Source organism: Phalacrocorax aristotelis, chromosome 7, assembly GCF_949628215.1.
Source record: "Phalacrocorax aristotelis chromosome 7, bGulAri2.1, whole genome shotgun sequence".
NCBI lineage: Eukaryota > Metazoa > Chordata > Aves > Suliformes > Phalacrocoracidae > Phalacrocorax > Phalacrocorax aristotelis.
Window position 1 is genome coordinate 5602635 of NC_134282.1, and position 103085 is coordinate 5705719.

The following is a 103085-nucleotide window of genomic DNA, read 5'->3' on the forward strand; positions in this document are numbered from 1 at the left end:
TCAGTGAAGGCCACTTAATTGATGAGACCTTTGCCTGGGGGCCGCGCAGCAAATACAGCTGTGGCTCAATCTGAAGATGGAGCAGTGTAAAACCTGTGCAAAAAGCCTTGCAGGGCTCGCTTTAGCAGCTCTGACACTCACATTCTCCTGAACTGAAATGTAAACGCAGCCTGTGCAATGTGCCCCTCTTAGAAATATTATCTAATGTTTTATCCTCAGCTGTGTTTTAATTGAGAATATCCTGCAAAGCTGTTGACTTTAATGGGACAATTCACATGAGAAAGAGTTGCAGGGAACCAGCATTGGTGAAAGCAGTTCCAAAAGCCTACTGGGATAATTGATCCGACTGTGCCCAAGTCAGTTAAATCTTCAGACCTGACACAGATAGCTCAGAGGTAAAAGCAGACTCATTTATTCTAGTTCTTACAGTGGTAACAGTGGGCTATGTCAGGGAAAAGAGTAGTGGATACAGCACCAGTGACTTCTTTATATTCCACATCCCTGCCACGACCAACTAGGCACGTGCCTACCGTCACGGAACTTATTTGCTATACTGTTGTGCATCCTTGATCTTGATACCTACAAACCACATCATGGCCACCACCAAACCAAGCGCTGAACGTGTTGACAAGGAGTTCCCCTCCTGATTGGAGAAAGGAATGCATCAAATTGCACCTTGCTCTGCTACACCAGCTTTTGAACTGAGCTGCTAAAGCACTGATTCCCCTCGGTGGCTTTGTGCAGGTGAGCTATAATCTAACCCAATTGTGTAGAATACAGATGGTCAGAAAAAAAATGGCTCATGCCCTCCATGTTGTACTGATGGACTTTCTATGGGATGGAAAATACATAATTTTCATTATTCTCCTCTCTTGATTAGAAAATTGTTCTCACAGATTCCAGTGCCATCCAAATTCAGCACATTGTTTACAACACTGTCCAGATCATGAATTCTGTAGAAAAGTTGTTCTCCCTCATGAAGTCCCATCCTATCTTCTCCATTTTAAAGCTTATTTCCCTCCCTATTAACGTTTTAATTTTCATTTATGATTTTGTCATCCTGCAAAGATGTCATGAAAGTTTCTGCGTATCCCCAAAGCATGAATGAGTGTGCCCACCACTTTCAGTCAGTAACACACCACACTTTGCTATTTTCATTTTCCTGTCTAAACCTCAATATCTCTAATGCCAATCTTTTTAAATCATAGCTAGTTACAGGATTTAACATTCCTTTCTGATAGGAAGAAATTTTCGTGCAGAGATTGTAATTAGGAAGGCAGTGCTGTGTTCTGTTATTAGCAGGAATTGTGATTTTTGGAGTGGTGGGTTAATTGCTAATAACCATATGCAATGCTTCTCTCAAGATGTTTCCCATTACAGTAATTAACTTAGCAGCTGGGGTAGCAGACATTTACCATTTGTCTTCGCAGTATCCCTGATTTAGGATTGTTCCAAAAACCTATTTGGACTTTGTTTGTTCAATTCCCAGGTGTAAGATGAAAAAGATGGGATGGTGAGAAAGGGAGATTTGGAAAAAACAAGTTGCAGGGGTAGTACCTGTCTTCAGATGTGAACTGTCTATCTGTGTATGCCGAGGAATTCTGAATTTTTCTTCACTAGTCTTAGTCTCTGACCATCATTTTCATCAGCACCAGCTGGATGGAGAGCATTGCAGACCAGCCTGAATCAGAGAATATTTTCAAAAATTTATCGATTACTCTGTTGCTCAAATTAACCCAATTAATCTTTAGTCTTCTTGAGGATTTACTCATTGAAAAGTGTAGAATTTACTATTGCCTACTCATGTCCTTAACCTCAAAATCCCTACAGTTTGTGATTTATTTTTTTTTCATGTTTCATAGTCAACTATGTAGATATAAACATTTTTAGGTAATTACTTCCTTTCTATGTCGTCTCGCTGGAGTTCCTTCCTCCACAATAAGCAGCAAGAGCTACACTGGAGTTACAGTAATATTTTTAAGTATATGGCTAACATGAAATTTAAGAAGAAAATAAAGTTGCTCTACAAAGCCCGACCACATGACAGAGCAATAGCACTTTTGTTGATTTAATTCATCAACAGAATATATTGAAAGGATTAATTTTGCTTGCAGGATAATTTTAAAGACTTTTAGGAAGACGATGCTAGATTTATCCTTTTTTTTAAGTTCGTTCTGGCCAAACAGAGCACATTCTGTATGATACTGTATTAAAGAAGGTTTGTTAATACCCTTGACTATGCAAAGCGGCACACCGAGGCCATTGGAAGCTTCCTCTGTTGCAATGAGTTGGCATTGCTCCATTGCAATGAATGGGGGAATGCTAATTTACAGTAACTGAGGATCAAGCCTGCGTTGTTAATCATAATTATGGACTTACTTCGGGAGGTACATTTTCTAAAGCAGTTGGGTAAGACAAGAAAATTAAGTTCAAATTATTTTCTTCCACAGGAAGTAAAAGTAGTACATAAATAAATACTTGGTGGTGCACTAGATCTTTAAAACATATAATAGCTTTCTGGCACTGCATCGTTCCCTGATATTTTTTCCTACAGCACATAATAGTAAGTTTCTGATAATAGTGCTCACAGACAGCTTTGATTATAACCACTTGTCAGGGAACGGATAACTAGGAAAATAACACCATATTCAACTGTAAAAAATGCTGCCTGAAATACATTAATACAGTGATAATTTCTGCTAATAGAAGCCTTCGAACCCCATCCATTAGCTCTGAATTGAAATTCTTGCTTCATTTCTATCTTTCTGAGCATTTCTGCCCTCTGACCCCTCTTCCATTACTTGGTAGCAACACAGCCATTAGTTGTCACAAAGGGCCGAACCCCCGCATGAAGCATAATGACAAACTCGCCGTGTGTTGGAGCAAGCCTGGCTGGGACTGGAAGCTGGGACGGCGGCGGTGGCTCTGCCTGCAGCGGGCATTGCTCCACTAGTGCTGGTGCGGGCAGTGATGAGAGGCAGGGCATGTCTGGTTCAACGGGTTTGCTTTGCCTGAGAATTCACTGTCAACATCCTACTCATTCCCCAGCCGCTTCCACCCTACCAATCCAACAGTCAGCAACTACGCTCTCCTACTCGCCTGGTATAACAGAAATTTAGGTTTTCATTCATGTCGGGCGTTCGTTCAGAGGAGAGGGCAGGAGGGCTTGGAAGGAAGGGAAAATAAAAAGGGCCTGAACAATCTGACCCCACAGCAGTCTCTCTAAAAGGGAAAAAATGTTCAAATAAAGTATTTCTTTTTGACAGAATAAGTGGAAATCCATTGATATTCAAGTCAGGAGTATATTTCTGTAGGGAGCTATTACATCTGATTGAGAAAATAAAATGTTACCCACATTCACAATTACTTATATAAAGGCTGCTGATCTCGTTTCTTAGCTTTGCTCTTTAGCATTAGTTAACCAAAACCCTGGCAAGAACACGCTATTGACAATATAATCCTAGAGTAAGTTTTATGTTGGCAGGCAATAACAACTGGGAGTACTTTTATCTATTTCTGGATTTGGGATAATGACACTCCAGTGAGTGGCTAATCTAGTGCACTTATGTACATTCAATTAAAATCACACGTTTGAGGGGGACTTGCATCTCCTCTGACCTGCGCAGGTGAGAGCCAGATGTAACTCAGATAAATGTAGTGGAGCTATTCCAGCCTCACCTTGATACAAAGAAAATAATTAGGATTTAGAAACTTCAGAGCGATCCACTATTTTGCACAGCAGTACAAATATTACAGAATATTTTCTAGGAGGAAATAGTTTTTAATTTTTTAACAGTTCTTTCCTCAATGATTTTCTTTTGGCCATGCTATTCCCCTCCTGAAAAGCTGCAAACAGCTGAACAAGCAACTCATTCAAAAACTCAGCACAGTACCTGCATGCTTAGATGTTCACAGAAATCAAATTTGGGGTATTCGTGCTAGGGGTGTTTAAAGGCTCATCAAGTCAGGAAATAGAGAGAGCCCTTTGAGACTCAGCCAGCCAACTACAGGTAGGCAGCACAACCTGATTTTCAAATATTCTTGATCTATCCAGAGGGTAGGAAATTTCAAAGAGTTATTCTCTAAGAAAATTGAAACAAATAAAGGCAAAAAAATATTAAAATATGTGATAAAAGAGGTCTGTTTCACCTAATGAATTTTTCAGTTAGTTCGTGGCATAGTTCAGTGAGCGTCAGGGCTACACTAAAGGGAGGAACTCAACCGCACAAAACAGGCAATAATAACACTCCAGCAACTGCTGCATGTAAAACTACAGTCTTAACTACCGCTAATACTTCAAGCGTTCTAATTTATCCTCCGGGGTAGGCAGCCCCCTCAAAACTTGGTTTTTAGATGTTAAAACTAGTAGCTCTCATCTACATCACCAAACATGCAGTTGCAAAATATATCAAAATAAAAAGCACTCAGAAGTAGAATTCTCCTCAGAGTTTCCCCGTCCCTTTGGAATTGCTCATCTGTTTCAGATGTGAGCTGCCTGGGAAGCCTGTATTTTCTCCCTTGCCTAATACAGTGCTAAGCACATTACTGGTACTTAAAATACTAAAATTCAAAGGAATAAAGGCTTTGTTTGTTTGCTTCCGATTAGCAGCTAACGAAATCCGAGGAATACACTTTCAGGTAGTTTGCGACAGAAGAACCGAAAGTCAATAGCATGTTTCTGTGTCTAACTTTCCTCTCTGTCTGTTCTGCTGACACAACTAGACCACACTTCATTCTCAGAAAGACATTAGAGCATTACTTTACTGTTTTTTCCTCTAAATTACCTGCCTGGCTACTGTCACCATTGATCTCTTAAGTCCTTGACTGAGTAATCAGTCAGACAGCTAATTAATGTAGTGGCTTGGAGGGAAAGAGGGAGGGAAGGGTAAAATGAAAAAGGAGAGTTTTTTCCTTATTCTTCATGTTTTTATTGCCTTTGGAAGGTGCTGTATCCATTGCATAAAGGAGCATTTGTGCTTTTTTTTCTTCCCAGAGACCTACTATAAACATATTTACCAACTATTAACAGAAACCAGGAGAATTTCATGGGAACGATTAAACTGAAATCTAAGCAAAAAAACTTCTAAGATTTCATATTTATTTTCCCCCTATGAACACTTATGGGCTGCAGTATGTATTTTGAATGAGTAGAAACTGCAAGATCTGACCCATATTTTCAGATTTTTTTAGACCTAAAATAGATGTTTTAAAATTCAGATAAGTTTGTCGTATTTTGATAGAAGTTTTTTTCCCTCCTCCCCTCCTCCTGGGCCTCCTCCCCATAGACAAGAATGACCCAGGCGATCCACAAACCCCAAAATCTATCTGGATTTGTTTTTAACCAAAATGGGTCAAGCTTAGGTGCCAAAACATACTGCTTAAGTACCACCACTCGGTTTGACTTTAGTCTGAGACCAAAGATGTGAGGAAAGGGAATGCCTCATGCTAAAACGTATATTCCAAAAGTATTCATTAGGGTCAATGATTTAAAAAGAAAAATTCATATAGGCATATTTTCCCCTTATGGTGCTGAAGCACTTTGCTCCAGATCCTTCCCGAACTCCTAAACTTTTAGTAGGCTTGCTTTTCAAATGTTGGGCGTAGAAGATGATGCCTGCACACTGCAGTGAGGATATTTGCAAGCTTTCTCCCGTACTTCCCTATCAAATGTTAGTAACCAAGTTCTTTTAAAAGAATAAATGAACTACAAAGAAAGTTAGCAACAGATAGATCCTGTTTCCCTAATCATGGATATTTGAGAAGCATAGATGATCTCTTCTTTGTAATAACTATGATACATGAAAAGGTATTTAATTTCCTTTATTCTTAAGGAATCGTATGTATCCTGGAACAGCTCTTTTAATACACAGAGTTAACCTCATACTTCCATGCATATATATAGGTATTTACGTATTACAAGGCAGGCTTTACACATTCTTGTCTACAGGGAGCTGATGAACTGAAAATGGTTTAAGAAGCTTTCTTTTTAAATTCTTAAGGGAGGCAGATACTAGCATCAGCAGTATTTGTTGCTAAATGCAAATAAAATCATTCTGAGTATGGGAATTGCGCTGACCATGCTTCATGAAACGGCAAGCACAGGACTGCAGCAAGAAAGGGGCAATTAAACATTTCACACATGCCTGCATGTTTGCTTATCTACAGCTTGACGGGTGTCCCATGATCATATCCAACAACAAAATGGTGTTGGAATGGAATCCCCAACTAATAATTTTGTGCCTTTTACTAACTCATGGAGAAAGCCACACTGCTACAAAGACTTACAGGAAAAGTGTTTGGGAAGAATATGTAAGTCAAAAAAGCAGTTTTCACGCCAACAAAATCAGCACTGAGTGGACTAAGTACTGCATATCAAGCGTGCTTTATTAATTCAACTATCAAGACAATAATGAATTAAGCACCTAGATATACAGCAAAAAAGGTAATGTAAGCAGTTATAGACTTTTCAGACTGACTTCAAAATTTAAAAATAAAACAATTTCTGAAGGTTACTATAATTAAAGATTAATGGAAATGGTATAAAATTCTAAAAAGTTGATGATGCTAAATCATGCCAAACTAACTCAATATTCTTCTTTTATAATTGACTTTTTAGATGCAAACTCTGATCTAGACAGACTTCACTGAAGCATTTCTTACATGTGGAAAATTATTAGTTTAAGTTCAAGCAGCTTCCTGTACACCAGTCGCTAAGGAGGATATAATGGTGAGTTGTGCTCAGAAGGGAATTGTTTAGTTATGGGAAGCTCACGAAGGAATCTCTCAAGGATGAGTCTCGGGGTAAAAAGTAGCACTATCTCTGCACATGGCACAAATGATAGACATAACCTCATGAAGTTTGCTGGGGAAAAGGTGAGAGGTGTTGAAAAGAATGTCATGCTGGAAAAACAAGATGACTTGGAGGCTGAAATAAGACACAAGTGAAATCTCAAACCACAGGAAGCTAGGTGATACACTTGGGGCCTAATAATAACAACAATCTTTGCTGGATTTGCCGTGACACACAGAGAGAAGAAACGGAGTCACACAGTCCTGTAAGCCAGTAATGTGACACGGCAGTAAAAACCCTCCCCCAAAACAGTATGCTCCTAGAATATAGTGCTACATTAGCAATAAAGAGATATTGCTCCTACTAGGAGGCCTTCTGAGATACCACATACAACTTTGATTATTCAGGAGTATGAAAAAAAGAATTCAACATGGTGCAGGTATGGAGCAGGGCTCTCAGGAAGAGCAGGAGAACAGGCAGCCAGGAAACTAGAAAGAATTTGATCTGTTTAGACGAGCAAAAATAAGTCTTGTTTAAACTAGCAGAATGAAGGTTGGGGCAAAAAGAGGGATTGTTACGTTGCTGCTCTCGTAAAGCACACTATGAAGAGTGGGGTGGGACGGGATAAATATCAGGGACACGCAAGAATGTTGGCAAAGCTAAAAGACAATGCTGGCATAAGAACAAGCCAGTCCAAACTAGCCATACGCATATGTATGAGCCGGAAATTATGAAGGAGTTTTTAAGTGAGTGTCTGGACTAGCTTCCTAATACAAGCAATAGGAACAAAATAAAATACTAGCTACATGGTGGAACTTTGTAAGTTCATTAAAAGAATTCTAAAATATGTTTTTATGTGATAACAGGGAACTGGATTTGGTCACCAGGCGGTGCCTTTCAGTCCTACATTCCTAGCTGGTTTTCAGCTTTTTAATTATGAATCCTATCACTATAACCATACTGTGCTGCAGCCTCAGGTACAAGAATAACACATTGATCTTTTTCTATTAACTCCTGTGCTAAAAATGGGGTTCTACCTCAGGTAACTACATTAAATAGTTTTGGAGGTTGCCAATTTAGCTAACTTTCAGTGACGTCCAACAACTAAGCCCTTTTGCTCCTTGAAGTTGGAAAAATCTTTTTGGTTGTGTTTGGGTGCAATAGGATCCCAAACCTTGCTTAAGGGTCTTCAGCCTTATGCTAATATAAATAATAACCAAAACATGGCAAACTAACCCTGACATCACAGCATGCTATGATGTTTTTTTCTTAGGAGATACATGTATTTGTCTTTCAGGTCACAGAAAAACATCTAGAGGATGAATGAAAGCAAAGGCCAGCTACAGTTTCGAAACACAAATTTGCACACACCCGCCTACCCTGACGGCATGGGGAGTTACGCCAGTGGCATCAAGGTAGGCCAAACCTGCCAGCTGAGTATTTGCAGTGTTACTGACAGAGCAAAACGATCAGATTTTATAGTTTAGTTAGAACTAGAAAAATAATATGTGTCAAGTTTCTTCTCAGTATAGCAGCACCTTCTTTTGTAACCATATATTTACTGATAAGCCAGATCTCCCATGGTTAGCACTGCAGGGCTAAGAGAAGAGCAAGGCGGGTTCTGTTATATCTTAGTATACCATCGGCAAGTTGCATCCTCAATTTTCTTTACCAGACCTTTATCTCCAGCAACGATGCATGCAGGAAAAAGACTGGAGATTGATCAGCAATTGCAAAGATGATTTTGTGGATCTGAATGATTGCAGAAGAGCAAAATCTCACTCCTACTATCTCATTCCTTGCAACAGCATTTTTCCCACTTATTCACTGAACTCGTGGTAGGAAAATATGACAGAAACATTTCATTTCATTAAACTGATATGGTAGACAACGTTCACTTAACATCAATTAGCTTGTGTTGTAGCTGATAATTTGGACCGGGGCAATATGCATTTGACATTCAGAGCTTGGTCTGGACATGATATGGATAAAGGGGGATGCCTCTGCAGCTGTGTTGCTCCTCCCCTGTCACTTAACTATGTGTGTGTTGAACTAGGTAGCAGCCCTCCGGGATATCTGCTCCTGTCATTAGGAATTACAGCAATGTACTAAAATCTTAGTTTGAAAAGCAGTTTCTTTTTGTATACATTTTCTTTTAATTCTCAGTAAAAATGGAATTTGCTTCCTGAATCCCTACGATGTACTTTGGCTGTTGCAGCATTACTGAGCTGGAATCTTCAAATTCATGATGTTTTTTATATTTGCTCTCTTCAAGTGTTGAGCACAGCAGTGATATCGCTCAGATAGACGTTATTAACCAGTAAACTATTCTGCCCGTCTTAAGGCTGTTTTCACTTACTTAAAAGTCAGTAAATGCAGCACAGGAACCAGAATTTGATCGTTTATGTATTAAAATTATATGGGACATTGTGTTTATTTTCTTGATCTCAAAGCTCTTAGGTGACTTGAAAGAGTCAGGGGAAGAGTTGTAAAGTTGTAAACAAATTAACTTTAGGCTCTTTAGCTCCTAAAGTAGAGTTGCAGCACCTAATCTTGCCTCAGAGAAGACATGGATTCTCAGTGTCACCAAGAAGGAAGCTATATAAATTATTCTATAGAAAAATACAGAAGACAAAGACGTGTCCTAAATCTCACCTTCTTCTGGGCTTAAATACTCGCCTATGAAAAACTAACTATGTCCATTTGGAATTCGCAGTCTGGGATTACCCTGATCTTTACATCAACTGATCGCCAGATAAATCAGCAACCTTTAGAAGAGGGATCAAGAGCAAATCATCACTTTACAGCTCAGTGCCTCCTTCTGCTCCTGCACCACATTGCACTGCACCGAGGAGCCAGAGCCTGCTCGAAGTAGCTCCATCCATCTACATTCCTCTCTTGGCTTCCTCTTTCTCCCAGCATTTTTCTAGAAATCCCCAGTTTCTCCTTTGTGAGGTGCTTCCATAGAGGAAGTCTGGCAGAAGTACATGAAACACTGAGGAAAAATCTCTTCTTTTGAACTATTGGGCAAGACTAGAGACCTGTATCCTCCCGCATCATTTCTAATGAAGATAGATACTGGCTCCGTGTCTTCTGGAGAGGTTATCTCAGGTAGCAGTCTGCACAGAGGGATGTCAGCATGGGACAGGCAAAGCTGCTGAGCCTTGCTAAGACAGAGACAGTTCTGGACACAGGCTGAAACAGAATGTTAAGCATTAGGGAAACATCGCTGTCAAAAACATGGCCATTATGAGCTTTAGGCTTGCAATTCTCACTGCACTGCCAGGATTTAAGTACTTGTATTTCACCTTAATGTCCTAAGGCACCACAGGGTTGTGTTTTAATTTCAAATTTCCCTTTAAATTCTCCCTGCCTTGCCAAGGTGGCCTAAGGACAAATCCATTAATGCATGCGATATGCAGGTATATTTACATTACGGGAGGTACGTAAGCGGGTAGATCTCATCAATAATGAAAGGCTTTGCGGGCAAAGTAAGATGTGACCGTTTTCTTCTTCTAGGTTCTCAGGGTTTCTGTGCAAGTCGCACAGTCCATATGCTTTTCTTATGAATAATTTTAAGGGACAGTGTTTTAAGGGATGATGGTTCCAATCCTTCCATCTCAGAAGGGTGTATGAGCCTCTCATTTATTTCTCGTAGAAACAAGCCAGAGGAATTACCAATGTAAAATAGGAATTAGTAAGGGAAGGATCAAGCTTTCTACTCTGTACCACGTATAATAAAATCAACAGTTTCTCTTGCTGAAAGGTTTCTTTCTCTCTACAGCAATGACATGAGGATAGTGGGCAAAGAGCTCTATTAGCTGATCTTCAAGAATCAATCACACTTAAAAGCAATAGTGAGCAACGGATGAATAATTTTTTCACACAAATATCCTGAATTTCAGGGAAGAGAGATACTTCTGAAGAGCTGGGAAATAAAATATGTTTCTCTAAAAATCAAGAAAATACTAAGCTTTTATTACTAATGACGCCGAAACAAAAATGCTCAGATATTTAAGGGGTAAAAACCAACATACCAATTCAGTCCACCTGAACACGAACATTAGATAATGATCAAGATTCATGTGAAGCAAAATTTTTAAAGTCATATGAGGAGGTTCAAAATTCATGAAGCTGCACTCCTACAAGGTGTGTCACTCCTACTGTCAAACAGGGACTTCCCCTCATCCACAGCCTCTGATCCTCAGTGTCTGGTGAAAGATGTGAGCTGATCCAGCACAAAGCCGTTGTCTTACACCAGATGAGTATCAGCTGCGTAATGCCTCTGTATGATATCTAGATTATGTCTAGATGAATCATAAAGATGTAATTGGCAATTATATAGTCGCACTAAATGGTATATAGTGAGCTATTTAAATACATCAGAAGCATGTATAACGGAAGAAAAAGATAAAGTTATATCAGGTAAAAGGCATATTCATGCATAAATAATGAGGGGAAAATATGGCAGATCAGCTTGTTCTATTGTATCACATTGAAATTTCCCTACAGTCTCAGCAGCGTGGAAGAGCAAATGAAAGCCAGAGCAAAGCAAGGAACTGCACTTAGAGAATTATTCCTTGCTGGCACTGGGTGAGCTTATCGTGGCTCAACGGCGAGCACGAAAGCATGATCAAGAGCAAAAGAAACTCTCGTTAACATGCCCCTACTTCTGTCTGAGGTGCAGGGGTTTTGAGACGCTATAGTTAAGGCACACTGTCACTTTGAGAAAAAAAGAGACAATAGATGTATATTGGAGTTACAGGCAGAATGACTGTGTAAATGTGGACAGCAGACTGTACTCTGTCTTTTCACGCTGTCATGTTTCTTTGTTGTTGTTTCTGTTTTGAGATCAGTTTGCTCCATGCGTCACCAATTGTCCTTTGTTTTCTCACAGCCAGAGAAGGCTCAGTCAATCCATATACCATGACAAAAAATTCAGGTTTCTCTCTGATAGGAACCACGCATGACAGCAGTCTACTGAAAAGATGCTTTGGACTATCATTTCTTCCAAGCTAATTTATTGACTGGATGGCTTTCAAAAATAATACATCTGTTTCCCAAGATAATGAGCTGAGATGTGACTCATGAAGCCCATGTGAGCACAAAGACAGGCTAATTATGAAAATAAACTGATAATAAACTACCAGTTTCTGGAAATCAGTATCTGTTGTGATATACCAGTCTAAATTTCAGAGAACGTTAATGTTTCCACCTGTTCCCTACTGCAATGATTTTGTTTATTAGCCCCAGATATGTAAAAAAAATCCTTACTGCTAAGCCTTGGCTAGATCAGGATGCTGGGAAAGTACCTGATCTTTGGAGGTGAGGGGTGGCAGTTTCGCTGAGCAAACTCCAGTTCTAGCATGTGGTTACATGGGGCAAATGCTACCCCACTAATATTTAGTTAGGGTTCCAGAACCCACAGATTTATGAATCAGAGCTGGCAGAGTGAAGCAGCCATGAAGATAAAGGACCTTTAACACACCCCATTGACCTTTTTTTTTCCCCTCCCCCCAGTATATTTCACTTTAAGTATATACAGCACAGTGCCACTACATAAACAACGTATCTTTTCTGTAGCATTTGTGGAATAATTTTGACAATGTTTAACAAACAGTTTCTGTCACTCATTTTTCAATTTCTAGGACAGATGATGGACAGGACACAGCCACATTTTAACTGTAGAAAAGGCATACCAAAGAAATGTGGCATACTTGGGAAACTTGAATTATTCTCACATAACGGAACTTCATCCAACCAACAAAATGCCCATAATCTTGTCTTCCAGAAAAAGGGACTACGTCCAACTTCTGTCGAAGCGGTAAGGAAGACTGTCACTACCTAGTCCAGCCAATTTTTAACTCCTGGACTCCAGAAATTTTCATACTGCAAAGAGCTTTCCTGGCGTGTTTACGACATACAAAAAAATGGTTATTCAAAAAAACCTTGACAATGTTCTCCTCCCTTTAAATGTAAACCCAACAGGACTTTTTATAATCACCTGTGCTCACACTGCAGTAATCAGCTATAGAAACAGTGGAACAGTAGAAAATTCTGTGCCATGGTGTGTTTACGACTCTTTTAAGGCTAGCGCTTTTGAGGCTGACCCTGAATCATCCCGACCTTTACTTATCTGTTGAAACGTCTATGCCTTACATTACCAAGGAAAGAAATTGCTGCCTTTAAATGTTCTTGACCTTGTTCAGCACATTCTTCGTGCCATAACTGACCTGCTTTAAGTTGCCAGTGAAGCACAGTCAGTGAGTCTAGAGATGACAAACAAAAGTTGCAGAAGTTGCATTCCAGGAGCATTTACAATTTCTTCTAAGAATTAAGAGCTCCCTTCTAGCGCTGTGACCTCCAGGCTGCTGTGGATGGTCTGTCTTTTCCTTATATTTCTATGAATTATTACGTGATTTCTACATGTACACTTCAGCATATTGTACTTACATCAACACTTACTAATGCTTAGCAAAACTTGACAAATATGGTCTGTTCTGGGTATGTACAAACAGTGAAAATGCTACGGAGCTACAGAGTCATCATTATTTTCTAAGCCCTGTTTTCTCTTTAGCACAACAGATGTCCATTGAAAAGAAAAATATGTTTCCAATGCTTTTAAAATTACTAGGATTTTTCCTCCACAAACTTTTCCTATAAAAATTGTTCCTGAGAGAAGCAAGTGACCAAAAGCCTGGTCTGGAGCTGCCCTGGTGAACCCCCGTGCACAGAGATTTCCACTTTCCTCTCCTTTCAGGGCCCTGAATAAGGCCTCCAGTTTGAGCAGTTCTCAGTAGATGTGCGACTGCGCAGTAGTAAAGTGTCCACTCAGCAGAAATGAACAGATGCATTTTTATTTGTGAAATAAAACCTGGATTTTAACGGGTGAAATTCTGAGTCATAAATAATCCCATGGTGCCACAGCAACTCTGTTACAATAGGTTTTAAACCAGTTTGCCATAAATATTTGTGCACAAGCCAAAAAAGCAGTCCAAGTATACTAAATTGATACCTAGCAGGTCATTTCTAACTAGTGCAGGTCAGACAGTTACCTGTTGGTTTCAATTAAGCTTTGCAAAAACTCCCCTGTGTCATGGTGCACCGTGAAGGAAAATAATGAGGCAACATAATCCAAAGTGCTTCACTCGCAATGCAGACTTTGGGCTGCGTGAAATCAAGTTTGCACTGAAAATAAGCAACTCACCAGTACACTGAGAACAGTAGGTCAGTGAAACGCGGGACGAAGAGCTGGGGTGAGGGGAAGAAGGGAATTAGTAAGTTTTGTAAGCCCCCCAGTTTCCCTCAGCTGGGTACAAGCACTTTATGACTTGTTTCCACTGAAACTCTTGTATAAAGCTAACAAACACAGGCTATTATCATCTGACTTGGCACTTCTTTAGCATGTTCATCCTGCAGATCTCAAAACCCTTTAAAAACCTCTGGCAAAGGTTGCCTTAAAGTTCTGGAAAAGTTTTCCTGAATGTTATCAGCAATTTATAGATAAAAAGAAAAAAAATTAAAAAAGAATCATAGCAGTCAAATGTTTTCTCCATTATATTAACATCTAGGGATATCCACCGGAGCAAAATCAGTTGTGAAAAAACATACAGTGAGAGATTAGTATAAATAAACAACACATGGGAAGAAGCAAATGGCCACCCCTAATTCACAGAGAAGAAAAGGCCACGTGTAACGTGTCCAAAGTCAAGCAGAAGCAGGGGTAGAACAGTTATCGCCAGGCCCATGCCAGTGCCCGAGGCACAAGCATAGTACAATATAATGCTCTCTATTTTTTTTTGGAGATAGTAAAGAGCATGTAACTAACACATGAAAGTGTATCAGCTGATGGAAAGTTAAGGTAAACATTAACATACAGTTACAGTTTCTTATTTAGTGACACAGTGAACATCTTTGAACTCTGTGATGAAATCTCCACCAGTTGGGGAAGGATTTTTTTTTCTTTTTCCTATTCATCATTCTATTTTGGCTCTGAACTAAAACTGAGACACATGCAGACAAGTAGCCCCAACTAGCTTTTATTTTTCTTGGACAGAACCTACTCTCAAGTGAAGTGGAAGCATGTCGATATTTACAGTATTTACTACTTTATGGAGGATGAAAGGTTGTTGTTCCAAGCAGCTGACTTCTTCAAACTGCCTGTGTAAAATGCCAGAACCTGCCCAATGCAGAGAATAAAAAGATCGTAACAAACAAAACTGCTGTTTTATTTACGGGTGTACCAAATGGTCACACTCTGAAGACAGTACACCTTGGTAACAGGACACGGATTAATTCATCTCCAAACCCACAAGCCGGCTCAAGCCAGTAGAAACTAGATGTACTTTTTAAACTTGAAATTTTACCGAGGCTGTTAGAAACAGACCAGAGCAGTGCAGAAAAAAAGCAATAATACACCACAGCATCTTGCACATTCTTTTCCAAGAGCTGAAAATGTCCCCCATACACCTGGGACTGCACGGCACAGTAGGTGTGAGGAGAGCGGAACAGAAAACCAGCGATACCAAGCAGCTGTCCTACAGGGCAGATACAAGCCCCTAGTGACCAGAACCTGCTCAGCCCTAGCTCTGTAAGAAACCTGCGGCACGTGAGAGAGCGAGGAAGCCAGGGATGGATTGATGAGAGGAACTGGCATTCCACAAAGGTGTCCTGGAATATGAAGGGTGGGTGAGTTGAAAGATCCTCTCACAAAGACCCTTCAGACTAGGAGGCTTTTTCAGGACCCAGCACTGTCATGTATCCCCATGAAAGAAACACGCTGCCTTAGGGAACTCTGTACCCAGGATTTTTTTTTTCCAAGAAGCTTGAAAATTCAAGTCAGACGAAGGGAAGACAAAGATGAAGCCAAAGCACGCCTCCTCCCGTTCTGCCACTCGCTCTCCGAGTCAGACGTGGCTCTCGCTCCCCCGTCGCAAGGGAGGCGCAGGGAAGCGGGGCCGTGGCTATCAGCATCAGTAGGGTGGTGCCACCTGCCGGGCAGCCGCTGGGAGCCCGCAGCATCACCCGCAGCATCATCACCAGCACCATCGCCACCCGCACCATCACCCACAGCATCACTCGCAGAATCATCACCCGCAGCATCATCACCCGCAGCATCACCCGTATCATCACCCGCAGCATCATCACCCGCAGCACCATCACCAGCACCATCACCCACAGCACCATCACCCACAGCACCATCACCCACAGCATCACCCGCACCATCATCACCCACAGCGTCACCCACACCAGCATCGCCCACAGCATCACCCGCACCAGCATCACCCGCACCAGCATCGCCCGCACCATCACCTGCAGCATCACCTGCAGCATCACCACCCGCACCATCATCACCAGCAGCATCACCTGCACCAGCATCACCCACACCATCACCCGCAGCATCACCTGCAGCATCACCCGCAGCATCATCACCAGCACCATCGCCACCCGCACCATCACCCACAGCATCACTCGCAGAATCATCACCCGCAGCATCATCACCCGCAGCATCACCCGTATCATCACCCGCAGCATCATCACCCGCAGCACCATCACCAGCACCATCACCCACAGCACCATCACCCACAGCACCATCACCCACAGCATCACCCGCACCATCATCACCCACAGCGTCACCCACACCAGCATCGCCCACAGCATCACCCGCACCAGCATCACCCGCACCAGCATCGCCCGCACCATCACCTGCAGCATCACCTGCAGCATCACCACCCGCACCATCATCACCAGCAGCATCACCTGCACCAGCATCACCCACACCATCACCCGCAGCATCACCTGCAGCATCACCCGCAGCAGCATCCCCTGCAGCATTACCTGCTGCATCACTTGCAGCATCACACCCCGCAGCATCACCCCCCACAGCATCATCACCCACAGCATCAGCCGCAGCCCGGGCACCGAATGCAGCGCAGGCTGGCCCGGTGTGGAGGGCACCTGGAAAGGTCAGCTGGTCCAACCTTTCCATTTTCTCTCTGAGCTGGATTTTGTGACGGAAGGAGAGAAGGACACCTGTGTCTTCTGTAGCCCACAGGAACCATATACAAGGTCCCTGGGGCAGAGTGAAGGTTCGAAGCGTCACTGACTGAACAGCTACATAAAACAATGTTTTCAGAATTCAGCTTGACCCTTAGGATTATATTCCTTAGAGCAGTAACCCAAAGCAGAACACATGCTGTTGCTGTTGAGGAATCACAGAGGGTAAACAGAACAAAAACTTAAAGAAGTCATAGTTAAAGATCATTGAAGAAAGGAGAGGAAGGGCACATCTCAAACTGGTTCCCAGCTCGGATGCCTGAATGGCAGCAAACAGAATTACTGGCAAAAACCTTGTGTCAGAGGGAAGCGCCAGATGCATCAGAGTAGTTTCTTTTGTAGTGTCCAGGGATGCTCCACTTATGCTGGGAAGTTCAAATGTCGATGCCATTGTACGCTGTGATGGACAAACGCAATGTAAAAGTGAACATTGGAACCACGCCTGAGCAGTTTTAAGAGCAACCAACCCATCATGACAGCGCACATACCTACAGAAAGCAGAACTGTGCTGTGCTCAGAGCCAGAACATCTCAGTGGATCAAAACTAGGCTCTACTTGTAAGAAATACTTCTGTCACTATATATTCTCATTACAAGGTGTTAAAATTGGCTAACAAATATACTGCTCCTTTTTAATGTATAACATGACTGTATTTTAGTCAGTGTTACTTGTCTCATTAAAAAGGAAAACAATTTCTCATCAGCACAAAACAATTGGTGCAGTTGATTTGCGTACATGGGCTTCCATGTCTTGGAACATGAAGTCATATTTAATTGAAACCCCCAAAAAAGGATTATGTACTCACTTCAAAGCAGTTATTATTCAGCATCTGAGAGGTTACTAAGAACCCAAGAAGGATTTGTTGGACTTGTTTCTGAAAATACCACCCCAAATACACTTGAGTCATTTACTTTTGTGGTGCTTATTGTCATGAAAAAATGAAGTTCCAGGTCATAGAATCACAGAATCATAGAATCATTAAGGTTGGAAAAGACCTCTAGGATCAAGTCCAACCATCAACCCAATACCCCCAGGCCTCCTAAACCATGCCCTGAAGTGTCATGTCTACATGTTGTTTGCACACCCCCAGGGCTGGTGACTCCCCCACCTCTCTGGGCAGCCTGTGCCAGTGCCTGACCACTCTTGCAGTGAAGACATTTTCCCTAATATCCAACCTAAACCTCCCCTGACACAGCTTGAGGCCATTTCCTCTCGTCCTATCACTAGTGACCTCGGAGAAGAGACCCACCTCACTACAACCTCTCATGCACCTCTCAATCTAAACAGACATTCCTGAAAAAGCTCGGATAAGCTCTTGCAGATGAACATGCATCAGAAACATATAATACACCGTAACAGAGGTGGTCTTTGTCCAGAGGCAGCTGCGTTGTAAGAGTATAGGAAGTAAGACATACCAGGGAACTTGGAATAAGGATAGTGTATTTTCCTCCTTTTAAAAAGCTTACTAATGAGCTGGGTATCATCAATTTGCCTGTTTGCCTCTTCTTTTGTCTCCCCCATCATCATCTTCACTTGTATCAGCATTATTGGCCTTTACCAAATGGGCCCTAGTGGTGGAGATACACTAGTTTAAAGCTCCTTTTACGGCACATTTAGCACATCCAAAACGAAGTGGTCATACCCTGTATTTTGCAATCCCTTATCCAATTTCGGTTCAACATCAGGGTCCTGATCTCAGGGGTCAATATGGCCTCAAAGTAAAGTCTGCATAAACTTCAAAACAGAAGGTATTTATAAGATATTAGGCAGAGAAGCAATATAACCAAAGTACATTAAAACCCCATTTTTTCCACTCTCAATCTTTAGGTGCAAAGGAAAAGAACTTAAATTAGCAGAAGCACATTCCTAATTGGTTGTTTCAGTAAAAGCAGCTTAATATTTGATGTGAGAAACTTTCCCTAAACTGGAGATTTACAGTATGATCCCCATCTGGCTTGGGATGACATCAAGACTTTTCAAAATCAAATCCAAACCAGTCAGAAGTCGAGCGGGTAGGATATTAACGTCGCGTGCAGAAGCCATGGTTGAATCCTCCCCTCCCCTGATTAAAGATGACTGTTACCTCCATCTGCCATCTCTCAGGTCAGTTCTGTCTGTACACTGCCTTGCTGAGGACTCTGACAAGCCTTATCCCTCCAACTCAGAAAAAAGCTTTGACAAACAGGGTGTTCTTTTTTCACGTGGGAGATTTTATGTTAAAAGCATCTCAGATAACAAAGGCCTGACTATTTGTGATTGAGAGTAGAGGCTCATTTACTTTGCTGTTTTTAAAGGCAGGATCCCAGTCAATGTTTCTTGTAGTCAAGGAGAATTTGAGTTCAAAGGAATTTAAACTGTGTCCCAACAAAGCACTGTGGCACGGAAACAGGATAGAAAGCTTGGATGCATGTTCTGGACCTGTTTCATAAATAGAGGGTTTGGGGCCCATGCAGTACTAAAAAGATTTCCAGTGATTTCAAGACCTACAACCAGATCTCTTGGGTGAAGTTTCCTGTTATATAGGACTGCTATACATATGCTTAATTACACAATTTCCTTTGTAAATGAAAAAAAAAAACACCCCAATTATTATCATTAGCTTGTGGCTTCGCAGCCTTGGCAGAATACCTGGGTAAGCACCAACCAGCTGGAACACACTCTGCAGTTTTTACATACTTGCACAGAGAAGTTGTAACTAGCGGTGGCAGCTTTGGCACCTTGACTATTCTTTATTATTGCCGGAAGAAATCCTGTACTAACTAAAAATACTGGGCATGTGCCACTTACAGGTTTATCATCAGAGGATACTCTACGTGTGCCTTTTAGAAGGGAAATGATATCTATGTGCTTGCTTCTTTGCTGCGTCTCATTAACTGAGCTCCTTTTCTTGCATGTCTTCCATTTTCTTCATGTGCTAAATCAGAAGCACCAACACTTTTCCGCTGCCTACACCACGGAAGGAGTTTACTTAACTGTGTTAATCGATTACTGTGAGAAAGAGGGTGCTGGCACTTCGGGAAAGAAGGGATGTTAAGGTTAGGCGAACGCAATGCAAGAGACAAGCTCCTCTGACCCTGTGGCAGCAGAAGGGGAGAGAGAGGTACTTTTGGGGCAATGAGAACTTAATACATGGCGCAGAGCGAGAAAACCTGTAACAGCCATAAAAGCAACTTGTCTATTAGAACCACGAAATGTTCGTGTTCCAAGTTAGCTTATGAAGCAACTTCTTCTAGGTTTTCTCTGAGGATCTAAACTAAGAAGCCAGAGTCGGAGGCGTGTTTAGGGCAGCCTAGTCTCTCTCTGCAGCAAGGTGTGTCTGTGTGCCCAGCTGCGCTTTGGTCCCCCGACAGCACCCAGTGCAACAACCTGGTGGATGCTGTAGCTCCCACACATGCAGGTGCAGGTCTCCCAGAGCGCTCTACCATCCCATGAAGTTTATAGGATGGTATTCACCAGGCAGGAACCTTGTGGGAGCACCAGCTTGCCTGAGAAGGCAGTTAATATGCCAAATATCAAGTTTAAACTAAATTCTGCTCTTCTGGGACAAATGTTTTCCCCAAGTGAGATTATCGAGAGTCACCCAGCCTCTGCAAAACTTGAAGGTTTCAGCTGCGTGTTGCGTCACACACAAATGAGCTAACGTGACATATCTGTGTGGTTTTTAAGTGAATTGTAGAAAGTACTTTGCTAGCAGCATGAAGCTAAAGTCAGGGTTTTAGCTGTTCCCTTCACATCGGGAAAGGAACCTGTTTTGAAGCAAAATATCCTAGATATCATAATTCCCACTCAAAGAATGGAAATTTATTTTCCATTTTTAAAAATTCACTTTGTTTCAGACAAGGCCATGTCCTTTGATATTTATAGAGAAATTTGGGCATATTTGGATATAAGTGATGTGTCCAAAGAGGATGGGTAATCCTGACTGACCCTGAGGCTTCACGTCTTCAGAAAAATCATATAAAATGTACTTCTTGAACTAGCGTCAAAATTTGCACTGAAACACATGAACAGAGCCCTAAAATATAGTGTACCTGAGAAAAAAACCCACATATTCAGAAAGTTCAGTAAGCCCATTTTGAAACCTAAGATGTCTCCAAATACCATTGTGATAAATGCAGTAAAAATTTCAGGTTTTTAGGAAGAACAAATCGAAGTGGAGTATGAAACTTATGGTGCGATCTAGTCTATGGTTACTGTAATCTATTAACTAAACTTCATCTGTGTGTCCCAAAATATAGACAACCTTCTTTTCTCAAGATACCTTGCGAAAGTGAAAAAGTGAGAGTCTGACCTCAAAAGCTCTTTGACCCTGTAACAGCAGATCAAGTGTATTTTAATTAGAAAAAGATTCAGACTGCAGAATACAGGTCTGGCTCTGGACCTAAACTGCTCCAAAATGCAGCCTGGCTGAGATATTTCAGCTGGGGCCTCTTACTTTCACTGTGGAAATAAAGATGAAAAAATTCTCCACTGTAACATTGGTGTGAATCCAAATTGACAATAAAATCACTAGAGTGCCTTGGGATTTACTCTAACAGGAAGTTTTATCCTGCATATCAGCATTAGTCATGCATTAGGTTATAAGTCAAGTCAAAACAAAGTAATCGCATATTGAATTGTGAAGACAAATGAAAGTAAAAGTTAAATCTTGAGTATACTATATTCAATAATCAGGTGTTGACTTTAATAGAACCAGTATGTCGCCCAGAAAACTGTCTGCAGGATTTCAAGTCTTTGTTTCATAGACATAATAGGCATTACATTGTATGCTCCTCTTCTGAGAAGCGAGGACCTGAAGTAAATACATATGCATGCTTGATTTGATTAGGAATTGCACTTTTAATCACTTTTTTTAAGGGTAGGAGGTCAGGTCTTCTTTTACCTAACTGTAATCTTTGGATTTGGACATTTCTGCTATCTGAAACGGGAGAAAAAACTCAGCTTCCCAGCAGCAGGTTTGTTCTACAGGTACTATAAGAACTCAAATGCCACGTTGCTTTGTGGCAGCAGCTGTCTCCATTCTTTGAGGCACTTTATAGATAAAACAAGTTAATTTTAAGCAACCAGGAAGTTTACCTGAGTCACTGTAGACAGCTCACCATAATAAAATATTATTTTACCAAAATTTGGCAAATTCATTCTCCTCAATCTGGTATTTGAATGCTAAAATATCCAACAATGTGTTTTGATTTCAAATTGTTTTAGTTATTTTAGCCCTTGGAATAACACAGCTCTACTCCAGAGGTACTTTAGTCTTCCTTACTGCCTCTGCCAAATTTCTGTTTTCTGTTTTCCATTTGCTTAGTGCTCTCATCATGAGCAAAATGTCTGTGTCACTTCCCCCCCTCTATGTTCAGGATTTTTCTTGAATCATGTAATGTAAGAAGAAAAGCCAAAAGAAGAACGCAAGCTCTTTACGGATGTTATTTTTAAATACAGGAACTTCTGCGGGGCTGTTTGAACAGGAGATTCCTTTTGAAGAGTAGATAATAAACAACATGATAGAATTAGCATGCTTGTACAACTAGTCTTACAAAATCTCATGTCCCAGCCCTCTTGCAGGTCAGCATAAGTAAGACTCCAAAAAGCACAAAATATCCAAAGAGAAACAACAGAGAATCAGGTTCCCAAGCATACCTGATGCTGTGGGGATTTGGGATATTTGCTGAAACACGTGGACTGTCACCAGTGATCGGGGTCACTGGGTTGCTGGTATCTCTTCTCCCTCCCCATCTACTCCTCAAGAATTGGCCTGACTTGTGGTAAATACAACTTTGATTCCAACAGACGCAAGGCGAACTGCCCCATGAATCAAACCCTCCTCTTTTCACATCAAGGGCTGAATACGTGGGGAGGAAGCGGGAGCCCCTTCGAGCCTGGAGATGAGAGAGGCAAAGGAGTCCCAGGGGCGGCATAGAGACAGGGAGCTTGGCCCATTCCTACATGTTCTTCCTAAGCACTATGTGAATTGTTACCCACTTTTAAATCACAGGGCACCTTCCTGAGGGACCATCAGTTCCTCAGTCTGCTGGCAGTCACATACTGTAGTTCTGAACCCCCACCTGGGGACAAGGTTATCTTACATTTACAGTAGAATGAGTGGAAAATAGCAAGAATATGCTCACAGGATATTAGGATATTCTACTATGAAATGGCAAGAGAAATCCAGGTAAGAAAAACACTATTTTGGGGTTTCTGCCAGGGTACAAATATATTACAGCTAAGAAGTTTTGTAGCATTAAACAGTGCCGTAGTACCAGGCAGCGTGGTGGGGTGTGGCAATGACTGCTCTAGCAACGTCATTCCACTTCAGGGAGTGTGATCAGGAGTAAAACCACCAATGCTGCTTAATACCTTAATCCTGTTCACAGTCCTGGTTTACTACCAGTTTTGTTATTTTTGCATAAACAAATAGTTCCAACAGAAGATGATCTTTGAAAATCTTGTGTTTTGTAGTTTACTATGAAAAGTCATGGTAGCTTTTCCTGTGCTTCCAATATTTATAAAGTATTTTGCTATGTTACTAGACGCTAGCTGATGCCACATTTCAGCCTTTCCCTTATGGCTCGCTCTCCTCTCTCCAGCCACCAATTCGCATGAAACTTTCAGGAGTGCAATATCTGAGATTGCTGCCTTCTGATAAGTCTGCTTGAATCAGCAAATGAATTGTAAGGCTTTAAATCGAACAACACACAAACACGACACCCTTGGCTGACTACAGCATCATTTCCTAAGCAAACCAAATACATTTTTTTAAAAAATCAAACAAAAAAGTCTTGCGCTGAGCTGGACGTCATGCCTCTTAGAGGCTATTCATCGTCATGGCCAGAACACAAGAATGTCTGATAACATAGACGAGTAGGTTTTACTCTCAAGGCTCATTATTTATTATGCAGTATTCCATATCAAGTTTCTTAATAGCAGCCATAGCACTTCTTTATTCACAGTGTAAATGTGCTGTGTAAATGCCCGTAAAACTTTATGAGCTCCACTGCCTCACAGCACTTACAGTTCAGGTATGATTAATAAATCACGCATGTGCACACTGTTTCATGTCTCTCCCAAACCTTTCAGAGCAATCCTCCAGTTAGTTTGTGTGGTATCACTGGCAAAGAGCTCTTCTGCACTAACTGAGCAGTGGTGTTAGGGGTTTATTTGTTAGCTAACTCTAAAAGACATGAGTCCCCTTGTAACAGAGCTGTATCAGCAATTTAATTAACTTTACTTTTTCACCCACACATGGTCCACCAGCTGTTTCCTTCATCTCACACACTCCCTGCCTCGCTTATTGATGCTGCTGAGCACCCATACCCTCATCAATGATTGCTTTATTTCATGGCCTGACCTCTGTGAGACTTCTTGAGGGTGTAAAGCAGCAGCCTGGTTCTACTCAATCTTCTGGAGAACTCCCACTAGATGGCACCGACTATCTGACATTCTCCTCCCCACCCCGCATATGAATTTCCTTTGCATTGCTCCAGGTCTTCTCTCTCTCTCTGCAGCATTTCCAAACACTGAGCTCATCGGTTTTAATAACAGCAAAAAACAAACAGCTCCTGGGATCTTTTTTCCTGTCCTTACAGTGCTGCACAGATCCAAGCCAAAAGACAAGCTATGCTTTTTCACAGACAAAAAGACGGATTTCCAATGTCATTTCTACAGCTAGTTCAAGAACCTTACTGGTATAGCCATTAATTACTTCTTTCAGGACCGTCTTCTTACAACAAGTCCGTAGTGGTTCTTTATTTGCTTACACGTGCATGCATAATAAACCTAATCTCTGCAAGAACACCCGTTATCCCAGACAGACTGACGAGCTGGACAAACAGGGAAAGCTGTGAAGAAAACTGATGTGGCAGTGACTGAGAGCTGCAAGCAGTCATTTATCTCCTAGTAAATGGGAGGAGGGGGAGAGAGTCCTACACAAAACCTTTTGGGGGAACTCAAACTGAAACTGAATCAGGCAAAACGTGGCTCAATGAGGTTTTGGTAGCAAACAAAAAATAGTAATTCTCTCAACAGGAAGTAGTCAGGAGTAATTCCTCACCCATAGGACTGAAGCAATTTTGGGTATCTCAGTCATAAAATAATCACAGTGCACAAAGAAGAAAGATTTAAAACAGCGTAAGAGCTGTACTTGTGTCAGTGAAATGGAGAAAAGCTTTGCAGACCTGGGGACAGGGATCATTACATCTGTTAAGGTGTCCAGTCATGTGCATTGAGCCATGGGAACACCAGGACCACGTTAATCCTACAGCAGCTCACATGGTAAAGAAGAATTCCACTCAAATTTGTCAAGGTATTTGAGCTACCGGTAAGACAAATACTTGCACAAAAAGTAAACACTAACCAAAAAAACAACCAAACCACACCCCACACCCCCAAAATGAAGTCCTAAAGACTAGGGAAAAAAATTGGGGAAATCGCAGGATTTTCTGAAACACAACGAATGATAGGGTTTTCACTTAAATTAAGGACTGCTTTTCTTTAGCAAGAGCTCCGTGACTTCCCAGATAGCCTTTTACAAATTGAGGCCTAGGCACTGCAAACAAGTACGTATGTGTTTAAATGCAACCACTCCTACCAAGTTCAACAGTGACACCTGAAACACAAGATGTTGCAAATCTTTCAGGAGAAGACCTTACGATTTTTCTGACAGGTCTTTCTCCAATTCAGCTGTTTTCTCCACTCCTCTCTACTCTTCTATGTTCCCAAATAAACCTGTAAAATTCCTTGGACTGGAACTAATTTTATTTTGTAATGTAACAGTAAAGCACTTCCAAGACTAACAATGAGGACAGATAGTCATGCTTTGTGAGAGAAGGTTGCACACATTTTCCTGGTGTATAAGAGCAGCATAAAAGCTAGAAGTAAATAACTAAAATTAAAATAAAATTACAATCCAGGGATAACCCTGTAACTGGAAAAACAGTTTCTGTTTGAGTCTGGCAAGCCATGATAATATCACTAATGGAGATGGCAGCCCCACGAAGACAAAAATGATTGTCAGTATGGCTGTTAAATTCCTGAGTTCATTTGAATCTCGTTTAAAGTTCTTTATCTACATTTCTTCAGATTTTATACATAAATTCCTGAGTGCTTGTTTTCTCTCCTCAAATTAACTTTACAAAGTAAATGGTTCTTTCCAGATTCTGCTTAAAAGTCTCTACTTCAGATCCCTAAAAATCACAGAGATATCACAGATGTAAGTATCAATGAAATGTACACTAGCTCATCAGTCACTGCCTTATCTTACGGTGCAATGATAATGGAAACAATCGTGGAGATGAAATTTCTCTTTCCTGGAGGGCCAGACAGTTTTACAGCTGTAGGATATCAGACCCTGGCTTTTATTCAGGTGCTGGAAAACAAAAAGACTGTGAAAAAATAGACAAGTCCGACAAGACTGGAAAAAGCTGGGGATGGAACAATTCAAAATTCACTGACCTATTTACTTCTCCATCTGCCATGGCCTCCAGTCTGGACAGCCCAATGGGAAATGCACCAGGAAAATGTAATCACTGGGGATTATTCTATGTATCCGTAAAAACGTCTGCAGTCAGCGCTCCCAAGTTCAACATTTTCCTCTAACTCATAAAATATGGAATGCAACTGCTATCTTTTGAAATGGCAAAATGAGGAAACCCACTTCCCTCTGAGAATATTTCAGCTAGGACACAGGATTCCCCAACACTCTGCTGCGCAGAAAAAACACCAGGCTCCTGTGCCTGAAGTGGTCTCTTTGTATTTGCACGGTGCTCCTCCAGGAGTTGGATTTTTTCCCTTTTCCCACCTCACTGGGGGCACAGCCCCATGTCTTTTACATGTAGTTGCTCATACTACAAAACACATCCACCTGCACGGGGCAGGCTGAGCATTACTGTCGTTTGCATTTCACTTAGTGGTTCAGATTGATCTGTAGTATAAACAAAACACACAGAAACAAAACACACACAGATCCCTGTCTTCGAGCACTTCTGTTCTACGCAAATAACATGCTGTTAGGTGAGTGCCTAAGGGCTCTAAGAGCCAGCCCCTTAATTGTACGAGTATTCATATTATCACTAGCACTCAAACATTTTTATTCTTCTGGTTTTTGTAAAACATGAGCCCTGAGGAACACAGAGGCTTCCAAATGAAAGTTTCTTATAAGGTGGATCATCTGACCATTGTTTAAAGTTAATTCATTTTTTAACACGGTATTTAAATGATTTGGGATCCTAGTACTGGTTTTAAATGTTTACTACCTGTTTGTATGGTAGCTGTCACGTTAAGAACTATGGAGCATGTAACGCTATGAGGACTTTTTTTCTGGGGATTGCAGCAAAGGCTGCAGTCAAATTCCAGTGTTTCTTAGGAGCTGTTCTGCCTTGAGAGGCAACTAATAGCTCCGACACAGGATACACTGGAGTACTGGCCCTTGAAGTTCATCTGTGGTGACTGTATGGCAATGATGTAAAGTCATATATGGCAATTCCAAGTGCACCCCATCTGTGTCACACGTAGAGTGAATTTGTAGTTCCGGGCATACATAGTTCCATTACTTCCTCATACTATTAAAAGAACTGTACTTTTTAATGCATCTGCTTGCCTGCATTAATGATTTACAAAGGATAATGTTTTGGAGTCAGTAAAATGACACGACTGTTTAAGCCAGGAAGCACCAGAAACAAAGTCATAGAATCACAGAATAATTAAGGTTGGAAAAGACCTCTAGGATCATCAAGTCCAACCATCAACCCAACACCCCCAGGCCTCCTAAACCACGTCCCCAAGTGCCACGTCTACACGTTTTTTGAACCCCTCCAGGGATGGTGACTCCCCCACCTCTCTGAGCAGCCTGTGCCAGTGCCTGACCACTCTATCATTGAAGACATTTTTCATAATATCCAACCTAAACCTCCCCTGAAGCAAATTGAGGCCATTTCCTCTCATCCTAACAGAGATATTCAAAGTCAGACCGTAGCCTCCTTGCTCATCTCCACTAGTAACCACATTTTCGCATCTCAGTATGGAATGATGTTTAAAGTATTCTCTTTACCTACGCAGAATTTTCTTACCAGTCCTACCATGAATGCTGAGTCATTCAGAAAAGTGTATCTTTATATGCATCCATGAGGTGGAAGGCAGCCATCATCTACTGTTCTACAGCCAGAACCGGGGCACCAGAAAACAAATATCCAAGCTGCGTTAACTTTGAGTGTCCAGCTTGGGACACCTTATGCCTGTTTTTTATTTTTCAGAATATTAAGTAGCGTAGAACTTTCTATGTTAAAACACAGCCCTCCTTGTCCTCACCTCAAATTAGGACACCAGCAAACAGAGTTCAACTGATTACTTCAGCTGGACACTCAGGGAGACGCAACTGATAGGTCAGCTATAAAAAGCCTGACTTCCCCTAATGTCACAAACCATGACCTCAGGCAAGGATAAATTCAGTTTTCCCAGGGAGCATTCACCTCTTCAAGCCCAACTTTTCTATTCCTTCAGTTCCTGACCACTAATAAATGACACCGAGTGTTAAAACAATCTTTGTACGCATTAGTAAGCTTCAGTCGCTGGACAGAAAGGTCATTCTTGCCTAAACATCTGCAGTTGGAATGTACTTTGTAGCTGGAGAGGTAATAACATATGCCTTGCCAGTACATTCCTTAGCTTCTGGCAACCAAATGAATGGGCTGTGACTTGTATGGGACAACCTTCACTGTACATTTCCATCACTTTGGATCCCTGATCCATTGATTGGTAGGATTAAAAAAAAAAATAAAAGACCTGTTGCCTGATCTATTTAACTGCTCTGTTTACTGGATCATTCTGGAAAAACTCAGAAGCTGTTCAGTGATAAATTTTATTAAAAACTGGTATCCCTAGCTACAAAACAATCAGGGAATCAGGCTTAGTAAAACTGACAGTGAAAAAAAATGAAAGAAAATACAAGAGAATTACATTAAGAGGAGGAAAACAAAGGAAACAAAAAGCTATGTAGTTCTGTCATGTCCAGACTTAATGAGGACTGGCTTCCCACATATTGTGGTGGATGGTGAGAACCCGTGTCCCAAAGAAATGGGGTATTTCTAACATCCCTCCCCTGAACAGGTTCTCTGTTATCCAACTGAGTCTGAGAACGTGTAGCCCTTCCTTCTCTTAGGGAGCTTATGAGGTTATACCTTATATATCTCTCCTTTAATTTCTCCAAACTTACAGGAACTCCATTTTGCTCAACATTTCTACAACCCGATTAAATTTGTTTGAAATTGGTCAATGCGTTGGCCAACTGCTTGTACTTACAAGGCACAAACTGACAGACGGTTTGATTGCACAAGCCTCATTTGCTTAGGAAATTAAGCTAAAGATGATAAATAGGTGTGTATAAATGCCAGCCCATGAATTCCCTGCCGCAGGCTCCGAGCATGCTTCCCATGGTATGACATGGCTCAGAAAGCACTTATGGCCCATCTTTTCTGATTATATCAGTAACTTATTCAGTGATTAGTCAAAGTAACATCACTCTCCTAGCAACTAATTTAATGCTTTTTAATATATTACAGTCTGTTTTGGGTCCAAACCTTTCTGTTTTAGGATTTCCAATTCAAATTTGCCTAATAGCTTCACATAATAATCCCTTGCTCCCAATAAATTCCTAATTTTAACTCTAATTGGTTTGCTCATGAAGAATCACGATTTACATGAGCTGAAGGAGATATATCACTAGCTATTATTGAATATAAGTAATATTTGATTAAGCAAAAGGAGATACTAATTTGCTTTTTTCTCAGCATTTGTTAATGATATTGCCAATTTTTACAAGCAGATAAAGTACACTTACAACATAATCAATTAAATGTATTTGGAATAGGTATTCAATGATGATGTCAGTTCTGTGCCCTCTTAAATTTATGATGTCTATTCATCATAATGATAACCCGAAGCAACTACCATATTCAGATGAAGTTGCCAGTTAGCCAATTGCTCGCCAGTGCAAAGTGATCAAAACTAAAGGCGTAGACTGGTTCATGAAAGTTACGTAAGCAACAAGCGGAAACAGAAGTTAAATAATCTGAATAGCTGCAATACTGAAGGATAAATCACCTTCAGTGACTTCAAAGTCTCATTCTACTTAACTGAGCTCGGCCCGAGGAGCCTGGTAGTGCAAAATGCACAGGACATCTCTGAAGGAGTCTGGGAGAGGAAGGGGAGCGGGAGTTTGGGCGATACTAAGAAACGTACTGGGACTGCTCTAGGAAAGACATGGCTACTGTAAACCTGCATGAAGATAAGTCAATTTGAGACCCTCATGGTGTTGAACAAAAGCTTTTCTATGTAACTTCAAGAACTTCATGAACTTCTTAAAGGCAAGGGAAAAGAATATGATTTTTTTTTAATTAAAGTATCACTATTTCAGAGTAATTACAATTTCTTCCTGGGTGTCTAACTCATAATTTTGAACACTCTGGTCCTCAAACAGAAAGCAAGGCATTCCGTTAACTTAAAAGACAACAAATACAAATTGGAAATACATTTTGTTAGCAGTCATACCAGCTTGTGGTACTGACTGCTATTAATTGCTTGTATATGTAGACTATTTGAATAACAAAATTTTAAGCCTCTTTGATGTAGTTTTTCTTTTAAGGCCAGAATAATGCCTGTGAAAACACAGATGAACAAGTTGGACGTATTTAGGAAAAATAACTTTGGAGTATGTCTTTGATTTTTTTGCTTATTATGACTTCTAGTTTAGCCTGAGTCTTGGCTGTTGGTTGGGTTTTTTTTTTCCTGTAATAATTTACCCTAGTAAAGAGAACTCTAGTTATACTAATTCTGAAATTACACTGATTAAGGATAAACGCCGTAAGACCTGTCTCACCTTTTTATGCACGATGGTGGCGTTTGGGAGCACAGCGTTAGCACAGGCATACTCTGTGCTTGAACTAGGATTCACCAGCGCCCTGCGCGTGGCTCTTGGAGCAGGAAAGGGCAAAGGGCAGGCGAGGCCATGATGGACAGCACTGCTCGGGTGCGGCTGCCACCCCGAAACAGAGCACGGTCACTGACCTGTGAAAAAATAAATTAACCTGGTGAAGAGTGTAGGTTGATCAGGTGCTTGGTTATAAAAGCAGGATCTTTGGGGCTTTGCTGTATTGGTAGGACACACCTCAGCCCTCAGGAGCTGGGCGTCCTGCTGGCCCCCCTCAGGCCTGGTCTGGCTGCAGCTGCCTACCAACCGGGCCTTGTCCCTTGTCACCCCCATCCCTGTCCCTTGTCACCCCCTGTCACTGTGCCATCACCCCCGGGCCTTGTCCCCTGTGCCTGTCCCGTCACCCCTTGGCCCTGTCCCTTGTCACCCCGTGGCCTTGTCACCTGTCATCCCCTGACCCTGTCCCCTGTCCCCCGTCCCTGTCCCCTGTCACTCCTTGGCCTTGTCCCCTGTCCCCCTTCCCTGTCCCCTGTCCCCCCGTCCCCTGTCACTCCCTGACCCTGTCCTGTCACCCCTTGGCCTTGTCCCCTGTCCCCCCCGACCCTGTCCCCTGCCCCCCCCGCCATCGCGGCTGTGCCAGGCGGCTGCCACACGCCTCGTCCCACCCGGTGCCACACCGCCCCGCTGCCCCCTCAGGCAGGAGGCTCCCGCCGCCCCGGGCCGGGCGTGAGGAGAGGGGCGGGCGGCGGGAAGCGGAGCCCCCGGCGGGCCGGACGGACGCGGCGGGCACCCAATGCGCTCAGGCGCTGCCGCCCCGAAGGGAGGGGAGAGGCGCCGCGGTTGGGCCCAATGAGGCCGCGCCCGGAGCGGGACTTCCTTCGGGGATCCCGCGGCGGGGAGCGGCGGCGGAGCGGGGCTGACACGTAAGTGCGGTGGCCGGGGGAAGTTTGCCTTTGTCCCTCTCAGGTGGCAGCGGCGGCGGAGCCACCGGCCGGGCGGGTCCCCGCGGCGGGGCCGGGCTGAAGGCGAGCAGGGAGCCGCCCCCGCTGCCCGCAGCCCCTCTCCCGCAGGCCGCACGCCGCTGCTCGCCCCTGCCGCGGGGACCCCAGGGGGCCGGGGCCGTCAGCCGGGGGCCTCCCGCCGCCGAGGGTCGGGCAGCGGCGGGCAGCCTCCTCCCGCCGCCGAGGGCCGGGCAGCGGCGGGCAGCCTCCCCCCGGCCCGCAGCATGCGGCCGGGGCGCCCGCCCGGCGCCGCGCAGAGTCCCGCCGGCTCCGCTCCGAGCCGCAGGGCCCGCTCGCTGGGAGAAGCCGCCCGGACCGTGGCGGCGGTGCCCAGGGGCTGAGGCGCTCGGCCGGCCCCTCCGTCCCTCCCTCCCTCTCCCTCCGTCCCTCCCTCCTCCTCCTCCTCCTCCTTCTCCTCCTCCCGGCGCGGGCCCGGGGCCTCCGATGTCGCCGCCTCGTCGTCCGCCGCCTCCAGCCGCCCGCCGCTAAGCCGTGAGGGGCGGGGGGCCCTCGGGACCCCGCCGGGGACATGGGCAACGGGATGTGCTCCCGAAAACAGAAGCGGATTTTCCAAACCCTCCTGCTCCTGACTGTGGTGTTCGGCTTCCTCTACGGGGCGATGCTCTACTACGAGCTGCAGGGCCAGCTGAGGAAGGCTGAGGCCACGGCGCTCAAGTACCAGCAGCACCAAGAGTCTCTCTCAGCTCAGTTACAAGGTACTTACCTCCTGCCACCCCTTCCTAAGGCTTGCAGAACACCCTCCTCCTCCTCCTCCTCTGGGGAAGCCTGGGCTCCAGCTGCCCAACCTCTCACAAAGTTTTGCTCCTTATGTGCTGCTTCCCCTTCTCTCCCTCCAGCCCGTGGGGTTTTGCTGTCTAACCGTGGGTAGGATCCTAGCCCTGCTGAGGTCTGCCCGAGTTTTAGTCACGGACTCCAAGAGAGCTCTAATTCCCCCTCGCTCCCACACATTTTATAGTGTTACTCTTATTCCCAAAGGACTGCACATCACTTTGCAGTTCCTGGTATAAACGGAAAAGGCAGGCATACTGTTCTGGAACTTTTGCGTGCCACTGTGTTGTCTTAGCAATATTAATTTTATGCTGTTGAGAGGACATTCAGCTGCAAAAATGCAAGGCTGCAGTTCCTGGGCAGCATAAAGCTTAAATAGCTCCAGGAGGGAGAGGAGTATTCTAATAGAGCATTTTTTAAAAAGAGTAATTTGAAAGTAAAATTCAGCCGAGTTATTTGGATAAAGCTATTCTGTTACTTCTGGAATAACTTTGAATTTCTTGGCTCAAAGCTGCTGCATAAATACAAATCCTTGTGTATCTTCGTTTAAGGATGCACCAAATGTGGGCGTCCTGTACTTGAAGATGAAAAGATGCTGATGTCTGACATCTGCTTGTCCAGAAATTAGATGCAAAACAGCAGATAGATAGGTGAAGCATCAGTGCTCTAGGAAGTGCAAGACCTCAGCACCTCTCCAATTGTGAAGTGCAAGATTGGGTTGGCATAAGCAAAGTCAGAGCCAACTTTCAGAACTCCTCAGGGTTTTATTTCTCAAAACTGTGTAAAACAGGAATAAGAGTGGTCTGCTTTAGCAGCTGTAACAGTATTTAACTTCAGGGTGATCTTCAACCATACTTTTTACGGTGGAAGCATACATAAACGCACGCCTGGAAGCATATGGCTTTTATGCAGAGAGCGCAGAATTGGGCTTATGCTGTTAGATTCTTATAGTGATTTGTTACTTGAACAGGTTTGGCTACAATCTGAGGCCATCGTTACTTAGTATTTAAATTTCAGGCCATTTTCAGGTAATGCCGTGGAAAAAATTGACAGAAACCTTTATTTTAGTCAAGAAATGTTTGCAAGTGTTTGGCTGGGAGATGGGTATGTGGCAGATGGCTAAAGGGCTACTTTTGCTAGTCTGTATATTTGCCAACAGTATTTGAAGAGGACACAGGAACATCTTGTTCTCAAGCTAAAATTCAACAAGTTAGCTTTTTCTGTTGCTCTGGCTATACCAAAGAGAAGCATGCAACAAACTTTATCCTAACACAGAGGAGAGATTCTTTTGATCCGATATATTGAGTCTGGACTGTTAATTTAAACTTTCAATGGTGAAACGTTATTTTGAGTAGCCATCATCCAAGCAAGTTCCTGGAAGCAGCAGGCGACTAGTTAGGTGATAAATGCAGTGACAATGCTGCATTTTATAGAAGCGTTTTCTTGCTTGTTTCAGTGTATCAATGACAAATGTAAAATAATGGACGAGACTCTGAAAACAATAATACCTTTGATTATCAATGCAATAAATTCACATGGCTGAGGGACCTGTGGCAATGTATCGAGCCTATTAAGCAGGAGATCTTATCTGTACCTAGTATGGTAGCAGTAAACCTTGTTTAAAAAAATTATGAGCAATTAAGTCACAGAATACAAGGAAAATCATAATGTAACAATAAAATTGGTCTTTAAAATTTTCCTGTATTGTGGCAATAGCTAATACACCTAAAAGGATGAGGCTGAGAGCCCAGAGGTGTACTAAATGCAGCAGCAAGCATTAAATGCCTGATCTCCCACTAAGGCAAATGGAAGCTGTATGCCTGAGGACTTGGGCCTAGGGAGCTAGAAATAAAATTTTCTTCCCTATCTTTCCCTGTACATTTCATGACTCTTTCTGGGATGGTCCGCCCTGTGTATCACCTGGATTTTTGCAGCAGAAGTTTATTAACGAGGATAACATAGAGAATTCAGAACCTGTGCCTGTGCCCAGCTTACCCGGAGATACACAAGCACCATGCTAACTGGTGACAGACAACACCAAAACCATTTTTGATCCTTTCCTGTTTAACTTTGATATAGGACAACAGGAAGGAATTTTCTTTAAACAGAGACTTTGAAACAACTTAAAGTGCTGACAGAAAACCCTGTGTTTGCAGGTGCAGTATCTGCACTTTGAACTTTTGATTTTAAATGGCCTGGATTTCAAATCAACAATGTGACTGTTGCCAAATGAAAAAAACTCTAAGAATATCTAGGCCACATCTCTTTGCTGTCCTTAACAACATGAGAGATAATTCTTTGGGTCTGTTCTTTTATGAGAACAACAAAATGTATTACCACTAAAGCAGTGCAACTTATCTTTTCCATGCAGCATAATCAGTTTCTCTATAGATACTGGTCTAGAGATACTTCAGGCCCCGAAGTTATGATGAGAGCGCTCTGAAGTCTTTTAAACAGGAACGAGTTAAAGGGTAAGAGCACTGACACAGCATTGCCAGGAAGAAATGAGGGTGCTGTATCAACAGAGTTGGTTTCTTAGTGTTTACATATCTCTTCTGGGTGATTAAATAAGACTTTAAAGCTCATTACAAGCAGGAGAGAACTGAACCTTGGACTTTTACTTCCTGAACAAATATTTCATCAGTAGGCTGTTATTGTTCTAAACAAAACAAAACAAAAAGGCAGCTTTTAAAAGTTGTACTCTTGAGGGTCCTGAGGCTCTGTTGTGCTGGGCTGACTGTGCTCCTGGAAGACCAACTGGATTGAAATGCTTGGATGACAGTGAAATATCACCTGTTTTCTGAATTTTGGTTGGGTTTTGTTGTGACTACTGGTGCCTGTAAAGACACTTGCTTTCCTAACAGAGGAACACTGTTAGGGCTTTTGGGTGAAACTTTGCATCAGTTTGTGAAATGCTTAAGGATCATAGACAACTCCTAAGTTTATGTATAAGGTCACAGTTTTGGACCTAAATGCCTTTGGCCTGCCCAAGATCTTAAGAAGGAGCCTTAGATATAGCTCGGAATGTAGCCTCCCTTCACTTCCTACCATCCCCTCTGCTAGTTTTCTGTCTCTGCAGAGGTTTTTAGCTTTTTCATCTATGTAGGTAATAAGAACCTTCTTTTTGATACTTGCCAGTTCTTCACACCTGAATGAGCAGCGCTTTCTGCTTTTGTTTGGAAAGCCAGTTGTCTTAGATTTTTATCTTTTTCATTGCCTTGTTTTGCTCAAATGCAGCACATGAACCAGTACATGTGGGAAAACAGCATTCTCCTCTACCAAGGCAGAATGTGCAGGTCACTGAAAAATGGTGCAGGAAGAGGTCTCAAAATCATTTAGCCATGCACCTGATCTGAAGAGGGCTGCATACAACTGTTGTTGTAGGGAGTTCTGCTTTTTCTGGTGTTCGCAGCTTCAGGTACGCTGCTGAGAAGTCTTTTTGCCTCTTGGTATAAGACCAGGGTGCGATGGGAAGGATGGCAGACTTGGGGAACGCGATAAGAATAATTGGTTTGGAGAGGGTGGGATCTTAAGCTCACCCCCTTTAGACAGCTCATGTTGTAGAAGATTTTGTATTTGAAAGCTAAACTTCTCACAGAAAAGAATGTCAAACTTTGGCGTTTTTATGCCTTTGACAAAGTTCCGATAGGTGTGGAGAAAGTAGGGCTGCTTTTGTCACCCACATCGGGAATACTGGAGGCCAAATTCAGAGATGACACACAATTTCTCTGCTGCTAAGAATACCTAAAGTAATTGTTATCTATAAGGTCTTTCATAGAGAAGCTGATCTTCCCAGTAAACTGATTATTTTAAAATCTCATTCTGAGTACTGTATGTTTGAAACATGACGATAATCTCTTGGTTTTTATAATTTTAAGAAATACTAAATACAATTTGGCACTTTTTGCCTCCTACAAAGATGTGTCAAACTAAGTCTTAAACTATTGGCCATATAGGAACAGACTTCAGTTCTTAGAGCAGAAACACATTGACAGCTGTAGATGAACCTGATCGTATCTTTGACTGCTTCAAGATTTGAATATATCTACAAATTTCTTTTTAGTCCTTATTACTTCTGTCTTCTCGTCCTCTGGGTATTAAGTAACCCCTCGTGTACTATTTTAATCTGCTTAATCTGTTCTAATCCTTAATCCTAATAACAGCCTACATTTAGTGCCTTTTACTACCTTAATTTTCCTGCTCTTTCTCTTAGACTTAACGGATCTGATGGCTTCAGGTAATCGCTGTGCAGCCTGAGACCATGCTGTAATCTTGGGAGCCAACCCAGCAGGGGCTCTGAACTTGAGAGTGCAGAGTTTGCCCTACTGTATGTAGACAGGGCATGGATTTCCTCAGAGCCGTCCGATCAAGCACTAGAAGGCACCAGCTGAGGAGCAAATGTGGAATTCCTCTGTGCGTGTTGTGCAATTTGTCCTAAACCAAGGCCCCTCCTTGGAGGTGACCTGCTAGAAGTTGATCAGATCTGTAGCGGCTCTATGTATAGACACTTGCATGGTGCGTCACAATACTAGATCATAGTTCCATGTAACTTTAGTGGTTATATTTATTATGTCTGTCTGCATGCTAACTATATAGATGCCAAAGCTGTCCTTAGTGAAGTACATAGAAATGTGGATGTACTTCACTATCTCACCCCTATTTTACAGTACTCTATTTTAACTTGTACCCTAGGTTGGCAGAGTTAGGAAGAACTAACGGTGCTTTTGATGGCTTATTTTTCATACATCATACAAGCAGAGCTACATCTACGCAGCTCCTGTGTGGTTTGGTTGTTCTCCATAACAGCAGCAGCCTGAATTCCTGTCATTCCTATTAGTTTCAGATGGCACGTAACACTACAGCGCTTATTTTGGATGTGTTTTGTTGCTATCTGAGATCTGAAAGATCGTGGTAGCACTGTAATAGTAGAGGGTAGTTCTCCGTGTGCTGTTGGCACGTGGGTGTACTTCAACACCAAGTACAGTACTGCACAAAATGGCAAATAGGGCATCCCTAATTCTGCTACCTGGCTCCCTGAAGTGGTAGGCTTTGGTTTGTAACCTCATCTTAGAATCCATCTTTTGTACTTCCATTCACATTTTTCACTGGGTATGTAATGTTTTAAATACTTAAAACCACATCAAATATTTGAAATTATTTTGTGCACAATTTCATTACGGGAGATCTATCTATATGCTGTAAGTGTATATTCATATATGCGTTTGTACATACATATATGAATAAGATGTATATTTAGGTAGATATATGTCTGTTTTGCAGCTCAACCTGAAGATTTCGGGTTATCTGGAATTATCAAGATTTCCTCATAATCTGAGTACAGAAAAGGTGCTAGAGCTTTGTCCAGTTCAGTTAACTCAGGGAGCCGGTTTGTTGCTTCCAGGTCCATAGCGAATAAGAGTCCCAGCAGCTGAATTCTATGACTGGAAAGATAAATCGAGCAAATGCCCGTATTTGGTTTGGGTTTTTTGTTTTGTTTTTTTTTAATTCCTGTAATCTGTGCCCGGTGCCCTTAAGCCACTTTCCTTGTGGGTGTAACGCTTCCAGGAGAAATGGTGGTGTCCTGGAATACCAGTGCTGCAATGCTACATCTGCACCCAAGCTGGAATCTGGGCTGAAGGTCACAGAGCGCACAGTCTGAAGGAATGCTAGGCAGCATGAGGTAATAGGGTGGGTTTGTTCCCTGGGTTTTGTTGTTACTCCCCGCCTCCGGGTTTAATACTGGACCTGGTAGCTAACAGACTGATGCAAGATAGAGCCAATATCCTGAAACTGTTTGTTACTGATGATGATTTAAGCCTTTTAAAGCTTGTAAGACAGATTGATCTGTCTGGCTTTATGAACACGTCAGAGCTGAGAGAGGAGAGATGCAAGTTGGGCGGATGCTTTGGCAAGTTTGCATTTTGGCTTCTTCGACAGTCATCTTCTGTTGCATATTCCTATCAGGCAAAGGTTTGACAGCAGCTTCTGCATCACCTAAAACATCATCAGCTTTGCTGGAGGGAGACCAGTAGAGAAGCAGAGGATGAAACAGCCACGGTCATGACCTGACAATCATAGCTGCAAGCTGAGCCAGAAATCCTGTAGTCAACAGCGTTTAAGTTTAAGCAATTTAAGTTTAAAAGCGTTTCAAAGCATTTAATTTTAAGCAGTATCTGGCTGTGCTAAGCACGCAATATGGTAAAAGTTTTAGGGTGGTTGAGACTGCAATTGCACTGACAAAACTTGGAAGCTCATATCTGAGCGTTAGGTGCTCCTGGAATGGTTCAGCTGAGATTCTTGCTTTCCTGTTAAAACCAAAGCCTAAACAACAGAGTGGAACTACTTCCTTGCTTCCTGCATGAGCAAAACGGATTGAATTCTCAAGTCTTAAACATGATATTCCAAATACATTGTTTCATTGGGCTGGTTGTTTTTGCCAGGCAGGACACAGGCTTGTCAGCCTGTATATCTGGGTGGGACAACCTTATCAGTAAGGTTTTCACCCACAGCGAGATTTGAGTACACATTAGAGCATCTCATATCGTGGTGAAGATGTTGCCAGCGATTTGTAGCTAATATAGTTCGCTCATTTTGGCATAGGATCCATACATGCAAAAAGTAATTAAATCTGTCCTGCTGAAAGTCAGGTGCTGTTTTGAGGTTTAATGGTAATGAGGTTTAATGGTAATGAAAGCTAAATAAATCAGATTACTGAGATGAACTATACAGAACAACTAATTAAGGCAGAACCTTTTGTTGGGTGATTCTTTTCTTGGGAATTTTAGGGTTCAGGGGCATGAATTTCTAGTCATGTTAGACCCTGAGGTAAGCACTTAAAGAATTCAGCCTGCTTGGATGCTTTTCCTTCCTTGAAGAATTGTCTTCTGAGCTGGATGCAATTCTGATCTTTCTGGTGATTTAGCATAAACCCAACTTCCCAAGATTTTCTACTATGTATCTTTAATTAAGAAATTAAAGAAACTGCAATTACTCCACCTCTTTGTTTACATTCCCCCCCCCCCCCCGGTATCTGAAATTATCCTAGTATCTTATTTTCCTGAGGTGACTCAGATCCCTGAGTTTGGCAGTCATTTCCAGGGCTTAATTACAGAGATGTTGAGAGAAGTATGGCCTGCTTGTGCTCCTGGAGGGTGTAGTAAGCAGTCTATTCCTAGCCAGGCCGCCACACCGAACAATGCCATTTTCAGTGTTTCGGTTAATCTGTCATACTTGGCTGCATATTTTGAGGTTTGACACTGATCTTACGTTACAAAAAAAAAAAATTATGAACCACTAACTCAAACTACTGATATCTGGTTTTGAAACATTCGGCTGGAGCTGACTGCAAGTCCCCTGTGTTCGAGCTCTCGAGAACTAATTTAAGGAAGCAGTTCAGCAGTTTTGTAAGTTGATAACCGTAGCTGTTACATCAGTTTTTCCATATTCCATTATGATAAAAATGCAAATATGTGTTTTAGTTAGGCGAGACTGTTAAAACGACGTGTGTGTTTGTATAGATTACGTTGTTTTTCTTCAATGTGGATTTTGCGCTAGTTTCTGAAGATACATGTTTTTATATAGATCCTAACACCATGTGGATAGCATCACTAGACTTCTGCATGAAATTGAAAAAAGTCTAAAACAATTTTTGAGAGAAAGAACAGGCCCGTGTTCCCTGGAGCTGAGAGTTGGGCACACCCAGACATTCGGGGATGATGTGAGAAGGAAACTGTTGTCTCTGCAGCTCTTCTGAATGTTTTTGTGTTTTCTTCAAAACGGTCTGGTGTGTCATGACAAAAATGGAAGAATAATGGAACAAACAAAATAATAAAAAGGGAATGGAATTTTTTTAGAAGTAAGTCTGCTAACCTTGAGAATGTAAGTCCAAACAAAACCTGTTTAGTGATTTTAAACTGTTTGCATTTATTATTGTTAAAAAAAATCTTTAGCATAGATAGATGTATAGAAAACTGCATATGCAAGGTGAGATGCTAATCTGACCCGTCATAACTGTGGGTGACACCAAAGGTTGGAAGAAATCTTTTGTGGAGTGCGCAGAAAATCTTTTTTGGGATGCAAAATGTTTTCTTCCCTAATAAATGTCATTTCTGAAGCCTAACTGTTAGGGATTAAACATTTAATTGCATTTAATACCCCTTCTCAAACTTTTATTTTTAGCAGCAGCTATTACAGTTTACTGCTTCAATGTGATAAATACCTCCCTATATCCCAACCTATCATTATGTTTTACTTGCAATTGGTTTTTAAATCTATTGTTTCCTATAGGTGTTATTGACTTCTAAGAAAGGGAGTACATGAGGCAGGGTGGAGTAAAAGGATTCTGTTAAATGTAGATGTTTATTCAAGTTTGGAAATTAATTTTCATGTCATACTTAAAATCAAATAGAGGCCACAACTATTTCTTAGAAATATAAGCATGCGTTTCTGGGGCAAACTGCATTAGTGTGCCAAATTACCCAGCATTCCCCCATTTCCAGAACTGCAGTCAAAGCAAAACTTTTACGTCACGTCAGCTGGCAGGTTAAAGGTAATTCCTGAACTATTCTTTGGTTCTTCAGATACATTTCAACTTATCCGGGAAAAATTCAGTGTTCCATGATTGAAAATGTTATATAAAAGTACATGTAGTCAATTCTCTGTTATCTTTGGGTAGATCTTATCTGGTTTACAGCTAAACTTTGATGGAAGTGCAGGCACTTGATCAGTCTCTGCCTGCAGCTCTGAGTGGAGCTGTTTGTAGCAGTGGCGTATCTCATTCATGTAGAACCACTCCGCGTTGGGAGCACGACGCGGTGGGACGTCGCTCTGGCATACGGCTAGCTGCCTGCAATCAAGCTAGGCAGACCTAAATCTCCGTAGTTTGCTCAAGTACCATTCCCCAATTCTAGTTTCCTACTGGAGTACTGGCTAAGTCAGAGGAACAGGTGTATTTTAATTGATGGGTTATTTTTGGTGCAGGTTCTTTGAAAGCAGTAGATGTTACTGCTTTCTTCTTGTGCAATTGAAATCAGTGGCAGGTCTATGACAAACACTACAAAACCCCTGAATACGAAGATCCGCATATTAAATACTACCTTCTCTCTTAAAATTATTAATGCTCTGAGCAAAAGAGATGACTAGAGAATTAAGTCAAAGCAGTGGTTATTTTTAAGCACAATTGCCAATGCATGGTTTAGTTTGCCAGGAGAAATTCTGTTCTTTTACAGTGACTGGCTGCAATTTGACAAAGCTGTTACTTGATCGTTCTTCACGTGAGTAAATTGAAAAGTGTAGGAGTTTGTTTTAAAGTAAATTCAATTGTGATACTGCACACAGTTGTGGTTTTCAGTCAGCAAAATGAGAGCAGTCCATCCCTGCCTGTATGTAAAATTGTTCCGTAATTAAGCCAGAAGAATGCTTGTTTTTCACACACAATCGATTTCACATTATCTTGGCTTCTATTTCTGTCATTTTTTTGTATAAATTCAAACCAGAAAACTTCAAGGGCATAAAATATGAAATAGCTTCACATTTTGTTCAATATATAATAAATATATGGTTTCTGTAATGTTGTTTTCTTGTGCTATACTTAAAACACAATTTTCCTAGTCTTTGTTGTGGGAATACTTCAGGTTTTTTCTTAGGCGTTTACAATGTCACTGTAATATCCCTTTATTGCTAAACTCTTAGCTGAAAACCTTTGAAATAGGCGGAGTGTGTACTGTGACCTGTATGGTTTGTACTGTGGTGAGAAATCCTGATACTTGTCCGGGAACTACCCACAGTTTGATAATTTGTTCTGATAAGATTATCAGTTGTGAATCTCCTTGTTTGAAGCCAGATTCACTGACTTAGTCATATGCAGAGCTGGAAGCTCGGGGAGCAGGTCTTGCTATATTAGTGGCACGTTCTCCCAGCATGAAACGTTAGCGTCAGATGAGTCAAGAAATCTCTTCCGAGATCAAAATTTTTATTATTGTCATTGGACTAGAAAATCTATCCTACATCCCGTAATGAAGGGATTCTTCCTTGGCTCATGGACATGCTTTACTCTCAGCAGAAAAGTTGTTTGCATGGATTCACATTTTAAATGGTTCTATCTGCAGTGACAAGAATTGGAAATTAACTGTATTTTTATAACAAGTCTGTGTTTTACAGACCTTCATAGTGTTACTAGAAAAGCGCCAGTGCAGCTTACCACGCACTGCTGGTTCAGTTCAACTCTGCCACAGTCTGAGAGAATGTAACAGTGAATGTTGCCAAGACTACTGAAATCTGCTGGTTTTAAACGAGTGGTGTTACTGTAAGCTCAGAGAAAGATTGCAGAATTGCATAAGAAACAATAACAAAGAAATTAATAAGATTTCTTGCATCATGTATATTTAAATCCCAATGTAATCTTAATTTTCCAGGATATAGGATAGTAGGAGCTGAGCTATTTGAGTTTTGAATCATGCTTCTGACAGACCAAAGTACCACAGTTGCAAAATTGCCGATAATGTAAAATAGGAAATACTTTCTTTTAAATATACAGTAATGCCTTATTTTGCTTAATAGTAGTTTTACCGCTTAGAGGTGCAAAGCCAAGATAAGAGAAATAACCATGGCTGTTGAATAAGCTTGCTTTCATGAGATTGCTTGACTCCCATGTTGCAATTAACGTTCAGAAATGGCCAAAGTGGTGTAATCTTCTGCGAACCATCGCACCCCCCTACTTCTCCTCCACTTTCCTTTCTGCATGAGAAAATTCTTAACTCAAGGACTTGATTTAATTGGGAACAATTCAAGAACTGCTAACTATTTCCTTGTTGAAGGGGAAAGGTGGTTTAACTAGCTGTGATGTTACCGGTTCCGTTTCTGGGCTTTGCTCTTTGAGGCTGGATCACCTCCCTCTGGAGTCACGTTGTTCTTTGTATGTTCATGTTCATACGTTATATAGGTAACTTAAAGAATTAAATTTATACCTGCAGTTATTCCAGCTTTGGAATAGTGCAAATCAGCTGTTAGATTACAATGTTTTTCCCCCTTTTTTGTACCAGTCTATTAAATATAACGTAGAAACAAAGTTCAATTATTTGTGCAAGGATTGGTATGAAATTAAGAACTTACGCTATGAAAATATCATTGTGAAGTGCCACGTTGGTGCATCACACCAGCAGAAATTTGCCAGATTCCTTAGGTAGGTTCCACTCTCTGGCTGGGAAACCTGTAATAGAAAACGTGTTTTTCAGTGTGTGTATTTATTTGAGATTCTTGCTCAGACATCATATATCCAGGCTGGTAGTGAACAAGAAATCCCCTGCTGTAGGAACAACAGCCTTGTAGTCTGGACTCTTGCCCAGGAAGTTCCCGACTGGTGGGAACAATTTACGTTTATGGGAGATAAACTCCTCTGTGTACTTACAAAATCTGACCTGCAACCTACTCCCCCAAAGAGCAAGTGAGAAAATATGGAAACTCTGCTTTCTTAATGAAGATTTTTATTAAGAAAATAATTATCAAGTTGCACATTACAGACTTTGATCGGAGAAAACCATTGCTGAACCAACCAGTAAATGAACTGGAAGGGGAGAGGTGTAGGAGGAGGTTCTTCTTAGCCCTTTTTGGCCACCTGAAGGGCTATTTTAAGACGTTGACAGTTTCGTTCCAGTATTTCAAAGGTTAGCACGCAGAAGGTAGCAGTGAGGATGCACTACCTGGGAGGAGTGTAGAGACCTTGCTTGGTAGTGCGAGGTGAAGGGTGAAGACAGGAAAGCCAAAGCTCAGTAGAGGAGCAATTAGCTGTGAAAGGTACAGGGCACCGCAGTCCCTAAAACCCAAACTATTGCATTCTCTTTCTCCTTTCTTCGTGCCCTTATGGGCTTGTTGTGCAGGGTTTTCCTTTCCCCCACCCTTGTTAAAACACTAGCAGAAGCAGAGGAAGACGCTCACAGACAAAGAAGTGAGATGGAAAATGTTACCTCTGAATCCGTTTGTGGGTTAGTCTGTTTGCCAAAAAGCCTATGTCTACCCCTGATTGCATGGGAGGGGAAAGCCATTATGGATTTTCTTTTCTTTCCTGAGTTGCTATGCTACAACCACTGTTCTCTTTGCAATGTGATTTGGCATTCACAGTCTTCAGTGCCTAGATAAAACCACCACTGTAGTGCTGCCATTTTTTTTTTTTCCCCTTCTCTGGCAGCTTACTTGTTGGTGACTCTGAATATTCATTAGATGTTTGTTTTGTTGCGGAGGATGTTGATACCTTAGTTCATCTTGACTGATGCCCTTGACTTCAGGAGATAAATAGCAAAGTAGTGATAGGTGACAGGGATTGATTAGCAATCCAGCTTCTAAGCCAAAATGTAAACACTTGTAGATAAGCCAGTAGCTAAACAGCCTGCAGAATGCACCTTGCTGGAATTAAGAACATGTTTTAAGGTGCAAGAGGAGTTTTCTGTAGCTGCCAAGGTACAAATCTTTATTTGATGCTTTCTGTTGAAGGCTTATGTTCAACAACAGTTTACTTCTCAGAAAATGAGTTTCCTAGTTTTGAAGGAACAATCCCACATTCCATTAATACAAATTAATGACTCTTTTAAAGAGCGTAAATTATAATTTGGACAGTGAAAAGTACTTGTGTTAAACTGAGCTTGAGCAAATGTATTTGTGCATTTGCAGGAGTTTTAATGAATATCTTTCCTTTGCTGCAAACTTGGTAGGCCATTTCAGATAATGATCATTTGGTCTAGTGAGTGGTGAGGAAAGGGCAAACAGGGACTGGTGTGCCCGGTGGCTTGTGAGAGGCGCCTGAAACTAGATGTTCAAAACACAAGCCAGAATGAAATTCTGCTTTATTGGATGTCCTAAATTGATAAAACAAACAATTAGACAAATTCATAAATGTAAAATCTGTTATGGTATGGTGTATGCAAAGGATATGACCAAGAGTAGTTGTTATACCGTAAAATTCTAGAAGTAAGGTTGTCTCTGCTTTCTAGGGTCAAACCTGGAACAGTGGGACTCCTGCCACACCACCTGGTGTTCCCAGTCACTGCCAGTCATTGCTGCTGCTCTCAAGAACTCACCAAGCTGGCACTGGCACCAGGAGAAATTGTTGCATGCCCTGTCCCCAACTGCTAGGTCCTGCTGTCCCATCACCCGTAGCAGTGGGAGCGAAGGGAAGGGCAGTACAACAACAAACAGCAGAACCACCTCTTCTGGTAGCAGTGTCAGCTCAAAGGGCTTGTAGAGTTTGGCAAAGATGTCAGAGCATCTTTCCAAAAAGCCACGTGCATTTTTTTGTAGTCAGTGACCCCGCTGGAGAGGATAGCGATACGCCGCGTGACTACCATTACCTGGTCTGCCGAGGATGTTGCCGGTTGTACTGAGTGGTCCCCCTAAAACCTCAGCTTGGCGCTTTTTGGCTGAAGTGCTGGACACAGACCACTTCTTCATTCATCTCCAGGCTGGGGTATTTTTACTCAATGAAAGAAAATGCATAAATGGATTTTAAAATTGGTGAAGATTAAATTTTACTCTCAAACTGAAACGATTTCCTGACGAGCAGTCTCTGATGCCCTAGCCTTACAGAGAAGCATCCAGTTTAGCTTTATAGTTTAGCTATCCTAGCCCTTCAGGTGATCTCTTTTGTTCTTTCTGCCTTAATGGGGGGGTAAAGAAAGACCCTCAAACAACCCCAAATCCTTCTCAGGTTATGTGGGTATTCCATGCAAGCACAGGGTGCTTTAGCATATGTATAACCTGCTGTTGGCACGTGCTTGCTATGAAATTGAGGACACGATACCTAAGCATTTAATTTTGCGGTCTGTGGGTCAACTGTGGTTTGAAGGATCTGGGCTTTACAAAGAAGGAGGGCACAGAAAACTGAGTTGTCCAAGTTTTTGGAAGAATTTAGGAAGGGATTTCAGGTTCTCCAAGTCTTAGTCTGAGCAGCCTGTCTAGTGTACTACTGCACCTAAGCCGGCCTGCTCTTGTGCGTCTCTCTTCCCTCCTTGTGCCAATTTGTTTGCTGCAAGGATTTACTGGCAGCAAGGTTGTCCTGTCTTATTTCCTGCCTCTTTACAAACAAGGCAGGAGAGAATAAAAGTGTGGGAAAATGTGTACCTGCGTAGCTGAGAAGGAAAGAGGATTTGGTAGCTTTCATGTAGGTCCACCATAGCTGGCTGTTCTCCCTAAACAAATCACTTACACGGTTATTGCATTCAGTGTTTATGCAATGGAAATAACCTAGAATTCAGGATCAATAAAGCACGCAAAAAAGGAAAAAAGTTCCTGTCCCAAATTATACAAACAGCCCTATGACCTCATTCCGCTTGTATTTTCCTGGTACATTCCGTGCCAATGCTCTCTGGGTGCGCTGGGGGTGGGTGGTGTTTTTTGTATGTAGTGCTCTTAAAATTAATTGTGTACAAAACTTCTCTTCTCAGTTGTGTATGAACACAGGTCAAGATTAGAAAAGTCATTACAGAAGGAAAGGCTTGAACATAAGAAAGCGAAAGAAGGTAAGAACCTGCTTTTCACTTTGACATTTAAGATACCTTGATTATTTTGGAAAGTAACTTCAGATGTGTATTGTTCAATTTTGAACGAGTTACCAGTGTATAAGACATTAGCAGGACCACCTCGGCAGGTCTGTGGTGGTTGTTTTAGTACGTTGGGTTTTTTTCATTTTTTTTTTTAATCTAATGTTTTAAAAAGTAATAATCTTTTTAGTACTGTTTATAGATCACTGCAACATGACATAGTATACACAGAGAATACGTGTATGTCAATGTACATAACCTTATCACAGATGTAGAGTATGGGCCTGTGTAAATCCTGTTCCGGCATGGTGAAAATTTAAAACATGGGATCTTTTCCTGCATTCCATCAATGTGAAATTAGACTCTGAATCAGTATCTTTACACGTGCTTAAGGGTAAACACGTGTTTACGTATCTTTTCTGATCAAAACTAAGTTCCGTTACGGGGTGTGCGAGGGCAGAATGTTGCACACATCGCATCTCTTCCACATCTGCCTTCTGTGAAACTTCTGCAGAATGCAATCCTCTGAGTTTTCTCCAAGTCTTTTGTTGCTCTCAATTCACTGCAATTTTCAGAGTAAAGCCTGTATTCTTCCTAAAACTGAGGGCTCAGCCGCTGAATTAAAACAACTACTTTAGCAAAGATTAAGAATGTGTAAGAAATTATTCTTACTGTGCAGTTCTCGATAGCTTTCTGGTGCCATCTAGTGTAGAGCAGTCCCATTGCTCTGCACAGGTGAGTCGGCATTTTCAAACCCTGAAAAGAGGATCAAGGAACAAAAGGGGAAAGTTTTGTTTTATTTGAACTTAGCCTAGACTTTCACACTTCTTAAAATACATATTTTTTTATCCTAATACAAGAATACACGGTTTATAAGTGTGCATTTCCTTTTGAATGATGCTACTGAGAGAATTCAGGTAACAGATTTAATTGCCCGTCTGTAGTCTTGAGCCTGTACCCCCTATCTCTCACACTAAGATATGAAACTTCTTAATGAAGATATTTTATGAGACTCTGAAACTTTTTAATGGAAATATTTTGTCAAAATTTGAGCATAGTGTTAAATTCTCTATAGTAGTTTTAGAAGATCTTCTGGAAACTTGTAACTGTGTAAGTATTCCGCTCTGAAGAGAATTTATGTACGCAGTAGTTATGTTATTTAAGTACAGATTCTAATCTGCCTGGCTTTTCTCATGTGTATTTTCCCTTTTGTGTTGTAGATTTTCTTGTTTATAAACTAGAAGCACAGGAAACACTAAATAAAGGAAGGGTAAGTCATTGTTACTCATACAGGTTCTTAACAGTCGATGCTATTAGAGTTGCAAGAAAAAGGAAATGCTTTGCAATTATAACTGCTCAAAGAGGTCTCACAAAATACTAATTGAAAGAGCGCTCACTTATTCAATTTCTACTCTGCATGACTAAGTGCCCTGCAGTTCCCAATTATTTGAGCTGTAATAGGAGATCCTAATATCTTTCCAGAAAATTAATTTAGAAAATATCCTCCTGTTTATGTTACGATAGTTCAAACATAATGTTACCGTTTTTAAGGGGAAGGAGGAATAATAAGGCATTAGAGATCTTTTTATAGCTTAGTCCACAGGGAAAAGGACAGTGACAACTTTCTAACACGTGGTCTTTGAACTGGAAAGTATAAAAACATCAAGAAACTTTGTTTTATGTACCAAGTGCCAGAATGAAAGCTGTATCTGGCAAAGGACCCAGAGATCTGTAGAGAACTCTTTATAAAGCGAGTGAATTAGAATTTTATGGCTCCTCGATGTTGAAACTGCAGAGCAGTTTGTGAGCTGAATAACCTGAGTTAAAATGCATTGTAGCTGCAGTAAGGGCAAAGTATATGTGCTTGCAGTGTTCTGAAGCAAGTGGAGAGATTAATTTGTTTCCTGGGGAGTTTCGTCCCTTGGCTTGTGACTCCTAAATAACTGCGTGTACAGAGGTTAGGGACAGCATTGTTCTGTTTAACGCTAGCTTTTTCATTTTACAGCAAGACTCGAACAGCCGATACAGTGCGCTGAGTGTACAACACCAGATGCTGAAGGTAGGTAACTGAGATAGCAGCATGCCGGGACCTGTGAACCTGGGTGTGTCAGGGAGATATGGCCTCGCCGGCTTCTGGTAATTCACTCCAGAACGTCAGTACATCTATGGTGCCTTCCTCTTACAACAGTACTGTTAAAAGATGCTTTACTACAGTTTTTCCTAGTCAGGCTTTCCAGGCAGTAATTTAATCTTATCAAATGCAATTACTTGTATGGAACGCTGACTTATCAGCGTTATTCACGTAGTTTGGCATGTAAGGAATTTCTTAGACACGTTCAGCAGCTCCCAGTGGGACAGTGCAACTGCAGGGTGAGGTGACGTAGCCCTAGAACAGAAGATGACTGATCACACAGATCAGTTTGTGTTTGAGAGGAGCTGCAATATGCATGCTTTGAATAACAAACTTCTTGTTATGAATGCTTCCTATTCATCTGGGCTTATTCAACAAATTGCCAAAGACAATATAAGCCAGATACGCAGATACAGAACTGTTCTGGTGTCCAACTTGGTGTTTGCAGAGTCAACATGAAGAACTAAAGAAACAGCATGCTGACCTTGAGGAAGATCACCGAAAACAAGGAGAAGAGTTTAGCAGAACATTCAGTGATCACAAGGAGCGATACTTACAACTGCAGCAGGAAAAAGAGCAGGAGATCTCGAAGCTGAAGGGTATATGCAACCTGTACCTGGCTGCCCGTATTAAAATATGTATTTGTATGATGTAAGACAGAAAGGCATTGTCTCTCTTCTCACTAACAGATCATTCATCCGTCTTATGCCTCCTGATAATTTACATTTTATTGATTATTTTCTGTGGTCTCTCTCTGAAATCTATTCATATGTGTGCTTCATGTTTCTATCTAGGCTAGAGAAATAGTAAGAAACACCACACTTAAAAGTCCATCAAGTGTCAGTGGCTGATTTAGGCAGTCTTTCATTTTTAGTTCTAAGACTTGTATAAACCTGGAAAAATCAATTTACCTCTTTACTCTTTTTTTTGTAAATGAAAGGCACACTTAAGAACGTTTGCCGTTTCTATCAGAGATTTTATCATGCCCCTTTATGAAGTGACTTTACATACATTCTAGGCCTCATTTTCTCTATATGTATCAGCTTGTGTGAAACATGCAGCACCTGTATACTTGGACGATGAAGCGGTCATTTTTTACTCTTTGCATCTAGTTTCCTATTAAAGAGATTCTTTGCAGTTTGCAGACCTCTTCAATCTTAATTACACAATTGCATAGAAAAAAGGACGGGACTCTCCCCATGAAGGGCCTCCAGCCACTTTCTGCCATGTGTCACCAACACATGAATTAGTTTTGGAGCTGACTGCAGTTTTGTCTGCACGGTATTTTGCAGGCAGAGGCTGTGTTTATTAGTTCTGCCTTGGCATCACACCAGTGAAGTCATACAGCTAGCTCTTGGACTGAGCTGGATTGCAGCCTAGCAGCTTGGAGTGTGGGAAGAGCTTGCCTGTGTCTGCTTGCAATATTCCACATCGACATAATGTAAGAAGTGGGAAGAGAAGCCCCTCTCCCTGGTCCCAGAACGTAAAGCTTTTTAAGTATGCTGGCCATCTGGGCACCTCTTCCAAAAGAATAGCTTAGTCCTACGACGTAAAATTCTCACTCAGCAGATGCGATGTGGAGGAAGAGGGGAGGGTGGCTTCCTCTCTGCATTTTAAAGATTCAGATTACCATAATGAATTTTGCTCTCTGCAGTCCCCAGCATGAATAGTGATGCATAATTCCAGTTGCAGGCTGGGTGTGCTAATATAAAACCAAACATTACAATTTTCTGCTTGAAAACGTAAGGGTCTCTATAGGGCTGGGGACAGATGTAACATAAAGAAGCCATACAATTACTCTAATTCATTTTTACTATAGCAATTGTGTAGGATTTTATGTAGTTTGTGTTATAGTCTTAATTTTGGTGCTTAATCTAGAACTTTAAATCTGACCGGGTTTAAATTCTGTATGTCATTTCTTTTAAACAGAATCCCTGTATAACTTACGGGAGGAGAACAGGCAGTTGCGAAAAGCTCATCAAGACATTCACACCCAGCTACAAGATGTCAAGGTAGGCTTTGCTTTCAGGAGAACTTTCAAGACCATTAGGAAAAATAAAAATTTTCCCAAGTTTTAACAAGCCAGAAATGGGCTGTGCTGAAGACGTGTAGTTTCTGTTATGTGGCAAAAAGGAAAGGAATATGGCTGAACTGGATTTATTGTCTCTTGCCACTTGCACTTTAGGTACGTGCTCATTTGGTAAAACAAAACAAACCCAAAATAATTGGAAGAGAAGTATTTAGTATGGAAATTGGAATTGCAGGTTTGACTTTGCAAGTTAAGAATTGTTTTGGCAGACTAAATTTGCTGAAATGAATGTTTTCCAGCTCTTTTATTTATTTTTTTTTTTTTTAAATGTTCATCAACATCTACTCCAGCTTGTAACTTTATTTTAGTTGCACAAATTCTGGCCTCCAAAATTTTCTTTCCTGGCATGCTTGCTCTCTGCGTGTTTAATATGCATTCCATGTTAAATAAATAAACATTGTCATTCCAACTCAGGATTTTCTTTTTGGAATAAATTATCTTTCTAGTTCAAAATCCGCTAGGCTACCTACTTTACCTTTAGAATGAACTTTATGTGAAACGTGTAATATTCTTCTCTTTGTGTAGCAACAGCATAAGAACTTACTCTCCCAACACAACGAGCTTGTAGTGACATTGGAAGACCACAAGAGTGCACTAGCTGCTGCACAGGTCAGAAAGGAAAGCAGCCTCTGCTAGCGCTAACCTTCCTAGCACTTGTTTCTCCTAGTTCAGCTGACTGTGATGTTATGCATGGAGCCTTTCGCATGGGGAGTTTGCGGTTAGCACCATGCTGCACACTGCAGGGAAATGCATGAGTTAAGGGGTTGCTCTTAAGAAGAAGCTGCAACGAATCATAGGGCTGTCAGAAAATAGAGAGCTGTACTATAGGCCCAAGAGTGCATGTATTACTGCTAAGAAGAGTATCTCTGCTTCCGGGAGAGCTGTCGAATACCTTTCCTTTCTCTGTCTTCTCTGGTAGAACTTCTACTAGTTTAACATCCTACACGCTGACATTCACACATGTCATTATAAAGACATGGATGCTGGTATACTATAAAGTCTCTTTCTGTGTATGACTGGAAGGTTTATCAGTGCAACAGAGCTAGAGTGTATATGGAGGAATGTAAACTCCAGCTGGAACTCAAACGAGTTAAAAAGAAGCAGCAGCAGCATTACCTTTCTTAAATGTCCCTTTCAAGTGAACTATCCATGAAGTGCAAACTTTGCTGGACTATTGCAAATTCAGTCAGCTGTGCCAGTACAAGCTGTATAGGCCACAGGGAATCTGAGAGCAGGAGCAGTGTTGGAGCAGAGGAAGATTATTGGTGAAAGATCAGAGGGAAAGGCAATGAGGCAGTGTGAAGTTATGTTTATTCCTGACTAATTTTCTTCATTTAAGTATTTTCACGGTCCACAAAATCACTAGCAGCGTTAAAAGCATTGGATCTTTTTTCTTCCCCAGTTCTGCTTGTGGTGCATGTCAATATGTGTAGATATTCAAAAGATAGGGGAAGACCAGGAAAGTCCCTGATAGACTAAATATATGAAGAACCTTAATTTCCGGTACTAAAATATGCTGGCAGCTAATTTTAAGCTCTTCTCTCACTGGCCACATTAGCTGCTTCGTATGTATTTGCTAACATCTGAAATTCCACAAGGGCAGATGCAGGGTCCGATTTAAGGTTCACCGAATCCAAAGGCAAGCTCCATATACTTCTGGCTTCAATTCAGTTCTTTAACTAGAAAAACTGTGTCACACAAAGCCTTTCTATCTGCAGTCAGAATGTGGCATTTATCATATGGAGAACCTTTCCTTCAACAGAAGGGTCTTGCACATTCTTTCAGAACAGGAGGTGTTTAGCACAGATGCGTAGTTTCTCCTGCAAACCAGCTACTGAAAGTTCACGAGGGATTATTGCTTAGAAACACAGCTCGATAAATGACCCCTCTATTTCTAAGTGTATTCTAGACATTAAATATCAGCAGTCAATACTGCACTAATGAATTTGTGACCTGAATCTTAAAGGCACCGTAATCTTTGTACGATTCCATAGCTCAAACAGCCAGACAGATTCATTATATATTTTTATAAACCCTGTCTTTCTGTCAGTATTAATACCTCTTAGGCTATGGCCTTGAAACACAGTGTTCAGCTTAGCGGCTCATGCAGTGGAATGGAGTACTTGAATTCTGATCTGGAACGTGCACTGTTTAAATACCCTAGTATATTAGCCTCTCTGCATGGTCAGCGAGTGGGGGGAAAAAAGAATCGGAGACCTGCGTATGATGCTTATGTTAAGTAAATACTCTTTTTTTTTTCCTCTAAAACTTCTTATTGGACTCTCCAGCAGTTATTCAGGAAGCAGAAGTATCCCTCTGGAATGACAAGAGTAATTACTGTGCATTCTGCTTTGCTTTTAGGCCCGTCTGTTTTAACGGATGCCATAGTCTTTTGAAGATGCTTCGAGGTGCGTCTAGCTTCGGAGCCATTATGCATTGCATCATGTCAATCTGTAGCACTGTGGATATTGTTTTGTATGAGTATTATGCATTGTACATCAATGCATCATGCCTGTCTGCTGTACTATTGATTGCTATGATACCACATAACACACCAAATGACATACACGGTTACCGAGTGTAAACTGTAGCCAGTTTTTAACCTGAATTTTAAAAAGGATTATGAAATGCATCTCCAGCTTCAAAATGGGTACTAAACACACCCAACGCCTCTGCTGGAGCAACAGAGGAACCCTCTCGTGGGGCACCACCTTTTGTGTATGCAGTTGGTCAGCTGATCCTGTCCATCTCAAAAGCTTTACTTTATGAGATAGTCTTCCTTGTACGTCTGCTGTGTAGACAGGGACTTGTCTACCAACCAACCAGTCTGGATTCTCATATTGGGCTTTAAAGCTTTTTGAAAGTATCCTGATGTTGTACAAAGTTAAACAGCAAATTCACATTACAACATATTACTGTTGCATTTCAGGAAGACTTCAGAAATTTATATTTTCTTTTTTCTTTTTCCCTCTTTTTTCCTTTTCTTTTTTCTTGCCCTTCACCCAAGGTGTACTCTGACTTTCTTTGCCTCAGTTCTGTATGTTGGCTGTTGTCTTGTGTAACACCTGTCTAAATGTTGAGGATTTGGCATTTTCATGATGTGTATATATACTTTAAAAAGCTACTGTTTCTGAAAGAACTGCACTTCTTTCTACCAGTAAAGGAGCAGTTGTGGTTCTCTTGATTTCCCTCGCTTCAGCCTGCCAAGATTACCGCATCATCCGCTTTTGACAGTTCTCCTGCTTGGCATGAATAAAACAAATCTTTGTCTTTGTCCCACAGAGATTTTTCTAATATACTTTGTATGCATGTGCGCTTTGGCTGAAAAGACTGTGATGAATCAAAGCTATCTGGTGTGTGGAAGCAACCAATTTTAAAAGCTCGTGTCCCTTCTCCTCCCTGGTATTTGCTCTGGTGTGAATATTGAGTCTTTCTACCATGTGTCTTGCCAGCAAGTTCACTCCGAGGTGACTACATTTTATTAAGAAATTGATTTGGACACGCTATAATGGATGTGTTGACTTTAGTCCCAGGTGGATGAATATAAACAGTTGAAGGACACACTCAGCAAGATGTCAAGTTTCCGACAGCCTGAGAAGTTAGAACGACCAAATGAGCAAACGGAGGTGCGAGCAGTGTCTCCCCACAGCGACCTCCCAATACACCGTGAAGCTGCGGCTGAAGAGCATAAGGAGGTATAAAGCCCTGACTGGCCACAGATGCTCTAGGAAATGGGTCTTACTCACCGAAATACTAGCGATGTGCTTAAATTCCAGTAGAAGTGTATGTTTAATTGTACACCTTTGTCAGTTCTAGAGTAAAGCAAGCAGTAAGGAACAGTTTCATATTATTGAGTGGTAGAAAAATATATTCATGGTGCTCTTTCTCACATGACTGTAAATGCACTTAAAACCGGTTTGCGTAAAATGTTTTAAGAAGTTACTAAAAAATCTTAATTTTCTGAATAGTAAGTGGTCTATAAAATTTTAGGTATCTCGTGTTACGGAAAAGCTTTAACAAGTTCGGAAGAAATTGTCTTTTCACATGTTTTATAAAGTTTCAGTAGCACACTTAGAGTCAGTATATTTAAAATTGGCGTGGTACCCAGTGTTCAAAAAGAAAAAAAGCAAACTTCTGGGTAAAGTTTAGAAGTTACGATATCAGCTGTGGTTTTGTTTTACAAGAGTTCTTGGCCAGAGGAACCTACAGGAAATAAAAATACAAAGCTTCCTTTGTAGATACAGATTCGTAATAGTTCAGATAAAATGGGGCTTAAGCTACTTCATGATGCAGTTGTACGACACCTTGCGTAGCTGTGCAGAGCCAAGAATCAGGTAGTGACACCGTTTGGCAGGAGGCGTAGCTTGTTCCAAAGCAGGCGTTTGGCTCTCCTGACAACAGCTTCACTGCTGCAGGCTGGAATAAAGGCATCCATATCTGGTCCTTGGCTCACTTGAAAACATGAAATCCATAATATCTTGTGCACACGTAATCTGGTATGTATGTTTTGCAGGATGAGAAGCCAAAAGAGAGAGAAGAAATAAATCCCCAGGAAAAAGAAGACAGAGCTGAGCCATTTCATCTGCAAAGAAAGGCTAATGAGGGCCAGCATGCCAAAGAACTAAATATTCAGGAGCAACAAGAAGCTGGAGAGGATGATGAGCAACGTGTTGATCAAGTTGAAGAGGAACGCAAAAAAGAACTTGAAGAGGAAGAAATGGAGCAGGCAGGTCAGCCTGAGCACTTAGAGGAAGAACAGGATCAAGTACCAGAAGAGCATGAGTGGAAAAAACAGGAACAGAAAGAAGAAGAAACCAACATGTTGGGCAATCATCTTCACTCAGAGGTATGGAGCTCTTTCCTACCAACTGATTAGACTTGCTGTGTAAATGGAGGCGTCTCTTATTGTTGCTGGCCCTGTATTGCACTCGCCTATTTCTAGGTAGGATTGGTGTCGTGTTTATAGAAAGCCTGGGACTGGGAGCACTCACTGTTTGTTTTAAATAGACAATTTGGGATTCAAAGCACTTGGATGCATAGGATTCGGGTTCAGCTTCAGCGCACACATACTGCGGTGCTTGCCAAATGCAGCTTAACGAACATTAATTCTGCTGATAAAAAGCAACAGATGGCAAAAAAGAGCAGTCAGGTTGAATCCCGTCTCCTGCTTTAAATTTGAGGCCTGTGGTAGCTGATGGGAAGAAGATAGCTGATGAAAATGAGATTTATCTTCAGCACTTTGGAGAGCTGTCCTGCCTTACTAATTTGATGCATCTCAGCAAACTGCAGTGTGTTTCCTTGTCAGATACACCTACCTTCTGTAAACACATTTCCATCTAAATGTTTGCTGTCATTTGACAGGAAATTTTAACTGCAAGATGAACATGACTAAAATAGCCTGGGGAAATCAGTGTGCAGCAATGGCAAGTCTTGCTCAATGCAGCTCTAAATAAAACTAGTAAATCCTGGATTTACATTCTAGATCAGATCTCCAGTGGAAAATATATTATACTGATCTCACCTTAGGCTCTGTAAACGCTTCCTCTCCTAGCAGATTAATTCTGTAACTCCAGTGTGACGAGAAGCCGTTGTTGAAGAGGTGCAGTGGATTAAAACTGCAGCAATAGGTTAAGCTGTGGAACTGGAATAAGTTTAAGTTACTGCTGGCTGTAAAAAGTGTGCGGAGTTGCATTTAAGGCTCAAAGCAGACCCTACTGAAAGTACCGGCTAAATGAATGGAGGCATATTTACCGTCTTACTTGTCAGCCATCAAAGCTTGCTTTTACTGGTAATATGAAGGGGGGAGGGTAGTATTAATTATGTATAAGAGGAGCATGGCTTCCCCCACCCCATTATCTCCTCTTTCTTCCACAGACACCCTAACACTGACAGCCTGTGTTCAAAAAATAATTAAACTTTAAGCAGAGACAAGAAAACTTAAAATAACTTTTCTGTAATTCTGCCTATAGCGTGTAGCATCTGCATAATTTTCCCTTTTGTCACAGGTTTCTGTGCTTGTTTCTGATCACTGGAATTATGATTGATCTATGACTAACATATTTCTTTGACAGATAACATCAACGAGAGCTGTAACAAAAAGACATAAGCCAGCTTACGAGCAACAACGAGAGCAGCAACATCTTGCAGCCCAGAGAGCAGAGGAAGCCTATCAGCTACGAGAACATCAGGAATCACTACACCAGCAAAGACTGCGAGGACAGCTATTACGGCAGCAACAGCTTCAAGAAAAAGAGCTTCCGCTGCAAAAACTGGCAGACCAAGGAGAAAAACCCTTTAAAAACGGGCTAAGGTTAAATTTTTTTACATGAGTTTTTCATAGTCTGTGCTCTGGGTTTTATGACTTCCACTATACCACCTTTGAAAAGAGGGTGGTTTAATGCTATAAACCTAGGCTGCCCAGAGACTAAATTCAGTGAACCTCATCTCCTTCTTTCCAAGGATAAATCTGATTGCTATTTTAAGGATTTGTGGGTTTTCTTTCCTTCCTTTTCTTTTCTTTTCCTGTGGAAGCCTCTGAAGTCTGGAGTAATGAGTGCACGTTGCCATGCACATCTTTGGAGGAGGTTAGGGTCTTCTGGCATATGATGCCCCTTGTCTTAAAGCTCGCTTTAAAATAGTAACTATTTTCTGCTGAGCAGCAATTATGATCTTGTGGTACTGAGGAGCTCCGGTATCAGATATGCATTAAGGTAGCTAAGCTGAAGTTCCTCTTAAATGTGAGATGCTGTTTTTAAGTAACACCATGAGGACTTTCGAGACAAGAGTGATATTTGCCATAGTAGAGACAAAAGCATGATTTCAGGAGAAACAAACACCCTTTTAGTGTCATAAAGTTCCTGTGAATGCAGTTATATTCATGATATTGAGGCCTTTCACCTCCCTGTCATGCTTTCTTATGCTTCTGCTTAGTTTAAAATCATTAGTGATAATTTTTTGCCTTTTGGAATCTTAAGCCCGTTAAATTTTCTTCACTGAAACATTGAAATATTAATTATTAACTTGACCTGTGTTCAAAAAGAATTTTGAGATGAGAAAGCCTTTTGTAAATCAATAGTCAAACTATTCAGTCCTGGAAGAACAACCACAAAAACAAACCCCTTTTCAAGACGAAAGCTAAAACTGCTTAGTCAACAAAATAACGGATCCGTGCAGTCTGTCTTTGAGACCCTTTATCTGAATAGTTCTTTGTTTCCAGCTCATAGTGTTTATGCTTTAATTATGGAATATACTGGTTTAGGAGTTTTGATCCTATTGATACAGGAGGAAATACAAGCACAGAAGTTAGTATAGTAGGTAAGGGTCTGTCTTCTGTAAAGTATATCTTCTTTCAGGAACGATGATGTGAGAAAATGTTAGGTAATAGAAGGCTAAACTGGACCCCATTCTGGCAGGAGCTGGGAGAGGCAGAGATGCAGTAGGATGGTTTGTTTATTAAAGCAAAACCACACTTTTTTTGAAACTGAAAGTATGTATTTGTATTTAATTTTCTCAGCCAACAGGCTCGTTATGATAACATGGATCACGATATTGTACAAGGGGAGGAAGAGCAAGGTATTCAGGAAGAGGAAGGAGGTAAGATAAAACTTATATCCCTGCCACGTTCACAGGTTCCCTGGGTACTGCCTTTCCTACGAGATTTTAATATTCATTTCCTATCCCGTTTGGATTTGAGTGAAATATAAACTCTTAATTTAAAACCAAAAGCTCAGATAACGCTGGCTGAACTGACTGAGTGAAACACAGGTGTTACTAAAGATGTATCTACATTCATGAAAGGAAAAGCGTCCTTTTGGTTGAGCTACTAGGGTAGGGCTTTGTGGTTCTTGGTTACGTTCCTGGATCTGCCTATCATTTCGTTCCGTCTCTTCAAATTCTATAATCTTTCAGTGTGCATTTCCTACTAGCAGTAAAACAATTCCGTTAGCATTATCTGTTTAGGTGAGTGCTTTAGATAAAGGCTGCCCTGCCACTAAAAGTGGTATGGAAGCAGTACGGAAGCATGCATGGAAGCTGGTATATAGGAAACCCTTTCTTAAAAGGGCTAACTAGAAAGTGCTGTAATACAATAATAATATCAAAAATTTGTCAGCTTATGAACGTGACAACCAGCACCAGGATGAAGGTGAAGATGGTGATCAAAATAATGCAAATGAACAGCAGGAACCAGAGCATCAAGTAGAAAATCAACAGGCTGATGAATCGGTGAGTAAGAATTAAGGTGCTATGGATTGCAGTCGTTACTGAAGTGAAAACCCAGAATCTCATCTAACATAATTGCGCATTACAGAAATAAGATGAACCAGAGGTCTGCTAGAAAGGCAAGTTTGACAGTTTAAAACTACACCTGTGATGTATATAAAGTTGCCCTTACTGATTTGGGAAGCAATCAGAAAAAGGTTCCTTGTTGGGAGCAAGTTGCTTTTCTACATTCCTTTGATCTGTGCTTTAGGTGGAACAAAGGATTTGGACTTAGCTGGGACTTGATCAGCTAAACTTGGATTCAGAAAAAATAACAGGAGTAACTCATTAGTGGTCAGTGAAAAAGAGTGGTGACGGCATTTTTCATACTGTCATTAGTTAGGAGGGTCAGAGCCAACTCAGTAGCCACTGAAAGCAGCTGGAGTCAGTACAGAAGAATCGTGAGACCTTGAAAGAGAACATACCTCAGCGCTGACCACAGCTGCGATGCTGGTCGCACAGAGATCTGGATGCAGGAGATTTGGTCCTGTGCCCTCCCCCGAGTTCCATCTTTCTTGGTGCTGTGGAACATGAGGAGTATCATCTTCACTTCCCTCCCCCTCAGCAAATTAAGTTGTATAGTAAATATTTCTAAAGGATCTTTAACTTTTCAGCTTTAAAGGTATCAGAAATGCTTTTACTGAATGATAAGCAGAAAGAAAATGCTTGCTTTCTGAATGGAGAAGTATGATGAAAAGCAAGTGGTGTTTGTTTTATTACAAACACAGACAAGGTTAATATTGCAGGACAGAGTGGTACTGAAAGATCACATCAGCTCTTTTGAGCCATGAGCATTTAAACTCTTATCTTCTTTCACCTGGTCTTATCAGGCACTGTCGGTTGTCGGATAGTCAGTAAACAAAAGGAGTTGAACAGCCTGTGTGAAATAAGTCATCAGCTTCAACGTGGTTTTTAGCAGACAGATACTCACACTGCTGTTCTGTCTGAGGTCGGTGCTGAAGCCCTTTTCTTCCAGGAGCTGACACTTCTGCATTAGCTAGGCTTTGGTCTAGTGACCGCTGATGCCTGCAGAGACATTCCAGCTGGTTTCAGCGGGGATGGACTCGGCTCTAACAGCTCCCACTAGGGTAGCTTTCAAGTGAACGGGAATTTGACTGTGAGATAAAAATATGTATTTAACCTTCACTTCTGAAAATTACAGAGGGCAGCTGTGGAAGATGTGAATCCTGCTGATGATCCCAACAATCAGGGAGAAGATGAGTTTGAGGAAGCTGAGCAAGAGAGAGAAGAAAATCTGCCAGATGAAAATGAAAAGCACAAGCAAGCCAGTGAGAAACAAGGACACCCGGGGATGGAGGAGCATCTCGTGGTCAGTAAAGGGAAAGGAAGCATCTGTAGGTCCTATTTAAGGACAGTGTAGCACAGCTTGGCGAGAGGACACTGAACTTGGATTTTTAAAGCTCTTTTTAAGCCGTATATGACATGTGCAGGTAAAAGCGTGGAATTACTCCTGGTGATACACTGGTATGTCTTTCATCACTGGTGCCACTCCGTGAGGTTCTGCAGTCTCATAGTTCAGGGCCCCTTCACACAACTCCCTGCGAGAACAACCTTTGTGTTCGTACAGTCTTCATGTCTTTCCACACACTCCTGTGCCGCTGTCCGTGCCATCGACACGCAGTCAGGCTGTAAGCAGTGGTGTCGCTTTCCCTCTATGGCCACCCCAGTAAATGCTGCGCATTTCAACCATGTTTAAACTGTAAACTCCTCTAGGCAGAGATTATCGGTATTTTTATGGCATTGGTCTTTAATGGTGTGAATATTTCATTGTCTTCCTGCTCAGCATGGAAAGTCTTGCTTTATTCTGTGAAGTGATTTTTATTATAATCATTCTGCTGTCTAATTTTTAATTTAGGGCAGTTCTAAATCATGTAGCCGGGCTATTATTAATGATAATTAATGCACTATAACTTCTTATGCTATTATTGTTACTATAAGTTTTCGTTCCAGAACAAGAAGCTTTAACCTTCAGTCTCCTAACGTTAATAGGCATACATGTAGAACTGAATTCTTATATGATCTTTCTGCAGATGGCAGGAAATCCTGACCAGCAGGAAGATAATGTGGATGAACAATACCAGGAAGAAGGAGAAGAGGAGGTAAGAAAACAGACATAAGGCGTATGTGGACTCGGGTAGCAAAGCACATCTCCATTAACGTTCGACATTGGTATCTTTTATAACTTCAGTATCTTTTATGAACCCAAATCACTTTGTCTGACGTTATGAAACCTAGGAAGTCTTTGCCATTTACCCTCCTGTCCACTTGTGGACACCTGTAGTGTTGCTCATGCTTATATGCTGCAATCCATCAGTCTGCCATGCAACACGGTATTAATTGTGCAGCAATTGAGAAGACTAAGCCGCTCACCATGCAAGGAAATATTCCTGAAAACCTCAAGCCCTCTGAAGGTCACTGAAAACATCGTCAGCTTTGCATCTCTAATCACGCACTGCTGTTCTGGGCAAACTGCTTCCTTGGCCAGTTACTTACTCGTTAGCTCTGACTTTGATTTATCTGCGTTCCTCCTAAGCGATCCGAGTTATGTAAGCCCCTACTGTTCGCGAGTCAAATAGTCAGGAAGCTGTTAGCACATTGCTTTGAGCTGGAGGAGAAAAGGAGGGGAAGAGACTCTTTACTTCGTACGTTGAATGGCGTGCTCATTATGCATGCACTGGTGTAAGCTGCCCAGCAGTTCTTCAATACCTACCTAATCGATTGCTACTTTCTACTTCATACATAATGATTTTACAAAAAGCAATGGAAAGAGCTACTCTTATGAGGAATGCTTTGTCTAGGTTAGCTGCTACGCACTTGAAATTCACCAGTTCAAAATACGGTTACTTAAACCAAACCAGGTCATTAGGAACCGGGAATAGTTGGCCTTTGGCAATTATTCTTTGGTTCACAGGAAGCCATTTAATGCATGTTTCATAAAGGACTACGACCAGTGCGCTTACTGGAAATACTAAAGAGCGAGCAGTGGTTGAATGAGCCATGACGAAAGTGTTAAGGTGCTGTAACCAGGAGTAGTTCCTTTAGTAGGTTGGCTCAAATATTATACATTGCTGCTGTCCAAATCTCTCCTGTATATTCCTCAAAGCGATCCAGGTTTGATGGGTGCCCTTCTGCTGGCAGCAGTACCTAACCCCAAATAACTTGGTCACAAGCAGCTTTTGCCTCCTCTTGGAAGCAACTGCTAAATATAGTCCCCTGCTACTAATGTTGTCGAGAAGGCTGCTGCTGTTCAGGTGAATGTGACAGCAGCTGCTAGAGGGAGGGAGCCCTGTTGGAAGTAGCAGTCTCATCCTTGCTCTTTTGTGGTTTCCTCCCTACAGTTGGATTTGATCCTAGAGGTCTTTTCCAACCTTAATAATTCGATGATTCTTTGTGGCAGGGGTAGGCGGCAGCACTGAGTGGTGAATGCTTCCCAGCCAGGTGAGACAGTGTTTTCCCATGGGCGGAGCTGTACAGGCTTTCAGAAGCATCTTGCCCAGCTTGCAGGGCACCGATTGGAGCAGATGTGCATAACAGCGATCTCCAAAAGAAAATCAGGCACACCTCTTTTTTTTTTTGCACCTAACCATAAAAGGGCACGGAAGGGGAGGGAAAGTGCTGACATAAAAGAAAGAAGCAATAGATCAAGATCTGAACATCTGGAAGACAGATTCAGTGCGGCCTGCTCTCTTCAAGGATGGAGTTGGAAGAGATTACTCTTTGCTCCCAATCCCCCCTTGCTCTTTCGTGGTTTCCCAGGAGGTGTTGGCAGCAGGATCTGCTGGGAAAACATGGACAAAGTTCCTGTTAAATACCTACATCGCATATCGGAACTGAAATAGCTCTAGGAGTACGCAGCGGGGTGGAAGTGCTGGGAATGACTCCTTGCTGTGTTGTGACACTCTCACTATGAAGGACAAGTTGAAACATGGAATGGCAATCTAAATATATTAACTAACGATGAGACGGTCTGTGAAAAGTGTGGGTAAAAGTTAAACGTGGTCGCAGAGGAAGTGAGTTTCCTCATTGTTGGGTGGTTTTGGTTTTTTCCTCCCTTAACCTCTCTGTGCCCTCCCCTCCCTTTCTTTTGAATCTTCATTCTGTAAAAGCGTAGCTGTGAAAATGCGTGCGTTTATGCCACAGGCTACTTTTTTGAAAGGCAAGTAAAATAATACAGAGCGTCTCTGTACTTTGTAGATCCAGGAAGATTTGACTGAAGAGAAGAAACGAGAACTGGAGCGCAACGCTGAAGAGCCATATGGTGAAAACGATGAAAATGTAAGTACTGTGTAAACCCACAAACCTGGTGACACGATTAAACACTGAACATAGCTGCGATCGTGTCACAGTGCTATTATGTAACAACGTAGCTTCCTTTAGATCAGAGACCTTAAAATTTCACGCTGTCCCAGCTTCCTCGTGCTCATCCTTCCACCCCCACATCCATTCCTGCTGCCTGGGGATCTTTGGAAATCTTTTCTGTCTGTCGGCTCTCACAACTCAGCTGACGGTCGTTCTTCCCTCCCCTTCATTGCCCCAGAATAAACTACAAGGAAGCTGGCAGTTGCACTGAACCTGGGGTTTTTTGGTTTGTTTTGTTTTGTTGTTTTCCTCCAATCAGGCGGATGAAAAGAATAACGGCGGGGCAGATCAAGAGCAAGAAATGCAAGAAGAGAACAACCAGAAAGACGCTCGTGAAGAAAACTACGAGGAAGAAGAGGAGGAGGAGGAAGGTAGAGCGGTTGCAGCAAAAACTCGTAGACGAGGGGAGATGTAGTCCTCTCTCTCCTTTTTCTTTTTTTTTTTCTTTTTTTTTTTTTTCAGCACAAATTCCTGGTTTTGTTTTTTAAAAAAACCCAACAACTTTTTTTAGGATATTTAATTTCAAAAAAAAGCTTGTTTTACACTTTTTACTTTTCTATTAGATGCTCTCATACGTTTATATGAATACGGTATTTTGATACTCTAGATTAGGATTTCTTTTCTATTAAACCTGTACATAAACAGACATCATGTAGGTTTAATCTTTCATAATTCCGGGCATGTTTTATAAAGGCCAATTTGGAATACACTTTCACCTCGTCCAGGTCTGACGGAGATGTTGGGTCTGACTTCAGAGACCTTCAGCATCTGAGGGAACACATCTAGTGCCTAAACCCAGTCGCCGTTAGTCACTCCAGCTGTCAGTGTCTTCCTTGACACGACTCTCGGGACTAACGGCTGGCCGCACGACCGGTCCAGGGCACGGCCTGCGGTGCTCGCAGAGGCCGTGGGGTAGTTTCATTCATTATACTCTCATGAGATTCTTCAGATCCTTGAAGATAAGCACATGCCTAGCTATTTGCAGGACCAGGCCTTTTATAGGTGCAGAACAGTTATAAAATATGCAAGTTTTACAAGCCTTCAAAATACAGCCAGGTTAACAGCTGTTAATTTTGGCAGCTGTTTATATACAGTTAAATTATGCATTTATTTTAACGAGCATACCTAGGTACTTCAATTACATGCACTACATAGCAGATAATGCAAATGGTGGTATGCCGAGATGAGATGTGAGCTAGAAACCAATTTAGACTTGAAGATCCATGATGGCAAATCAGAACACTACGGCTGTCACACGAGCGGAGATTTACAGAAGGAACAATTTTGTTGTCCTGGTTGATATATAAAATATTTGACTGGAGAAATATGATTACACCGCCTGAGTGACAGGCTTTCCAGAGACTGTAGAGAGGGTTAAGGCATGTTAACCGAGCTGACGTGTTTGGTGCAAGATGTTGAACTAAGGCCTTTACCTTCTTTTACTTATTTATTTTTAAGCCTATGCTGGAAGGATTTCTGTGTCCCCTAGCGTGAAAATCAGGCTGGAGACAAATCCCACAGAAGCTTTTTGTTTGAACAGCAAACATCTCTAGCACTGCATGCCGAAATGTGGGGGGGGGATGACACAAAACCTGTGCCTTGGTAGGCTGCTAGGAACATAACCACAGTGCATGAATATATACAATATTTGTATTGGTACAGACCCTAGTTATTTAATATATGTTAAAAGGAGAATGGGAATCTGGATTTCCTAGGCTCTGCCCCATTGCTGGAAATGAGGCACACAGTAGCTCCCCGTCAAAGTGTGTGTTAATATATAAAAGGAGAGGGTTCGGGATTTTTTTCCCCTTTTTTAATAATGATGCATAACAATGTTTTTAGTTTAACTTTTTATATGAATGTAATAATTCATTTTTCTACTAACTCAATTATATTATGTTTTATAGTTGGTTTCCATTCTTTGCAATTTTCCTAAATGTCCCAGACACAGTGCTTATGTTTCATAGGAGTATTTTTGTCAGCGAGTATCTTGGGTTTTCTAGTTACCATAAATCAGATTTACCTTATGTATAAAAAAAAAGTTTACATGATACTGTAAAATGTATAATATGTACATAATCTTCAGAATACAATTATTTTGGTAAATTGGCCTGTATTTTTAATGTCATGGTTGCAGTATTTAATTATTTGAGGCATAATAAAACTTGACTGCAGTCAATAAACTAGAATATAGTCACTGAACTTTCACAAGTGTGGTGGTTTGTTTTAGTTTTCCTGATGTCTGCGTTCACACTCTATTTTAACAGAGCACAGCGGGGACTGGCAGAGAGAGGGAGGGAGCTCGGAGCCCCGACGGTGTTTGCGGTGAAGCGGAGCAGGGTTAGGAGCACCATTAGCAATAGGGGCGGTTTTCACAGCCTGTAAATAAGCTCTTTACATCGTCATTTAAAGAATTATTCGGGCTCGGGCTGCAGCCCGAGCGATACAGTGTCTTAGCCTTGTGTATCAGACGCGGGTCTGGGACAGAGGAGCAGGGAGGGAGAGCCCAAGCCCTTTTCCACACGAGCTTCTCGCACAAACGGGACCAGTTGTCCCCTCCCCTGCCCACCCCACGGTGCGAGAGGCCGCCCACGCTGCCCGCATGGGGCCCGCTCGAGCTCGGAGGAGAGCCCTTGCTCCCTGGCAGAGGGAGAAGGCCTCACCGAAGGTGCAGACACACACTTTCTCGCGCTTACAGCGAGCTGCACGCTCCAGGCATTTATATTCCTGGCTACAGCACTGCCTGTGGAGAACAGGGACTGCTCTGCCACGCGTACCGTGCGGAAAAAGCCACTTCCAAAGTAATCTGTGGGTACAAACTAGCTACCAGCACAGCATCTTCGCACCAAAGTAAGCTGCTGCTTCTCTCTGATTGCTTAAGCAGTTGGCTGGCTACAGATGGTGTTAAACAGGTGCTCGCATGTTCCGCTGGCCTGTGGAGCCTGCCGCTCCCGCCGCCCCGGGCACACAGCACGCTTCTCTAGCAGCTCCGACCGTAGCCTTTTGTTTACTGTCAGGCTGCGGGGCTTCACTTGGACAGCTTGTGGCTCCAGCCAGAGGCCAGAGAGACAACAAAGACCTCTGCGTGGAATGAGAAGCTGCAGAATAAGGGCTCCTATTGTGCGTTGTACGAGCCAGTATTCACAGCAGATGCAATATTTACTTCAGCAAGCATAACAAGTTCACATCTACGGTGAATAGTCTTAATGAAAGCCTGTTCTGTCCTTAATCAAGGGCCTATTCATTTCAGACAAGAGTTACTTGACTGAAGATCAACTTTCCGAGTAAGACTTCAGGCTTGGCTGACGAGAACGGTGTGTAGCCTCCGTAACGCGCCCCAGCCACCACTCTGGCGACAACTGATGGTGCTTTCCCACGCCTCCCTGGCCAGCGTTGCTCCCTGCCAGCCTCTTGGAGCTCAGGTTGGCATGACCCCAAACACAATTAATTCCTCAGTTCTTCTCGTGTTTTTTGCAAAGGCTAAGGGGAAACCACGCGGGACCCCACACAACTGCCTGATCTGCGTCTGCGCATCCTAAAACGCTTCTGGCCTCTTCACCTGACGCGCGTCACTTAGCGCCGGACCGTGTGGTCCCGTTTGGTAGATGAGGTGGTGGCGGGAAGGGGGACCCACGCAGCTGGTCCTCATCGCCACAGGATGTCTCCTGGGGTACGGGGGATGCTGAACGCTTTGCTAAATCGAGGAATTAATGTGTTCATGTGACCTAAAAATAAACTGGAGATGGCCCACAGCTCTGGCCTTGTGGCCGTACGGAATGAATGGCAGGAGGAAACGCTGTTTTACTGCTCACAGAGCGTGACTCCCAGCATGATGCTGCGGCAGCGAGGACTAACGAGAGTCCCACAGCAACAGCGTGAAAGGACGAATTGAAAGGGAACAGTTGCATCGCTTCTGGATTTGGTAGCAGCAAGACACCTATTGGCGAACTGTGCCCAGGTCTAGCATCCTCTCGCCAAAATATTGGAGACCATTCGGAGAACAGGGTGAGCGTGATGGGAAAACTCGGCTTATAGAAAGAAAGTTCATGCTAGAGTCAGCTCAGGAAAGAAATGTTGGGGGGACTCCATCGTGGGCTAGGAGACCCCTCAGAGGCAGCCAACTGGTGAGACTGGAGGCCTCGGCCTCCCAAAGGAAAACAAAAGGAAACCCCACAATAAAATTCAGGCCAGAAAGATGGCGTAAGTGCTTAGTAATGGAATTAATTAGTCATTGCAGGAATTATTTTAAAGGCCATGATGAATTCTTTGTCACTAGACATCTCTTAAAAGTCTTTCTAGTTCAGCCCCAGCTTGGACATCACAAGAGAAGTCCTACTGCCTACGATAAATCGACAGGTCAGTCAAGGGGATCGTAACGGCATGCTCCAGCCATAAAATACATGAAACAATAACACTCAGTGCAAAGAAAATAAAACCCAGCGGAATTCATTCTGCAGGTCGGGAAATCCTCCAGCGTCTCAGATACAACATTATGGCTCCACAGCTCACCTCAGGGAAAGGACCGCTCCTTGCCACGTCGCCCCTCGCAGCTCCGCGTGCGTCAGGGCGTTTGAAACCGCCCGCAGGCTAAAGGCTACCACGTGCCGGCCGGCAGCTTCCCAGCGCCGGCGTGCAAAGCGCGCGCTTCGCAGCCAGGTCGTGTCCGAGTCTGTTAAATGCCGGCAGGCTAACTTAAGGCTCGATCTAACCCAAGCTGAAAAGCGAGTTAGATATCTCTACTTTAAAGCAAACATTTAAAAAAAACAAAATGGCTGTGATTAGGAACGAAGCGCACAGACGCACTTGGCATTGAAGTACAAACTAGTTTCTGACAAGTTTTATCCCCTTTTGCTGCAGGTTTTCGTGACAAAGGAGCTGCAGAGCCATCGCTGCTAACAACGACCTTCACTCAGCTTTTCAAGTCTGAGCACGTAAAATGTGTTTACTGTGTGCACAGAACTTCTTACTCTGCTACATGCAAGAGATAAATTTCTGTTCTTACAGCCAAAATATTTGCAGGGTGAAGAGAATGAGGAACCCAAAGCTGCGTATCCAGAGCAAGATAAAGTCGCCTTCAGTACACCTGACGCATCGTCAGCCTTCAGACAGGTTTCCCTTCCCTTCCACAGTTCTTGCTTTAATAGTTCTCGCTGGTTCAAATGCAAAATTATGCGTTATTTTCTCATCATTGTTACTTCTAAAGGGAATAAAAACCCAAATTACTTTGCCATATCTACTAAGAAAGTATTTTTAAATTTTTGTTAGAAGTTCAGCATATTAAAGGTATTTATCAGCTCCGTCGTAGCCGGGGATTCAGCCGACAAGATTAGCAATGCCTCTACCTGTTTCTACGGGCTGAAACGCACAATAGAAACCTGCGATTCCTTGAAACACAATCATTGCACTGTAATAAATACTTTGTTCTCAAAGCATCTACCTGCAGATCTCAAACCCTTTCTTAGAGAGAGGCACAGGGGCAAGGCAGCACAAGGGGTTTGGAAGAGGTTTGAGGGGAAACCTGAGGGCAGAGGCCAGACCGGGGCTGAGTTTAGCCCCGGAGTCCTGCTGTACCTTCTGATAGCGATCAGCGATATTAAGCTGTATCTTGGGCATGTTTTCAACCACACAGCAAAATGGTTTTATCAGCTCAAAAAAATATTTTGCAACAGATTTTTGACCTGGTGCTGATCTCTCACTGTTATTCTTACAGAGCTTGTTTATACACGGTCCTGGCCTTCCTTTGCATCGCCTCCGACGTCAGTAGGGCCTGTGCGTTTCCCTAGCTCCGTATCTACATTTCAAGCGCACGGATTAATGCTCCACCAAAATTTCAGGCATGGAAAAACTACCAGGTCATTTCTTCATTGTAAGTGCTGTGTATGTCACAACCACAGCATCACAGAATGCCTTGAAAACGCTCACGGTGCCCCCAAAGCCGCAGAGGCAGACCCTCCAGCGAATGTCCGTCACAGAGCTAACCGGCCAGAAAAGCCACCGTTTTCATAGTTACTTTCAGTGATTAATCAACACAATTCTGAGCATTTTCACAGCCCTACAGACTTTCACAGGATGCCCACAAACAGCCCTGCTGCTTCAAGTTGGGCAGGAGCCCCCATCCCAACCAGCCGTGCCGACGCAGGAGTGCTGCCTCGCTTGCGCACCTACCTGTGCTGGCCCGTCCGTCTCTAGGCACCGCTCACGGCGGGGAAATACAGCCCTTTCCCCCCAGTGGTTCTCGATAAAACAAACCATTGCTGCCTGCAGAACAATGCAGCCAGTTCCACTCCTGCTGCCCGTCACCGTACCACGGTCGGTGCTCGATTGAACGGAAGCATCTTTGATTTCTACAAACCTGTGAGTCACAAGCACTGGTAAAGCTTTTGAGGTAAAAAGAAAGGACTCCGATGGCCAACAGCAGGGATTGGCTCAGGCCTTAGCGCCTACGTGAGATGACTCCCCCGCCACCTAAGCTCTCGGTTTATTTGTTTCTCTGTCTGAAAACGGGCCTGCAGGACGGCCACCAGCCACCCAGAGCAACGCTCGTTTTTGCAGTTCTGCGGGCAACGCGCTCGATCACCACGCGCGGCGCAAAGCGCGGGCCGTTCCACTTCCCTCTTTGGTGGCTGAGCCCTTGTGATTCCTTGGTCGCATTTGGTAAGAACGTGCTGTAATGGTGCTTTTTAGGAGCGATGCTCTTCTACTCCAGGCTGCGTGAAGAAACAAACGACTCCCTGCAGCACAGAGAAAAATGAAAGTGTTGACTCTGGTCAGAGGTACACAACGAGCTGCTCTGTGATTTGTTTATGCTTCTCTGTCCTTTTCCCAGAGGGAAAAGGCAACTGTAAGGATGTGCTTCCTCAAAAAACTTCTGCACAAAGCAAAATTTCACAGCTAAGGATCAGGGCTGAGCTCTTGGTGTGCCACAGGTCAGGGCCCAGCTGCCAAGCAAGCCACTGGCATTGTCATATTAATTACCCTTTCCTAGATCTTTGTAGGGGCATCTCATGTCTTCAGCGTTGTGCAGGAGGCTTGTGTAATTCACCAACCCTTCCTCCCGCAGAGGATGAGGTCAAAGACTAGAAGCAGACGGCCAGGGCCGGGCCAGCAGCCCCTGCTGCTGAGGGCGGTGGTGGCGAGAGATGTGGCTCCGCCGCCGCCCCGGCCCCGCAGCCTCTCTTCTCAAACAAGCGAAAATACCTACCGTATAACCCGCTGCACAAACACAAAGGCGGGGTTAGGGGACCTCACGCATCAGAGGCCAAACAAATCGGAGGGCCTGTGTTTACATTAGTGTATCTCTAAAGGCTGCTGGCTTTTACCATGAATTTCCATGGCATCCAATGGAAACATCCCTCTCCTGATCCAGGATTTCAGTTTACATCACAAATAAGTTACCGCTCATATTCATGTCAAAGCTGACCATTTCACATTAGTCCGTGAGCTGCAATTAAGATCTTAACTATGAATTGAAGTAGATAAAAAAGGTGAGCTTTAATGAAAGGTTAAACTTCACTGCGAATTTTCTGCACTGCCTCGTGTCAGGGGAGCAGAGAGAGTCCTAGATAGCGTTTTGGTAAAGGCAGCATCCTTAATTAAAGAACAAAGGATATTGTTAGCTGTTTGTCAGAACAGAATCGCCAAAGCTGTGTAAAAGAAAGATTATGAAATTAATTCACAGACTATTTGGAATACGCTATTCCACTGGTGACAAAGAGAATGGGGAGACCTGCAGTTTCTCCCTGACCTGTAGGAAAGACCAGCTCCATCTTTCCTGGCGAGAGCTGCAAAGTACCTTTCTAAAGCAGTAACTGTGAATAACCCAGGTCAGCCCTGTGCAAGACACTGCTGATTGCAGAAGCCCCGAGCTGTTTGTGTACGGGAGATCCTGCAAGCTGAATGCCAGCAGCCCGGCCACATTACAGGGAGCCGATTTTCCGGTGGTTTATTGCGACAGGTACGGAATGCGATGGCTCCTATACATTAAGCTGAGATGGTTTATAATACTGAGCAGCATCCTCACACTCAAACAAATCCTACCTGGATTTAGCTTCGCTAGTAGTTTTATTCTGTAATGCCAAGGAATAAAACCAGTATCTGAGAAGACACAGAGGGGATCAGAGTATTCATTTAAAAGTTGGTGCAGAGCACAAGTGGGAGGCGGACCCTCGCCAGACACCTCGGCGCACCTCAGCAGGATCTACTAAGAGCAATAGTGGTGCCGATGAAAACTGCTCTATTTAAGTCACAGAAAACCAGGGCTTCTGCCAGGAAACAGATATTAAAGAAAGATTAAAGGAGTTTTCTATTTCACCGCAGGAGTAACCAAGAGGTATTAGAAGCGAGCATATGCAAATGCCTGTTGCAGCAGCTCCACCTTTGAAAGCTTAAGAGTGACCTTGTGGCAAGTGCTGGACATCACAGTTGTTTTATCAGCCACAAAGGACAAGCTTAATTCAGCAGCATCCGTCGCGCTGGAGCGCCGCTGGGAAGCGGGGGATACGGAAGGGACCTGAGGGGGGGGCAGAAGTGGCATAACTGGGGACACAGCCAGGGTTACTGTGCCAGAAAAGGGGTACGGATGGAGGACATAAACACGCATGACACCAGGTTTCATTGGCTCGAGTGTCTGTGGAGTAATTTCTGTTACCTTGAAATTACACAGGTATGTATAAAAAATATACAGTCATACAGAAATATATATTACATTAAGAAAGTTTGCACTGAATTGTATCTACCTGAACCTTGGGCAAAAGCCCCTGTAGATGAGCTCAGTTCCGAGTTTCCAGCTACTGCCCTTCTCCTGCAATCAGAGACCTTTATGAATATCTACACCCTACCGGCCTCTTTCATCAAAGAGCTGCGAAATTACACGGCACGGAAGAGGCAACTGCTCCAGAAGGGATGGAAATGGTTCCACTTCTTGTTTTACTGATATATCAAATGGCCATGCTATCCCATCAATTTGCTTATAAAATGAGAGGATGTGGCGCGATAACCAAAGATGTTGAGATGTTTCCAATCTCCAGCTCAATATTTTGATAGGGTTTGAAACGAATTTGTTGAAAATAATGCTGTAATTGAAGAAAGTCTTTGTAGAAGTGTTATAATTCACAGTGATAAATGTGCAAAGCCACAAACCATATCATTCCTGAAAAGACATTGAGATTTATTCTGGAGAAAGTTTCTTTAAAATCAGAATATTGGACAACCTGACACCCTTCTGCCATTTAAAAATAATAAAAAAGTTATTTAGAAAGGAATTACACATCGGTGTTTTTGCGTAGAGGTTCGTAAACTCTACCAGGAGACATTGCCAGCTCTGCTAGCCTGAAAACTGGAAAACTAAGAGACCGTGCGGGTTATTTGGTGTGGTTCTGTTACAAAGCAAGGTGACTCCGTGCAAGTGTGAGGAAAGAATATGTCATAGCTTCTAGCCTTGCTTCGATTTGCCATATTGATTTTTGACTGTAATGTAATTAGTAGTTCACCAGGTTATTCTGCATGGTGGTTCCACACTGTCAGACATTCCCCTTAGGGCTTGTCCTCACAGCAAATGCCATTAAATTCACAATTTACCTTAGTGCCCACTACGTTCCCCGTCCAGACAAACCTTCATGCCATATCGCTTCAGTTAACGTGAAGAACTGTTGGTCTACCACTACTTAAATGTGACACAGAGCGCTGTTTTCCTATCCTTTCTTACCCTGGTTTTATTTATACTATTTAAGTTTCCTGCCTTCAACAGTTGTTCTTTGGAGGGCTGGGTTTCCACCACTTCATCCAAGGCTGCATGAATGGCGTTGCTACCTCCGGTCTTCCCAACTGCTTGATTGAGCGTCCTGGATTGAAGCCCTTTGCAGATAATGTCACTGTTATATTAACCTAAACTCAAAATTTGAGCTGCACATATCTAATCCACGTTGTTAGTGGACCGTCTGCATTATAGGAATTATAATCAGTGTCGTAAGGAGTGAAGGAAAGGGGGCATTTTCCTCTTGTTGGATAGCAAAGGTTTCACACCTCATAAACTATTAAATGTTGTAGTACAAAAAAAAGAAGATATTATTTGAAATTTCTCTGTATCTTAGGAAACTGCTGAAGATTCACGAATATTTCAGAGCGCCCTGGCTTTCTAGAAAACTTCCTTGGTTCTCTTTGGTGCGCTACAGATGTGGCTATTTTTCATACCAGGTCCAGCATCACAGACACATGGATTAAGATCAAGCGTGGGCTGACTGTATTTTAAGGGGGAAAGGGGGGCGCACGACGATGACAACACATGATGGGATGGGGGCGAGACTCAACATTGTTCTTTCTATAGGGCAACCCCATGCTCTGCTCAGTTGGTTCACGTGAACACAGAACAACCTCAATTCCACAAATTGCCAGTTCTTGTTGTGATTAACCTTTTCTACAGCCAAATAGACTTTTGCACAGAACCTGGTCCGCAGAGTTTCCTGCGTAGCCTCTTGCTCCGTTCACAGCCAGATGAATTTTGCTGCTACGTGCCTCTTGTAGAAAGTGGTATTCATCCTGAGTAAAAGTAGAGTCAGGTTCCACTTCTCAGAAGTTTTTATTTCCTCACCTTCACGAAATGTTATTTTTTCCTTCTGCTGCTGTTGTTTGGGGACAGTTGTGCCAGGTTAGACTTCCAGGGGGTGCTACAGAGGGTCCCTGTCTGTTTACAGATCACTCAGCCACCAATTAACACCCCGTCTGCGCAGCCACCCAACTCCACGGTGCCTCACCAGCACACGCCTGGTGCAAGTGGCGGGATTTGCAACGCGACCGAGTTCAGCCCCTCCTCTCTGCCTCTGAACCCCACAAATTTCATCACAGTAAATACACCCAGGGAAAAGACAGAGAAACAAAGAAACGAGGCTTCAGCCCTCCCAGGAGGGCCTTGGTTTGTTCAGTTCCTTCCGATTTCATAGGGTGATAAAGGCCTTCCACGTTTTGTACTACTGGGCCCGTATTCAATAACTGAGCTGCCAGCGAGCAAACTGCATTCGTCCTCTGCAAGGCAGGACAGGACTGTCAGAGACAGAAAATGGTAAACTTTTAATAAATTTTCCCTATCCCTTACAAGATTTGGGTCCATACAGGCATCACCTCTTGCACGGTACCAACGCAAATTGATTGAACTTCATACAAATCATTTACGATGTTCTCAAAAAAAAAAAAAAAAAAAAAAAAAAGACAGATCACTTCATTACTTGCTCTTACCTACAGGTAGCAAACACACTAAGAGCCAAAGTAATACTATACCTAATAAGAGGATTAAGTAGAGAGGATTTCTGTTTAATATTGTATTAGCAATAGCAGATACCTTCCCTGCCCATTCTAACTCCCTCACAGGATACAATGTCCACGCTTGTAAGGGAAGCTTATTGACATCTGATCAGCCAATAAATCTGCTCTTGTTTTTTAATGACCCCAAGAGTTGTTTCCACGTGCTCACATAACCTTACCAACAATTTACCCTCATAAATTAATAATTGCCTTTAGGGCCTTTTAAACCTTCGAACCCGATTTAGCTCCTTCGCAACAATTCTAACTGTAAATCAAGACCCAGCGCAGAGCGGGATTAAGCCTCACCAAAGCAAACACAGCAGCGCATAACAAATAACCAAGAGAGACAGAGACAAGAGTCTTTCTGCACACAGAAAAGCTCCGTTGTTTACAAATGGTAGCAAAAAAACCTTCTCAAAGGAAAAAGGATGATGCCAGAGTTCGGACACTAGATCTGGAATAACTGGGTTTGAGTGTCTGTGCTAAATCCTGCACGTGACATTTGCGATTAGCTTCCCTTCTGCGTTTCAGTTTTCCGTCTGTGTAAATGGGGAGGACAGCACTTGTTATCATACAAGGACTTGATCAATAAGAATATATTAAAGATTCATGTATAAGTGCATTAAAGCATCCATGCTATGCTAATGTCTCCCATTTAAATACTATAAAAATCTCAGTGGGCTCTCGACTGAGCCATTAAGTGAATGATGGGCAAATCAGAAACATCCAAGAAAAAAATCCCCAGAATTACATTGTGCTGTGAAACACTGGGCAGCTCCTATAAAAAAATCAATGGGACTGCATAGTAGTAAATTGCCGGGGAGATGAGCTTTATTTCATGGGTCATAAGTGAAAATGAATCTCTAACAACCTGCCAGTCCGACAGCTTTGCCTCTGGAAAGAGCTGGCTTCTCGGGTGCTGCTGCCGCCACAGCCTCCATCCCCCTGGACCGGCTCCTTCGGGCAGCAGCTCCTCTCCCAGCACAGCTGCCCCCGTGCACGAGCAGCCCTGTCCGTCAACAAAGAACCACACGGGCTGGAGCATTAGCCGGGAGCAGGGGTACGCCCATGTGCTGTCTGGTCCCCGAAATGCTGTGAGGTGGCAGAAAGCCTCTCAAGTCTCACAGGGCTGACCCCACCGCAAGCTGCAGTGAGGAACATGCTGACGTGAACGTAGCATCGGTCAGCTGAGCCGTGAAAAGACCCCTCTAAATTGTGGGGTTTATTTTTATGTCTTCTGCTCTCTACCCAACAACCTTTGAAGAAACAAGTTATTCAGTAGTAACTTTATTGCTCTGCTTTTAAGGAGGGGGCACAGAGAGAGAAAACAGCCTGCCTGAAAATAAACAGAGAAATCCATGACAAGGCTACCAATTGCCAAGGGAGCAGGGCTCCCACATGCCTTGAAATTTGTGTGCCGGTCCGGGGCGTGACCGAAGCAGAAAGACACAGTGTTAGCTAGCTGGTTTTGTGTTAGGAAAATCGTTAACACATGGCAGTCATCAAATAAGATTGGCAGCAACTGCAGGACTACAAAATACATTACAAGAGGAAAAGATGCAAATTTCAGAGACGTGGACTTTGGTGACTGTGCTGTGCTTGCTGAACTGGTAGGATGGCTGAATTTGAGGAAAAATCCATGTTAATATGCAAGATGTCCTGCAAACATGAGTAGCTTTGCTGCTCCCTTAGCTTGCTGGCAGAACGTTTACCTGCCTTTGTATGCCAGAAACCTAGCATGTGCCAATAAATTATCTCTTTTTGGATTACCATACAAATAACTGGTTTTAATGCTGGCTGTTCACTTAGGGAGCATAGTGCCATCCTCCAGATTCAACAATAAAAGCCAACAGGGGATCTACACAAATTAGTGCTTTGTGGCCATATTTAGAGATAAAGGTCTATGGGAACAATAGATAAAAATCAAATAAATTACATTAATCCCTGAGGTTCTGGAAAAAAAGAAACCCAACAGACTCAGATTTAACCATTGCCTCCTACTTCTTCACACAAGGAAATTAAACAGGTGTTTTTATCTGACAGTGAAAAGCACAAACTCCTGAAACTCTGAGATGACAAACCAGCCTAAAACCAGAATGTATTTTTCCTCAAGCCAAGTTCTTGACCTTATCCTCTCCCCAGACACTGCACTTGCCTGCAGCTCCCCCCTTCAAGCTGCCAAGCTCCTTACACAACCTGTGCCAGGCAGGCACTGCCATCTCTCTCTGCCTAATCTTTCAACTATTTTCCTTTTCCATAGTGGCTTTGGGTGGGTATTTTTTCCCTGATAATGATTTCTTATCACCTTCCAAAGGTATTTGAATCTGTTTTCCCAGCTCATACAGCACAATAAATTATCAGGAATTAAATTAGCTATCAAAGGAATAATAGATTTGTTCCTTCAAGGGCTAAATTAGTTTTATCATACTTTATCTGGAAGGGGAAGGCTTAAAAATGTACTCTTCCAACAGGTTTTGTTCCTCATTGTGTATACTGAAGCCTCTCTTCAACAGCCACTCAAGGGACCAAGAAAAGTCAGCTGCCGAGCACAGATGGTCTTGAACCAAAGGTCAAAGAAAAGATCATGAAAAACATGGAAGTAGTTTAAAACTGTTCCTGCAGACAGCAGTTGCTGGCTGGAGTTACCTTTCTGTATAGGCTTCACCATCTTTGAAATGCCTTCTCAGTATTACTGCATTCAATTTAATTTTACAAGAATTTTTGTTTGCTTGTTTAGCTTTGCTTTGCGTTTAAGTGGGATTTCTGGTATCTCTCAAGAAAGGAAGAAATACTGTCTTCATTGTGGAAGGATTAGGAAACACGTATGGCTGAATTAGCTAAGACATTGTATAATATTAAAGCAGCCTGGACTCTCCATTATACGATAAAAACTTAACAGCAAAATCCCTCAAAAACAGACTATGAGAACAATTTTTTCCCCTGTATATAACATCCTGATCCCCACTGGCAGCTGAGGGGATGAAAAAGCTATACTGGACATTACTACATCTAGGAAAAATGCTGGGTAAATACCTATTGTCTAAAGTCCCTTTCAGCTTGCCACCCGACACCCAAGCAAGACAGAGTATACCGTCACCTTGACATTGCCCCTTAAGCACCGCTCTCAGATCAGAGCCTAGTGCTGCACTCTGTACAGTTTGTTTCCAGTGCACTCACCGATACCGAGGCGATGTGAAAACAGACACCCCCGCTGTGGCTGGTGCTGAACCTAGAACGTTTGTAAGACCCAGCGGTTTGCATTGCCGAGCTGGGCAAAGAAGCCTTTGGGGTACAGGATCTTCCCTTACCTGGGCAAGGCTGGACCAGACGACCTCCAGCAGAGTCTGTTCCAACATGAACTCTCCCACACTGAGACATTCACCATGACCTTTCTATCACAAGCATTAATGCCGGGTTGCCTTGTCCTGACCACTGCAATGTGTTCCAGCAACAGGATACACCTGTGAGGCAGGCAATCATCCCCAGCTGCCTTTGGCAAGGGAAAAAGATGCTTGACCGCAGGACGAGTGCAAACATGCAGCAACAGGGGCTGTTTGTTGACACACACCCAAACTGAGGGACGGAAATATTGATATGGCTTCGTTTGAAGTGGATATTAGTGGGGGAAAACTTAAATTTCATAATTTTGTAGGAAGAAATGGTTAAACAAAGCGCAGCAGAAAGAGTTTGTGATCGATACGTGGGGTGCTTTGAGGAGCTGACTGTGCTCAGCTCTACAGCATTTATTGGCAGCTCGGTTTCTCTGCACAGGAACGGCACCTTGTGAGTCTAAAGAGAGGCCTTTAAAATTAACATCTAGTTAATTTTAAGGAGCACTATAATAAGGAGATTTTATACCTTTGGACGTCCTGCGAAATAGAACTCTCTGAGGCCTGCAGGAAGCCTTGGAGAATAATTTCCACTACCCAAAAAATTAGCACAAAGAGGGGGAAAAAAGCACTTTGAGCCCAAGACCTACAGCCAGCTACCTTGGGTAGGCTCTTTCAGGCACGCTCGACACAACAGACAACACTTTTAGCAAAAAAAGTCAACAACCAGGAGACCTGGATGGATGAGAAGAGCAGCAAGTTGCACCCAACTGTTACTGTCACAAAGCTCATTGTTTCTCTGTGAAATCTGTGATTCTTTTGGCTGTAGTTCGTTCCACTGAAAAAAAAAAATCTTTTTGTTTTTCTAATTAATTTTAACTTTTGGCAGTCGCACTGCGGTTTATTGGCCAGGGTTTGGTGGCTGCTTTGCTCTCTACAGTTCTTACTGTTGGATAGTTCAGGTCATACTGTTTCGCCCGAGACACTATTAATTGCTGTGACAATTTTCAGAGCTCATACAGATACCTGTCTAAGAGATAAGCCACTAATTCTGTGAATATCTTCTCTTCCTATCAATGTGCTTTGTTAAAACAGGTTTATTCACTGAAATTGATAAAAGGAGATTCTATAGTGAGTAGCTAAAATTAGTACTAAGGGAGTTACAAAGCCCCGTGCTTCAGGGATGAGCCACGCACCGGCTGGTGACAGGCAGACTTGCCCTTCACCTATCTCTAGAAAAGGACAAGAGCTACGCGTATCTGAGAAACCCTATTCATTTTCTCTGAAAGATTGCATCTTGGCTCTGCTGCAAATAGCGTACCATCCGGACAGCCCTATCTCAAATTAAAGGATGTGTCTCCAAGTAAATTAGAAAAACAATTTGTTTTAAAGGAAGAGATGAATTACAGCTTAATTAAAACAACACAAGAAGGCTAGAGAAGGAAGGATGAATTCAGACCAGTCCTAAGGGACCGCCGGTCCTCACAGCGCTTTGAAAGAAGATGCTCAGGTACCATACATCATCAGCACAAGAATTTCCATTAGTTATTCCCAGGAGGCACAACTCTCCTCAGGTAGATGGCTTCACAAACATACCTCTTTACCACTGAATACTTCCCAAGCACGGAAATCTCTCACTCCAAAGTCAGCTTGTATTTAGAGACAAAAAGGAACAGAGATCGAACGGGAACACAGCAGCAGCCTGCTTCTGAAAGATTGAAAGTCGCAGCAGACAGAACAGAAGACGTGCCACTTGGATAGCATGAAATGCACCCGTAATTTACGGCGCAGCAGCCAAAGAGGGTGCTTCAGCATGCTGTCCCGTGTTGGAAAGCAGACAGTACTCTTGGAAAGTAGGTAAATGCAAGGAGAGTGTTAACCTTCAGCAAAATACAGTCTTTCAAGAAACCTGTTTACCAGCTGCTTTTCTCCAGCAAAGTCACATTCCATAATTAATAACCCAAGCTTTCTGGTGTACAAAAAGGTGTGTAATAATTAGCATACCTTGTTTAGCACCATGTTGTCTCCTTATTTGTTTCCACTCGTAGGCTGCTAGTTGTCCTCAGCCTGTTAGGAAGAACCGAGGCTTCAGCAAATCTGCTGGGGCTGGAGAAACAAATCACAGTGAGTCTGGTGGGGCAAGCACTTGCACAAACCGGATTCAGCCTCAGTGATCCCCCCCTTCCCGGCCACTCCATCCATGCACATCCCAGCCCTTCATCTGCTTTTTCTTTGGAGGCTTCAAAGTTCAGTTCACCAAGTTTTACCTGGTTAAGCAGAGTCTTGGTTCACTGGCTGCAGCTGGCTATGCTGCTTCTCTGGGCTTTATTTATACGCCCATCACCCATTCTCCTTTGTAGGAGACTCTTGACTTCTGTCCTCAGCTTCCCAGAGAGCCTCACAAACACCCTTCCCATGTTAGGAGGGCTTCCTTATATCTGGAGATAGCTGCATGGGCCCCAGGCCTGGAGGGCAGCATATTTTTTGATTTACAGGCAGGGGAAGGAGGAGAGGGAGTAACAGGAAGACTAGTAGCAACTGGAATATGAGCACATCAGGAGTCCAGCTCACTTAATGATGGGCCTTACAGCATCCATACTGGATTCCTGCCTTCAGAGGAATCAGGCACATGGAGGAGATATGCTTGTAGAGGGAGAAATGGCTTTCATTTGTACACAGATGTTTATAATTAGAAACAGAAACTGAGATTTTTGTGTTCTCCTAATATTGTCATGTAATACCTTTCACTGTAGTTATTTTTAAAAATACCTAGTTTCTTTCAGAGATGACTATTCACGTACATTTACCAACCAAACCACCCCACCTCCCCCAAGCCCTGGTCCTCCTGTTGCATTATGAACTGCCCAACCTAGCTGAACCTACTGTCAAGTTGCTTGACATTAAATACATGGACACATTTCCTATGCCACATTATATTTTGCTGTGAAGGTAGATGTTTGAGATATCTGGGGCTTTTATTATTCACCTGGACTTTTCCCTCTGGTATGTACAACAAGACGTTACCTTCCCAGCCATGTTTATAGTCTTAAACTTGAAGGTAACTGTGCACTGAGCACGGCATCAGCCACAAAGAAGGCATATATCTTCTAGACCACCGAGGCATTACCATGTAAAGCTCCTTCTGAGATGTGCCTCTTTACATTGCTGTAACACTGCATTTCCAGCCCTGGCCCAGGGTCGCTCCTCTCTTCCCAGTCTATGCAGCCCGTGGCCATCTGCCCCTCCGGTGTATCCCCACAGCCCGGCTGGTTTCTCTCCAGCACACACGCTCTCGCCAGCCCTTTCCTGATCAGGCTCCCCAGGCACAAAACCTGCCTCTGCACTGGTCTCCCTCCCTCCCTGGGGTTGCTGTTCCCAAATGTCTGGTCTCGGAGGACTAGCAGTACTTCACAGTAGTGCAGGCTTGGACCTGCAACAATTTACACCAAGTTTCCAGCAGGGTTGCTTAAGGAAGGAGTTCCCTTTTCTTCTCCTGAATTACCTATTGCAGCAAGGCTTTAGAGACTGTATTCCCTGTGCTGCTGTATTCCCTAGCTGTGCTGTGCAGGGCTTTGCTGTGTCACGCAATTATGCTTGGACTCAGACAACTTTTATCTTATAAACTTCTGCCTCACAGCCCTGCCCGAGCTCATGCGAGCTGTGCTAACATTACCCTGCATCCAGCACCCGAACTGCTTCAAGCACCCAGGTGTCGCACTGACTCGGGATGTGAAGATCCAGAACTTAAAGGCAGATTTAGGGCAGACTCAGTTACGGCCTTTTCAATAACTGGCAGGCATCTGTGGTGTAAATAAACCCTACTAGAATAAATGGGATTATATCTGCAAAGAAATTTGTCCTCCACTTATTCTAGCACCTTCAAGCTGACAAACATTAGGCACCGAATACAATGATTAGGCTCTCTGTTACTGTGAGGTTGTCGGTCTGAGTGCTGGAGTGTGATACTGTCACAGTAAAAAACTTAGGACGTTTTTATCTGATCTTTGTGGCGTGGGACATGATAAGCACTTTGAGCACTTTCCTCTGTAGAATTAACACTAGATTCCACTTTCTCTGCAGGTATACGTCTACCCTTTTGATCTTAAGCTGCGATTTTATAGTTGTATTTGTTGCAATGTTTAATGGAAGACAATAAAAAAAATAGCAAAGGAAAACAAACTGCCAATACTTCAAGTTAGAACCAGTGGTAAAACATCGAGCTGTGTGACTAAATGCAGCAGGTCTAAGCTCCTTATTCTTTGCCTTTTAGACACTGTCGATTTTAAATACCCGCCGAGCTGAACACATTGCTCTATAAAATACCCTGATTTAGACATCTGCCCTCATGAAGAATTGTGCCTTTTAAAGATAAATAGGGATAGCTCATAGAGCATGGAAGTTGGTTGGCTGACCTTCTTAAACCCACAGACCTTCTTGCTCCCCCACCAATTTCATTTTGCCTACATGATACCACACATACCAAGTGCAGTGGTGGACCTGACGGTGGAGCTGGGAGAAACTGCAGGGCAGGACCAGAGAGACGAGCAAGGAGAGACCAGCTAGGTCTGGGAGGCAATGAGAGGCTTGCAGCAGCCCGAGAGACCAGAGGTGCCCTGGGCAAGAGTTTCAGGCTCATGGGAAGCATTAGCCCTACATGGTGAAGGTCTTTGCAGCTACAAGAGTGTGACTGAGCTAACACGGAAAAAGAAGTAGGATAAAACCTAGGAGAGTAAAGCTCAAAGACGCACAATGCTGAGAAAAGGTGAGAGCGAAGTACTGACTGAAAAAGGGCTTGGGGCCCGGAGCACGGATACAGTCTCTTGTTTGATTTACTGTGAGTTCAGAAAAGTGGAACTTTGTACATTTTACACAGAAAATTAAAACTGCTTCAAAGAAACATCTGACTTCATCATCCATGCCTCTTAATCGGAGCATCCTTAAGCTGGTTCAGTGCTCAGGTGGTGAATAATAATTCTAGCAATCTGTTAGAAAGAAGATAGACTGTATGTAGAGTCGGAATGGGCAATATATTATGTTAACACATAGTAAAAATAAAATTCTCAGTATGAAAAAAGAAAAAAATAATTGGCTTGGGTTTCACCCCCCAAGGCTGACTGCACCGTTTCCTGTAGCTTGACTATTTGTGAACTTTCTGGTCACTCCCAATTTGTTACTGTCCATGCTTGTCTCCTCTCTGTTATGGTCATTGCGTTTATTTTTATAGCTGCTTTTATCCAAAGCATATGTTATCAATGGCCTTCTTTCCTTATCCTCAGTGCTTTCAATTACATAATGTAGCACGGCACCTGGCAATTCCAAAGCAAATGTATCTTGGATGATAGATTACAAATGAAAAATGAATGCTCTGGGACAACTTAATAGCTTATTTCCACCCATGCTTCCTGCCAATGTGCCTCTGCGTGTCTCATACATGCATCCAAATAGATCAAACATCAGCCTGTATATTCACTAAATTCATTTTTTTTCTTTTAGTGCTGATAGCAAGGAAATAATCAAAAATACTGGAGGTTCTTTATTGAACAGCAAACCTTAAGTGGCAGTGATCGAAAGCTGCCTTACGTAGACGAGAAGGTATTTGATTTTAATCAGTCAGGAAGGAAATGGTAAAACAAACGAATATACTGTGATCTTAAAAAAGAGGTTCTCCAGGGAAAGGGCAGAAAGTTCTGCTTCTCGAAGGTTAACAGCCTCATAGTGCCCTTTTTGGTAACCTGATCCCTCACTTGTGAGTAGTTTCCTTCCTTCGTTCCACACAGAAGAATAAAGCTGTGCTTCTGCAGCTTTGAAGTCACTGGAAGTTTTGCTGTCGAATTTAATGCAGGAAGGCCTTTGGTAGTCACTTGTGTTCAGCGGGGGAATGAGCAACACTGACAGCACCGCTGTCCTGGCATCCCCAATACACAAATACCACCGACAGAAGCCAGGGCAGATGAAAACTAATCCCCCTCCTGGCCACAGGAACATGCAAGGTGGTCCACGGAGGAAGAGCCAGTGTTCAGCAGCAGCCAAAGCAGAGCCGGCCGTGCAGCGAGACGCCAGCAGGCTGTCAGAGCACAGCTCTCCGTGCCAGCTGTTTCGGGCTTGATGATGATGGGCAAGCACCATCACCTACGCCGTCACTCAGAGCCTTTCCCACGGCGTATTTTAAAGCACGTGCCAGGCAAATTTCTTACAGGTACAGTGACCTGAGATTTGACAAGGACCTCAGGAAGGCACTTGCGATGTCCTTATAACCGCTCAGTGCCCCAGCACTGGTAGGCTAAACTCGAGGGAATCACTACTGACAAGTTATTTACTCCATATAGGTGTATAGATTTGGGCTTGAGCCATTTGCATTAACGTTTGTGATGATGAGCTACAGGCTTAACTGATCAGCTCTGGTTCGCCTCTGAAGCACTCTCTCAGCCTCTGAAGCTCAGCGTAAGGAACTAAAAGAAGACATTTTTGGCAAGGAAAGCCACTGCTTTCCTCTTCACTGTATTCACATCTAACACTGGTGCTGCAATGCACAGTCCTGGAGAATGATATTGGCTTAAAGGCTTTATTTCCTGAGTGATTTAAATAATTTGAAACAATACGAACATAGGGGGTTTGTGGTTCATGTTCTGCAAGGTTAATGTGTATATGAGCAAATGGTCTTCTTCGAAACGTTCATCAGTAGCCGATGACTTATTTTCTCTTACAGCTTTGTTTGCTTCCATGACCCATGTACTGTAATACTTCCAGATATTTTAAACCCTGTTCTGGAATTCCTGGGACCATAATAAATGGGTTAAATGAAAAGTCTTGTTTTCTCTCTGCTCGTTTAAGGAATCTGTCTTTTGATTTGATATTGCTCACTTTTTATTTTGTATTGAGAGATTTAGACATAATGAGAAACGAAGAGACAGTTAAAATGAGACTTGGGAACTCAGTTCTGAGCTCTGTCATCAGCCCTGGACCTGTCCCATGACGTTAGGCAAGACTTTGGGAACACTTTGCTAAATTTTCATGAAATGTCAGGTTTGAAGAAATCGTTGTGAATAATTGGAAAACTATTTCATGTTACTTTGATAGAGAGCTCACAGCTGGTAGCTATTATTATAGAATTCAGAGTCCAGTCACACTAGATGAAATCTCAAAAGCTCTAGCAAAAAAAAGGCTCTCCTTTTGTTCCATTCCTTCCAGAATTTCTTGAAGTCATAGATTACGTTTAGATTAGACCACTCCATAACATAACTGTGGAAAAGCAAGGGAGTAAAACTGAAGAGTCATTTGCTGCAGGCCCATTTTTCTCTTGAGTGAAGCTGAGTGTAAGTTTGGCAGGAAAAGAATGTTAGATAGTAATAATCTAATTTAGAACCCAAAATGTATATTAATTTGTCCCCCTGTTTGGCATGAACTTGAGGCCAGTTTCAGAAGGTTCCTGCTGCTGGGGTTTCTCGGTGACCGGTAATGTTGAAATGGATCCAGTATGCTTCCTCAGTCTTATGGCTGTTGTCCAGACAACCAGCTGGAACCTAATTGCTCTTTTTTTCCAGTTTCCCATGTGACATTGCTGATAGCGAACATCTCATTTAAAGCTCATTGCAGCAAAGTGACTCAAACATTACCAGTACATTATTGCTCCTGGATGCACTTTAAATAAAATCAGCACAGCTCCCCAGATATTACCTTGTATTTCTCTGGGAGTCAAAGCCGGAGCATTAAAATAATGAAAGGAAAAATTATGAGAGTAGAACCAACTTCCTGTCCGGAAAGCATAAATCACTGTCTGTGCCTCTTTCTTGTGACTGACCCGGGACTCAGGTTGAAAGAGCAAAGCCTCTGAGCGTGTTCCCAGGAGAGACTCCACCAGCTCCTAATTACATGTGCAAGAAGTGGGTGGTAGCTTCACCAGGAGCTTGTAACTGAAATGCCTACCCACGGGACTGGAGCAATTTCCCATCACAGTCTCACTTTCTAATGCGGAATTCTGGGAAGAGAGCCTAGTCCTCAAGTGCTTTCTGTCGTGATCTGAATATCGCTGATTGGAATGGTCGTTAGTGCCTCATACCTTGGGAAAAGATTGTTTCCCTTTCCTGCCTCCGGCCGCACAGCCTCACAGCAGTTAGTGCTCAGCTGCTCACTGCTGTCTGGCCCTGGCTGGGTCAGTAAGGGTGCACCTTCAGGCTCTGCACCCTCTATTTAGCTCCCTGCCTTGCTTCTGAGGAGATGGTGTTTTCTCACACACGTCCTCAGTTGAGAAGAATATACTTATTCCTTTGTTTTCCTTTTCCAAACACAACGGTGAGGTTTTTATGTTGATTACTGTGCTATACTACAGCCGGATTAATTTTTAGATCTGGGGTAGGCTGCTAGCCTCACTCCTCAGAAAGCTTTCAGGTTTTCTGTCCTTTTCCTCCCCGCGTGGAAGATTCCTGTTCCTCCGAACCAGCTGGCCATGCCGTACAGCACACAATGTTCTGCTTTTCCTGTTTCAAAGCTCTGGTTCCCTTGTTGTTTCTGTGAAAACCACATCATCTCTCTCTGAATGTGTAAAAGCTCATTGCCCTGGACTGTTGAACTGAACCCTCTTGATTCTGCGGTACGTTTGTGGAGGGGTTTGCCATCGCGTGGTCTGTTCCCATTGCTGGGGTGGACTACGCTGACCGGATCTAGTAATCAAATGCTGTGAGCATGTAGATACTGGGAAGGACCTGGCCTGCTTCTGTGAGTTGCAAGAACATTTCCTGAGCGTACGCCCTCAGCCTGACACCTCTTTGCAGTGGTCCATCACCTTTTTCCTGTCACAGCTGTAGAAAATACTTGGAGCTAGATACTGTTATACCTTCAAAATCTTGCGATCTAGTTCAGGCAATATTTTGATCAACCGTTTTGGCTGCTAGGCTGTGGGAGAGGTAAGGACAGTCCTAAAGGGGAGCCTGGAAGCTTTTCAAGCTGGTCATTTCTCTTGCCCGGATCCAATAGAGACACTGTACAGAGCTGCTGCGACCTTTCTGCTGGTAAGTCCTTGCACTGCAGAGCCCTGCAGGGCTGAGCAGTCATTACTCCTCCCCGTGTAACTGAACCAAACCGCGCCTGCAGCCAATACACAGCAGAGAATTTATTGACTGTCTCTGGAATTAGGCAATTCTGTTAATTGTCTTCATTTTCCAGGACTCTGTCATTCTTTTCCTGAACCATTAGTGGTGCAGCTATTTGTGCGCCAGCATGAGCTGCCTGGAGAAAAAAAGCTAAAAATGAACAGCAAATGAATCAAAGACAAGGACAGAAACCTCTCAAAGATAATTGCATTCAGATATCCTGGGGAGCCCTTACAAATCCCTTTTCAGCTTCCACAGTTCTTTTCCCTCGTAGTGGCTTTGGTTTGAGGAACCTCTATGAAAGAACAAGCCATTCCTAAACAATGCCAGCAATAAGTTGAAAGACTTGTGTCCTTTTTCATGGTTTACCTCCCCAGTGCTCTCTAGCCGTACCAAACGCCCAAGCAAGGACTTTTAGCATTATTTTTTTATTTCTAAGGGTCACAATGGTTGGGGTGGCTCTGCCCTTCCCATCTACAAAGTGCATTAAAGAGCACCAGGACATGGGTGGGACATAAAGAAGGAAACTGCATAACCTGTGCTTTTATTCAGTTTTTTTTTTCCCTTTTCTTCACAACCTGGATATTAATCCCTGTACAATTTCCCACAATGAACATGTGGTCTGAACTTGGACATGTTTTAAGTAAATGCAGTGGGAGTCAATAAGTGCAAGTTGTTCTCTACATAAAGGTCCTAGACAAGACAGTCACCCAGTATTTTTAATACACCAAACTCATGACACTCAGTATACACATTATGTCTTATTTACATATCATTTATTCATACTTACTTGAAGTCTGTGGTATCACAAACACATTTTAAAAAAATCATATTTCTGCTTCAGTATCTCTTTGATCAGAGAAAAACAGTAACTTCCATACACAGGATTTACTGTATCTTTCAGTGAGGTGGTTCTAGCACAGCTGTGATCCTGCAAAAATACAGTGCTAGAGTATAGTACACATTTTGAAAAAAAACCTGCTATCTGGGGGGGAACAGTCCTCTGGCAGTTTTGGGATACCATCCAGCATTTTCAGATTTGGCAAACTGGAGAACACACTTAAAGAGAGACAAAAGAGAAATAGAAATTGAGATAAATAAACTTGGGAAACGTTGAGAACAAAATAGACGCTGATAAAAAACAAGTAGTGGATTCAAACATATCCAAAATAGATTTGTATCGTTGGAAGTCTTGATTTGCCATTTGTTGCAGAATTTTTCTGATAAAGAGCTAATTAAAAACTTTCAGGTTTCACTCTGTTGCACAAGTTTTATATCCTAGACTCAGTAAAGCACTACAAGTCTCTACATTATTAATAGAATAGAACCAAACCTGTTGCATAATGCAAAAGAGAGGACACAGTGTTAGCCTAGACTGAATTTCCTAGACCGCTGAAAAGCAAAGATTCAGACTGCAAGAAGTGCAACTCAAGCTTTTACCCTTCTGTGACACAGAAACCAGGCTCTCTGCAAAGCTTTCTGCACTTCTGTTTCTTCCAAAGAAAAGAGGTCCCTGTTTTGTGGGCACGAAGCCAAACCAAAATGAATGGCTCTACCTCCTAATATAGCGTTCCTTTTAAACAGCACTTCAGTATCTCTAACCTCGGTCATGCAGACTGCTGTTTTCTTCTTCAGAAGAGTTTGATGGAGCCGTAGCCCCCCCGTAAGCATCACACAGGGTGTTAACACACACGCTGTGGTACTTGCTCCTGTGCCTTTTGAGGTGAGCATGGACTCCAGAGCTCAAGCTCGGCATGTAACTCAGGGCTTTATCTATGCTTGAAAACGATTCATTCTGTCTTCCAACGCCAGCAGTGCAAGTAATACCAGAGTTATCTATATGTAATTGCCTTAAGAACTGGTAGGATTGGGAGCAGAAACAGAATTAGTAATTGTTAAAAAGTGCTTCTCAGCTTTTCTTCTCCTGAACCTTTTGATATGTAAATAAAATGTGCAATCCATTATTTTAAATTTACTTTTTAATTTCCACTTTGATATCTGCCTGTCTACCTTTAGAAAGCACAAGCATCACCATCACACTGTCAAAGGGCTGAAGGAAAAAGCCTATTGGAAACTTAGAAAGGTTTTCATCAAACACTTCCTTTCAAACTTCTCTTTTTTCCCCCCTCCCAGGAAGAGATGACACATGCTGTGAGGTTTATCTCAAAAACATCAACAATGCCTTCTCTGGGTGGCTGATGCGACTCTGTGTTTGTAGTGGGGAAAAACACACAACCACACAGGCTTCTGAAGAGCTCAGAAGCAACACGCTTCGTTCCCCTTTCTGACCTGTGTGCAATTTTTTCCCTGGCAGCAGGGTTTTGGAGTCAAAGCTACTGGGGAGGAACGGAATAGGGGTGTGAGCATCAAAATGTGCATGAGACTTATGATAAATTACCATCCCCTGAATTCTCTACCTCGGATTTGAATTTTCATTTCCAATGTCCGAGGCAGCTCTCTTAAATCTACACTACGATGCACTGCCTGCAGCATATACCTACACTGAGTGGGGTGTTCAAGGCAGCGTAACTTCCACAGTGCTGCCACAGAGAGAGGAGAGAATCCTGAAAAATCAAATGAAGGTTTCTCTTGCTTTAGCTCCCATCTTTCAACACATCCTTCTGATCCCATCTCTGACATGTAATGTAATTTAGACTCCTTTCAGAATACACGAGGGATGCAATGAGACTGAGGAGAGTTTGAGTAATAGGTAGTTTCTATTAATAAAAGGGAATCTAATTTATCTGCTCTAGTCACTGTCTCTAAACTTGTTCAGGCTTAGTTCAGTTCAGGAATGCTAGTCATGTGATTACAAAGCCTCCCAGGTAGTTTCTGAACATTTTGTGGCTATTCTCAGATACTGGCTCCTCAGCCCATGTTCCTGGAGCATTTATGATAGTTGAGACTATGGGAAAATAGAAAGATTGCTCAGGAGAGCTTGTTGTATTTGAGATCCTATTCCTTTTGTACTCTCTCACAATAAATTCTTTGTATTGTTCAACTTTTGTTGGCTATGAGATAGTAAGACTTACAGTTGCCTGTATCTTTCTTGAAATTCACAGGGATTCCTCTTGAGTATAAGGGATTCAAGTGGAGTACGCCTGAAGTCTGATATTCCACTTAGTGTCATAATGTTATTTTCAGCAAGTGATAAGTGTTGAATCTGAGGTATCTTTGGCAGCTGTTTGAAGGATGTAAAGTGGTTTTTATTGACATTTAGTTCTCTGCATCTGTAAAGTATAAAGCATAAGACATCACTGATCACATCTAATATTATATACCTGTAAGCTAACACAGGGATGGCTCTTCATGTAGTCAGTCATGGCAGCTTCGGGATTCCAATGAGGGTTACAAGAAATTGATTCCTCGAGACCTGCTTTCACGCTAATTTTACATTTGTGTTCCGTTTGCCTAGCCATAGATGGCAAGATCCGATCCCTACATTTTACAGTCTCAGTTTTCTTTATCCTTTACAAAGGGTACATCATTTTTCTTGTTCTTAATATTACAGCTTTCCATGTTCCTAGACATACAACAACATAGTAGCAATAGATGGACTGTAAAAATATAGTTGTCATGGTCACACCTGGTCTTTCTGCTTGGGTTATGTCCTGCCATCTCTTCATATACACTCCTTCAGTTTTCAACAACTTTCCCTTTTAGCAAAAATATCACTGAATTTGATGACACTTATGAATTATCTGGCAGGAATAAAGAAGACATCACCTGGCCTCTTTACTGAGTATTTCCAACTTGGGAAAGACACGAACTCAGAAAAGCAATATACTGATGGATTCTCAATATATACCCCCAAAAATATCACATTTTGACAGTTCTCAAGAGGCTGCTCCAGCTATTAGTTAGGTAAATAATAGTTTTGATTTCTATGATATTGCATAAAAGTAGAAGCAGGACATTTTGTCTACCTTGGCAACCTTATGGCACTTAGGTCTGCCAAAGAATTGTCCACCAACCAAAGTTTTTCCACCCGAATTAATCTTTGGAGAATCCTTTTGAAGTTTTCCACCTGGTAAAGATCACCCAGGTCCTGATATGAAAGGTTCAGCTCCTGGGAAGGGAAAAATAAGAGAAATCACTTACATTTCTATTAAATATATAACTCAATCTTTCCATTGTCAGAATTAGTTTAAAGGTGAAGCTGGTTTATTATGCTGCTCTAATACCAGCTTGTGGTGCCAATTGCCAAATTCACCTTAGAATCATGGCGATGCACTGCATAATTCCTTGAAGGTAAAGAAGAAGGAAATGATCTCTTAAGCATGTGAATCTTACTGACCAGCCCCTCCTTCCTCTTGAGTGGGCATGCCTCTGTGTGTGTGCTCTGGGTGGAGGAAGCAGGACTAAGTGATTGTGGCTTATTGGTTTGGCCTCTACATTCATCTGGAAAATAAGTGCTGTGCAGTAGCCAGCTGTCAACATTCCCCCATGTTCCTGCCTGGGGAGAGGCATGATCCAGAGCACGGGATCTCAGTGTTAGATGAAGCTACTACCTGATCTTAGGGAGGTTGTATCTTACTGCTGATCAGAACTGGCAGTAACACAGTACCTCCGGCCAAAAGAACTGCGCAGGCTGGTATGAGGAGAGAGTGAAAGAGCTGAAATTATACTCCATTCTCTAACCATTCATTTACCATCAGGCACTAAGCAGGTAAAGAAAGTCACTAGTTCTTATATGCCCAAGCACAAATGAAGCCCTGTCACAACACAGGAGTTTACTCTTTGCACAGGGTCAGGTCCCAAATTACGACATATTCCAGTGTTTCCTCCAGCCTGTAAAAACCTTCTGCTTTACAACGTCATGGTGCCAACCTGAGATTTAAAACTGCTAACTGCAAGGAGCAACTGGCACATTATTATTTGGCTTATTTACTGCTACAGTGCAAAGAGTTAATGAGAAAGTTTTACAGCACAGTTTTCCCAGTTCTCTTGCAGTTTCTTTTGCCACTTCTCTGTGTCAGTTACTTGTTTTCTTTTTTTCAAAATATGCGCTTCTCCTCTGAAAAATAGCTCTTCTTCTGAGGGACCTGGTCAGAAAAAAAGATTTACAGTGGTGGAGGCAATATGGAACCGGCACATATTTACTTGCTGAAAGATTATATATATATGGCTGGGAAGGTATCTGAAGTGAAGAAATATGTATCATATTATAGGTGCATAGGTTTCCAGGCTTCTAAGATGTAAATTAATGTGAAGATTTTTTTACCATTTCTGGGCTCATAATTCAGCAAGGGATCTAAGGTCACGATGATTTGGTACATGGTTCATAAACGACATTGCTTCTACAGCTCAGAATAAAAGCTTTTCCTCATTGGTTGAGCATAAGCATCTGACTTCTAAAATATTGTTTCTATATAGTCTTTCACATGTTATGAGGTAATACAGTGGTTAGGGGCTTATCTTTTAATTGTTCTGAGCAATGTTTGTAACTTGTAGTTATGGATATGTTTGTAACTTGCAGTCCACTGACAACAGCTGCAACTGGGATTAATAGCCATACTCAAAACCTCATTTGTATTAAGAACGACACATGCTGAGGACTTAAAGTCAATGGGTCTACTGAAATCCTTAAATCTATGCAAATCTTCAGATCCCTAACTAAAGCAAGGTCAGTGTGGAATTTTTCCACTCTTTGGTCCCAAACATGCAAACACTGGATTTTAAAATCCACATTTCATTCCTCATTCTTGAGTGTGTCTATAGACTGTAATTGCGCCAATTCAGTCTTAAAATAAAATATATGTGCCACTGCATGCAAGACTGGATTTCACTCTCATCTTCTTGTTTGGCATATTGCTATTGCATTCTGAACAGTTTTTAAATGTTAATGAACTTTTGAGAGAAGTAATCGACACCACAGTAATACTAAAAATATTCAAACTACAGTTCTGGCTTTTGTTTCCCATTTTCAAAATGACAAAAGGTATTTTCCTAGAGATTAAAAAAAGTGAATATGTACAATATGGGATGAAATCCTGCCCCTCTTCAAAACTATGGCAAACTCCATGATTTAAGCTCATAACGTTTAAGGACATACTGTGTGAGTAAATAGAAATAAGCCTTGAATGTGAATATGCCTTTTTGATCTTTACCTTCTCTCACTCGGGGACAGTGAAGCTGATTTCCCCGAACATCATGTTCTTCTATGTCACACCAGCCGAAATACTTGAAGGAATCAGAAGGAAGCTTAAAAAAAAAACAAAAACAAAATAAAAACATAAAGGCATCAGTTGAAGTTTTCCGATTTCTGGCACTGTGTATTCTCGTATTTCTGGCCTTATTACAGTAGAAATACTATTCGTACATGTTTACAATGTCTTCTCCTTAAGACAGTCTGGTAAATAGCAAAATGATGCATGGAATTGAGGATATAATGGCATGCGCTTGCATATGCTTACGCGTGTAAACACACTTCTGGACAAGCTTGCATACAATATATCCCGAATGCAATTGAGGCACTGAATCTAAACACAGACAATCTGCTGCAGTTGAGAACATGAGCTTTCTGCCCATTTTGCTTTTCCATTAAAACATGTTCTGTAATTTCCAGGGCATCAGTCTCCCAGGAGGGAGCAAGGAACAAAATCTCTGACTCTGCCCGTAGCGTACGGAGTATGTGTGATTTGTGCCGTGCCCAACAGACACCGCACCATGATTGCCTACAGCGGGGGAACCCCTCAGTGCAATGCGGCTTGGTGATTTGCTCAGAATTCCAGCATTTCTTTCACTGGAAGCCATGATGGTGGAGTCGAGGGGGGAGGAGAGATGGAGCATGCACCTCTGACTCACCCCCTCCAGTTAGTGCTGAGCTATACACACATCCAAAAGTTGGTAAATGCTGTAATGCTGGTAAACGCTACGCAATTTAGATGTGGTTTAACACCGCCACTTCTGGTTTACCTCTGCGAATTGGCTCCAACTGGAGAGAGATATTCTCACAGAATAGCTGTATTGTTACCTTTCATAGCACTCCTGGTTATGATATTTTATAGCAAATGTACACAGCCTCTTCAGGATTTATTATATGCTTCCCCATTGTACCCAGTTCTGTGCATAGTGCTCAAAGGCTTCCCGGGCCACCGGGTCAAATCCCTTGCCACTGCTGACACCACATCATATAATCTTATTTATAATTATCTGATCTAGCTTTGGAAGATAAAAAGAGGCAAAACACAATCAGCTTCAAAGCTGAGGCAGAGATTTCAGCCTTAGTTGCTCTTTGTCAGTGTCTCTCTTCTATAAACTTGTAATCAGACTGGTAAGGGAAACACTTACTGGGGAAGGTAGCCCAGAATCACAGTTCTGCCTGATGAATCCTCTGTTTTGGAATAAAGCCGGTAGAATAGTGTGTGTGTCGCTTAGGATGGAGCAGCAGGATGAATAGGATTTACAGAATTTTTGATTGCTTGTAGTCAGACCTGAGGAACTAGAGAGGAAATGGTAAACAAGTAATCGATTCTGTTCAGAGAAACGCCAACTATTTTATAATAGCAGAAAATACAAAGTAGGAAGGGGTAGGACTTACCACCAGACAAAAGCCATGTGGTCCTGAGGTCAAACCATAGGTAGGGCAATCCCTTCCAGTCCCTCAGTGGGACCTCCCACCTAAGTACCATTTGCTTACACATATGAGGCTTTTACAGATACGCCCAAACATTAGAAAGACGAACTTACTGGCAGTTTGTTAGAAAACCTCAGTCTTGGAGAAAATTAAGAACTGAACTTGTTCAGGAGCATATGTCCCCTTCTATCTTGTATAGTCCTGCTTTTATGGATCCAGGTTGTATGAAAAGATACCTCAACTGCGTATTTATTTTAATCCCTTGAGTATGTTTTAGTAGAATATCAAGGCTCCAAAGAAGAGTTGAGCTTTGTTCTATAGAGTCTTGAAGTCATGTGCTTCTGTGCTTTGTTAGTTCAGTGCCTAAGAACACATTGAAAAGTACATTTTATATACCCTAAATGATGCAATTTCTCCAATTGTGCTTCAGAGAGAGATTGAATAATTTGCAGACTGGCAGCTGCAATTTAGAAATTTGCTGTGGAATACTTAAAAAAATAATTTAACTTAGTAAGCCTGTGCATATAGCACTATAATTTGACTTCTACTGTACAAGCTCTGTGAGAGCTTGCCAGAAAGTATCAGCTGTCAGTAAGCATCATTAAAACAATTATAGTCAGGAGCAGAAATGGAGAATAAAAACGCAGCTTTAAAATGGTCTGTTGAGGATGGTAATGAAAGTTTCATATTGAGTGCAACAGACAAGCTAAATAGAACATCAGTTAAAACTTACAATTACAGATTATTGGCAAATAATAATGAAGAGACGTATTCTGTTGACCTTTCCAAGATTGTTTTGCCTTTTTGAAACATCATCAAAACCCAGTATTACATCTTTCCTGGCTGTTGCCTCAAAGCGCATACAGCCTGCACGGGCCAGTACTGACGTACAGAACTACTCCTCCCTTCATGCTTTACGCTTTTTTTTTTTAATGGGATCAAATGGACACAATAAACCGTAGGTGGCTTAAAGGAAGCTGAGCAAGACCAGCATTTCTGAAATAACAGCTATTTACTTAGGCATTTTTAGAGGTCATCTTGAGGCAAACAGATCATTTTCATGTGTGTGTCGTGCTACACATCAGCAAGCATTCACACACAGAGCAGTCTTGTGAAAAGAGGGTCAACGTTAAAAAAAAAAAGGAAAAAAAAAAAGTTCTGGGAACTCTTGCTTCACCCTCTCTTGGTTTTTGTTTTGTTTGTGCTTCCTTTCATGTTAAATGAGGTCATACCAGAGAAACACAAACTCTTTTATATTTAAGGAAAAGACCTATTATTCTTCTCCATTTTGGAAGCAATGTGTTAGCATGTATTTAAATGACTATTTATAATGGCAAGACTTTTGAAATCCTACCTTCCTCTCAGCTAGATACTACCTCCTCTGCTGAGACATGAATATACACTCCTAGTCCCTTGAAATGTGGGATAAAACATTTCAGGTGAACCATTTAACATAGTATCTATGCTGATCTTTTGGCAGAAGCCCACTCACAAAGTTCTGTATTGGTGATAGAAAATAAAACATAAAGTTCCATAATCAATATGGGATAGACAAGACTTCTCCAGTCAGGTGGGTAGTGAGATTTCTATTGGAAAGAGTGACAGAAGGAAGCATTTTTCATCTCAGAACTGCCTGAGTTTAATAAGCACCAGCTGGACCCTAACGTTTTGTCACAGATGATTTTTCTGAAGGAGCAAGCGCTACGTTGCTTTTCTTTCCCTTGCTTTGTTTTCCTTACTACTTTGCTGCAAAATTGATGCAAAAGAAACGGCAATGAATGCGGCAGGATGCAATTCCAAACAATTACAGATCACACAAGACATGAAAGTAACAAAATTTTCTGCCTTGATTGTGAGGCCCTTCGGCTGGATATGAATCTCCAATAGCACCTCTGGGAGCAGCACACTAGATTATGTCAAGCATTAGCAGGAAAAAAATTAGATTCATGATGTCTGTCCAGGCTGAGTCATTTCCTCTCACTTTGCCTGCAGTGAGAAATTGGTGGTTATCATAAATCATAGACCTAAATTCTTAAGAGAGAGGAATTAATTTCACTAATGGAAACCCTCTGTGGCAAAAGCATTCCTCCATTCTCTCTCTTCTTGGGCTGGGGGTGTATCTGTAATGTCTTTTAAGCAGAGACACTTGACTATATTTTAAGAATCCTATAAAAGAGGAATAAAAAGAGAACTTAAAATGGTAAGGGGGAAATAATCTTGTGTGTGACCAGCTTCTGACTTCTGAGGCTGGCCCTCGGTCTAGTTGTTTGTATCATGGCTACAGCTTTGCCACTGATGTCAAATCCATGGACGACATTTCAAAATGCTCAAGTCAACATTAAACATCTGAAACTTCCATCTGGTTAAAGTATGATTTCTCCCACCCGGCTGGAGTTGCCAGCCTGCAAAGCCAGGCTTAGCAGATTGTCTTGGCTCCCTCTACAGTCAGTGGAGACAAGTGGGTATGTCCAGATACCCGCTTGCTCAACCCAGCCTCAGTGCCTATTATTTTCAGCTGGAGTGAACCACAGTCCCCACTGTCTACACGAGGAGCCTGCAGGCTTTCCTGAGAGTGGACACAACCTTAAGTCATCTGAAATTCAATGAGGAGGATCCCACTTTAAGTGCCTTAAGGGTGCTTTGAAATAGCAGGACTTCTGATCACTTCGAAAAAGCTCAGGGAAACAATTCTGATATGTGTTGCATCACTAAAATACATAAAATAGCTATTTCATCTAAATAATTGAACAAGCAAACAAAAAGCATTGTACAAAGCAATTCTTTGCTAGCACCTTGAAATCTAGAGTGCTGCATGTGAGCTGAATAGAGGTAGCATGGGCTATGGGGGTAAGTGAAAGTGCTCATGGCTAATCCAATATATATTATGGTTTTTGCTCAGTGCTAGCCCCAGTGGAGCATTAAGTGGCTGACATATTTTGTAAACTGCAAGGAATGAGTACAGAACAGCTACTGCATTTTTTAAAACATAATTTATGAGATGATATCAGGCCGTATCTTGGAAAATCATGCACTCCTACAGAGTTCACTGTTAGAAGTCACGCATTATCAAGACGTCAGTGTCAGTTGCGTGTCCGTGAAACGGGTCTGCTTCTCCTCCCACTGACATCTTGGCAAAATTTTCATAGGCAACAAAATCCTGTAAGTTTTCTAACTGCACTGTAAGTACATTTGAGTCCAGCTGACTTTAAGGGTAGAATATATTAAAAGCCCATGAAATACTTTGAAGAGCTATAGCTGAGCTACTTCTGAAACTACACCAGTGACATTCTTCCTGAGTACTATTTTAGATATTTGGCTGTTAAGAAAAGACTGTCAGTCAAAAGACTGCTTTCTCCTGATATAACCAGCAGCCTCGAAAAACAAGCATTTTAGACTCTACAGCACAGGTTCAGCTTTGCCTCATGGAAAGCAGCAAATGGAAAGCTGAGTGGAAGAGGAATGAAGATAAAGGTTATAAGCAAACTCTTGCAACTGGAATTTGAAAGGCTTTTGTCCCTGTGGTCTGAGCAGTTCTGGGGTCTGGTCTAGCTTCCAGTAGTCTTATCCCCAGCTACTTTTTGTGAATCAGCATCTTCGAGCAGACTTAGCTTCACTGGACCACGGTTGCTTTCCCATAGATCTGAAATGCCCTTGATAAAAAGATATGGGAACAAGTAGTCGGCCTATTTATACTACCTCTTCACATACTCAGAGTCAGAATTGCTATGGGGCTTGCTACAGCTTCACATCCCACCAAATCACAGAACACATACGGTGGAAAGGCCCGTGGTCCCGTGCGGTTGATCTCAGTGGAAGGCTGGCCAGGTTGCTATTTAGCAGCAAAGTGCTCCAAGCTCTTTCAATCCTGCTACTATGGAAATGCAAAACACGGACCATTCTAAAGGAACCAAATCTAATGTTTTTTAAGGTCGTCTTTAAGAAAAATAATAATAATTAAAAAACCCAAATAAACTAAGGAAAGGGCAATAAATCCTCCCAAACAGAAGAAGGTTCTTATATCTAGGTCAGAGCTGCTGACTTTGCCTAGGCTTTAAAAGAGCTGGTTATGGATCTGTCCAAACCACTTGCACAAATCGCTGTTTGATTGCATGATACAAACACCCAGTTATTTATGTTGTCTCAGTCAATTGCACATGCCAAAGCTGATCAACATAAATGAACTGCAGGGTTAACTTACAAATGCAATTTGTGTAGGTATTTAAAAGACAGCAAACTGAGAATTCAGGCTGTGCTTTGTTCAAAATGCACACAATTTACTGCTCTGTAGCAGCTGTTGCTTGTATGCAAACATTTGTTATGAGAACTCTCTGAACTTAGAGCAGTAGAGGACTTGGACATAGTGTTTCCATGCTCTATTACCTTTCAATTATTTTTATAGGAGTTTTATGAGACATTATGCAACATTTTAAAGCAGTTCTTTTCGGCATAATTTAGTGACAAACACACCTGTAAGTTTTGGTTACAATACGTTCTTGCTGTTAGCTGTATCATCAATTATCTTGCTTTATGCATCATAAAATTGCCCCCCCCGACATAATTAACATAATTAGGTCTTATCACCATAATCATACATTCCCAGGATATTAATTATCATTCCATGCAGCTCTTCATGGATCTAACTTGCAACGATACAAAATCCACATCTCAGTCAATGTGCCTCTCACACTTTTTTACAACAAATGTTACTTTTTTGTTGAGACACCTTTTGTCTTTCAGTAATCGGCCAACAACATCAAGAAAAAACCCATTTTTCCTCCTGTTTCACTGCACAACAATCTCCATCAGCAATACAGGTTGGTGCATTTTAAAAAGATACTCAGTCCTGTAACACTAGCTTTGTTGTCAAAGCATGTCAAGCCAGCTGTACAATGACTACAGTTCCTTCTCTTCTTTCACCCTCCTACCTTTCAGACATGTCTTGCTGTTGCATAAAATCCTCATGTCTTGCATAAAGCTATTTGTCTACAGTCAAAGCTTATCTTCCCATCTTTGCCCCTGCATGGAGAGGTAGTTCGACATCCTCTGAGGAGATGTAACCTGCAAGGAGCCTGGCTGGGTCTGTGTGGATCCACTGTCTCCAAGGAAACACTGTCACCTCGCAACGCAGTCACGTTAGGAGCTATTGTTACCAATCTCTTAAGCACATCAAACAAATTCCTGTGCTGACCTGGCTGGTATCAATGAACCGTCTTTCCAGAAGGTGGCTAAAGACAGGTTGGTGATACCTGTAGCAAGATACGTGATCATCCAGGTGAATCTCTCGTGTGCTCACTCCAGCGACTTCACTTTTCTGAATTGCTTTCATGGTTTTGCCCACTTGAAGTTTATCTTTTCTTTGCTTCATTAATGGCTGGTAAATGTCTTATTCATTTATCCACAAACTTTGCATGAAAAGAAAATTGATGATTAAAAAGTCCCATATTTTATTCATGAAAGTTCTCCATGAGCATGTCTTCACGCTGTTGAATGTCCCTGCCTCATTTGAACATGCTCAGACATTTTATAAACAATCTTCCAGGCTTCCTTCCTCAAGTTTGCATTTGAGAATGAAAACAAGAGACTCTTCTCTTGGTGGCAACTGACAGGTCAGTTTTGTGTCTATTTTTATATTATATTTTTCTTAAAGAATTAAAGTTATAGGTTCTGAGAATAAGTCTAGTGAAGCTATTCACTTCAAAACGAGTTTGATATAATGTTCATTTGGTTTGCTCAGACAAAGTGTAGACTCTGGCAGTGTGCCACTGATGGAATTGCAGCAGCCCAATATTGTTACGGGCATTGGCTGGTCCCTGCTGAAGTTTAAAGATGGCTTTGAAACTCTTAACAGTAGTTACGGGAACCAAGCTTCAGTGCTGTGCTGTGTAAGGCTGTAATAGAGCAGTCAATCATGCCCTATTGATCTTCATCTGCCACATTACAGGCACAGTTCCTCCTTCAGTTGAGCTCCTAGGCTCCATACTGAAAGAAGATGGGATAAATAGATTAAGATCAATGTGGAAAAAAGTACCCAGTAAACCCTCTGCCCAGAGATACTCAACTGGAAATACCATAGAGTCCCAAATCTCTATGGTTCAGACCTCCTACCTTTCAGTTTCTTCACATAAAAATTATTTCCTACCCTCCCTTTCCTTTAGATTTTTCTTCTTCCTGGTCGTAATAAAGGCTTAACATTATAAAACCTCTCTGTACAGACAGGCGTGTGCTTTCCCCAACAGTGACTGAAGTCTCCACAACATTCTCTTAGAAGTTCTGCAGACAAACGTTGCTGTGCCTGTACAGTACAGGAGCACAATTTTTATCACAGAATTTCAGCTCCTGTGCAAAGGTATTTTGTGGCTCCAAATGTTGAATTGTCAGTTCATTATCTGAAATTTAAGAAAGCGGTCATTCCACATGGGTTTTACTGAAACTTTGGGTGGTACAAACAGAGTCTATTACCAGGTGGGCAGAGAATGGGGTATTAAGAGTTTCATCAGGTCACTTAAGCATGTCTTTCCTCTATCTGCTAAGAAAAAAATAAAGATATTTATTTCTAAATTAAACAAGACTGTAATTTGGGGCCTTTCTACTTACTATTTTTCCTCTGTATATACAATGAGAGGTGTTGGTCCACGCCACAGCCTAATGGGCTTCAGACCTTCTATAGCAAATGCATTTCTCGTAAAGAATATGAAAAAATATCTATGTGCTATTTTGGTGAAATGACATTTTTAAGATTGTGTCGGCTGTTCCATTATAAACACTGGTTTTCAGATCTTTACAAACTGCCCATAAAAATGTGCTTCAGCCAAGAAATTCAGCAGCATGTCCCAGTCCTGCAGGAAAGGAATAGCTTTTCCCACTATATCCAATTTTGACCAGTAATTTTGTCTTTGAAATGGCTGAGTGGGGTAAATACAGGGTGGGCATTAGTCTCAACCATGTGTCTCTCCCATCTGCATTCGACCGACTCTTCCCTGCCTGTCCTACAGATACAGCTGGTGCACTCCTGAAATACAAACTGGGCAGAATACATCTCATCCTGAGATCTGATTAATGACGGAAACAATTCAAATTATTATGACTGCTGTGGGCCACAAGAGGCCCTATTGTTCTGGGCACTATGGAAAGCCTGTAAAATATAGTTTGCTCCAGAGAATTTCTAGTCTAATTGAACAGAGCAGACAGACAGAGAGTAGGAGAAAGGAAATAATATTATCCCTCCCCCTTTTATACAGAAATAACTGAAATGCTCAGACCATGAAATCCTGGCGCTGTGGTAGTCAACAGCAAAATTTCTTTTAAAGTGAATGGGGTCAGCATTCATACAGAATTCACAGAGACTGACTTCGTTAAGGTCAGACTAGATGAACAACCTGGCTTTAAAGTCTATGCTTTTAAATAGCTGAGTTTTTCTATCAGACATCATGTTAATCATCTTTAAGACTACTTAAATGACACTTCTCTATTATAACATTTTTCTGATTCAGGGATACAGCAGCTTGTAAAAATCAGTTTGCTGCTGTAAATTCATGGTCTTTATGTAAAATTCTTTCTTTACTTACTAAGCTTGATACTTAGCGGTGTTATCAAACCATGAGGTTGATGCCACCAGTAAAATCAGATCTGAAAACTTAACAACATTACAGCCAAAGCAGAAAGTTGATGTCTATGTTGATCTTACCTGGTTTGACTGTATCCGGGAATCCATGGCATTCACATCAGATGAATCAGCTAGAGAGAGAGAATTTCTTTGAATATTTCACCAGTAAAATCTGCATGGATGCTTACAGGAAGCACTAGAAAAGGAACACAATATTGAACGCACATACCCTCATCTGTGCTTCAGCAGATAAGCAGGCAC

The 103085-nt window shown here is 42.3% G+C and overlaps 2 protein-coding genes and 1 long non-coding RNA gene across 4 annotated transcripts in view; 1 reads left to right on the plus strand and 2 right to left on the minus strand.

Moving 5' to 3' along the window:
* Positions 1 to 22192: 22192 nt before the first annotated feature.
* Positions 22193 to 31576, minus strand: LOC142059652 (uncharacterized). Its single transcript, XR_012661467.1, has 4 exons — positions 31427 to 31576; positions 30711 to 30898; positions 26294 to 26762; positions 22193 to 26207 (listed from the first exon to the last, which is right to left on the minus strand). It is a non-coding gene; the product is annotated as an uncharacterized LOC142059652 (long non-coding RNA).
* Positions 31577 to 31609: 33 nt separating this feature from the next.
* On the plus strand, positions 31610 to 66137 carry GOLIM4 (golgi integral membrane protein 4). 2 transcript variants are annotated; one of them, XM_075098543.1, is made up of 16 exons: positions 31610 to 32478; positions 46981 to 47055; positions 48297 to 48346; positions 49082 to 49135; positions 49656 to 49806; positions 51137 to 51219; positions 51822 to 51905; positions 54824 to 54991; positions 55810 to 56142; positions 57368 to 57606; positions 58810 to 58889; positions 59407 to 59519; positions 60718 to 60885; positions 61607 to 61675; positions 63771 to 63851; positions 64195 to 66137. In XM_075098543.1, the coding sequence occupies exons 1-16, from the start codon at positions 32292 to 32294 to the stop codon at positions 64348 to 64350; spliced, it is 2091 nt and encodes a 696-aa protein (XP_074954644.1). In that variant the 5' UTR covers positions 31610 to 32291; the 3' UTR covers positions 64351 to 66137. The 2 variants fall into 2 exon arrangements, with proteins under 2 accessions (XP_074954644.1, XP_074954645.1); XM_075098544.1 differs by lacking the exon at positions 51822 to 51905.
* A 22207-nt stretch (positions 66138 to 88344) lies between these two features.
* Positions 88345 to 103085, minus strand: part of LOC142059648 (uncharacterized) — a 15143-nt gene continuing 402 nt past the window's right edge. Inside the window, exons 1-8 of the mRNA XM_075098524.1 lie at positions 102906 to 103085; positions 100147 to 101200; positions 94936 to 95086; positions 93753 to 93846; positions 92569 to 92687; positions 91569 to 91711; positions 90675 to 90872; positions 88345 to 88701 (exon numbers count right to left, since the gene is read on the minus strand). The exon at positions 102906 to 103085 is cut by the window's right edge and continues 402 nt beyond it. Of these exons, the coding sequence (XP_074954625.1) occupies positions 88590 to 88701; positions 90675 to 90872; positions 91569 to 91711; positions 92569 to 92687; positions 93753 to 93846; positions 94936 to 95086; positions 100147 to 100172 (843 nt within the window). The 5' untranslated portion in view covers positions 100173 to 101200; positions 102906 to 103085 and the 3' untranslated portion in view covers positions 88345 to 88589. The remainder of the gene's footprint in view (positions 88702 to 90674; positions 90873 to 91568; positions 91712 to 92568; positions 92688 to 93752; positions 93847 to 94935; positions 95087 to 100146; positions 101201 to 102905) is intronic.

Bases quoted from the DNA above. Each gene is read 5' to 3' on its own strand.
- GOLIM4 (XM_075098543.1), top strand. From the start codon at position 32,292: ATGGGCAACGGGATGTGCTCCCGAAAACAGAAGCGGATTTTCCAAACC. The intron at 48,347-49,081 runs GTAAGTCATTGT...TTCATTTTACAG, and splicing joins AAACACTAAATAAAGGAAGG to CAAGACTCGAACAGCCGATA. The intron at 51,906-54,823 runs GTCAGAAAGGAA...TGTTGACTTTAG, and splicing joins GTGCACTAGCTGCTGCACAG to TCCCAGGTGGATGAATATAA.